This window comes from Lolium perenne, chromosome 4 (genome assembly GCF_019359855.2).
Source record: "Lolium perenne isolate Kyuss_39 chromosome 4, Kyuss_2.0, whole genome shotgun sequence".
Taxonomy (NCBI): Eukaryota; Viridiplantae; Streptophyta; class Magnoliopsida; order Poales; family Poaceae; genus Lolium; species Lolium perenne.
The window spans coordinates 350758279-350902457 of record NC_067247.2 but is presented as its reverse complement, the minus strand read 5'-3'; the positions used below and the strand labels follow the sequence as shown (position 1 = coordinate 350902457).

At 44.1% G+C, this 144179-nt stretch overlaps 1 protein-coding gene and 4 long non-coding RNA genes across 13 annotated transcripts; 3 read left to right on the top strand and 2 right to left on the bottom strand.

The window, feature by feature from the left end:
• Positions 1 to 4604: 4604 nt before the first annotated feature.
• LOC127301370 (uncharacterized) lies at positions 4605 to 8029 on the bottom strand. The gene is made up of 4 exons (XR_011742210.1): positions 5483 to 8029; positions 5297 to 5395; positions 5083 to 5205; positions 4605 to 5008 (listed from the first exon to the last, which is right to left on the bottom strand). It is a non-coding gene; the product is annotated as an uncharacterized lncRNA (long non-coding RNA).
• Positions 8030 to 11595: 3566 nt separating this feature from the next.
• On the top strand, positions 11596 to 15641 carry LOC127301369 (uncharacterized). Of its 5 annotated transcripts, none has more exons than XR_007852020.1 (9): positions 11598 to 12029; positions 12466 to 12665; positions 13207 to 13430; positions 13496 to 13569; positions 13655 to 13688; positions 14404 to 14476; positions 14581 to 14640; positions 14918 to 14955; positions 15053 to 15641. It is a non-coding gene; the product is annotated as an uncharacterized lncRNA (long non-coding RNA). The 5 variants fall into 5 exon arrangements; XR_007852019.1 differs by having other exon boundaries at positions 11599 to 12029; positions 14404 to 14463; XR_007852016.1 differs by having other exon boundaries at positions 11596 to 12029; positions 14404 to 14640.
• A 25952-nt stretch (positions 15642 to 41593) lies between these two features.
• On the bottom strand, positions 41594 to 44346 carry LOC127301368 (uncharacterized). Its single transcript, XR_007852013.2, has 3 exons — positions 44310 to 44346; positions 43635 to 43749; positions 41594 to 42219 (listed from the first exon to the last, which is right to left on the bottom strand). It is a non-coding gene; the product is annotated as an uncharacterized lncRNA (long non-coding RNA).
• A 4486-nt stretch (positions 44347 to 48832) lies between these two features.
• LOC127301363 (protein TIFY 11c) lies at positions 48833 to 128687 on the top strand. 4 transcript variants are annotated; one of them, XM_051331592.2, is made up of 2 exons: positions 48833 to 49266; positions 49436 to 50224. In XM_051331592.2, exons 1-2 carry the CDS (start codon positions 49004 to 49006, stop codon positions 49830 to 49832), a joined length of 660 nt encoding a protein of 219 aa, XP_051187552.1. In that variant the 5' UTR covers positions 48833 to 49003; the 3' UTR covers positions 49833 to 50224. The 4 variants fall into 4 exon arrangements, with proteins under 4 accessions (XP_051187552.1, XP_051187550.1, XP_051187555.2 ...); XM_051331590.2 differs by lacking the exon at positions 49436 to 50224 and adding an exon at positions 127900 to 128687 and having other exon boundaries at positions 48858 to 49266; XM_051331595.2 differs by lacking the exons at positions 48833 to 49266; positions 49436 to 50224 and adding exons at positions 127354 to 127733; positions 127903 to 128687.
• LOC127301364 (uncharacterized) lies at positions 55493 to 61611 on the top strand. Of its 2 annotated transcripts, none has more exons than XR_007852006.2 (3): positions 55493 to 56423; positions 56881 to 57012; positions 58943 to 61611. It is a non-coding gene; the product is annotated as an uncharacterized lncRNA (long non-coding RNA). The 2 variants fall into 2 exon arrangements; XR_007852007.2 differs by having other exon boundaries at positions 56881 to 59377; positions 59464 to 61611.
• Positions 128688 to 144179: the final 15492 nt, after the last annotated feature.

Sequence of the window (144179 nt, the reverse complement as noted above, 5' to 3'; positions counted from 1 at the left end):
TAATGTCAGGGGGAAATAGCAATGTTGAAAGGACATATAAGAAGGCTTGAAGATAAGAATGATAAAGAAGGCCATGGGAATGAAATAGAAGAAGAGGCAAATGAAGTTCTTTTCTCTTCATGTTGTATGCATTTCTTTCAATAGTTTACTCAGACTTGTTAGTTCGGTAGGAAAATCTACGATCAAACAATAATGTTATTTCTCGGTTACTAGTACTACATGGTAAAACAAAGGTAAATGTCAATTTATGGCTATATCATTGCCTGTCACTTCAAACCATGTATTAATATTTTAGTTTGCAGAGAGTCCAATGCAGTGGACCTAGACCTGTTGAAGCACACTCGTCTATGCAACATGGCATATGTCAGGATAATTTATTGCTTTCACGTGAAAAGGTTATGGCTACTTTTACTCATGTAAGAAAATATAGAATATAAAATAGTTACTTGCTTGACATTTCTGTGCCGCCGAATCAGGATGGTGAGCATGACAATAGAAATCAATTACTTATTCAACAAAATTCATCGCCGCCACAGACCCTGTTAGTGGTTCTATGCCAGAGGTAATATTCATGTGCTTTTGAGTTTTGAAGTTGCAACTTTCTGCAGCTCCGGGCTATGCATATCACTCCATGTGCTATTATTATCTCGTGTTGGTGAGGAAACGAGAGATCAGATTGATGAATCTTTTACAAGATTAGACCAGCAGGGGACTAGAAATAAGCGCGGAAGCTCAGTACCCTCAAAACCCTCAAAAGACGACATACTTCTTCACTCAAGGTAAATATGCGCACGATATCTACAATCGCCAAGTTATTTGCTTCTAGAGTTACACAATGTTCCCTTTAATACCTAGTATCACCAAAATGGCATTACAAAATGTAGTTGCAAATTTATTGATGTTGTCCTGTAACCAACTTCATTTATTATTTTCTTGTGTAATCACTACTATGTGAAAATGGAACATCGTATACCGAATCGGTAGCGTACACTGAATTGGTAGCTGAGCATTATTTTTCTAAGCATGTACTTTCTCTTGTTATTACTATTAATATTAAAGATCCAAGTAGATTAGGACCTGGTAATGCCTGCACTCCACTTTCTCTTGTTATCTATAATATCTAAATAGGAGCAACCCACTAAATGTATTTCTCTCAACATGCAAGCTATCCACCTCATCAAGCATCTTTGAGCAATATAAGGCTGCCACATCATCATGATCCCACTAACTTATTTACCTCAGCATGCACAAATATGTCACATCAGCCTCTTAGTGTTTTTCATGTAATAATGGCACCTCTTCCGGCTTATTGCACCACTCTTCGGCTTCCTCAAGAACTATAGAAGACTCTCATTTACATCCACCTTAATTAAGGGAGACGGCCAGGCGAAGGATCATCTGAACTTCGAACCCCCGTTAACTGCAGGCTATGTATCGTGCATTGGCAATGCTTCGGTTCTCGGCACCAGAGCCATTTGCTCTGTCTGAGAACCCCTGCACTGCAATCCAAGGATGCTGCAGCTCCCATTCGTAGCTTCTTGCTCAGTTCCTCTCCTTTATCCCCATATCTAGATCTCTCTGAATTTGTTTTTTTTTGCAGGCACTACACATAGAGTCGGTCGATCCGTGTGATCGTCCTGCAGTTGGCTTCTCAACAGTACTCCTAGATTTCATATTTATCTTGATAGTTTTTGGTTTCTTATTTTTTCCTACTGATGCTAATCTTGGGCTCCTGTATGTTTGCCTTTAACTTTGCTGCTCCTTTGTTGAGATGCTAGGCTGCAGTTTTTATATTCAGTACAAAAGTTGTTTTTCGATTTCGTCTATTGATGATACAGAGTAATCCACTTATTGACTTCATTGCTTTTTCTTTTTTTTTCCTTTTTGTTCTACAGATTTGCAACCAAACAAACGATTAAGTCGCCTAGAACCGATCCACGTCCATTATATTGATGCATAAAGCGAGATGCATGGCAGCAAACTCAAGAACGCAATAAGGAGCCAAAGAGAGAATGTGGTGGCATCTGAGGGGAGGATCCCACGACCTATTTGGTGATCTCCACAAAAACATCTAATGGATCAATCAGGTGAGACGATGTCCATCACTGCCTTTGTATTGCTTGAGTTTTTTTGCATCCGCCCATCCTCTTCTACTTAGGATTTTTTTGTATGATCAATCAGTCATGAATACACCCGCAAAAAAAATCAGTCATGAATACAAGAAGTACTAGAAAGGAAATATTATGATATACGGAGTACAACTTTTTTTTCATTGCATTTTCGTTGATCGACGGATGTTAACATATTGCTTGCCGAAATGACTGGCTGCTTAATTCTAAGGGCATCTATAATAATTATCATACCACTACTAAATATATTCTAGGGGTTGCTCTAATCATAGTTGTGTTTTCCTTTTGTAGATTAGCGGGGAATGAGCCAGACCTGCTTATTTAATTTTCTCAGCAACAGCTATAGTAAACATCGTACTGATAGATATACCCTAGCTGTGTCATTTTTCAAAAAACAATCATGTATGGTGTTTCCCTTTTGCAGATTAATGAGGACTATGATATGCTGCAGAATCAAGACCACAACAAGCAAATCAATGGTTTTGAGTATCTTCCCCATACCATTTTCTCTACAAATTAATCTGTTTAGTCCATACATGCATGAAATGTCTGACAAAAGTTCAGAATCCGTAGTCTGGACATGATCAGAAACAACGTGATACTTCACTTACAATGAAATGATAAGCTAATCTCTATTTACGACGAGAGAAATTTGGTTAACCTGATTTGTGATATGACTCCATATGTTTCAAGTTTTATTACAGTGAAACATTTTGCTACTATTTCCGCCGCAACGCGCGGGGAATCATCTAGTTACTATTAAAGATCCAAACAGATTGATTAGGACTTGGTAATACCTGTACTCAAAGTAGTACTAGAAGGACCCTGCGCGCTCTGCTGCGCAAATTTTGTTGGTTGTGTTTCTTGTTCTTCCTGATGGGAGGCATTAGGGACTTCTTCTTTTGCTGAATGATGCCATTTCAGACAGGCATGCATGCAACAGTTCGATTTGAATCTACAATTATCTCAAGCAATAACATTAACCTTGTCTCGCAACAAAAGATGTTGAGCTGAATTAATCTACATAGCAACATCAAAATCGTTCTTGGCTGAACGTATTCACAACACATGATGGATTTAGATCCGTAGATTATATACCAATAAAAATGTAGGGGAAATAGGATGAGAGGAATACATGCAGGGAAGAACTAAAATTATGTCACGCACATGTATCATGTACTAAAACTGGAAATTTGATAAACTTTGCTCTGCTTTTTTATGTATATATATTGATCCAGTGCTCTGAAAAAATGCGCGATATATATCAACACCACCGTTCATTACATCCAATGTAAGACTGATCATGATTATTTTGAGCTTTATCATCCAAAATAGAGAATCTGCCTATTTCAGTACCATCACCAATTGCCTTCAATTTTTAACTCCGCTTGTGTTTTGGCATCATAATCTTGGTTGATATATTTTTTCTTACAACTGCACAACTGGCATACCAAAGAACAAGCTCATTTATTGTAGCCATTCTTTTAGTAGGAATCTCATATTCTGGAGGGTGTCTAGATACGGATAATGGTTCCCAAATATCTACAAAGACAGTCGAGTGTACCAATGACACAACCAACTAAGTTAACAGTACAATCCCTACATCAGTTAGTAGGAATGTCACAAAAAATGAAGCCAACATATAGTTCGTACCGCCATATAGTTGATATGAGATTAATATTAGAAGAAGGAATTTGCTCAAAAACTGGCAATTGATTTTCCTAGTCTAAAGGCAAAGCCTCTAATCTGAAGTCATCACCATCTTATTTCTGCATATACCTAACGGCTACATAGATTCATGTAACATGACACTCAACCACGTTCATAGGACATCGCAACAGCCTATTTATCCGTTCTTATCAGATTATAGTAGGGAAATTTAAATCTGGTGTAACCAGATTATATTCAGGAAACTTGAATCCGGCCTAATCAGATTATAGTCACTACAGGAATCTGCCCAGACGCCGACGGCCGGCTGCCCTCGGCGTAGCCACGCCTGGCCCTTGGCGTAGGCACTGCCGTCGGCGTAGGCCCGGCCGTCGGCGTACGCTCCCTATGCCGACGGTGCGGCTTCACCCTCGGCGTCGCTGCCCTCGGCGTCTCGCTACGGTGCGCCGTCGCCGTTAACAGAGCTCCCCAGACGCCGACGGTATTCCCCTCAGCATAGCCCAGCCATCTGCGCGCCGTGGGGCGACGTGGCGCGTCGCGAGGCTGCCACGTGCGGCGTCTACGCCGACGGCCAGGCCCTCGGCGTCTGCATGGCCCATGCAGTGGACACGCGGCGCGCTGGGCGCGGCTGCCAGGCGGGGGTCTACGCCGACGGCAATGCCGTCGGCATAGACCTGACCATATGGTCGCAGCAAGGGTCTATGCCGACGACATTGCCCTCGGCGTAGACTTGTTCGACTTTTTGTTTTGTTTTCCAGCAGTCCAGTTTGCACAGTTTAGCAGTTCTACATCCGAATACATCCAAATTCATCAAAATTCACCATAATTCATCCAAATTCACCATAATTCACATAAATAGCATAAAATGCACATAGTAGCATACATGGTGCACATAGTAGCATACATGGTGCACATACAAGAGGAGAGTGCCATGTCATCCAAATACAGAACTAGCGGAGGAAGGACCCGGGCGGGGTGTGTCCGCCCACATCGTTGGCGAAACGAGCAGCCCGGGGTTGCGCTCCGGTAGAAGCTGCAAAAGAACCACCTGGAGAAGGACCGGAAGTACGCCCAGGAGAAGTCGACGGAGAGGCACCGGGAGTAGTCCCAGGAGTAGTCGACGGAGAGGCACCAGCAGACCGACCACCTTCATGAACCGGTGTGACCTCGCACCCACCCTGCGAGGCCTGGTTCCCGGAGCATCCCGTTCCCTACATGTTCCCTACATGTTAGCAACTTGCGATGCAAAGGGAAGTGGTAACTACGGGTTTGGCAAAGAACTTACCTCCGGTGTGGATCCGTAGTAAGTCGCACCGAAAGCTGCCCTCGATGGCATGATAGGCATGTCCCCCGCCACGGTAACTCGAGCCGGTGGCGGTGTACCAGTAGACATAGAAATCATCATTTCCTGCAAGATAGGTTACAAGTTAGGCTTTGCAGAAATAAAGCATCAAACTGAGACTTGTCATCTACTTGCGAGAAGAAAGATTCAGACTTACTCCTATATACGCCATGTAGGCCGTATTCTGCCTATTCCACTGGGCAGCGGCCTGTTGATACGCTTCATTGCAGGCGTCGAAGGCCGCCTCGAACTCAGGCTACAATTTCAGAAACAATGAATCTCGTCAACACTTAGCCATGTAGGAAGGAAAACCGGAAAGAGGATGAAAATGAGGAAAACTTACATCGTAGGCGGGTGGACGAGCAGGCCGTGGACGAGGCTGGGGGCTGTCGGCGGTGAGGGTATGCTTGAGACGCGTGTAGCTCCGAGGGAGTTCCCCCCTATACATGCAGAATCTGCCTAAGTGTATGAACCCCCTGTCCGAGAAGCCGGACACACCTGGGGGGTAGCCTAGGATATAAAACCATCTCAAATCACTTTTATGCATTCCATGTGGACACACACACAAGCTTTCCAGCGATTCCGACGCTCCGGTGGTCTGTATCTTGGAAAACCCTAGGGCGGGGACCCCGCAGATCTACCCCTATAGCTTTCTCCGTGCGAGGGTTTACCAGTGGACTTTTTTATTTGTTTTGCTTTGTTTAGGACATATGTACATGGAAACCATAGGTTGGGCATACTTTACCATAAAATAGGCTCCGTTTGAGCCGTGGCGGGAGTTTCCACATACAGATCCTGAATTTTACCAAGTGCTAGCCCATGCAGGGGCGGCGGCGGCGCGAGCAGGGAGGTAGCACGGGGTTGCGGGGGAAGCTAGCAGGGGCGGGCGGCGGCGCGAGAAGGGGGCGGTGCGAGTAGGGGGCGACGGGGGAAGCTAGCAGGCGGCGGCGCGGGGGAAGCTATAGGCGGGGGGAAGCTCGGGCGCGTGGGGGGAGGAGATGGGGAAAAAAGGGGTGCGGCTCGGGCGCGTGGTCCGGCTCGACCCGACCTTGTCCGCACCCCAAACCCTAACCCCTATGCCGAGGGCCAGGCTATGCCGACGGCAGCCCTCGGCATAGACCCCTTTTTTTCTTTTTCAATTTATTTTTTATTTAAATTTTCTTAATGTCAATTATGAAATTAAAATATATTAATATAGGTCCATATAAATTTGTTTTAATCTTCTACATTCCCAAGCTATGCGCATAAAAAAAATTACCATCTTAACTTAATATTTTCTCCCGTAGACGAAACCCTAATCCGGTAGCCCCGAAGATCTACCCCTTTGACCGACCTCCGATGACAGCTGACCCATGGACTTTTCTCTTCCTTTGTGTTGTGTTAGGTCATCGGAACATGTAGTATCAATAGTTACCCTATCGGCGCATCAATATTCCCACCGGTAGAAGAAACCCTAATCTGGGAGCCCCGCAGATCTACCGCTTTGACTGCATCCCATCGGGGGTCCCCCGGTGGGCATATGCCTCCATTTGAGCTTGGTTAGGTCATAGGTACATGTGGAAAAAAGGATCATCCCATATGATCTCAAGTTTCTCTCAGGTTCACCTCCGAGGGAGTTCCCCCCTATTCATGCAGAATCTGCCTAAGTGTAAGAACCCACTGTCCGAGAAGCCGGAAACACCTGGGGGGTAGCCTTGGGTATAAAACCATCTCAAATCACTTTTGTGCATTCCATGTGGACACACACAAGTTTTGGGGCCATTCCCTAGATCCGATGCTCGATTTCCGACGAAACACTAGTTCTGTTGACCGCGCGGTCTACCCCTTTGACTGCATCCCATCGGGGGTCCCCCGGTGGGCATATGCCTCCATTTGAGCTTGTTTAGGTCATAGGTACATGTGGAAACAAGGATCATCCCATACGATCCCAAGTTTCTCTCCGGTTCACCTCCAAGGGAGTTCCCCCCTATACATGCAGAATCTGCCTAAGTGTAGGAACCCCCTGTCCGAGAAGCCGGACACACATGGGGGTAGCCTAAGATATAAAACCATCTCAAATCACTTTTATGCATTCCATGTGGACACACAAAAGTTTTGGGGCCAATCCCTAGATCCGATGCTCGATTTCTGACGAAACCCTAGTTCTGTTGACCGCGCGGTCTACCCTTTGACTGCATCCCATCGGGGGTCCCCCGGTGGGCATATGCCTCCATTTGAGCTTGGTTAGGTCATAGGTACATGTGGAAACAAGGATCATCCCATATGATCTCAAGTTTCTCTCCGGTTCACCTCCGAGGGAGTTCCCCCCTATACATGCAGAATCTGCCTAAGTGTAGGAACCCCCTGTCCGAGAAGCCGGACACACCTGGGGGGGTAGCCTTGGGTATAAAACCATCTCAAATCACTTCTGTGCATTCCATGTGGACACACACAAGTTTGGAGCCATTCCCTAGATCCGATGCTCGATTTCCGACGAAACCCTAGTTCTGTTGACCGCGCGGTCTACCCCTTTGACTGCATCCCATCGGGGGTCCCCCGGTGGGCATATGCCTCCATTTGATCTTGGTTAGGTCATAGGTACATGTGGAAACAAGGATCATCCCATATGATCTCAAGTTTCTCTCCGGTTCACCTCCGAGGGAGTTCCCCCCTATACATGCAGAATCTGCCTAAGTGTAGAAACCCCCTGTCCGAAAAGCCGAACACACCTGGGGGGTAGCCTAGGATATAAAACAATCTCAAATCACTTTTATGCATTCCATGTGGACACACACAAGTTTTGGGGCCATTCCCTAGATCCGATGCTCGATTTCCGATGAAACCCTAGTTCTGTTGACCGCGCGGTCTACCCCTTTGACTGCATCCCATCGGGGGTCCCCCGGTGGGCATATGCCTCCATTTGAGCTTGGTTAGGCCATAGGTACATGTGGAAACAAGGATCATCCCATATGATCTCAAGTTTCTCTCCGGTTCACCTCCGAGGGAGTTCCCCCCCTATACATGCAGAATCTGCCTAAGTGTAGGAACCCCCTGTCCGAGAAGCCGGACACACCTGGGGGGTAGCCTAGGATATAAAACCATCTCAAATCACTTTTATGCAATCCATGTGGACACACACAAGTTTTGGGGCCATTCCCTAGATCCGATGCTCGATTTCTGACGAAACCCTAGTTCTGTTGACCGCGCGGTCTACCCCTTTGACTGCATCCCATCGGGGGTCCCCCGGTGGGCATATGCCTCCATTTGAGCTTGGTTAGGTCATAGGTACATGTGGAAACAAGGATCATCCCATATGATCCCAAGTTTCTCTCCGGTTCACCTCCGAGGGAGTTCCCCCCCTATTCATGCAGAATCTGCCTAAGTGTAGGAACCCCCTGTCCGAGAAGCCAACACACCTGGGGGGGTAGCCTTGGGTATAAAACCATCTCAAATCACTTTTGTGCATTCCATGTGGACACACACAAGTTTTGGGGCCATTCCCTAGATCCGATGCTCGATTTCCGATGAAACCCTAGTTCTGTTGACCGCGTGGTCTACCCCTTTGACTGCATCCCATCGGGGGTCCCCCGGTGGGCATATGCCTCCAAATGAGCTTGGTTAGGTCATAGGTACATGTGGAAACAAGGATCATCCCATATGATCCCAAGTTTCTCTCCGATTCACCTCCGAGGGAGTTCCCCCCCTATACATGCAGAATCTGCCTAAGTGTAGGAACCCCCTGTCCGAGAAGCCGGACACACCTGGGGGTAGCCTAGGATATAAAACCATCTCAAATCACTTTTATGCATTCCATGTGGACACGCACAAGTCTTGGGGCCATTCCCTAGATCCGATGCTCGATTTCTGACGAAACCCTAGTTCTGTTGACCGCGCGGTCTACCCCTTTGACTGCATCCCATCGGGGGTCCCCCGGTGGGCATATGCCTCCATTTGAGCTTGGTTAGGTCATAGGTACATGTGGAAACAAGGATCATCCCATATGATCTCAAGTTTCTCTCCGGTTCACCTCCGAGGGAGTTCCCCCCCTATACATGCAGAATCTGTCTAATTGTAGAAACCCCCTGTCCGAGAAGCCGAACACACCTGGGGGGTAGCCTAGGATATAAAACCATCTCAAATCACTTTTATGCATTCCATGTGGACACACACAAGTTTTGGGGCCATTCCCTAGATCCGATGCTCGATTTCCGACGAAACCCTAGTTCTGTTGACCGCGCGGTCTACCCCTTTGACTGCATCCCATCGGGGGTCCCCCGGTGGGCATATGCCTCCATTTGAGCTTGGTTAGGTCATAGGTACATGTGGAAATAAGGATCATCCCATATGATCTCAAGTTTCTCTCCGGTTCACCTCCAAGGGAGTTCCCCCCTATAAATGCAGAATCTGCCTAAGTGTAGGAACCCCCTGTCCGAGAAGCCGGACACACCTGGGGGGTAGCCTAGGATATAAAACCATCTCAAATCACTTTTATGCATTCCATGTGGACACACACAAGTTTTCCAGCGATTCCGACGCTCCGGTGGTCTGTATCTTGGAAAACCCTAGGGCGGGGACCCCGCAGATCTACCCCTAGAGCTTTCTCCGTGCGAGGGTTTACCAGTGCACTTTTTTATTTGTTTTGCTATGTTTAGGACATATGTACATGGAAACCATAGGTTGGGCATACTTTACCATAAAATAGGCTCCGTTTGAGCCGTGGCGGGAGTTTCCACATACAGATCCTGGATTTTACCAAGTGCTAGCCCATGCATGCAGAAATCGTCAACGCCGGGTTCAGGCAAGGTTAGCCAAACCCTAGGGCGGGGACCCCGCAGATCTACCCCTAGGGTTAGGGTTAGGGAGAGGATCCGGGTGAGGTTTAGGGTTACCAAAATGTTCGCAAAATAGAAAGTTGGCACGCAGAAGCGGGAAACCCTAGGGCGGGAATGGCCTCGGTTAGGGTTAGGGTTGGAGTTAGGGTTAGCAATGGAATTGTTCCTAAATGTTTAAGGACATATGTACATCGATAGCAGAAGTTGGGCCTAGTGGCTCCGGTTGACCCGTCTGCGAAGAGCGTCACCCGTGGGACCTACATATATGCCATCTACAAATTCTTAAAAAATAGAACCTTTTTTACATAATTCATACTAGTAAATAAATAATAGAAACATAATATAAAGTAATATGAGAGAGAGAAAAAAGAAAAAAAGAAAAAAAAAGCTATATGCCGAGGGTGGCCGTCGGCATAGGTGGGCCATCCCTATGCCGAGGGTAGCCCTCGGCGTCTTACCTGACGCCGTGAGAGGGCAGTGACGGCGCGGATGGAGCAGGCCCTATATCCGATGTCTACGCCGAGGGCAAGTATACGCTGACGGCTGCCCTCGGCGTAGCAACCTCTACGCCGACGGAAAGTATACGCCGACGGTCGTCTTCCGGCGCTGCCCCGGCGAGGCCGTACGCCGACGGCCCCGATAAATTGCCCTCAGCGTAGGGTTTGGCCGTCGGCGTCTCCGGCCATTCCTGTAGTGAGTTAGGAAATTGATATGATACTTTCAAGTAAGCCATCACCCAATTCAAGGTTACAGTAAGTGCATAACTATTTTCCTATAAGAAAATATGAGTTCACGGCAGCAAAGTAATGAGGTACAACTAATGGTACATTCTAGTTAGTATTGCAAGTGCCGCCACCATTCTGCTGCCCATAGAGAAGAATCTGTAGTGCAAACATCAGAGTATACCAATATACCAAATGGATCAGACACTCAGAAATTCCCATGTACCTATAAAACAGAGCCCACATCTGATCAACGGATTTCGGAACTGATAGATTACGCTACCAAATGACTAACTTCAGAAACAACAGAGCATAGTAACAAGTGCCATTGACTGGATCGAATGGATTTACAGTGCCTTGCTGGATCAAATGATTTGAGTGGATTTATAGTGATATTGATTCCCAAAGAAAACATATTGCAATATCATTTTTCTTAATGGAAAATAAACTTCACCTAAGAAAGAAAATACTCAAGTTCTACAAAAAAAAAAAATACAATGACATCTTAATCATTCTTGACCCCGCCAATCGATTGGCAATTTTGAGGCCTTTGAAACCGTGAGGAAATCCTCAATTCCAGAGCTAATCCAACCTGCACCAACGTTTCTAGGTTTCTAGTTCTAGGTCTTGTTATCGCAGTAGTGCACCAATCCTAAAAACGATCTGCTGGAAACACGAGGGCGCATTGAGAACAAGCAAGTGCGTCTATACTTGCCCTATCCCACAGCCCTCCACGTTTGCCGCGTTTCTTGGTTTTGTTGGCCGAAGGTTTGGCTGATTGGCTCGCTGGTTGGCCCAGGTTGCTGCACGCTGTTTGGGTGTCAGTCGTTGTACAGACGAGGGCAGGCGAGAAGAAAAAAAGAAATTCATCATGGCGTGGATTGGCTGCTCGAGCCTTCCCCAGATAGCACCTCCCCCGCATACCACCTCTTCTTTTGTGCGACTCTACCTCGAGCCCCACGCCCTCCCTCCCGCACGCGAACTCGTCTGTCGTCTCCCTCTCTTCCCCTCTCAGCTTTGCCTCTGCCGTCCCTAAAACCCATCGTTTGATGGCCGTCCTTGAATATGGCTGCCCACGTCGGAGCTGGCGTAGGAGGCGGTGGATCGGATCTCTCCTTCAACACGCCCTGCTGGCCGCTCGATGCAGGGAGGCACAGTCAGATTAACCGGAGAAATAGGTGGAGGGAAAGAGGTGAGGAGAATACATCAAGGTCAGACGGCAGTGCAGCGCAACCATGGTGTTCGACTGGTCGTGACCGTCTGTGACCAGCTGTGACGGGCGCTGCTTGGGGAGAGATGCGGGCGTCGCCGTCGAGCAGCGGCGAGTGCGTCCGATGGAGACGATGCCAAGGTCAAGGTGAGACTTCTTTCAATCCCGTTCTTCCACTTCGCTCCTGATCTCTCTCCTCTTATGTATGCGCGGGCTATGTGGGTGGCTAAATCAAATGTAAGCCGAATTTCTAATTGGTGGGCTTAAACTTTCAGAATGACGGATTAGGGATTAATGCATACAACATGTGTCATCTCTAATTGCATTGCCCCTTAGGTATTTTTTTAAAGAAGATAGTAACCTTCTTTAAATTGCTCGTAGGTGTTGATTTAGTTGCAGAATAGAGGTTATGATGGCTGGCCTGGGGCAGTCATTATTTTTGTATTGCTCTTTCCTTTTGATGACCACAATCTTGTTGTCCCTTACCGAAAATTAACTTCCAGATAATCATATTTCATATTTTGCACAATCACTTGTTTTAAAGTTCAAATCATTCTGATGATTTATTATTTTGCTGGTCTAGATTTTCAAGGGAGATACGCAGATCCCCATGTGGTTTTCGTCAGCTGCACAAGATCTTCTTGGTATGATTCTTGAACCAACGGTGGACCTCGGTGGCGAAAGCAATAGAGGCCAAGGCTCCATCGCTTTGCCCCTATCGGTTATATAGGCTTACACACTGCTCCTCTCCCTGCTCCTCTGGCGAGATCGTACAAGCTTGGGGTGAGTACATGTTGCCGCATCTTATTTATTTCTCCCGTCACTCTATTGTGGGCGTTTGTTATACATAGCTCATGTGGTTCATCTAAAATACAACATGCGCTACATATGTTGTTCTATATGATCTGAAAGCATGTAACTTATGGACCGATAGGATTTGTTTGTTCTTGAGCTGAAGTAAGTTCCATATGTACTATTTTTTGGTGAATCCAACATTTTGTTCAGAATTATGGCATCTTCTATTTTTGTTCTTACCTGAGCAAATCATTGTATGATTTGATGATGTTTCAGGTGTTAATCCTACAATTAAATAATGGGTGGCATGCAGGTGATAGCTGCAATAAATCGCATGGGCATTCTGAATCTTGTTTTACTCTTCTCATGTTTGGCTGTAAAAGACTGAGTTGCCATTTCACATCAAACCATAATTTAATCTGTCTTTACATTTGTTTTCTCATGATGTTGTGTTCTTTAATTTTATATGAAACGATACAGTGAAAAACACATCTTAGTATTGTGTTGTCTAAACCTCTTTTTTTTGCAGGGCAACCATCTTTATATTGTGGCCGGATGCATGGTACCTCCTAGGGCAACTCAAGTCACTCCAGAAAAGACACGGCTGATTGTACAAAAGCATTATGAGTTAATATCAAAATTAGTTTGCAAGAATATGGACACAACACCTGAGCTTCACACACTTCAGAAGATCGATCATTGTAGTATGGGGCTCTCTAGGTGATTGTTCAGGAATATAGGAAGCTGCAAAAGGTTTTTTTTTTGCCCTTTGCCGGTGTCTTGAGATATTGCTTTTTAACATGTAGTTTCCTATTCAGGTTAATGTGCAGGATTGAAACTTGAGAATACCGGTTCAGAAATTAAGAATGTCAAGGACTTGATCTGGGGTCTGGTGAGTATTCTGCTTACCAGTCAATTGTCACATGATAATATGTTGCTTTCTTCAGGTTTATATTAACTTGCTATTGCTCTTACAGAATGAGAAAGATGGATTCAACGGAAGCTGAAAAGGTTGGGGTTCTTTTAGAAAATTTTATGTTATTTCAGTCCTTTGGTTTGTATTGTTTACTTGAACATAACACTTTTAGTAATACTAACATGTTAAAACTGAAAGATTCTTGTTCATGTTTTGTACATACGGACAATTCTGTGGTAAATGTTGCTCATATGCCAATCTTAATTCATGTGTATAAATCAGCTGGGTAAAGTTTGATGATGAAGTCCTTATAATTCATGCAATTACCAGAATCACTTGCCTGCCCTGAATCCCCTTTCTCTTTTCTTAATTTTACTATGGAGCATCACAATTTCTTAATAAACAAAATGGTACTTCCCAAACTAAAATTGTTTTTCATCATTTTGAAGGTTGAGTTTACTATATTGGTTATGGTAAGTATCACAAATTCGTTTTCATCATTTGAAGGTCATAATATCATCGACGCGACACTAGCTTGTTGCTATATGTGCAGCGCTGCCTCTCCCGTAGTATAGACAAATGCTTATGCTTAAAATATTGGGATGGCCATGAACATTGGAAGTTAACTTTTTGGCGATCTCTTTTCCCTGACAAGTTCAGTTACGAAGGCCTTGCACTATATAAAAAAAACATTGGCTGGAAATACCATTGATACCGATATTCAATTTGGCTAAGGATTCATCGTGTTGTGTTAATTACGAGCTGATTTAAATTTTCTTTGATCTGATTCTTAACTCCATTAATTTTCAGGGGTTGCAACTAGCTATGGAAACATGGGTTTTTGTGAATTCCGCAATGTTGATTCCACTGGTAGGATAAGCAGGTTTAAGGGCTGAACCTTATGCTATGCAGACGTGGTCTCTTTAATTTCTGGATGTGTACTGATATAATGACCACATAAACAAAATTTGGTGTGCTCTTTTGCAGGTCCACCTATGAAAGATACAAGGTTTGGGTGGTAGATTCTTGTGTGAAAAAAATCACCAGGTACTCTTATACCATGTGAAGACCTTTTATTACACTACCAGTTTAGAGTTAGACTAAATAACTTCTCCCTTCATTTGCTTTCGATCTTCAAGTGTCCATTCAGTTCATGTTCTGATTAGCTGTACAGTTTGGTCTTTGGAAGGTCAACGACTTTATTTTTTATATTAGACAATGACTACACTAGGGAGAAGATACTGAGAATGGCGAAGACTATTATGAATAGACTTCAATGGAACCTCATCATTCCTTCACCATATGTTCTTTGTGCAATTTGCAGAGGCGGCGACTTCCTCTGATTTGAAGAATGATAAGGAGGTAAAGAATACATATGTAGACTATAATTTGGTAGTGTTTGCACTATAAAGCAGTGAATTTGTGTGCTGAAGAAATTTCTCTTATTAAATGAATGTAGTTTGGTGTTGTCCCTCCATGATTGATGATGTTGCTGCTGTCTACGACTCTATGTAGCTAGGCTCATCCCAAGAAGACCACTATATGGACTGACACCCTCAAGCATCACACTGGCTTTACTCAATGTAATCATGCACACTAAATCACACAGCTAATGTAAAGCATGCACACTACTGACTTTACAGAAACCTCTTTGCTTAAATGTTATGTTCAGAGGATTTTCAGGGATATGCACACTCGATTTCCCCTGAGTGAAGTCCAATGTGCTATATAAGAAGTTTTCTAGCTACAAGCGGGAAGGAGTCCACGCATGTATCTGCTATTCTGCTACCAAATAGCAAATAAATGGGAATTTCTAGGAAGTGTTTGCTTTAAAGTGCAACTGAAAGCATGACTGATATTTCATTTGTTTTGTCAGTTCAATAGGAATATAAGAAGGCATGATATTGCTCTCTTTCTATGATATCAGTTCGTTCTAAGAACATGTGCTTTGTCTTTATTACTTTGCAGTTCTATGTAAGTTTTTTTTGTCAGCCTCTGTAACAGAAAATAGTAAAATGGGAGGCTTGATGTGTAATTGGTGCAATTGAGACGCATATGGCCAGGCAGAATTCAACAAAACAATTAAGGTGATTGGGCTACAACTGAACGGCTAGGAGGCCAGGATACATCCTCTATTGCTCATGTTTAAGAGCTTAATTGTTCACTCATTTACTGTCCGTTTCCTCATTTCCTACACCATATATACGGGTAAAAGACTGAATGTGCACCTATTAGAAAAGGATATGCAAATTTCCCATTACGACGATCGATCAAGGCTCTGCACAAGTAGTGAGGGCATGCAGAAGAGGTGGACGTTGGTCCTGTGCCATCCACAAACAAGAGGAGCATGGCAGTCCAGTCACTGTTGTTGTACGCTCGAACGCGAACGCATACGTTTGCACTGTTGTTGTCCGCTTGAATGCATCGCCGAAACGAAGGGGATAGATTGACATCGTTGATCTCATGGCCCCTCCACATGACGCTGTCACAGCTACCTCCTGCTTGCCCGAGAGGTGAACAATATCGACCTTGTTGGAGAGGCACCTACCCGTGCGGCCATCGTCACTAGCGTCACATATCTAGTGATACCACACCTTATTTAATACCATGATACCAGTCTTTAAAATTTAAATTGTAAATATCAAAAAAAATTGGAACTAAAATTTTGGGTGTTCACAAGATGTGTGTTTACATACCTTGTAACTTTCATAACCAAATTCGAAATATCCTTAGAGAAACAAAAAAGAGAAATCTAGCATGAATAGTGTCACATAAAGACAAAAACTCAAAATGCCACTATTCACACAACATTTGTCTTTTTTGTTTCTCTTTGTGTATTTTGAATTTGGATCTGAAAATTTTAGACAATGTAAACACACATCTTGTGAACAACCACAAATTTATTGTAATTTTTTTTGTCACTTACAAATTTAAATTTTATGAAATGGTATCATGGTATATGTGAGGTATGGTATCACTAGATATTTTTCCACTGGTAGAGCTTGCACAGAACAACGAGAGGGGTTGTTAAAAAAAAGAACAGCGAGAGGGGAATTTAGGCAGCGTATACGGACAAAAGTGAGGAGAAGAAATAAGGAACTTGGGTCATAATTGGGCCATAATTGGACCGCCCAGGACCAGCGAGGAGGCGCCCCATGGGGCGCCCCAACCACTAGTACTGCATATGATAAATCCCGTGGAAACTCAGTTGCTTACGCGGAGGGGACTTACCAGAGAAGGAGACAGCGGTGAGGCTAGGGTGAACAGCCGGGAACAACTCTTGATGTGTGTCGCACTGTCGCTGCCTCCTCTCAGCTAATTTTGTAGAGCCGCTTGTGCACCGGCCTCTTCCACCAGCGCCTTGCCGCCTTTAGGGATAGCTTCCTCTCGTCGGTTGGCAGAGGGCTTTTCTTGTACCCTTCCCTTGTTGGTGGCACCGAAGGTGGATGCAAACCCCCTTTCGCAGATCAGCGGCACGGAGGGTGACCAGAGAAGGTGGAGTCGTGGAGGCTCTGGGTGAGCATATTGCCAGGAAGAAAGAGAGACATGGCGTGGATAGAAAGAAGATGAGTGCGCCGGGGGAGAAGTCAGGGAGATCTAGAAAAACTGGAGATGGTTGGTGCGAGTGAGGTCGGCGATTCAGTACAGGGACAGAGAAAGTCAAAGCGAAACGCTTCTCTCACACGTGTCCCCAACCAAAGCCAGACCACCGCAGTTAAAAAAAACCAGACCAACGATAGGAGGACACGAGGATCAACAACAGAGCCTGCCAACCCTGGGAGCTTAGAGCTCTTTAGAGATTAGACATACTAGCAACGGATGGGCGCGGCGGCACGCCGCGCCGATTGTAATAATTTGATTGTTGTAATATCTTTAAGACCATGTTTGAATTGATGAAAACAATTAATGTTTTCTTGTTTAAGGAGTAGGTTTCACAATGGTTGGAAATAAATCTGAATATATTATACACTGAAATTAGGTGCATGAACATTTAATCCTTAAGATTAAGTAAATAAGTGGCATTTATAGAATTCTACCCACATTAAGAAGGAGGGAATAAAAATAACTGGTAATTAACTTAGACATGAAATACACTGATTGCGGGAAGGCACACAAAAAGACGTCACCCGTGGATGATAGTAAAGGTTTTGTGTTAGTGCTATTAACCAGTGGAGAGGCAGTAGCAGTGATATACAATTAGACTTGGTTACAGAGCTCATATCATTGCCTTGCATAAGTAGTAAGTATACTTATATATAATGAGATCTAACAACACTTTTTTGAAGGTATTAGATCTGACAATATAATTTGTGGGATAAGTTTACATTTATTATACATGAAAGAGATATGAGTTTCTCCTTGAACAGAACTAAGGCATATTCTTAGTTACCAAAGCTTGGATGAAGTAGCAAATTAGGATGGTAAGACTTGTAGTGCTGATGTTCCCTGGTATCCCATCCATTAGTGCTTCTTAGTTGCAAGATGGTTCCGGAGAAAATGGCTGTATTTCAGGAGTTGTAAAACAAAATATAGCTATTTTATACAACCTCATGTTGCAAAAGCATCGAGGACATAAAAGGGCTAATATTGTGCAACAAACTACACGTCCTCCAATCAGTGAGCACCCAATAAATGTCTAATGCCAATAAAAGTCTAATGCTATGGCAGACAACTCCATTATGTCAAAACCATTGAACCAGCCTATTGCAGTTGCAGGAAAACATCTATTGAAATTTAGATGCAGGGAATCAAGACAATTACCTATAAGTGATAAGAAAAACTATTTTCAATAAAGATCGAGTCAAAAAACTCCATTTCAATTTTTTTGCTAACCATTGAAGTGCAGACATGGATTAATTATTTTCTCTATAAAAAGAAACACATGATATTTTGCCAAAAAAGTTCGGCCACCTCGTGTATATGAAATATGTTACCTGAGAGTAATTATAAAACTTAGAGCATGCATGCAAAAATATGCCCTTCCTACTTATAGGTAAACCCAAGAATCTTTAGCCACACCCGCTAAACAATTGTGAGTGGTAACTTGAAATCTTTTGGTCCTTCACTTTGATTTGTCATTTTTAGAAACTGTTTAGTTAATGTACCAGCTTCCAATATATTTAAACGGCTAAGTTTTCTGATTTTACTTAGATGAACACCAGCATCCAAAATCTGACAGTTCCACTCCACCATGACACAAACTTACAATCAATCTATGTAAAGGCACATGCATCTTCTAAAAAAATACAAATAATATTTTAGAGTTTGTTGCTTGTATATGTTGCTTAGCCGCTTAGCCGGTTCATACTTTTTTTGCAATTAATCTTCTCACGTTTTAGGTTTAAAAATAAGTGAAATATGTTTGATCTCAAGAACAAATCCAGTTCTTCGAGCCACCTTTTCACGACAGCTTGCTTAGCATGGCTCCCTGTAACGAAGAAGAGAATGCACTTCATATATTCTGCATTCGCAAGTGGGAAGTTATATGATACTACTTCTTGTGAAATCTTTGAGGATTCAAAAGTGAAATATGTTTGATCTCAAGAACAAATCCAGTTCTTCGAGCCACCTTTTCACGACAGCTTGCTGATGCGTGTAGTTGACACGTCCGTTGAGAACCCCAAGAGGAAGGTGTGATGCGCACAGTAGCAAGTTTCCCGCAGTAAGAAACCAAGGTTTAATCGAACCAGTAGGAGTCAAGAAGCACGTCGAAGGTTGATGGCGGCGGGATGTAGTGCGGCGCAACACCAGGGATTCCGGCGCCAACGTGGAATCTGCACAACACAATCAAAGTACTTTGCCCCAACGAAACAGTGAGGTTGTCAATCTCACCGGCTTGCTGTAACAAAGGATTAGATGTATAGTGTGGATGATGATTGTTTGCGAAGAACAAAAGAACAAGTATTGCAGTAGATTGTATTTCAGATGTAAAGAATAGGACCGGGGTCCACAGTTCACTAGAGGTGTCTCTCCCATAAGATAAATAGCATGTTGGGTGAACAAATTACAGTCGGGCAATTGACAAATAGAGACGGCATGACCATGCACATACATGATATGATGAGTATAGTGAGATTTAATTGGGCATTACGACAAAGTACATAGACCGCTATCCAGCATGCATCTATGCCTAAAAAGCCCACCTTCAGGTTATCATCCGAACCCCTTCCAGTTTTAAGTTGCAAACAACAGACAATTGCATTAAGTATGGTGCGTAATATAATCAATAACTACATCCTCGGACATAGCATCAATGTTTTATCCCTAGTGGCAACAGCACATCCACAACCTTTGAACTTTCTGTCACTATCCCAGATTTAATGGAGGCATGAACCCACTATCGAGCATAAATACTCCATCTTGGAGTTAAGATTAAAAACTTGGCCAGAGCCTCTACTAATAACGGAGAGCATGCAAGATCATAAACAACACATAGGTAATAGATTGATAATCAACATAACATAGTATTCTCTATCCATCGGATACCGACAAACACAACATATAGCATTACAGATAGATGATCTTGATCATGTTAGGCAGCTCACAAGATCCGACAATGAAGCACATAAGGAGAAGACGACCATCTAGCTACTGCTATGGACCCATAGTCCAGGGGTGAACTACTCACTCATCACTCCGGAGGCGATCATGGCGGTGAAGAGTCCTCCGGGAGATGATTCCCCTCTCCGGCAGGGTGCCGGAGGCGATCTCCTGAATCCCCCGAGATGGGATTGGCGGCGGCGGCGTCTCAGTAAGGTTTTCCGTATCGTGGCTCTCGGTACTGGGGGTTTCGCGACGAAGACTATATGTAGGCGGAAGGGCAGGTCAGGGGGCCACATGAGGGCCCCACACACCAGGGCCGCGCGGCCAAGGCCTGGGCCGCGCCGCCCAGTTGTGGCGGCGCCTCGTGGCCCCACTTCGTAAGTCCTCCGGTCTTCTGGAAGCTTCGTGGAAAAATAGGCCCCTGGGCGTTGATTTCGTCCAATTCCGAGAATATTTCCTTACTAGGATTTCTGAAACCAAAAACAGCAGAAAACAACAACTGGCTCTTCGGCATCTCGTTAATAGGTTAGTGCCGGAAAATGCATAAATAATAAAGTATGCATAAAACATGTAGATATCATCAATAATGTGGCATGGAACATAAGAAATTATCGATACGTCGGAGACGTATCAGCATCCCCAAGCTTAGTTCCTGCTCGTCCCGAGCAGGTAAACGATAACAAAGATAATTTCTGGAGTGACATGCCATCATAACCTTGATCATACTATTGTAAGCATATGTAATGAATGCAGCGATCAAAACAATGGTAATGACATGAGTAAACAAATGAATCACAAAGCAAAGACTTTTCATGAATAGTACTTTCAAGACAAGCATCAATAAGTCTTGCATAAGAGTTCACTCATAAAGCAATAAATCAAAGTAAAGGTATTGAAGCAACACAAAGGAAGATTGAGTTTCAGCGGTTGCTTTCAACTTATAACATGTATATCTCATGGATATTGTCAATGTAAAGTAATATAACAAGTGCAATATGCAAGTATGTAGGTATCAATGCACAGTTCACACAAGTGTTTGCTTCTTGAGGTGGAAAGAGATAGGTGAACTGACTCAACATAAAAGTAAAAGAAAGGCCCTTCGCAGAGGGAAGCATTGATTGCTATATTTGTGCTAGAGCTTTGGTTTTGAAAACAAGAAACAATTTTATCAACGGTAATAATAAAGCAAATGTGTTATGTAAATTATATCTTACAAGTTGCAAGCCTCATGCATAGTGTACTAATAGTGCCCGCACCTTGTCCTAATTAGCTTGGATTACCGGGATTATCATCGCAATACACATGTTTTAACCAAGTGTCACAAAGGGGTACCTCTATGCCGCCTGTACAAAGGTCTAAGGAGAAAACTCGCATTTGGATTTCTCGCTTTTGATTATTCTCAACTTAGAAATCCATACCGGGACAACATAGACAACAGATAATGGACTCCTCTTTAATGCATAAGCATGTAGCAACAATTAATGTTCTCATATGAGATTGAGGATGTATGTCCAAAACTGAAACTTCCACCATGATTCATGACTTTAGTTAGCGGCCCAATGTTCTTCTCTAACATTATGCATGCTCTAACCATTAAATGAGTGGTAAATCTCCCTTACTTCAGACAAGACGGACATGCATAGCAACTCACATGATATTCAACAAAGAGTAGTTGATGGCGTCCCCAGGAACATGGTTATCGCACAACAAACAACTTAATAAGAGATAAAGTGCATAAGTACATATTCAATACCACAATAGTTTTTAAGCTATTTGTCCCATGAGCTATATATTGCAAAGGTAAAGAATGGAAATTTTAAAGGTAGCACTCAAGCAATTTACTTTGGAATGGCGGAGAAATACCATGTAGTAGGTAGGTATGGTGGACACAAATGGCACAGTGGTTGGCTCAAGGATTTTGGATGCATGATAAGTATTCCTTCTCGATACAAGGTTTAGGCTAGCAAAGTTATTTGAAACAAACACAAGGATGAACCGGTGCAGCAAAACTTACATAAAAGACATATTGTAAACATTATAAGACTCTACACCGTCTTCCTTGTTGTTCAAAACTCAATACTAGAAATTATCTAGACTTTAGAGAGACCAATTATGCAAACCAAATTTTAGCAAGCTCTATATATTTCTTCATTAGTAGGTGCAAAGTATATGATGCAAGAGCTTAAACATAAGCACAACAATTGCCAAGTATCAAATTATTCAAGACATTTTAGAATTACTACATGTAGCATTTCCCGATTCCAACCATATAACAATTTAACGAAGAAGATTCAACCTTCGCCATGAATACTATGAGTAAAGCCTAAGGACATATTTGTCCATATGCAACAGCGGAGCGTGTCTCTCTCCCACACAATGAATGCTAGGATCCATTTTATTCAAACAAAAACAAAAACAAAAACAAACCGACGCTCCAAGCAAAGCACATAAGATGTGATGGAATAAAAATATAGTTTCAGGGGAGGAACCTGATAATGTTGTCGATGAAGAAGGGGATGCCTTGGGCATCCCCAAGCTTAGACGCTTGAGTCTTCTTAAAATATGCAGGGGTGAACCACCGGGGCATCCCCAAGCTTAGAGCTTTCACTCTCCTTGATCATATTGTATCATCTCCCTCTCTTGATCCTTGAAAACTTCCTCCACACCAAACTCGAAACAACTCATTAGAGGGTTAGTGCACAATAAAAATTTACATGTTCAGAGGTGACATAATCATTCTTAACACTTCTGGACATTGCACAAAGCTACTGAACATTAATGGAACAAAGAAATTCATCCAACATAGCAAAAGAGGCAATGCGAAATAAAAGGCAGAATCTGTCAAAACAGAACAGTTCGTAAAGACGAATTTTAAAGTAGCACCAGACTTGCTCAAATGAAAATGCCCAAATTGAATGAAAGTTGCGTACATATCTGAGGATCACTCACGTAAATTGGCATAATTTTCTGAGTTTCCTACAGAGAATTAGGCCCAGATTCGTGACAGCAAAGAAATCTGTTCCTGCGCAGTAATCCAAATCTAGTATGAACCTTACTATCAACGAATTTACTTGGCACAACAATGCACAAAACTAAGATAAGGAGAGGTTTCTACAGTAGTAAACAACTTCCAAGACTCAAATATAAAATAAAGTGCATAAGTAAAATAATGGGTTGTCTTCCATAAGCGCTTTTCTTTAACGCCTTTCAGCTAGGCGCAGAAAGTGTGTATCAAGTAACATCAAGAGACGAAGCATCAACAACATAAGTTGTTCTAATAATAGAATCATAAGGTAACTTCATTCTCTTTCTAGGGAAGTGTTCCATACCTTTCTTGAGAGGAAATTGATATTTAATATTACCTTCCTTCATATCAATGATAGCTCCAATAGTTCGAAGAAAAGGTCTTCCCAATATAATGGGACAAGATGCATTGCATTCAATATCCAAGACAACAAAATAAACGGGGACAAGGTTATTGTTAACCATAATACGAACATTATCAATCCTCCTCAAAGGTTTCTTTGTAGAATGATCAGCAAGATTAACATCCAAATAACAATTTTTCAATGGTGGCAAGTCAAGCATATTATAGATTTTCTCAGGCATAACGGAAATACTTGCACCAAGATCACATAAAGCATTACAATCAAAGTCATTGACCTTCATCTTAATGATGGGCTCCCAACCATCCTCTAGCTTTCTAGGAATAGAAGCTTCACGTTCTAGTTTCTCTTCTCTAGCTTTTATGAGAGCATTCGTAATATGTTTTGTAAAGGCTAAATTTATAGCACTAGCATTGGGACTTTTAGCAAGCTTTTGTAAAAACTTTATGACTTCAGAGATGTGGCAATCATCAAAGTCTAAACCATTATGATCTACAGCAATGGGATCATCATCCCCAATGTTGGAAAAAATTTCAGTTTTATCACAGCGATTTCAGCAGTTTTAGCAGTTTCTGGCAGTTTTGCAGGCTTTGCATTAGAAGTGGAAACATTGCCAACACCAATCCTTTTACCATTATTAGTAGGAGGTGCAGCAACATGTGGAGCATTAGCATTGCTAGTGGTGGTAATAGTCCAAACTTTAGCTACATTATTCTCTTTAGCTAGTTTTTCATTTTCTTCTCTTTCCCACCTAGCATGCAATTCAGCCATCAATCTTATATTCTCATTAATTCTAACTTGGATGGCATTTGCTGTGGTAACAATTTTATTTTCAATATCCTTATTAGGCATAACTTTTGATTTTAAAAGATCAACATCAGAGGCAAGTCTATCAACCTTAGAAGCAAGAATATCAATTTTATCAAGCTTTTCCTCAACAGATTTGTTAAAAGTAGTTTGTGTACTAATAAATTCTTTAAGCATAGCTTCAAGTCCAGGGGGTGTGTTCCTATTATTGTTGTAATAATTCCCATAAGAATTACCATAACTATTACCATTAGCTGAAGGATATGGCCTATAGTTATTACTAGAATTGTTCCGATAAGCATTGTTGTTGAAATTATTATTTTTAATGAAGTTTACATCAACATGTTCTTCTTGAGCAACCAATGAAGCTAACGGAACATTATTAGGATCAACATTAGTCCTATCATTCACAAGCATAGACATAATAGCATCAATCTTATCACTCAAGGAAGAGGTTTCTTCGACAGAATTTACCTTCTTACCTTGTGGAGCTCTTTCCGTGTGCCATTCAGAGTAATTAATCATCATATTATCAAGTAGCTTTGTTGCTTCACCAAGAGTGATGGACATAAAGGTACCTCCAGCAGCTGAATCCAATAGGTTCCGCGAAGAAAAGTTCAGTCCTGCATAAAAGGTTTGGATGATCATCCAAGTAGTCAGTCCATGGGTTGGGCAATTCTTTACCAAAGATTTCATTCTTTCCCAAGCTTGTGCAACATGCTCATTATCCAATTGTTTAAAATTCATTATGCTACTTCTCAAAGATATAATTTTAGCAGGGGGATAATATCTACCAATAAAAGCATACTTGCATTTAGTCCATGAATCAATACTATTTCTAGGCAGAGATAGCAACCAATCTTTAGCTCTTCCTCTTAAAGAGAAAGGAAACAATTTTAATTTTATAATGTCACCATCTACATCCTTATATTTTTGCATTTCACATAGTTCAACAAAATTATTGAGATGGGCAGCAGCATCATCAGAACTAACACCAGAAAATTGCTCTCGCATAACAAGATTCAGTAAAGCAGGTTTAATTTCAAAGAATTCTGCTGTAGTAGCAGGTGGAGCAATAGGTGTGCATAAGAAATCATTATTATTTTTGCTAGTGAAGTCACACAACTTAGTATTTTCAGGAGTACCCATTTTAGCAGTAGTAAATAAAGCAAACTAGATAAAATAAATGCAAGTAACTAATTTTTTTTGTGTTTTTGATATGGAGAACAAGACAGTAAATAAAGTAAAGCTAGCAACTAATTTTTTTGTGTTTTGATATAATGCAGCAAACAAGAAAGTAAATAAAATAAAGCAAGACAAAAACAAAGTAAAGAGATTGGATTGTGGAGACTCCCCTTGCAGCGTGTCTTGATCTCCCCGGCAACGGCGCCAGAAATTTGCTTGATGCGTGTAGTTGACACGTCCGTTGGGAACCCCAAGAGGAAGGTGTGATGCGCACAGTAGCAAGTTTCCCTCAGTAAGAAACCAAGGTTTAATCGAACCAGTAGGAGTCAAGAAGCACGTCGAAGGTTGATGGCGGCGGGATGTAGTGCGGCGCAACACCAGGGATTCCGGCGCCAACGTGAAACCTGCACAACACAACCAAAGTACTTTGCCCCAACGAAACAGTGAGGTTGTCAATCTCACCGGCTTGCTGTAACAAAGGATTAGATGTATAGTGTGGATGATGATTGTTTGCGAAGAACAGTAAAGAACAAGTATTGCAGTAGATTGTATTTCAGATGTAAAGAATAGGACCGGGGTCCACAGTTCACTAGAGGTGTCTCTCCCATAAGATAAATAGCATGTTGGGTGAACAAATTACAGTCGGGCAATTGACAAATAGAGAGGGCATGACCATGCACATACATGATATGATGAGTATAGTGAGATTTAATTGGGCATTACGACAAAGTACATAGACCGCTATCCAGCATGCATCTATGCCTAAAAAGTACACCTTCAGGTTATCATCCGAACCCCTTACAGTATTAAGTTGCAAACAACAGACAATTGCATTAAGTATGGTGCGTAATGTAATCAATAACTACATCCTCGGACATAGCATCAATGTTTTATCCCTAGTGGCAACAGCACATCCACAACCTTAGAACTTTCTCATCCTTTGTCCTGCATTTAATGGAGGCATGAACCCACTATCGAGCATAAATACTCCCTCTTGGAGTTAAGAGTAAAAACTTGGCCAGAGCCTCTACTAATAACGGAGAGCATGCAAGATCATAAACAACATATAGGTAATAGATTGATAATCAACATAACATAGTATTCTCTATCCATCGGATCCCGACAAACACAGCATATAGCATTACAGATAGATGATCTTGATCATGTTAGGCAGCTCACAAGATCCGACAATGAAGCACATAAGGAGAAGACGACCATCTAGCTACTGCTATGGACCCATAGTCCAGGGGTGAACTACTCACTCATCACTCCGGAGGCGATCATGGCGGTGAAGAGTCCTCCGGGAGATGATTCCTGATACGCGTACAGCACGCGTCCGTTGGGAACCCCAAGAGGAAGGTGTGATGCGTACAGCGGCAAGTTTTCCCTCAGTATGAAACCAAGGTTTATCGAACCAGTAGGAGCCAAGAAGCACGTTGAAGGTTGATGGCGGCGGGATGTAGTGCGGTGCAACACCAGGGATTCCGGCGCCAACGTGGAACCTGCACAACACAACCAAAGTACTTTGCCCCAACGAAACAGCGAGGTTGTCAATCTCACCGGCTTGCTGTAACAAAGGATTAACCGTATTGTGTGGAAGATGATTGTTTGCAGAAACAAGTAGAACGATTGCAGTAGATTGTATTTCAGTATAGAGAATTGGACCGGGGTCCACAGTTCACTAGAGGTGTCTCTCCCATAAGATAAACAGCATGTTGGGTGAACAAATTACAGTTGGGCAATTGACAAATAAAGAGGGCATGACCTTGCACATACATATTATGATGAGTATTGTGAAATTTAATTGGGCATTACGACAAAGTACATAGACCGCTATCCAGCATGCATCTATGCCTAAAAAGTCCACCTTCAGGTTATCATCCGAACCCCCTCCAGTATTAAGTTGCTAACAACAGACAATTGCATTAAGTATTGCGCGTAATGTAATCAGTAACTACGTCCTTGAACATAGCACCAATGTTTTATCCCTAGTGGCAACAGCACATCCATAATCTTAGAGATTTCTGTCACTTCCCCAGATTCACGGAGACATGAACCCACTATCGAGTATAAATACTCCCTCTTGGAGTTACAAGCACCTACTTGGCCAGAGCATCTACTAGTAACGGAGAGCATGCAAGATCATAAACAACACATAGACATAACTTTGATAATCAACATAACAAGTATTCTCTATTCATCGGATCCCAACAAACGCAACATATAGACTTACAGATAGATGATCTTGATCATGTTAGGCAGCTCACAAGACCCGACAATTAAGCACAATGGGGAGAAGACAACCATCTAGCTACTGCTATGGACCCATAGTCCAGGGGTAGACTACTCACACATCACTCCGGAGGTGACCATGGCGGCGTAGAGTCCTCCGGGAGATGATTCCCCTCTCCGGCAGGGTGCCGGAGGCGATCTCCTGAATCCCCGAGATGGGATTGGCGGCGGCGGCGTCTCTAGAAGGTTTTCCGTATCGTGGCTCTTGGTACTGGGGGTTTCGCGACGGAGGCTTTAAGTAGGCGGAAGGGCAGGTCAGGGGGCCACACGAGGGCCCCACACCACAGGTCGGCGCGGCCAAGGGCCAGGCCGCGCCGCCCTAGGGTTTGGCCGCCTCGTAGCCCCACTTCGTCTCCTCTTCGGTCTTCTGGAAGCTTCGTGGCAAAATACGACCCTGGGCGTTGATTTCGTCCAATTCCGAGAATATTTCGTTACTAGGATTTCTGAAACCAAAAACAGCAGAAAACAGCAACTGGCACTTCGGCATCTTGTTAATAGGTTAGTTCCAGAAAATGCACGAATATGACATAAAGTGTGCATAAAACATGTAGATATCATCAATAATGTGGCATGGAACACAAGAAATTATCGATACGTCGGAGACGTATCAGCATCCCCAAGCTTAGTTCTGCTCGTCCCGAGCAGGTAAAACGATAACAAAGATAATTTCTGGAGTGACATGCTATCATAACCTTGATCATACTATTTGTAAAGCATATGTAGTGAATGCAGTGATCAAAACAATGTATATGACATGAGTAAACAAGTGAATCATAAAGCAAAGACTTTTCATGAATAATACTTCAAGACAAACATCAATAAGTCTTGCATAAGAGTTAACTCATAAAGCAATAATTCAAAGTAAAGGCATTGAAGCAACACAAAGGAAGATTAAGTTTCAGCGGTTGCTTTCAACTTGTAACATGTATATCTCATGGATATTGTCAACATAGAGTAATATAATAAGTGCAATATGCAAGTATGTAGGAATCAATGCACAATTCACACAAGTGTTTGCTTCTTGAGGTGGAGAGAATGAGGTGAACTGACTCAACAATGAAAGTAAAAGAATGGTCCTCCATAGAGGAAAAGCATCGATTGCTATATTTGTGCTAGAGCTTTGATTTTGAAAACATGAAACAATTTTTTCAACGGTAGTAATAAAGCATATGTATCATGTAAATTATATCTTACAAGTTGCAAGCCTCATGCATAGTATACTAATAGTGCCCGCACCTTGTCCTAATTAGCTTGGACTACCGGATCATCGCAATACACATGTTTTAACCAAGTGTCACAATGGGGTACCTCCATGCCGCCTGTACAAAGGTCTACGGAGAAAGCTCGCATTTGATTTCTCGCTATTGATTATTCTTAACTTAGACATCCATACCGGGACAACATAGACAACAGATAATGGACTCCTCTTTTATGCATAAGCATGTGGCAACAATTATTATTCTCATATGAGATTGAGGATATTGTCCAAAACTGAAACTTCCACCATGGATCATGGCTTTAGTTAGCGGCCCAATGTTCTTCTCTAACAATATGCATGCTTAACCATAAGGTGGTAGATCTCCCTTACTTCAGACAAGACGAACATGCATAGCAACTCACATGAAATTCAACAAAGAATAGTTGATGGCGTCCCCAGAAACATGGTTATCGCACAACAAGCAATTAATAAGAGATAAAGTGCATAAGTACATATTCAATACCACAATAGTTTTTAAGCTATTTGTCCCATGAGCTATATATTGCAAAGGTGAATGATGGAATTTTAAAGGTAGCACTCAAGCAATTTACTTTGGAATGGCGGAGAAATACCATGTAGTAGGTAGGTATGGTGGACACAAATGGCATAGTGGTTGGCTCAAGGATTTTGGATGCATGAGAAGTATTCCCTCTCGATACAAGGTTTAGGCTAGCAAGGTTATTTGAAACAAACACAAGGATGAACCGGTGCATAAAAGACACATTGTAAACATTATAAGAATCTACACCGTCTTCCTTGTTGTTCAAACTCAATACTAGAAATTATCTAGACCTTAGAGAGACCAAATATGCAAACCAAATTTTAGCATGCTCTATGTATTTCTTCATTAATGGGTGCAAAGTATATGATGCAAGAGCTTAAACATGAGCACAACAATTGCCAAGTATCACATTATCCAAGACATTTAAGCAATTTACTACATGTATCATTTTCCAATTCCAACCATATAACAATTTAACGAAGAAGAAACTTCGCCATGAATACTATGAGTAGAAACTAAGGACATACTTGTCCATATGCTACAGCAGAGCGTGTCTCTCTCCCACAAAGTGAATGCTAGGATCCATTTTATTCAAACAAAACAAAAAACAAAAACAAACCGACGCTCCAAGAAAAGCACATAAGATGTGATGGAATAAAAATATAGTTTCAGGGGAGGAACCTGATAATGTTGTCGATGAAGAAGGGGATGCCTTGGGCATCCCCAAGCTTAGACGCTTGAGTCTTCTTAGAATATGCAGGGGTGAACCACCGGGGCATCCCCAAGCTTAGAGCTTTCACTCTCCTTGATCATATTGTATCATCTCCCTCTCTTGATCCTTGAAAACTTCCTCCACACCAAACTTAGAACAACTCATTAGAGGGTTAGTGCACAATAAAAATTAACATGTTCAGAGGTGACACAATCATTCTTAACACTTCTGGACATTGCATAAAGCTACTGGACATTAATGGATCAAAGAAATTCATCCAACATAGCAAAAGAGGCAATGCGAAATAAAAGGCAGAATCTGTCAAAACAGAACAGTTCGTATTGACAAATTTTATCGAGGCACCAGACTTGCTCAAATGAAAATGCTCAAATTGAATTAAAGTTGCGTACATATCTGAGGATCACTCACGTAAATTGGCATAATTTTCTGAGTTACCTACAGAGAAAACAGCCCAGATTCGTGACAGCAAAGAAATCTGTTTCTGCGCAGTAATCCAAATCTAGTATGAACTTTTCTATCAACGACTTTACTTGGCACAATAAAACACTAAACTAAGATAAGGAGAGGTTGCTACAGTAGTAAACAACTTCCAAGACACAAAATAAAAACAAAGTACTGTAGTAAAAACCATGGGTTGTCTCCCATAAGCGGTTTTCTTTAACGCCTTTCAGCTAGGCGCAGAAAGTGTGTATCAAGTATTATCAAGAGACGAAGTGTCAACATCATAATTTGTTCTAATAAGAGAATCAAAAGGTAACTTCATTCTCTTTCTAGGGAAGTGTTCCATACCTTTCTTGAGAGGAAATTGATATTTTATATTACCTTCCTTCATATCAATGATAGCACCAACAGTTCGAAGAAAAGGTCTTCCCAATATAATGGGACAAGATGCATTGCATTCAATATCCAAGACAACAAAATCAACGGGGACAAGGTTATTGTTAACGGTAATGCGAACATTATCAACCTTCCCCAAAGGTTTCTTTGTAGAATGATCAGCAAGATTAACATCCAAATAACAATTTTTCAGCGGTGGCAAGTCAAGCATATTATAAATTTTCTTGGGCATAACGGAAATACTTGCACCAAGATCACATAAAGCATTACAATCAAAATCATTAACATTCATCTTAATGATGGGCTCCCAACCATCCTCTAGCTTTCTAGGAATAGAGGCTTCGCGCTCTAGTTTCTCTTCTCTAGCTTTTATGAGAGCATTTGTAATATGTTGCGTGAAAGCCAAATTTATAGCACTAGCATTAGGACTCTTAGCAAGTTTTTGCAAGAACTTTATAACTTCAGAGATGTGGCAATCATCAAAATTCAAACCATTATAATCTAAAGCAATGGGATCATCATCCCCAATATTGGAAAAAATTTCAGCAGTTTTATCACAAGCAGTTTCAGCAGTTTTAGCAATTTCAGGCAGTTTCTCGCGCTTTGCATTAGAAGTGGAAACATTGCTAACACCAATTCTTTTATTATTAATAGTAGGAGGTGCAGCAACATGTGTAGCATTAGCATTACTAGTCGTGGTAATAGTCCAAACTTTAGCTACATTCTTCTCTTTAGCTAGTTTTTCATTTTCTTCTCTATCCCACCTAGCATGCAGTTCAGCCATTAATCTTATATTCTCATTAATTCTAACTTGGATGACATTTGCTGTAGTAACAATTTTATTTTCAATATCCCTACTAGGCATAACTTTCGATTTCAAAAGATCAACATAAGAGGTAAGACTATCAACCTTAGAAGCAAGTATATCAATTTTCCCAAGCTTTTCTTCAACAGATTTGTTAAAAGCAGTTTGTGTACTAATAAATTCTTTAAGCATAGCTTCAAGTCCAGGGGGTGTGTTCCTATTATTATTGTAAGAATTCCCATAAGAATTACCATAGCCGTTGCCATTATTATAAGGATATGACCTATAGTTGTTACTAGAATTGTTCCGGTAAGCATTGTTGTTGAAATTATTATTTTTAATGAAGTTGACATCAACATGTTCTTCTTGTGCAACCAATGAAGCTAACGGAACATTATTAGGATCAACATTAGTCCTACCATTCACAAGCATAGACATAATAGCATCAATCTTATCACTCAAGGAAGAGGTTTCTTCAACAGAACTTACCTTCTTACCTTGTGGAGCTCTTTCCGTGTGCCATTCAGAGTAATTGATCATCATATTATCAAGGAGCTTTGTTGCTTCACCAAGAGTGATGGACATAAAGGTACCTCCAGCAGCTGAATCCAATAAATTCCGCGAAGAAAAATTTAGTCCTGCATAGAAGGTTTGGATGATCATCCAAGTAGTCAGTCCATGGGTTGGGCAATTTTTAACCAGAGATTTCATTCTTTCTCATGCTTGTGCAACATGTTCAGTATCTAATTGTTTAAAATTCATTATGCTACTCCTCAAAGATATAATTTTAGCAGGGGGATAATATCTACCAATAAAAGCATCCTTGCATTTAGTCCATGAATCAATACTATTCTTAGGCAGAGATAGCAACCAATCTTTAGCTCTTCCTCTTAATGAGAATGGAAACAATTTTAATTTTATAATGTCACCATCTACATCTTTATACTTTTGCATTTCACATAGTTCAACAAAATTATTAAGATGGGCAGCAGCATCATCAGAACTAACACCAGAAAATTGCTCTCGCATAACAAGATTCAGTAAAGCAGGTTTAATTTCAAAGAATTCTGCTGTAGTAGCAGGTGGAGCAATAGGTGTGCATAAGAAATCATTATTATTTGTGGTTGTGAAGTCACACAACTTAGTATTTTCAGGGGTGGCCATTTTAGCAACAGTAAATAAAGCAAACTAGATAAAGTAAATGCAAGTAAATAATTTTTTTGTGTTTTTGATATAGCAAACAAGATAGCAAATAAAGTAAAACTAGCAACTAATTTTTTTGTATTTTGATTTAGTGCAGCAAACAAAGTAGTAAATAAAACTAAGCAAGACAAAAACAAAGTAAAGAGACTGGGAAGTGGAGACTCCCCTTGCAGCGTGTCTTGATCTCCCCGGCAACGGCGCCAGAAAAAGAGCTTGATACGCGTACAACACGCGTCCGTTGGGAACCCCAAGAGGAAGGTGTGATGCGTACAGCGGCAAGTTTTTCCTCAGTATGAAACCAAGGTTTATCGAACCAGTAGGAGCCAAGAAGCACGTTGAAGGTTGATGGCGGCGGGATGTAGTGCGGCGCAACACCAGGGATTCCGGCGCCAACGTGGAACCTGCACAACACAACCAAAGTACTTTGCCCCAACGAAACAGCGAGGTTGTCAATCTCACCGGCTTGCTGTAACAAAGGATTAACCGTATTGTGTGGAAGATGATTGTTTGCAGAAAACAGTAGAACAGTATTGCAGTAGATTGTATTTCAGTATAGAGAATTGGACCGGGGTCCACAGTTCACTAGAGGTGTCTCTCCCATAAGATAAACAGCATGTTGGGTGATCAAATTACAGTTGGGCAATTGACAAATAAAGAGGGCATGACCATGCACATACATATTATGATGAGTATTGTGAGATTTAATTGGGCATTACGACAAAGTACATAGACCGCTATCCAGCATGCATCTATGCCTAAAAAGTCCACCTTCAGGTTATCATCCGAACCCCCTCCAGTATTAAGTTGCTAACAACAGACAATTGCATTAAGTATTGCGCGTAATGTAATCAGTAACTACGTCCTTGAACATAGCACCAATGTTTTATCCCTAGTGGCAACAGCACATCCATAATCTTAGAGATTTCTGTCACTTCCCCAGATTCACGGAGACATGAACCCACTATCGAGCATAAATACTCCCTCTTGGAGTTACAAGCATCTACTTGGCCAGAGCATCTACTAGTAACGGAGAGCATGCAAGATCATAAAACAACACATAGACATAACTTTGATAATCAACATAACAAGTATTCTCTATTCATCGGATCCCAACAAACGCAACATATAGACTTACAGATAGATGATCTTGATCATGTTAGGCAGCTCACAAGACCCGACAATTAAGCACAATGGGGAGAAGACAACCATCTAGCTACTGCTATGGACCCATAGTCCAGGGGTAGACTACTCACACATCACTCCGGAGGCGACCATGGCGGCGTAGAGTCGTCCGGGAGATGATTCCCCTCTCCGGCAGGGTGCCGGAGGCGATCTCCTGAATCCCCCGAGATGGGATTGGTGGCGGCGGTGTCTCTGGAAGGTTTTCCGTATCGTGGCTCTCGGTACTGGGGGTTTTGCGATGGAGGCTTTAAGTAGGCGGAAGGGCAGGTCAGGGGGCCACACGAGGGCCCCACACCACAGGTCGGCGCGGCCAAGGGCCAGGCCGCGCCGCCCTAGGGTTTGGCCGCCTCGTGGCCCCACTTCGTCTCCTCTTCGGTCTTCTGGAAGCTTCGTGGCAAAATAGGCCCCTGGGCGTTGATTTCGTCCAATTCCGAAAATATTTCCTTACTATAATTTTTGAAACCAAAAACAGCAGAAAACAACAACTGGCTCTTCGGCATCTCGTTAATAGGTTAGTGCCGGAAAATGCATAAATATGACATAAAGTATGCATAAAACATGTAGATATCATCAATAATGTGGCATGGAACATAAGAAATTATCGATACGTCGGAGACGTATCACTTGCTTAACATGGCTCCCTGTAACGAAGAAGAGAATGGACTTCATATATTCTGCATTCGCAAGTGGAAAGTTATATGATACTACTTCTTGCGAAATCTTTGAGGATTACTAATAACTACGCCTGGAAGTATCAACTAAAGTACCACCAATTAACACCTAAACTCCGGAGGCGACCATGGCGGCGTAGAGTCGTCCGGGAGATGATTCCCCTCTCCGGTAGGGTGCCGGAGGCGATCTCCTGAATCCCCCGAGATGGGATTGGCGGCGGCGGCGTCTCTGGAAGGTTTTCCGTATCGTGGCTCTCGGTACTGGGGGTTTCGCGATGGAGGCTTTAAGTAGGCGGAAGGGCAGGTCAGGGGGCCACACGAGGGCCCCACACCACAGGTCGGCGCGGCCAAGGGCCAGGCCGCGCCGCCCTAGGGTTTGGCCGCCTCGTGGCCCCACTTCGTCTCCTCTTCGGTCTTCTGGAAGCTTCGTGGCAAAATAGGACCCTGGGCGTTGATTTCGTCCAATTCCGAGAATATTTCGTTACTAGGATTTCTGAAACCAAAAACAGCAGAAACAAAGAATCGGCACTTCGGCATCTTGTTAATAGGTTAGTTCCAGAAAATGCACGAATATGACATAAAGTGTGCATAAAACATGTAGATATCATCAATAATGTGGCATGGAACACAAGAAATTATCGATACGTCGGAGACGTATCAATTCCCCTCTCCGGCAGGGTGCCGGAGGCGATCTCCTGAATCCCCCGAGATGGGATTGGCGGCGGCGGCGTCTCAGTAAGGTTTTCCGTATCGTGGCTCTCGGTACTGGGGGTTTCGCGACGAAGACTATATGTAGGCGGAAGGGCAGGTCAGGGGGCCACACGAGGGCCCCACACACCAGGGCCGCGCGGCCAAGGCCTGGGCCGCGCCGCCCTGTTGTGGCGGCGCCTCGTGGCCCCACTTCGTAAGTCCTCCGGTCTTCTGGAAGCTTCGTGGAAAAATAGGCCCCTGGGCGTTGATTTCGTCCAATTCCGAAAATATTTCCTTACTATGATTTTTGAAACCAAAAACAGCAGAAAACAACAACTGGCTCTTCGGCATCTCGTTAATAGGTTAGTGCCGGAAAATGCATAAATATGACATAAAGTATGCATAAAACATGTAGATATCATCAATAATGTGGCATGGAACATAAGAAATTATCGATACGTCGGAGACGTATCACTTGCTTAACATGGCTCCCTGTAACGAAGAAGAGAATGGACTTCATATATTCTGCATTCGCAAGTGGAAAGTTATATGATACTACTTCTTGCGAAATCTTTGAGGATTACTAATAACTACGCCTGGAAGTATCAACTAAAGTACCACCAATTAACACCTAAACTCTGGCAGGAGAGCAAAGCAAACAAAATGTGGATACTCTATGTGTTCGTGAATTAGCCAGATATATTCAGCTAACGTTGAGAGTATTGGTAAAGAAAAGATTTATAAATTAAGAAGACCAAGCCACTTCACATATTCCTATGGAGCACTGCATTGACCATGTAGATGCAAGATCGAAATGTCAACATTGAAAAAAGTTGGAGAACCTGTATTGTCGCGACGACTTCGCACAGACGGCACACCTCTTGGTACCGAGCCAAGACCTCGCGCTCGAAGGTGCAGTGGCTGCTATCGAGGTCACATTGAGGCGGTACCAACTGTCAGAGGCACCGGACGCAGAGCCGTTGCAGCGAACAAGGGGAGGAAGGCCCAGACGACGGCGGCGTGGCTGCAGTTGGCGCCAGCAGGTGGGCATCGGCGGTGACTTACCGGCACGCTGTAGTGCACCAATGCGACCACCTGCACATGACATTCCAGATGAACCCACACGCCCGATACTTCTCCCCAAGCTCGTGGCGCCCACCGCCACACCGGTGCGTGACGTTACCTCGGGCGAAGACTACGGCCGGCGAGAGGAGACTGCTCGAAGGACGGTGCGGCGCATATGTGAACGGAAGGGCTTTGAGTACGTGGTGGAGCAAACGGGCGGCCGATGCGTACACCGGAGCCGGTGTCGATGGGGGCCAACCTACTCAAATGGTGGCTGGCCCCCCACGGTGGCGGCCGAGGCTGTGGGGATGAGGACGGCATGGCTAGGCAGGAGAGGTCGCCCGCTAGGCAGCGACCCGCCGCGTCTAGCGCGTTAGCGCTGCCATCCGCGACCGTGCGGTGCACTGGCGGCCGCCTCCACGCCCCCCCTGGGAGAGCGGCACTGCTACATGCGGCACCGCCACTGGAGGATGGCTGGCGCGCCACCACAGGCCCCCATGGCTGCCGGCTCCGCGTCCTCCTCCACGGCGGCGGCAGCGTCTTCCAGCGAGCACGATCCCAACGTGGCGTTGTGGCTGTCGGCTTTGTTTCGCGCCTAAGGTCGGCGGGTCCCTCCTCCAAGGCGTTATCCTAGTCTTCCTCTCCAACCAAACAGACACCCAAATAACCAACCAGCCAACCAAATAACCAACCAGCCATCGCCAACCTGAGAATCTAGTATACGCAATGATTGTGGCCGAGAGGAAAACTGATGCGGTTGCTAGCCACATCAGATTGGAGATAGTATGAGGCACCTTGGACGAAACGGCAGAGAAAGGTTCACACATCGCGGCCATCGCGTGGAGTAGCACGCCGGTAGAGAGAGGGCGGTGAAGGAAACCTCGGTGAATCGCCTTCTCTGGAACGGCTCCGTCACCCGCTAGGCAGCGACCCGCCGCCTCGGCCGCGGGGAAAACAGAGGACGCGGTCCAACTCGTTTGCGCCGCCAGCCGCGACCGTGCGGTGCACCGGCGGTCGCCTTGACGGCCCCAAGGAGCGCGGCGTTGCTCCATGCGGCACTACCACCGGAGGATGGCCGGTGCGGCTCCTCAGGCCCCAGTGGCTATCGGCTCTGCGTCCTCGTCGACAGCACACGATCCCATCGCGACGTCGTGGCTGCGGGCTATGTGTAGCGCTTGAGGTCGGCTTAGTCCCTCCTCCATGGCGTCCGCTTCGTCTTCCAATGGTACATGTAGGAAAAACAGCTACACCCACCTAGAAGCAAACACCAAAGACTAACCACGCGCAGTTAAGATACTCAACAATTGCAAAACGTTCCCATAGGTACACACGAAACCAGCCAGATGCAAGGAAGTACACGTGTCAGCAAATGACATAGGCGCCACAAAATTAATCCAAAAATCTGAGAAAAAAGGAAGTTGTTAAGCTTTAATATAGTAGTTATTATATAGTTAGGAACCTGTATATATGCCATACTTAAATATGCGACATCTAGTAGCATAAAGCATGTACTCTAGCAAATATCCTGGCCATGACAGGCTCAGTGTTTTACATGCAACTATAAACACTAGATGACCCGTTGCGCTATCGCGCAATGACGGAGGCTAACCATAGGGTTTCGCTTATTTTAGTACCGAAGGTTGGAGCAGAGCTCTTCCATCGAGTACAATAGTATCCGACGTGCGTGTTATCGCATTGCTCGACGACCCTTGTACTTTCTTGTGGGTAATGCTCTCGATATCTCTTCCACTTTCCTTTGCGTAATCCACTTGCTATCACGGGAATATTATGGTTAAGTGGCTGCGATTTCTTATTTCATCACTTGCACATTTGTCTTTCATCGCAATGTTTAAGTGTACCTATGCACGGCGTTTAATAACTTTCAAATAATACCTGTTGCGCTATCGCGCAAATGGCGGAGGCTAACCATAGGGTTTGGCTTATTTTGGTACCGAGGGTTGGAGCAGAGCTCTTGCATCGAGTACAATAGTATCCGACGGGGCGTGTTACCGCGTTGCTCATCGTAACCATTGGTTTATTTCAATACTGGAGGCTCGGGAGCGTGTAGCTCTTTCGATGGCCGTCCCATGGTGAGCTACAGTAGTATTCGGCGTGTTTCGTTGGAGGAAACGCCCTCAACGGCCCTTGTACTCTCATTTGGGTAATGCTCTCGGTGTCTCTTCCACTTTCCTTTGGGCAATGCAGTTGCCATCACCGGAAAGTGGCTGCGATTTCTTATTTCGTTACTTGCACATTTGTCTCTCATCGCAATGTTTAAGTGTACCTATGCATGGCGTTTTAATAAGTTTGAAATAATTTCTAGGAATAGACGCCGCTTTAACAAGTTGCCCAACTAATAAGTTGCCCACGTACTCTCAGAAAAAAAAATCGCTTAGGCGCACGCAGTTTTGTGTCACTATTCACTCCCTCTAGACAGATAACGGTTCCGAGTTCCTCAACAAGACTGTTGATAATCTCCTCACCACCCACGGCACTGCCCTGCGACTATTATGCCCATGCACTTCCCAGCAGAACGGTAAAGCCGAGCGTGCCATTCGTACCATTAATGATACTATGCACACCATTATGTTCCAGGCTCACATTCCAGCTCCTCTCTGGGCCGACGCTCTGGCTACTGCCACATACCTGCTTAATCGTTGTCCTAGTACAACCATAAAGTCCCAGGTTCCGTACACATGCCTCCACGGTCGTCCGCCCTCATACATTGATCTTCGTGTCTTCGGTTGTCTTTGTTGTCCTAAAATCGCGTCCACCGCTCCACATAAGCTTAGTGCTCGTTCCATGGCATGTGTCTTTCTTGGGTATCCCTCTAACCATCGGAGTTACCGCTGCTTTAACCCTGTCACTGGAAGAATACTCGTCTCGCGACATGTTGTCTTCGATGAGAAGGTTTTTCCTGTTCAGCATGCAGCTTCGTCATCCGCGCTTGCGCCTCCTACGCCGCGCGGACTCAACGACCTCTTCGGCACGCCGCCCGTGCCGCCAACGCGAGCTCTTGCACCGGCCCCACGCACCCTAGCGCCGGCCCAAGTGCGCCCGCCCCGGCCTCGAGCGCCCCCGCCTCGACACCGCCTCGCCCAGCCGGGTCCTCTACCGCGGCAGAGAATTCGGCGTTTTCTCTGCCGCGGCAGGCTGCCACGGCAGGAATTCCGGCAGTTTGTCTGCCGCGGCAGGCAGTCACAACATGAACTCCTGCCGCACCTCGCGCTCGGCCCGCCGCCGCATGCCCTGCCCCTGCCACAGCTGCTGCTGCCGCCGCCTCGACGGCCTCCTTGAGGTAGGAGGTGAAGTCGGCCTTCTTGACGTGGTTGAAGCACTCGTCGCGGGGCACGTAGAACTGCTGAAGCACGGGCCTTATCTCAATAGTCGTTCAGCACTACGATTGTTTGACATATGTACTTATCTGCAACAATATATTTTATTTTTTTTCCAACTAATAAGTCACTTGGCGCAACCGTCAATACTTAAGCCAAAAGTTTTGTTTTCCATGGTCTGCGGTTGCTATAATTTTGAGGAAAGAAAGTGAAATAAAAAATGAAAATGGGTTATACACAATCAAATAAGTTGTGTTTCTTTTTCTATAGATGTTCTATATGACCAAATTAAAAGACTAACACATTAATCTTGGTCAAAATATAAAAAAGGTAGTCTCAACATTTCAAAAAAAAAAACTAAGAAAACACATGATGTTGTTTGAAAACCCTAAAAATAAATCAACATAAATAATAAAGGCCGTACCAATGCACGCACATTCAACTGAAGCAAAGACTTCAAAAATAAAACTAAGACTTAAATATTTTATCAAGACCAAAGAGTCGGGATACTATCCACATGCTATCGTCTAAACTTTTACACACACTTTACTATGGTTGAAATAAGCTAATTGCTAAGAGTCTACATGTTTTGTCTCTTATCTGAAAATTAAAAGGAATAAACACGTCACACAATTGTCCATTTCCATAAAGAATGAAAGGATCGAGTCACTCTTTTGAGTTGACTCTTGTTGGATCGAGTCACCCTGAAGGGTTCCTCTTGCTGCTTTATCGATTTCACCCTGAAGGGATCGTCTTGTCTCGCCTTCACCCTAAAGGGATTCGGCTCAGACATGCTACTCCGGCTCGAACGCCTCTATCGAGTCGGTTCTCCCCTCATTAAATCCAAGGAATAACTCTTCCTTATCTTTGCCTAAAGGATAATTAAGGCATATCATTATTAATAAAATCTATTCAGTAGACGGTGTACCGGTCAATGACCTTCCCCTTTCTTCCCAAGTGGTCTCGTCTTGTCCCCCACCCAATTCTCCAATGTGTTGCGGCTATGCCCGCCAATTTCTCTCCCCGGCCACATTGGACATGTTAAATAAATAGTTCTGAACGTTTTTTAATTAGGTCATTTCATGGATCGGCAATTTCTGTAGAAACTGTATTTTTCTAACAGCAATTGTGAACTGGTAGTAGTTACACCGGATCGATTCAACTGACCAACCAACACATAATTGGAATGTAACGTACAGTGAGACTCACACTCACAGGGCACCAAAATGTTGTGAAGGCCATGAAAGATCTCTTACAATATTATATGCATGGTGTGGATTAATGAGCTTGAGTGGTTACTGGGATGACATGCATATGATAATCACTTTACCTTATGGGTTATAGTTTCGATGGCGAAAAAACCATGGGGCGCCTCCTTACCGGTCTTCTGCGTCCAAATAACATCCAAGCACCACCGTGGACATTTCTGCTAGACAGATTCTTTTAACTTCAGTGGAGTACAGTTCATTATTTACAAAATCTGACACCTCTAAAGCACAACCTATATATAAATAAAAGATCAGCAAATATGAAATAGCAACATGTCGTGGTAGTGGACATCCTAGTCGACCATCCTAGTGAAAAACAGATAATCGACCATCCTGGCAGTAGGTCCGAGCATGTACATGATAGGTCTAACAAGCGCCTCCTTGCCGGTCAAGTGCACTCCAATCACAATGCTTGAGCATTGTATTTGCAGGGTTTAACAACTTACAAAACCAGTAATGTATGATGAACTGACATATCTTCATGTCTTTATGTCCACAACCTTCTCCACTTCCCTACAAACTATTCACAGAGTTGGGTTTATCTCCTTCGTTTCTCATGTGCCTCCTCATCAGTCTGACACCCCCATTTCGAAGAAAATACCCGACAGGTGGCCGCTGAACTCTTCGGGCACTACGAGCAGATTCCCGCTGAGCTTCAGCCAGCCACCATCATAGTACCATTGCTGGGAGATGTCGTCGCAATCAGTTTGGCACTTGGTCTCTCTGTATGTGCCAGTGTAGTTGCAGCTGGCGGACGCCCTATACGACCACCGCCCTGAGTTGTGTCCGTTCATCCAGATCTGGCCCTTCCCCATGCTGCCATGTCTAGGGTCACCGGAGCGTTGCCACCACAGCGAAGTAGGCCTGCAGAGATACATGAGAAAAAACATTTCAAAGATGTGAAGTAGTGGTGTCAATGTGGATGGTGACCTTCCATCTTAGCGGCTGTGCGCTGTCGGCGCTGCTGCACTCGACAGACAAGCTTCTGGTGATTGAGTTCATTACTGAGCTCTACTCCTATGCAGGAGCACATGCAAGTTGACAGATTCAGATTTGAAAAAATGTGTCATACATGTCAGTCTATTTTTGATTGCTCATGCCACTCCTCCCCTATTTTAGGCGTCACAGGCTAACCAGGCCAACAACACCGACGTTCTAGGTGACCAACCACATCTACACTTCCAACTACATCTACATCTACACTTACAGGAGATATCCATAAGAAGCCTAAACAATACAATAGCAGCATCACAAGAAGATGATGCTATAATTTAAAGGGCACTGAAAACAGATAAGAACTATATAGCTCCAAATATAGGTAAGAATGATGGTTGACATTTGGATGACACTATACTTAGCAATTCATATAGGAAAACTGAAACAGTATATGGACAATCATCTTCCAGATAATTATGACATCCATGGCAAGGTATTATCAATTATGTGAAACCACTTCTGCTGAACCAAAGTTTAAGTCGACGAATTAACAGTGTTTGCAACTTCAGTGTAGCGTAAAATAAAAATGAACTGTTGGACCACAGTGCAACATGTGAAAGCATAATTGGTCATTATGTATTTTAACATAACATACGTACAATACTGAACATGAGCGATAACTGATCCATTGGTTGGGTATTATGGTAAATTCAAGAGTCATGTTTAGCATTGGCATTGTCAAGGTTCACAATCTTCTGTACTTTAAATGAATAAATGAATGTCTCTTAATATATGGAGATTTCCAATAGTCTTTATCATCAGGCCATGCACTCTTATTTGCTTCATGTCTGGTAGGAAGTTTAGCTGGTAACATATTACGAGTAGGAAACTTTGGTTTGGATCCATCACAATTCACCCTATGACATTATTCAGAACTCTAGAGATGAAACTTTGCTTCTCTTTTAGGCTGGCTGGATGCATGCATGGACCAATCAACTAACTAAATAGGGTGTAGTGAATCAATTCTGGATCATGACTGGTCCTGCCCAGGCTGGGCGACTTAGTGTAGGATACACATATAGCCGGCCAATCTAAATTAACAACACGAATTTACATCATGGTCTGTTTAACTCACATATGTTAATCCTATACATTTTTAGAGCCCCTGCATTAATTGGAATAAATTTTTCATAATTGGTAATATTTACAAGCTATACGTTTATAAAACTGCAAATCAAATGAACTTGAGTTAATTAGCCAAGTCTACCATATATCTACTACATGAAATCTGTACAAGAAAGTATATACTCTTGTATCTATAGATTAACGGACCACTAACTCACCAAAATTTGCAATAGGAAGTGGACACCCTGGTGAGATAACAAGTACTTGTGAAAGGAACACTGTTGGTCTTAGATTTCAAGCAAAAGTGCGGAATTACAAGGACTTGATACCTAGCTGCACAACATGAGCTGGCAACCATTTAATGAGCCATGCGCCTTAATAAGAGCATTAAGAAAATATTAACCATGAAATTTCAAGTTTTTCTATTTTATACATGCACGTAGCATAAACAATAAAATCTCACCATGTACGGAGTAGGTCATACAACAATACAAATATCGATAGTATAGCTTTTCATACAACAACTTACCCACATTAAGCACCGCAATAGGCAATCCTAGGTATAGCTATTGTTGTGTATCTAAATTTGTACTATGTATCCCTCTACAGATTTCATTAGGCTGATACAATTATATATTAACAAGGGATATTCAGAAATGCACACGGAGTGCTTAATTATGAAACTGCAAGGGCAGGCATCAGGGAGAACTGGAAAAATATAAGCAGAATACAACCACATAGCACAATACATAGGAAGGCTGAACTCAGGAAAGATCACTACACAATAAAACATCTACAGTTACACAAATTCAAAATGCATAGCCTATAACAGGAATGCAGGATAATTAATTTGCAACACACGAAGGAGGATATTACCGCTTTCCCCAATGTACCTGATCAAGTTTCTTGGTGTTTGTACGATGTTCAAAATGAACTGAATGTTTCCAGATGGTTCATTGCACCCTTCATTTACATGAATCGCCCATCTCGCCGACAAACTGTCTGGTCTTATCCCAGTTATGAGATGGAAAGTTCATCACACATGCAAATGTCATTGTGGTCGATGTCCATCATGTTTAATGCAACTTTCATCAACCTAAAGACAGGCTCGGAGGGATTTGATTACTGAAAAAACAGGCCTGGTGTTAAAGGAAAGTGGAAAAAGTGTGTATCCATCCTAGATGCAAGTAGATATGGTTCGAACAGAATATAACCTATGGTGCACCAGCTGTGCCCAATATCGAGCTAGCAATTTTGCCTATATATGTTCTCCATCGTAAGGATTACTTTACTTGGAGTTCAGCATCTCAGTTTGATCAACTATGCTTAAAACGCATAGTGAATCATGTAGCTTGGGAAATTAGGAAGGGAACCAAAAAAAATTATCGAGCTAGCAATTTTTCCTATATATGTTCTCCATCGTAAGGATTACTTTACTTGGAGTTCAGCATCTCAGTTTGATCAACTATGCTTAAAACGCATAGTGAATCATGTAGCTTGGGAAATTAGGAAGGGAACCAAAAAAAATTATCGAGCTAGCAATTTTTCCTATATATGTTCTCCATCGTAAGGATTACTTTACTTGGAGTTCAGCATCTCAGTTTGATCAACTATGCTTAAAACGCATAGTGAATCATGTAGCTTGGGAAATTAGGAAGGGAACCAAAAAATCAGTAATAAATTAACCTAGACCAAAATAAACTCGGGCGCGACAAAAATAACACTAAACTTGCATGACTGGCACCTAGAAAAAAGAATCACACAGAACTTAGCTCACCTAGAAGACAAACAACCTTAAGTACTTGCTCCTAGATGTTCCTCTAGTATAACTTTTGCAAGATAAGGTTGTCATACCAATTAAGCATCCTGCAAAGCCAATCAACAATTCAATATTTGTTACAACACACAACAATTCAGTAAACCTGGATGCAATTTGAGCAAGAACAGGGGGAAGTAAAGAAGGGAGAGAGGCCATGTATGGATCTGGCAGCCACATACAAGGATTGTGGGCTCACCTCATCAGAGCATTTGCCTAGGCAGTGGAGACGACAAAGAGTTGGGCTTTAGGACATCAAATGCGAAATAAGGAAATAAGATCAGGGATCGCCACGTTTTTTGTCACACATATATAACGTCAGATTCATCGTGTTCCCTACCTCTGCATCACTCCGCGGTCTTGATTGTCCATAGAGAGCCTTCGTTCTCAGGGCTAAATACGAGCAAGAACGTAGGAAGGAGACAAATGCATAGTTGCATCAACAAATGCTTATCGTTTTAGGAGCCAATTGTTTTTAAAAAAATATATGGACTGTTGATTAAACGAGACAAGCAATTCAGCCCTAAACCTGTGAAATTATAGCTTCCATTGGCCTATTTTAGATGTTAAAAAAACCTACCACAACATCATCAATATCCTTAAAATATGCCATTTGGATGACCAATACTTCAGTCAAGCAAGAACAGAGATGTGACTACAAAACCATTCAACCATAGCTTACGGAAACACAGAGAGAGAAACCATACATAAGGGGAGAAGGATCGAGAGAAGCTCACCTTGGCTTCAGGAAACTTGCTATACATCAATGCGGGCATCTCTCCCCAAGCTGCACCAGCGGTCATGAACACCACTCCAGCAGCCTATCCCAACGACATATGGATTGCAGCAGACTGAAAATAGCAGTACGGCAATCATTGAAATGACAAAAGAAATTGTGTAATTGTAGTGATTTATACATGATGAACTGTATCCACGGATGAAACGATGACTTCCTGTGAGCACTGAATATTGAGTTAACAATTATATATCACTTCACAAATAATAGAAAGCATAGCCTGTCAGTAAACATATATTCTATCCATCTATAAGCACTGAAACTTCTCTAACCAATTGTAATTATAAACAACTCTCTTGAGCAATACAAAGTACACATAGGAAAATCAAAGCAAGTAGTAACCAGTGCTTTAAAATATTGCCATTATCTTCTTTCCACAAAGATATCACAGTCCAGTATTTAGCAATAGGAGTAAACATACACTATCAATTATTAATAGCAAGAAAAAAGGTTGACACCAATGATTTCACAACCAATCTCAAAATTTCAGATCTGCTACACCGATCAACTATGAAAAATACACGGGCAGTCACAATACCTCTAGGGAAGGCCCTCTTTGCTGCGTGTGGCTTGTTATCGACAGCCTCATCATCAACCCTATCACATGAGCCTCATCATCAGCAGTGCGTGCATAACCTCCATGGCCATTGTGAGGTCTGCGACCTTAGCGGCGGCACCTAAAACCAAATAACACAATAACCAATCAATAAGATCTCAAGTTTTTCAGCATACATTCATAGCCTGCGGCTTCTCTGGCATCCGGAACCAAATAGCACATATAAGAATCAACAAGAATATTTCAAGTTGGTCAGCATAACCTGGCGATTGATGAAACTCTTGAATCTGACTAAAATCTTACTACTAATCCGTTTGAACTATGCATTTACGATTTGTAGCACGTGCCATTTTTGTTACAACAGTATCATTCCAGCAATTGGAATGCCACCAAGAAGATATGACCGTGTACTGAATTAATCACTTCTTTCAAACATTTGGGTGACAAGAGAAGAGACACATGGAGGGTGCCGTCGGTGGGCCGCTGCCTTCCCTGTCCACCACAGCACCACTGATGTGCGGGAGGGAGAAGGTGGGGAGGAGACGGAGTAGGGCCACACGCTCCACCAGGATTACCTAGCTCACCAAAAGACATGTACAAATTAGCACACTACATGGAACGTCTCAGATTTTACCAACAAAGATCGACCATGGCAAGAAAAATAAGAGAGAGGAAGGCAAAGAGATGTTGGGAGAAATTGGGAGAGGAACCAGGAGGAGAAGAAAATCTAAGGACTTACCATCCCTGCGACGCGACGGACCGGCTGCGCCCCTGCGGCGCCTCCTCTCGCACGCCGCCGTGGCCGTCCCCTACGGCTCCGCCTGCTCGCCGCTCGGCGGCGTGCGACGCGAGATGCGGCCCCCACCCCAATCCGCCCTGGCCTGGCCGCCGCCGCCGCCCGCTGCTATGGCGCCCTGGCCTGGTCGCCGAATCGTGGCCCCGACCCCAACGGCCCGGCCGCGCTCCTGCGGCGCCTCCTCTCGCGCGCCGCCGTGGCCGTCCGCTACGGCTCCGCCTGCTCGCCGCTCGGCGAGGTCGACCTCGGGGCTAACCTTTTGAGCCGTCTGCACCGGCTCGTGGAGTGGGGGAGAGGAGGCGGCGGCGAATTTGGGTGAGAGAAGGTGGGGATTGGATGAGGAAGAGAGAAGGGGATTGGGAAGGAGAGGAGGCAGCGGATTGGGTGGAGTCGTTCACCGATCTAGGTTTTACTGCTGGCCCGCGCGCGTACACCAAGAAAAGCTGCTGCTACGCAAACGAGCTGTCCTCGCTGCCTCTTGCTACCGGCTCCACACCTGGTTGGGCCCAATTGTCATGCACTCATATCCAGAAACGGCTGGTGACAAAATAATTACTACAATGGACGGCTGTGATGAAAAGTGGGATTGTGGCTGGTGAAACGTGCGATCCAGATTGATTTGCCCCTCTCAGACCCCCTAGATGGCTGGGTAGTCTTTCAACATTTATAGGAGAAATGTTGTGTTTATTTCGGGGATGCGAGTACTTTTTGAGGGTGATGTTGCATGTTAATAAGTGTATATGCCTTGCTGGCCTCAAAAAAACTAGTGCATCTATGTATGTCTCCACCATATCTCTTATACTGGCCCGATATGTAAAAATCAGGTTGATAAGAGGTTTTACGTGCTTTTTGGAACCAGACTAGACACCATATAAAATGTGTTTGTTTATCTGAATAGTAATATGTTTCTGTTACCTGAATGACATCTATCTCGCGTGAATTATGTGTCTGTTTTGAACGTTGAATTTTGAAACCTTAATTTTGATACCATATGCACATTAAACACATTTTTATAGGGGCAAGGTGTTTCTACCCGTGTATATGCACCATTTATTTGAGATACATTTCAAACATATATAAAAAAATGTCTAGTGTACATATTTACATGCTCATAAAGTTGTTTCAGCAAAAATCGACATGTTTTATGCCCTGCGCAAAAAAGCTAAAATTTTCTTCTTTTCACATAGGGCACAAACAAACAATGTCGGTTTTATGTGAAACTTCACGTGCGCACATAGAACATGTTATATACATGCAAAAAAAAAAGCTGTATGTTCCGGATGTATATGTAGTCGGGATTTAGTACAGCGCGAGGAGAAACTACTGCCAAACGTTACGTTATTAGAGACATGCGGTGCTGGCAGGGAGACAGGTGTAGCAGCTACCGGTCTCTTCTCCGATCGTCGCCCCCGCCCCGCCCCACGTCGCCGCGGCGCGCTCATTCACGTGCTCTTCCGAGGAAACAGAAATTAGGCATATTCTCTACTCCTCCAGCTGTATTGCCATAAGAACACAGGGCTGAGACTTCTTAACCTGCGACCTCATCTCCCCTGCCCGACGGACAAGCAATCAAACACATAGTACCTCGTCTCATCTCGCTTCTTTCCCGGGAAATTCATTAGCATGGCGGCGGAGCAGCAGACGAGGGTTAAGGGCGCCAGCGGGGGCAACAGGTTCGCCGCGGCGTGCGGCATGCTGCGCCAGTACCAGTACATGATGGGGCAGGGGAGCGGCAGTAGAGCGGCCATGGCGACCATGGGCCTCATGCCGGGCGCCGACGGTGTCGAGGCGGCGCATGTGACGCCGGAGGAGAGGATCAAGAACACCATGGAGCTCCTGCTCTTCCCCCCGCGGCCCGGCACGCTCATGGACAACTCGCATCAAAGGTACGCACTCCATCCGTCCTTGACATGCGTGTTGGGAAACTGATGGCTTTCCCGTGTCTTTAGTTGTCTTCAAACCACGGATGTCGGCCTGTCGGGAGTTCTTGAGAATTTGTTCGTTTTCACGCTGGCGTTGTGAGCTTCTTCTTATTCTTCTTGTTAATTGCTGTAGGATCTTGGAGCCCGAGAGAGCGCAGCTGACCATCTTCTACGACGGGAGGACCTTTGTGCTCGACGATTTCCCCGCCGACAAGGCCGACCAACTGATGCAGCTCGCCGGCTCCTTCGCCGCGCCGGCCGCCTCCGACGATGAGCTCGTCTGCCCGAGCATGCCGGTGCAGCATTTCCTGGGAGGTATTACTGCACTGCAGAACCTGTGCGTTTGTTCAGGCATTCCCAGGAATGCCTCGCTCCAGAGGTTCCTCGAGCAGAGGAAGGGCAGGATCGCCGCGGCAGACCCGTACCTGGTGGCACCGGCTCGGGCGGCAAATGAGACGGCCAAGCCTGTGGCTGTGGGAGACGGTGGCGCGCCGTGGCTCAGCGTCAACTCCGGGCTGAACCTCAACTGAAGAATTTGATTCAGCCAACAAGACAGAAAGATATTGCTACTGCTTTTCATGTGTACGTACGTACGTGGATGTTTAAGAGCTTGTTACTGTATGATACTACCACCGTTAATTGGCTGCGTCAGGGTAATATATTGATTCGGCGGCCAGCTACCTATCATCGCCTAAGTAGTGTACCCACCATCATCTGTTCGAGAATTCTTTGGTGTGTAAGACAGGAATTCTTTTCATGCTCATAACATGAGTTGGTCTCATATATGAGTATATTATATTAATTAAAGCAACTCGTGTATGTGGTTCTCTATGTGAGCTGCATTAAAATGAAATGTATTGGCAACAAAAAAAAGTTGTACTTGTTTGCATCACACGTGAAATAGCACCGTTTGTTCATGTCATCTTCAGGTGTTCAATTGTATCTTGATTAAAATATGTGAAGAGAAAATTGCTTGGAACAAAAACTTGAGAAAACACGAATTATGCTAGCTATCTCTCATCAAACAAGTACAATAAGTTCTACTCAGCAGGCTATAAGCATGTCCACCTCACTAAATTCTTAGCTGAAAGAAAGAGAAATGAAGAGAGATAATAAAACAGGCGACAGAAAATAAGGAACTACCGCTCACTTGTAGCCAGCCATCAAAGGCTAAGCGGGCGCATGCATGCCTTTGTACCTGGCCCATCTACAAGCATGCAAACATTAAATAATTATTCAATATAGGATTCACAAAAAAACCATTCAATATACCAAGTGTAGTAGCCAACCTATTGTACTACCATTTTTCTTTTTCTTTGAAGGCTTTAGTTGATCTCTCATGTAGCTAGGTGCCGACTTTGTTTTTGTGCTTGCTCTTACAAAGTGTGACATTGTGGTGACAAATATGGGAAATTGTAGCATACATGTCCACTTTAGTCACCGAACTTTAAAAGTATGGTGACAATCTTGGAAATTGTAGCACACACAAAGAGACCATGCCGGGCCACCGAGGGGTGAGGTTTTTTCTCTTGGTACCACATGCCCTCGAATGAACGCTAAATTCAATTTTTTTTCAAAAGTCTACTTTTTTCCACTGTTGATGTTTTGTCATTTGCATGTCCACAAAGTTTCATGTATACGTTATGCCCTAGACGAAAAGGCAAAAATTAAAATTAAAAAATATATTTTTCAAGTCATAAATTTGTTTTTTACACATGTCCAAAAATGTCCTTTTTGTTATGAAACTTTATGTTTGAGCCGTACATGTGCGAATTTATCATTTTTTTCAACCTTTGTGATGTCCGTTTTATTTTGGGTAGATATGTGCTTGTCGGAACTATTTTGAATTGCTAGTGGAGCTATTTTAAACCGTGGAAATGACACATGGCACTCATTTGAGATTAGAAAGGGTGGATGAGGGGGCTCTCGTTCTATAAAAAACTTACAAGGGATAGGCGCAAGTCCTATACACCTAGGAAAAGGGAGTATAATGGAACAATGCCCTTCTTAACTAGTGCAGGTTTAATCATTGGTTAACTAAACCTAAATCAAAATGCCACATTTTAAAATGGAAAACAATAATAATATTAATTGGCAGCATAGTAGTTAGGATTTCTAGACACAACTGATTTATTGATATTTGGTCCGCAAGGTGGGACCATGAGGGCCTAATTAGCCATCTTTGAAAAGTTCTAAGGACAATTGATGGAAGGGGCTTTGAGCGAAACTCGTGAATCAAAAAATCATCTCATCCCCTCTTAAGGAGCCGACTAGGTCTAGCTTGTGAGCATAGTGCCAACGTTTCAAGACCCAATCCCCATATCAAACTTTTCCCTTCTACGATGTTGTGCAAACTAACGTTGTGTCTCGTCTATGCATGCATGCGCCGTGCTTGGGTGGAGGAAGTTGGAAAGGGAAGGAAAAGAGAGCAAGAAACTTTGCATGCTTGGCATGTGTGGAGAGTATGCGTGCGTGGTGTGGCCGTTACACGTCGTCGTCGTCGTTCATGGAGGAGACCTTGCGGACGGGCGTCTATACTTACCGTGTCAATGCGGCCACTTGCGGACGGGTTAGGGGTTCTCGACTTGGAGAAATTCTCCCGGGCCCTAAGACTTCGTTGGTTATGGTACGAGTGGAAGGCTCCTGACAAACCTTGGGTGGGCACTGAAACCCCCAACGACGCCGCCGACCGGGACCTCTTCAATGCGGCCACTTGTGTCACCATTGGTAACGGAGCTAAGGCCTCCTTCTGGTCGTCCTCTTGGCTCCATGGCGCCCCGCCTAAAGACCTGGCTCCCCTTGTCTTCAAAGCCTCCAAGAGGAAGAATCGAACGGTCCATGATGCCCTAACCGATAATAACTGGATCGCGGACATTGCGGTGGATGCGTTCACTGCGGATCACATGGAGTAATATGTCCGCCTTTGGGAGCTCCTGTCAGATATCCAGCTACGCCCTGACACTGAAGACTCCATCTCCTGGACCTTGACCCCTAATGGGTGCTACTTGGCCAGCTCCGCCTACAAGGTCCAGTTCCTCGCCTCTTTGCCCTGCCAGTTTGGGAGCATTGTGTGGAAGACCTGGGCCCCTCCGAAGTGCCGCTTCTTCGCCTGGCTCGCGGTCCAAAATCGCCTATGGACAGCTGATCGCTTGGCCAAACGCGGATGGCCGCACCACCCTACTTGCCAGCTCTGCCGTACCTCCCCTGAGACGGCACGACACATGCTCTTCGAATGCCGCTTCTCCAGGCGTCTCTGGACAGCCACAGCCTCTTGGCTTTCTTGCCCGGACCTCATCGATAGCCTTGGGGAGGGTAGGCCTAAAGTGCTAGACAATTGGCTGGCCCTTTCGAAGACCACCACCTCCTCCCCTAAAGGCTTGCGATCGGCCATCACACTCGTCGCTTGGGAGATCTGGAAAGAGAGGAACGAACGGGTCTTCAACAATAAGTCCTCCCTGCCTTCGGTGGTCATGCATAAAATTAGGGAAGAGGGCAAGGACTGGATCCTTGCTGGTGCAAAAAACCTGGCGGAGCTTGTAGGCTGATCTTCTTTGGGGGCGAGTTTCGCCCCCTTTTTTTCCTTTTTGTTTTATGGCTCTTGCCATAACCCTGTTTGCTTCTCCTATATAAATATAAGGCAAAAGCTTTTTTGCCCGTTTCAAAAAACAAAAAACTTACCGTGTCAATACTCTGGCTAACCTTGGAATTATATTCAACACGCGGCAGTGTAGTTACTGAACTTTGATTTGCCTCGTGGCACACTTGAGCTAGCATTGGCTGACCAGTGAAAGGTAAGCAAGTTGGATGAAACCTGGTTCTTACATGGCGTACGTACCTGTCGCGCACAGGGGGCGCCCTTGATCATGTGTAGAATTTTCTCTCTTTGGAGTTGACCAGAGTTAATTATCATTCACAGGCCGGTCTTATGCAAACGCAGGAAAAATGAAGACGCCATTGAAGAGCTTGCGGTTAGAGTTTTGTCATTCTGGTCTCCTCTCCCCCTGCTCGCGTAGGGGTTCCTGACAAGTTTACTTTCTTATACTATGTGTCATGTATCACCGATGCTGAGATACACGACTTCATTCAGACTTCATTATCAACGTCAACACTCAGGTTTACAGCTCGCCATGCGGCCACGAACAAAACCAGACCAGACCAAATCGTCGCAGCAAATTTCAAACCCATGTGGATTCTCTTGGCCAGGCCGGAGCACTCGCGCCGAATAATAGCGGCCGGCCGTACTGTCATCTTCGTCGCGATCTCTCTGCGTTTCTGAACATGTGACTAGTTTAATCCGGCCGTCGACCTCGATCTTTCCTTTTTTCGATAAAGGGAATATATTAATATCAAGAAGATACCAATTACACCCAGCCTCTGCAACAACGCACCACCCTAATGGTACTACGGATGCACACAGCCAAAAACAAGAAAATAAAACTAAGAAACAAAAGTCCCGCTACAGTATCTCGGGCCTAACAACAGCAATACATCCACCGCCAAGACAACACCTGAATTACAGACTCTCCAAAAACAACGCCTCCAAGAAGGGAACAGTGCTCAAACACCGTCGTCGCTCGATCAAAGATCTTATGTTTTCACCATGAAGATAGTCCCCGCTCTCAAAATAATGCCTCCACCAAGGACATTGCCAGGCACAACCAATTAAGGCCAGACCTTGGGTTTTCACCCTGAAAGGTAGGACTCTGCACTTCACCTGTGTTGTCGCCCCCACTTTCATACCGCTGCTGTGAATCCCGGAACACCAAACAAGTCCCTCAACAACGCAGAGACTTGAACCTCCCTTAGCTAGTCCTCCCCTCCGGCCTTCATGAAATTCTCTTCTTCCGACTTTCATCATGGATCCATAGTCACTTGATGTCAACAAAGGAAAAGAGCTTCGCGCCGCTCCCTCCAGAACCAATCGGTCGGAATAAAAACATGGGTGCGCACGACCGAATACCTCCGATCCAACAAACTCCAGGCAAAAGCACTGTTACATTCATCGGCGGAGCCTTCCGGAACTCAACACTCCGGCCAGATCACGAGTCCAGGCCTCCAGTAGGTTCTCCTCTTCACGCAAGAGAGGCCCTAGGACCGCCGCCTTTATTCAGCTCGGACCCCCACGTCCGCAGGCCGCGCTGCGCTCTGCCGACGGAGGACCGAGCTGCCACCGCCGCCTCACCACAGGGGCTTTGCCCCGCGGCATCCTCGGCGACGGCGGCGGAGGAGGGGGGCCTGTAGGGGAGGGGGCCGGTGTGGAGGGGAACTCCCCGGGGACGGCGGGCGGCGCCGCCGCCTTGGGGGAGAGAGGGTTAGGTCCCAGACGGCTTTTATGCAAGGAAGGGATAATGGGGAGAATTTCACTTCCCAGCCTCTGCACCAACCAGAGATGCACACAGCCATTTGGCATGAGTACTAAGATTTTTAATGTTAGTTAAGATTAAAGTATAGTCCTCAAGATAAATTGCATGAGTACCAGGACCAGACCAGCCTGAGCCTTAAGTATAAATAGAACCTTAATTTGCGTCCGTGAGGATTTGAACTCAGATGCTGGGTTTGTACATCCACTCCCCCAACCAGTTGAGCTAGGCTAACTTGCCTAACCTTGATCTTTCCTATCTCTTACAAAACTATTTTCTTCTCTCGGGCTCCTATCGGAATAGCTGAACAGGTGTTGGGGTAGGCCGTGGGTCGCTGTCGTGCTCCCCGTGTCCGTGAAACCATGCGATACGCATGACCCGTCAAGTTAGTAGTGCTTCATTCCTGCATGTGTTGGCTGGAAAGATCAGATCACGATACGAACTCGAGAATACCCGATCTGATAGTAAAATATTCTGGGCCGATTTTGAGATTTCTGGGTAGGCTTTGTAGGTATTAGCTTGTTGCAAACGAGTTCCATGTGAAAGCATTTTTTTTTGAGATATGTGAAAGCATTTTTTTGTACCAACGAGGGAACTCCATCCCCCTTAATTTGGTAAGGTGTACGAAAGCATTTTCTCTCTGTTGGTACAAAGCGGCCCTTATTTGGTTGCACAAATAAATAAGTTATGATAACTTCTACACTACTTAAAAAGAACGAACAAGTTCCTTATTCTGCCAATACGTCCAACGTTTTCGTCGTCAACCCGAGCGTTCCGTCGTCCCGCACGCCGCCCAACTGGGCCTAGCACCCGAAACCCGAAACCCTCGTTCCCCTCTCCCCGAAACCCTCTGAAATCGACATCCTCCTCCCCCTCTCCCCGAAACCCTCGTCCCTTTCCTCTCCTTGCGTCCACGCCGCCGCCCTCCCTCTCCAAGCTCGCATCACAGCACCGCAGGAAACCAGCGGCTTGGAGGAGCGCGCGAGCCACGGCAGGCCGATGCGGAGATCGGTCACTGGAGCTCGTCCTTCGGCCGCCGCTCGCCCCGCAAACTCATCTCGTCGCATCGCCGGGAGGAGCAGCAGGTTCAGCGCCGACGGCTGATGCGGGAGAGAGGCTGCCTCCTTCCTTTCTCCTCTCAACCAATTTCCACTTCTGCACAAGAAACGTGGATGCCCGTCGCGGCACCTTGCGAGAGGAGGCAGTAGGACGGTGGCGGCAGCAGTCTGCTCCCTCCTGTTGTCTGACGGGGAAGAGGAAGGAGGCGACATAGGAAGGAGGAGCAGTCAGAGGAGCTAGAGCGGCAGCGGTAAGAAGAGGTGATGTGGAAGATCGCCTCCGTGAAGCCCCTCTCCATCATCTTCTGGCTTGAGGACGCCAATATCATTCTTGACCAGTACAAGCCAACAAAGGCACTCATAACCTCCTCCCCTCTCTCATCCCCTACCCACAATTTCTCATATTTATTTTTGTTGATGTTTTGTATCTATGCATATAAGGTGTTTTAGGAAAATCCAAAAAAGGCTGCAGTACAAGCTAGAACATGTATGTGGCTATTCACTGGTGTTCTGTGCGTGCAGGTTACGGATCAGAGGAACGCACGGCCGTAGTCACTAGCACCGTGAAATTTTCCACAACGTGGTGTGGGCTTCTTTATCCACCTGCCGGATGCTGGAATGGTGAACTTTTTTGTTGTTGTTAGGAGCACAGTCTCCGAAGCATACGCATCAGGAGGTGGGAATGAAGCACAAGCTCCTCATGGTACTCCGCTCGCACTATTTTAAATTACGCGTTCATACTAGATTAGAACTTAGTTTCATGCCAACATTTGGAGGTAATGTGTTTTGGATTTTCTGAGTTTCATGCTAGCATTTGGGGGTGATCTTCCTGGTGATTTCCTAAAAATACGTACTTAATTAGAGAGTTCAGTCATGCCTGCTTGTTGACGGCTTCGTGGGGGAGGATAGGCCGGTGGGTTGCTACATGTTTTCTGTCTCCTTTATGGATTACCGAACATGTGGTATTCACACTTCTAGGTTAAAAATTCGTTGTAGAGTGCTAATGCGATCACTGGTGTTGTGATCCACAGCTTATCAATGAGCTATCTATTCGGACTTTGGTATTGCTTTTGTCGAATTTATGTTTGTTGGCCTGGTTGTCGTAATTACTAGCCAAAAGTTTTTTAATTGACTACTCTCCCTTTTCTTGTGTACAACAGGATGTTTCCAAAATAATAACTTCAGGATCAAGTGGCATTTCCGACGAGAAGTCTAGGAATCTTTCTGCCAAATCAAAATCAGAGACGAAGGATTATTTTTCTTCTCAAATTATGACACCTCAAAAAAGAGAGGTGAGAAATGCGGGTTCAGACAATGTGTTCTTCTTCTTTTTCTTGGTTTACTGCGTGCTTCCACCATCCTTATTATATACAATGGTGTTTGAGGATCTCATACACAGAGAAGATATGAACTAAAGACTTGTTGTGGAGATCTATGGTAATACCATACTTATTCTATTCCCAAGTTAATCACTGCAAAGATAAAATAATTTGGACTAGCATCCTAATTTTCAACTACTATTAATCTTCCAACAAGATGAAAGGAAAAAAGCATCTTGGTGTTATCTCAGTTTTTGTAAGTGCATAAAGATTTCATGTTGATTCCTCTCTGTTCTTTGTATGGTTATGATGTGTCCCCTTGCAATGCAAGATTGTCAATACCAATAGTAGGTTTTATTTTTTAGTAAACTAACTTTTTGTGTGATAACTGGAGTACAATGTTTGTCTCTGCTCCAGATTTAGTTGTTCCTGACGCAGCCCAATTTAAGTGGTAGTTCAGCTCGTTTTTTATTTTTATTTTGTTAGCAGCACATAATTTTTCTTCTGAATGTTAGGAATGAATGAGCTTCATCTAAACAGAATAGCAATGCTACAAGGTCTTATCAGGCATCATGCTCTACTCTCTTTCAATGCAAGCCTGCCTGTAGTTTTAGCAGCAATTATCATTATGTGTTTTTGTGGTACTATATGCATTATTGCATTATCAAAAAAGTGTAACCCGACCATGGTTATGCTTGCTTAACATTCTGGTCTTCTGGAGTTCCGGACTAGTGTGTTCACTATTTCCGGTGGACATTCATGAAATAAATATGAGTTCTTATTTCTTTTTTTAGCTCAATAAAATATTTCATCTGTATCTACTATTCTACTGAATTGAACGTCATATTTCTTGACCCATATACCTCATGAATAAATACAGGTTCTGAATTCTTCATCCATTAAATCACATGTTTCATTTGCTTGTACCCCATTGGACGGTATCATGTTTCTTCTCCTCGGTGAATACTAAAAACTCTTGCTTCTATACAACTTATATGCAAGATTGCCTAGGGCTAAGCTATTGAGAGGAATCTCAATGCTGCCTAGAGCATATAATAGGATGTCCACCTGCTTCGTGAAAATTGCCCTCTGAAAGCTAAGTTTCTTGATCTTATACTCCTTGGGCAAATTATATTTTTTTACTTATGTAGTTAATTTGGAGTGACAAAATGATCTGACTATCTTGGAACCCTGAGAATGCACTGCTGTGTATGTTCTAATGAACATTGGACCTGGAGTGCTATTAACATTTTGGTGCGTGTTCAGTCAAAAGACAAGTACTCAGAAGTACTCAGAGCAACAAGTTAATACTCTACCCGTAGAATATGATCTATCGAGTTGCTGCAGTTATATTAACGGAGGCTATACATTTCCTTGAGTAGATTCATTGGAGTTTTAGTAAGTATCTGTATCCACATGTTTATCAATCCCTTTTCTATAATAGGCTATATGTATAGTGGGATCCCGAAGTGGTCCTCGGGGCATTTAGGTAGATTATACACATTTGAGTTCATGGTGCGCACCATCATGTCTCCTGAATGCCATACAGTTCTATCATTTCACAAGGACATAGTGTTTTCTGCATTAAGGCCAGGGTTAACACAACAAGGTAAAAAAGAATTGGTCAGAGACTTAATTGGGCATCAAAATTTGAAAACACGATAGAAATAGTATGCTATAATTGGTAGTGTTACAGTTTAACAAACAATATTTGACCACATGAAAATAGGTCGGCTTTGTCTGCCATTCACGTCATAGAAGTTACCTTTTTCAACAAGAATAATCACGGAGATGCGATGTGATGACTACCTTTTATCATTCTTGTATATGAAAAGAGTATCGTAGTTGCATTATTTTTTCGGTCCTCATATATCTGCATTGTCTTGAATTTATCATCTTTCAGGAAAAGAAATTGATTTTTTTAGAACCAGAGAGAGATGGGCCGACAGAGATATAGAAATTGATAGACAGAGATCCAGCCAAAGGGATGCTTCGTCAAGACCTCCATCGACATCAGGCTCTGCCCCGCATGCCTCCCCTAAGCTGTGCACTCCACGTCTCCACCACCCAACGGGCAACCACCAGCGCGTCTACCAGGCCAACGAGATCATCGATGCCTCCAACAACAACATCAACCACAGATCAGCAGGTGTCTGTCTGCACGCAACCCTCGGGTGCTAAGTTTCCTAATTTTACATGTGCAACCCTGGTGGATTGGTGAATATGTACTGAAATTCTTGGCCAACGTTGTCTTGCTGCACTACAATATTATACCGAATGACAAGCTGTAGCGATCTCAAGCTGGATTGGTCTTCAAGCGCCTGCAAAAGCCAATGAGGTGACAACCTACCTGTTTACACTCAATTCGTCTGCTCTTTGAGATCAACTCTTGCAAATGTTTTGGTTGTCATTCTGTTGTGCTAGATAATGAAATTATTGGTGATTCCAAATGGAGAGGATTTGGTTGCTTCATGTTCTTTGTTCTGAATAGCACATAAATTTCAGCTTATCTGCATGGTCTATAATATTTTCTTCGAAGATTCACAAAAGGTATGATTCCTGAACTTTGAATACTTCAATATACATTTGGCATTACCAACTTCCCAAATTTTGTCGATCTATATAGCAATATTTTTTATTGTTCCCCATGTAAAAGTTAAGTTACATGTATCGTATACTTTGTTGTACAAGTAGCTTACTTATATCTATGTAGATTTAGTAGCACATCAGACTGATCACGTAGCAGGTAAAAGCTGATGCCTGATGGGTTCAATCACAATTTGTTATTGCTCTGTTCTTGATTGATAGTTAAATGTAAGGTTATAAAATTAATGGATATAGATTTATGACACTGTTTGTACCGAGAGTTTATACTCTTCGAATATCGAGATATTTCATTGTTAGTGCGCTATGATATTTGAGCAACCATATTAACAAGAGTAACAACAATGTTTAGGATTGATCCGGCTTCAGGTAACAACCATATTAACAAGAGTAACGGCAACAATCGCATGCATCTCCATCTCATCATCGATGATAGAGGTGAAATGCTGGGATGCAGCCAGGTTGGGATACAACAGTTTTGCTTGTGAGCCATGTCTTGTTGGTATTTTCCTAGGTTTAAACGAGGCATAGAAATTTTTGTTTCCTGTAATACGAAGGTCCGCCTTGATTGTTGATCCCGAGGTGGAAGAAGATTGATCATAGGGGTGTATTGTTCGCTTACATTTTTTGTGTTCATATTGGCCTGAACCATATAAGATAGATTGGAACTTGGTTAGAAATCTAGCGAAGAGAGATGTCTCACAAAATTCCTGTACGTACTATGTGAAAACATGCTTTCATAATAGATTAGGACAAATTTCATGTTTGACCTACTTCATTGGGACAAAATGTAGCAGCTGGCAGTTCTGAACTACCTTATGTTTTGAGCTTGACTTGCTCACAAAATTGTAGGATCCTTTCATAGGCTAAGCTTGCATTATTTGTTTTCTTTTCTACCTGTTGCAAAATCTTTCTTTGCTGCAAATATTGGTACTGTCCTCCCCATTTGCCAGGTACAGCTCTAGGTCAATTCTCCTATATTCTATTTACGTGCGTGATTTCAACAATATTAAGATCTCATATGCATGTTTGATGGTTCATAGCAGCCCCTTGCTTCTTTATTTCAGGCTCAAGCTAAGTTATAGTATTTGTTATGTTGACTGAGTATAACGAAGTGCTTTCCACGATAGAACTCAAGGGGCGTGAGGGATAGTATACTAATAGCACAAACGTGTGGACTAATCTGTTGTTTCTTTGGACAAAAATTAGCTAGAAGGATAAGAGTACTAATACATATTCTAGCCTCTAAAATTCTAAGTGTGAGACCAAGTTGTATCATATCTGAAGATTTGCCAAAGAAGTGTTAGACCAAGTTTTATCATATCTGAATGTTTGCCAAAGAAGTGACATACCCAGTTGTATACACGCAAGTGAGTTATTTACTGACCTTGTGCATTTCTCTTGATCATTTCGATATTCTTTAAATGGTAGAAAAGGCATTACCACCTGTGGTGCCACATATAGCACCAACAGCCAATGTCTTTGGTGTCGTTTTGAACTCTTCAAAAACGACATAGTACAGAACTTGGTGATCTAGCTGTGGACTGTGGTGATCTAGACGTGCTGGTGTACATTGTATACTATACAAGATCTGTAAAGTCTAGCATATAATCCTTTTTCTCCTACTGCTGATTTGATTGTTGTATTTCTACCTCTGTACCTTACTTAAACCTAAAACTGACCGTAACTTGCCATCGGCACAAGAAAAAGGGCATTGTAATCATTTTCGGTTTGCCAGGGGTTGCAAGTGATTCTAGATAAGGAGGAACGTGTAATAATTTTTGTTTTACTCATTCTTTTCTCTTCTGTTCTGAAATTTGGATTGTCCAAGCACCATGTTATTATTTTGGCAACATCTTAAGGTGATAAAATAGACATGGCATTAAAAATAGATGTCCAGGTACCAAACTATGATCCGTGATCATTTAGTTTCCTGTTTGTCCTTTCGATCCAGTCAGCAGCGCAATGTCCCCTAATGATCTCCCATCCATGAAGAAGGGAAGCTGGCTATTAATGTGTTCCTTTTAAAAATAAAATAAAAACACTACTGCATTGAGGAGCACTGTAATCTGCATGTATCTATTTACTTCACTTGAAACATTTGCTTTATGTCAGGAGTTAGGACATGGTGCTATGCGATATGAAAAATTTCTTGTATTATTTTTTATCTTGTTTTTTTGGATTTATATTAATTGTTCAAATAAGTTATTTATTTTTGTGTTTTTGGTTTAAAAATGCAATTGAAATAATTACATTTATGTTCCAAGAATATTTAAAAAAATGATGTACTTATTATCCTAGATAGTTCTTATTCATTACAAATTTGAATGTGCTCATATTTTTTTGAAGAGTTAATGAGGGAAGGTAGCAAACCGTACGGTACTCCCAAAATGTGAAAATTGCACAAATCGGCAACTTTTGATATTGAATGTTGCACATACCACTCGTTCAAATTTTGCATTTTGATATTGAATGTTGCACATACCACTCGTTCAAATTTTGCAATATTGGTGAGGTTAAGTCTTAATGCATGCAAGATGTTCAGCCGAAAGAAAAGTTAATTTCAATATCCAAACCTAACTGGTGGAGCTTTTCTTTTATGTGTTACAAGGCCTTGATGACATGATCTTCAATCATTGTCGGATTTGTACGTGTTACGTGATTACTTCAGATTGTTTGGTATATATAGATATTTATTGAATAAATTATAAATAAAGGTCTGCATCATTTTGAGGTAGAGACCAAACCGATGGTCTCTACCTCCTTTTCAGAAAAACAACTCAATTCGTCTTGGCATATCTAATTAAATAAATTCATTAAATTAAGTGTGCAATTCGTTTGGATGGATACACTGAATTGAGCCCAAGTGTTTTTTCTTCTTTTCTTTGGTGCTATGCATACACGTGTGCAATTTAGTTAGCAGCTTACCCACAAATTCAATTCGATACATGAGAGCATATGCTCCTGCCACCGAAAAAATATTTTAAAATATCAAAAAAGTTTGAATAAAAAATTTCTCGTTACATAACAATGTTCTACATGTGCACAACAAGTTTTGAAAAAAAAAACCGATATTTTTTATAATTTATGTGAAAAAGACAAACAAAACGTCTCTTACACAACCTTTTTTACACCAATTTTTTTTATACAAATGACACTAAAAATATCGGTGTTTTGTGGAACCACTTTATGAACATGTAGAATTTCAAGATGTACCAATTAAATTTTGTGTCCGAATTTTTCGACATTTTAAAAGTATATTTAAAACGAAATTTAAAAACCGGGAGCATATGCTCCCGGGTGCCAAAACACCACTCCCATTCTTACCGGCATTGCTTTCGACGGTGAACGGGAGAGGACTTTTATGATTGAGCTCTCCCTGCCGGAGATGCCCCGCACCGCTGAGTGTGTGCTCCCGAAACGAAAACGTATGTAGTTCCTATATGCCGATCAGGTCGGCGCATACCGCGCGCCGCACTCCCAGTTGAATTACTCTTCGCATCCATACTTCACTCACACGTGATGAAGCTATGCATGCCTCAAGTGTAAATTCGAAAAAAAAGGATAAGGCTCAGTACACAACACAATGGCTTTGTTTCCATCCGTTTGCTTACTATGGATGTCATTGCTCTGCTTCATTGCTCCGTATAATGACATAAATCAGCCTTGTTAGAAACAATGTCATAGGTCAAGAACATAATCTTTGTATTTTAACCACACTTTTGATTTGTTTATGTGTGATGTCGCTCGTCCGTGGCAACGCACGGGCATTTTCACTAGTTTTTTTATAGAAGTGGTGAGGTTACCTAGCATTGTTGAACGGACTAGAGACTAGAGTCCCTTACAACATTCAGTTCATTAAAAAGGAGTTGGTATACACAACGCATAGTTACGCTAATACATAACATCAGTAATTCAGCATATAATATATCACCACGAACAAGTTCATCGTCATATTATAGTGATCGGGTTTAATCAAGTCCTAGCTAGTGCAGGGATATGAGACCACCTCCCAAAATTTGTATAATGTCTTCACCAGATCATGACCATTAACAACTGGATGATGAACAACAAAGAATCGGCACTAAGCAAACTTCGTGTGTAACCAGATCTTAATCCATGCCCTCCTCTCCCATTGTTGCAGCCCATGATATTTGGCACATTCACATTTGTTATCACAATGAAGTTTGGGCATGAAGATTGTCAGCATCTAAGTATAGTTTAATATCGTCTTGTTCACGAACTTAATATGCCTCGGGTTGCACTAGATTGACAAGAACAAGTTCTTAGTCTAGATAAGTATGTACTTTCTAACAAACTCAATGCCACTCTGTATTACTCACGGGTGTTGCCTTAGGTGTTCATCATCAAGCACATAGCAAGTGCCGTCATCGCTCTATTTGAACTTGCCTTCGGTTCTTAGCCTTCTTATGATGCTCCGCTTGTTCCTCCACTTTCTAGTGTGGTTGTACAACTGAAGATTGCTCACGGCGATCCCTTTCAAGTCAAGAACATAATTGGCAACCTTCTTCATAATAGCCTCTTTAAAGCCATAGGTAAGGGATATCCCGCTATTCACAAGCTCAACGAAACGGTTAAGAACAAACTCAGACAGAGATAAATCCTAAACCATTTAATGTACGTGTGCATACAATTATTCATCACGAACATAACGGGAGCGCAATCGAGGACATGGCATTTATTTTGCCAGAGGGAGTTAACACATCAGGGGAGCAAACAGGGTTGATCACCTACAGTACGGTACGAAGAATATTGCTAAGCATTGCACACTAACGAACAATGTCTATCAAAATCATAGAGATCTTAGCTAGAACACGAAAGACCAGAGGTTCCTTACAGTGAAAGGTAAACATGCAACACAGAGGTCGCAGAACACGAAGACTCCGATGGAGAACCTGGTAGGACCACCATCGCAATTCTCAATGGAGAACCTAGCAGGACAAACGTTGTCGTGCTCGAGGGAGAAGAGACAACCTACCATCAAAACCATCAGATCTAGCCCATCCACAATAGATCTGAGATGGAACCATGTTCCGAGAAGCTTACAACAACCTGCGGATTTGGGGCAGAGGAAGGAAACAAAAAGCCGTGTTCGGTCGTCACCGCCACAACCGCCAACCTCGCAGACCTAACAATGAGGACGCTCCTGCCATGTCAGTAGATTTCAAAGGGGGAGTAGCTCGAAGAGGGGGAATTGGGGGATTTAGATTGTGTAGCAAGAGTGTCGCCCCTAAACATGATGCCCAAATTTCACAAGTAGTGACATAATTCGTCGCTTCTTCACTGTTCCACCGGAGGTCGCGCCATCTCCCTCGGTGGCTCTGCAGGGACGCCACGTTCTCGAATTTTGGCGAGGCGAAGGTGGCTTGCTGGAAATGGTCGATTTGGTCGTTCCTACCGAGTCTAGCCTGGAGGTGTTTTCGCCTCCCCAGATGCGGGGCAAAGGACATGCGGCCTACCAAACGGCCGTAAGTTTTAAGGTTGATTTGTTCCCGTTTTTCTGTCCTCGTGATTCATAAGCAAATATTGCACTACAGAGGGGCGGGACAGTGAGTCCTGCCGAAATAAAGCCCAATACATAGGGTTGGGCATAAAGCTTGAAACTCGTCGAGTTAAATGAGTGTTCGCTTATGTTTTACCTCGGCTCATTTTCTTAACTAGCCGATCTTATTTTTGCTCATTAAGGTTAACGAGCTAAAAAATCGAGTCAACCATGTTCGTGAGCTACTCGTTAAGATCGATAACAAGCTAGTGTTGGGCCATATTATTGCATCCTTAGGCTCTTATCTCATCTAAGGTGCAGCAAGCATGGAACAACCAAGCCCATCAAGGGAGACCACGGAGCGACCCAACGATCAAATGGAGTAGCCGCCCCTACTATTCCTTGTTTAGGCATTTGCAGTTGTGGGGCTCTGATGACCGCGCCCTGCTCAGTTGCTCGCCCACTGCTCACTTTCCCTAATCTGCCAATTTGCATCACTCCATCAGAAAGTCTTGCCAGACCCTCGTTCTGGCTGCGGCGCTGTGTCTGTGTCCTGCTCGTCGGGGTAATGGATTAGCGGAAGAAGCGGGTGTCCAATTCCAAGACGATATCCGATTCTGGCACTCCCGCTTACCTTTCATTACCTAATTCTAATACTAGCAATGATGGGCGCGGTGGCACGCCGCTCCATATAGTGGCCAACTGGTTGTTACACAGACGTAGAAGGAATAAGCTAGTTATGCTAAAATTGCTCATATCTGGTTACATACTTCATGGGGAGAATGCACTTGGGGAAAAATGTATATCATGGGGCTTACATGCTTTTTTTGCAACCGAAAGGGAATTGGGAGTCTGCTGGGCTAGGCAGCAGGAGCAGACTGACAGATATCTCATCCATGTCATGCTAACGGTAGAAAAGTTCAGCAAACAGGTGGTTAGGGAGCTGGCTAACAATGCAGGAACTACTCTCGTAATAGTGAAAAAATGTTTTCCGACTTTTTCTGTATAAGTCATGTGTGCCTGGTAAGATGCAGGCTCACGTGTGTTATCACAGAGAACTTCACACTATTGGGTACTCCTACATAGAGGAAGATGAATTGGACCGTCTGATCTCGTGTTCGCAAAAATATATCCTGTAAGTGAGGGAGCAAGAAAACAACATCAATTAACTGATGCAGAGTACATATTGAAAATGTGCGGCTATGAATAACCATACATTGGACTGCATGCAACAACTCTAGAAAAACATCTACTCAAACAGAACACATAATTATAGAAGACCCCAATTCAGTGGGAAAGGAGGGCCAGAGAGAGCAAAATAGAACACTCAAAGATGAATTGCATTCTCTTCCTGACTTCGGAAAATATTTTGTAGGCCAAGAGAAAAGACCAGCTGATTTTTTCAAGAATCATGTCTAGAGCAGTTTAGAAAAATAACATGAAGGACAGGTTAAGCATTATTGTTACATGCCAAATTATCGTTGCCATTAGGCAGCACTTATCTTCCAGTGATCTTTTTCTAACAGAATCCTTTGGATGGCATTCTCATTTTTACCAGAGAAAAACTAAGCACATCAAAATCTCTAGAGGTACGTCCAGACTAAATCCACAAAAAACCAATGCCCAGGAAGCATGTGGAAGGTACAGAAGTACAACCTAACTCAATCAACGAAATTATTCTGATGGTTGGCACCTTCTAGCAGCAACAGGAACATATTAAAAAAGGGAGATCATATTTCCTAGCGTACCGAACCTATGAAAAACCATCATGTCATAAAAAGAGAGATCCACTAGTGTATGCAAGCTCGATAGGTAGAATAAGAACAATAATTTCACCGTATGGAATCATCAAAACAGTTTATCCAATATATAAGTTTTACATCTTCGCTAGAAAAATTATGTCTCTTTTGTTCAGTTCCTTCAAATTGAAAGTATGGACTTTCGCAAGCTTCTTGCAAATACAGAATCAGTATATTTAGCTTGAAACTATTGCTCGAGAGAGTGAAAAAAGATTGTGAGATCCAAGGGTCTTCATGATAGACCGCTAGAGTGATCAGAGAGGCCAGCTTCAGCCTGGACACCAAAGGCGATGTAGGGCGCATGCGAGAGCGAGAGACCATAAGCTCAAAATCATTAGAGAGGAGCAGGGGAAGACCAGATGGAACTGGCATGGACAAGGCGTGATGACTACTATCGTGCGAGGCGTGTCATCGCCGAGAAGGAGCGCACTTCATCGCCGGTCCAACTGGCCCCAGAAGATTCAGTTTAGGACTCAAAATTTAGCGACACGCAGGACCGAATCGTGGACCTCGACAATAGCAGAGCACACCATCGAGCTATGCCGCTGAATCACCATAATTAATCATAGACGGCAAGAAATGGTGGCCGAGATCGAGAGGAGACATCCTAAAAAAGACCAGTAAGGCTCTTAATTCCTTTAAAGCTCCATTCATCTTCAGGAATTCCACTACATTTATCAAGCAGTCAGAGATACAAAAATAGGAACCATTAAACCAAACCATTTTCTGATGAATTTTACTTATATATCATTATCGTGAATTGTATAGATCCTACTGCACCACTACAACTACTACAACAATGAGGTAAATCCTAAAAAAAATGGTGTTCAATACAGGAATAATTCATCTCATAAATCAGGTAAGCAAATTAAGCTTCTCACTACTACAGACCAATAATATTGTTTCTAGCGAAGTATTTGAGTGGGAGGACAATAGAACTTGATAAGGTTTATGAAACCTGAGCATAATGATCAGAGTAGCACAACATCGGAATTGGTTCCGGAAGCGGCCACGACGATCATGGCTCTCATGACTACAAAGTGTTTTAGCCATGGAGATCGAAGTACACATTGAACCTTGTAGGTATGGTTTACTTTGTGATCAAATAAATGATTTGTGGACAAAGGATTGATTTTGAACAATGATAAACCAACTACAAACAAAGAAGTTATGATGGGCCCTGACTCCGTTAAAATGGCTATATGCCATGAAATCCAAGATAGATGAATACTTTTTAGTAAATGGATCTATAAAATTGATAGACTTGGATGGAATATCCATGAATAAGCTCGATTTGTCGAAAAGTTGTTTACGACAAAGTTCAAAGAGTTGACTACGATAAGATTAGATCTTCCGTAGCAATGCTTATAGTCTATGTGGATTATTCTAGTAATCACTACATATTTCTTTTATGAGATATGTAAGTAGGATGGCAAAATATATTACTTAACAGAAGTGTGTATTAAAGGTGTATACAAGATACAACCAAGAGTTTTGCTAGTCCGTAGAATACTAGATAGGAATACAAACTTCAATTGGATGAAGTGAGTATTGCGGAGTTGGAATCTTCACCGAATGAAATGATCAAAGAGTTATGATTTCATCAGAGACGATGAAGAGGCTTGCATTTGCAAGAAATTAAGTGGGAGCGCTGAGACATATTTCTAATACTTTATGTAGGTGACATATCGTTGATTATAAATAATGTAATTATATAATTGATTAAAAAGGTTTCATTGAGAATTAAACTTCAACGAAAGGATGTGAACTGAAACATATTTAGTGTCAAGATCTATGAAGATGGATTGAAACACATAAAAGTTTAAGTTAAAAAGTACATAGAATGAATATTGAAGTAGTTCAATATAAAGAAGGTGTTCTTTTCATGTGAAGGTTTTACAAGACTTGAGTGTATTTTACACTCAATGAGTAAAAACACATGAGTGATTTTAGATCACGAATAATATGTACAATATCAGATGTCCTATGCTCTAAATGGTTAGGAGCATATACCAGAATGCATGATTCATGTGATGATCATTGGATAAACAGTAAGAATATCCCTGAGTGCTTTAGAAGAACCAAGGATATATAGTTTTATATGAGTAATGACAAACAAATCGCTGTAAGGTGTTGCACCGATATTAGTTTGGTCACATATAAAAATAAAATTTCAATCTCAAATTAGGCTAAGTGTTGTTTAAAAGGTAGGACAATGAGCTAGAATTTATCTATGCTAGATTTAGATGAGTTCTAAATGTTGTGACGGATTCTACAAACGAAGGCAGAATATATCATTGTTTTGACAATGACTGAGGATGTTAAGTCAAGAGATTCTTTGAGCACTTGGTGTAGTTCCGATAGTGTCAGAACTTTGAAGCTATATTGTGTATGACAATATTAGTGACATATTTCAGACCGCGGAATTAAGGTTCCACCAGAAGACCAAACATATTTAATGCCGACTCATTTAGAAAATGAGTGATGCGTTGAGACGCAAATGAATTGCAAAATACATACGTTTATGAGCATGTCAGATCCGTTGACTAAAACTTCTCCCGTGAGCAAAACATGATAAAGCACCGAAAGGCCAAGGTGTTATATCTTTACAAATGTAAACTAGATTATTGACTCTAGTGCAAGTGGGAGACTGTTAGAGATATGCCCAACAGGCAATAATAAAATGGTTATTATAATATATCTTTGTGTTTATGATAATGTTTACATACCATGCTATAATTGTATTAACCGAAACATTGATACATGTGTGTTATGTGAACAACAAAGAGTCCCTAGTAAGCCTCTTGTATAACTAGCTTGTTGATTAATAGATGATCATGGTTTCGTGATCATGAACATTGGATGTTATTAATAACAAGATTATGTCATTATATGAATGATGTAATGGACACACCCAATTAAGTGTAGCATAAGATCACGTCATTAAGTTATTTGCTATAAGCTTTCGATACATAGTTACCTAGTCCTTTCGACCATGAGATCATGTAAATCACTTATACCGGAAAGGTACTTTGATTACATCAAACGCCACTGCGTAAATGGGTGGCTATAAAGGTGGGATTAAGTATCCGGAAAGTATGAGTTGAGGCATATGGATCAACAGTGGGATTTGTCCATCCCGATGACGGATAGATATACTCTGGGCACTCTCGGTGGAATGTCGTCTAATAGCTTGCAAGCATATGAATGGTTCATAAGATACCACATACCACGGTACGAGTAAAGAGTACTTGTCATGAGACGAGGTTGAACGAGGTATAGAGATACCGATGATCAAACCTCGGACAAGTAAAATATCGCGTGACAAAGGGAATCGATATCGTATGTAAATGGTTTAGTCGATCACTAAAGTCATCGTTGAATATGTGGGAGCCATTATGGATCTCCAGATCCCGCTATTGGTTATTGGTCGGAGAAAGGTCTCAACCATGTCTACATAGTTCGCGAACCGTAGGGTGACACACTTAAGGTTTGATATCGTTTAAGTAGATATGGAATATGGAATGGAGTTCGAAGTTTTGTTCGGAGTCTCGGATGGGATCCAGGACATCACGAGGAGTTCCGGAATGGTCCGGAGAATAAGATTCATATATAGGAAGTCACTTTCCAAGTTTGGAAATGATCCGGTGAATTTATGGAAGGTGGTTTCTAGAATTATCCGGAATAAATCACTATGGAAGGAGGAGTCCCGGAGGGACTCCACAAACCCTAAACAGCCAACCAAGTGGGAGGGTGGAGTCCATGGTGGACTCCACCTCCTTGGCTGGCCAAGTAAAGGGGGAAGGGGAGAGTCCCTGTCCCTCTAGGTTTCGTCCATAAGACAGTTTTTCTGTTGGGGTCTTATTCGAAGACTTTGGGCAAACCCTTGGGGTTCCACCTATATAATGAGGAGGAGAGGGAGGGGGCTGCCCATGGCTTGGCCGCACCACCCCTGCCCCCTTGAGGCCGGCGCCCATAGCACCCCCTCTCCCCAAACCCTAGCGCCCCTCCTCCACTACTTCTCCTGCATATGCTTAGCGAAGCTCCACCGGAGATCTCCATCGACATAGCCACCACGCCGTCGTGCTCCCGGGATTCCGAGGAGGATCTACTACTGCCGCTGCCCGCTGGAACGGGGAGAAGGACGTCGTCATCAACACCGAACGTGTGACCGAGTACGGAGGTGCTGCCCGATTGTGGCACCGTCAAGATCTTCTACGCGCTTTTGAAAGCGGCAAGTGATCGTCTACCGCAGCAACGAGAGCCTCCTCTTGTAGGCGTTGGAAATCTTCAAGGGTTAGTCTCGTTCATCCCCTCGTTGCTCCCATCTTCTAGATTGCATCTTGGCTTGGAACTCGTTCTCGCGGTAGGAAATTTTTTGTTTTCTATGCTACGAATCCCATCATTTGCACTTGTGGTATGATTGCATCATAAAAGGCCCTAGCTAAGAAGAATGTAATTAGTCGTTCCCTTGTGAAGAATACACCTAATGCTGTGACAAAGAGTTATGCTTGCTGGGGTGAAGACATAGTGAGTAATCCTTATTCAGGAAGTTTTTTCTGTGTTTGTTTTTTCATGTCATTTTTATTTTTATTTTTTAGAGACAAGCTGATCCTAAGAAGAAACGACCACACCGATCTATAATTTACGTAGCAACTCACAAGAAGAAAGATGCTCCTGAAAATAAAGAGAAAAATGACCATATGGTAGGCAATATTTATGTGCTTTTAAATTTTAAAGTTGCAGTTTTCGGGGGTCAACTTACAAATTCAGTCTCGCAAGTATTATATGCATGATTATATTCTTATAGGATCGATTTGAGTATCTAATAGCTCCATGACCAGAGTTGGAATAAAATGTCAATGGAAGAGTTACATGTCAAGGTGATACCATGTAGGAAGTGTTAGGGGAAGAAAAGACTGGACAGGTTCATGGCATGGGCTTGGTTCCAAATCCTAAGCAAGTTTATGGTCACACACCACGGTATCTCAAGAAAATCAATATGACTACAATTGATGGAGCGGTAGGTGAAGATAATGTCAGGGGGGAAATAGCAATGCTGAAAGGACATATAAGAAGGCTTGAAGATAAGAATAATAAAGAAGGCCATGGGAATGAAATAGAAGAAGAGGCAAATGAAGTTCTTTTCTCTTCATGTTGTATGCATTTCTTTCAATATTTTACTCAGACTTGTTAGTTCTGTAGGAAAATCTACGATCAAACAATAATGTTATTTCTCAGTTACTAGTACTAAAGGTAAATGTCAATATATAGCTATATCATTGACTGTCACTTGAAACCTTGTATTAATATTTCAGTTTGCAGAAAGTCCAATGCAGTGGACCTAGACCTGTTGAAGCACACTCGTCTATGCAACATGGCATATGTCAGGATAATTTATTGCTTTCACGTGAAAAGGTTATGGCTACTTTTACTCATGTAAGAAAAGATAGAATATAAAATAGTTACTTGCTTAACATTTCTGTGCCGCCAAATCAAGATGGTGAGCAGGATAATATAAATCAATTACTTATTCAACAAAATTCATCGCCGCCACAGGACCCTGTTAGTGGTTCTATGCCAGAGGTAATATTCATGTGCTTTTGAGTTTTGAAGTTGCAGCTTTCTGTAGCTCCGGGCTATGCATATCACTCCATGTGCTATTATTGTCTCGTGTAGGTGAGGGAAACGAGAGATCAGATTGATGAATATTTTACAAGATTAGACCAGCAGGGGACCAGAAATAAGCGTGGAAGCTCACTACCCTATAAACCCTCAAAAGACGACATACTTCTTCACTCAAGGTAAATATCCGCACGATATCTACAATCGCCAAGTTATTTTCTTCTGGAGTTACACGATCTTCCCTTTAATACCTGGTATCACCAAAATGGCATTACAAAATGTTGTTGCAAATTTATTGATGTTGTCATGTAACCAATTTCATTTTTTTATTTTCTTGTGTAATCACTATTGTGTCAAAATGGAACTTCGTATACTGAATCGGTAGCGTATATTGAATTGGTAGCTCATCATTATTCTTCTAAGCATGTACTTTCTCTTGTTATTACTATTAATATTAAAAATCCAAATAGATTAGGACCTGGTAATGCATGCACTCTACTTTCTCTTGTTATTACTATTAAAGATCCAAACAGATCGATTAATTAGGACTTGGTAATACCTGCACTCAAAGTAGTATTAGACATATATAGTTAGGAACCTGTATATATGCCATACTTAAATATGCGACATCTAGTAGCATAAAACATGTACTCTAGCAGATATCCTGGCCATGACAGGCTCAGTATTTTACATGCAACTATAAACATGTTGTGTTTATTTTGGGGATGCGAGTACTTTTTGAGGGTGATGTTGCATGTTAATATGTGTATATGCCTTGCTGGCCTCGAAAAAAGTAGTGCATCTATGTATGTCTCCACCATACCTCTTATACTGGCCCGATATGTAAAAATCAGGTCGATAAAAGGTTTTACGTGCTTTTTGGAACCAGACCAGACTCCATATAAGATGTGTTTGTTTATCTGAATAGTAATATGTCAAGGTGCAGGCAAGAGCCTTGACAGCAACAAAATGTCATATCTTGCCAGCTTGATGTACTCCACAAATGCTAAGGTGACATTTATTTCTGAAACAAAAACCTCTATATTCAATAAAGTTCATCTATCCAATCATTTTAATATGGCCAACAGCTTTGTAGTGCCATCTGAAGGACGCTCTGGAGGACTTTGGCTGCTTTGGGACATCGACATTGACCTCATGATCAAAAGCGCCAGCAATAATTTAATTTTAGCGTCCCTTGTAAATACCTCTACTAAAGAAGCATTTTGCTTAGTTTGCTTGTATGGAGATCCTAGCCACTCCAAAACTAGAGATTTATGGAATCAAATCTCTGCTTTTGTCGATGAAAATAGAGGGAAGCCTTTACTTTGTATGGGGGATTTGAACGAGCTTATGTACCCCCAAGACAAAAGTAATATAAATGATGTTAATTACTCTCGCTTGCACTTATTTCGATCTCTTGTCAAAAATTGTGGTCTATTTGATTTAGGTTACAATGGTCCAGCCTACACTTGGTGCAATAAAAGGTATTCCTCTAAAACTCTTTATGAAAGACTGGACAGATTTTTAGCAAACGCAGAGTGGAGCAATCTTTTCCCAAATGTAAATATATACAACTTGCCTATTTTGCAAGGTGATCATGCCCCGGTGATGGCAGTTCTTCATTCCAAGTTTAAAAAGCCCACTTATTATTTCAAATTTGAGAATTGGTGGTTACTTGAAGATGATTTTTAGGAAACAGCAATGCAAGCTTGGAATACTTCAAAGAATCAGCCTTTTACCACAAGAACTAAACACCATGCAGGAGCCTTAAAGAATTGGAGGAAGAAAAAGAAACTGCTCCAAAATCAGTTGAATGATATAGAGCAGAAAATTAAAGAGATCCAAGAGAAGCCCATCCAAGAACAAGATCATAATGAAGAAGAGAAGCTATTAATTTCATATGATCAGACTATGACAAGGCTAACGGAATATTACAAACAAAGAGCAAAAAAGCATTGGGCCATCCATGGTGACAAAAATACAAGGTATTTCCATAATTCTGTCCTGAAAAGAAGAAGAAGAAATAGAATAGTCTCCATCAATAACACAAAGGGTCAGACCACCTTAGATCCTGAAGAAATAGCACAATGTTTTGTGAGCTACTTCAAAAATATCTTCTCTTCTTCTACTACTACTTCTATGAGCCAAACTCCGCATGTTTTGTACACAGGGATTATACAGGATGACTACACCAACTCCACTCCAGATAAAGAAGAGATTTGGAGCATTCTAAAAGAAATGAGGAATGAAGCTTCTCCAGGACCTAATGGTTTAAATGCAGCATTCTACAAAGCAGCATGGAACTGGATTGGAGATGACATAACTAAGCTGGTACAAAATTTCTATCACAATGGCTACCTTCCACAGCAATTAAATGAAACTAGCATTGCTTTGATTCCAAAAAAGTTTCATTGCTCCACTCCTCAGGACTTTAGACCTATCAGCCTTTGCAATGTTATTTATAAGATTATTGCCAAGTCTCTAGCCAATAGAATGAAGCCACATCTCCCAAAAAGAATAATAGATGCTCAGCAAGCATTCATAGAAGGAAGGAGGATCTCCAATAATGTGATTGTGGCACAGGAAATAAAGCCTTTGACCGAATTGAATGGGATTTCATTTTCATGGCTCTTCAAAAACAGGGATTTAGTGAGCACTTTATAAATCTAGTTAAAGCCTGCATCTCAAATTCTAGATTCTCAGTAATAATTAATGGAAATCATCACGGTAAATTTAAAGGACAAAGAGGCATAAGACAAGGCTGCCCTCTATCCCCTTATCTTTTTGTTACAGCAATCAATGAATTAGCTGTAGAGTTACAAGAAGAACTTCTAAACAAAAATATCCAAGGAGTTTCATTGGGTCCAAACTGTCCACCTATATATTCCTTGATGTTTGCTGATGACTTGCTAGTATGTGGTCAAGCAAATCAGAGAGAAGCAGCGACGATCTGGAACACTATAAATACTTTCTGCAAACGATCTGGCCAAATTCCAAACTGGAGCAAATCCTCAATCCTATTCAGCAAACATGTCAATGAGGCTCAGAAGACCTTAATTAAGCAAATTTTTATGGTTGAGAAATGAACAATCAATCTATACATCTTGGTCACCCTCTTATCTTACCAGCCAAGAACAGATCTCAAGCATATGAATTTGTTCTTCAAAAAATCAGATCCAAGCTCAGTTGCTACAAAGCAAATAAACTGTCGCATGCGGCCATATTGGTACTTATAAAATCGGTTCTCTCTTCAATTCCGGTTTATTATATGGCCAATATTCTTTTCTCAAAGAAAATATTGGCTAAAATGAATGCCATCATGAGAGACTTCTGGTGGACAGGGATACAACAAGAAAACAAAACCAAGCCAATCTATTTCAAAGCCTGGACAGAAATTTGCAAATCCAAAAAAGAAGGTGGCCTAGGAATCAGAAAATTTGAAGCAATTAATTAGGCTCTTCTTCTAAATGCTGCTTGGAAAATAGCTACAACTCCGGAAAGCAATACCACTAAAATTCTCAAAGCAAAGTATTTTTACAACACTTCTTTCTGGAGAGCCAATACTAAAGTCCCCAAGTCAGCCTTCTGGACATCTATTCTCAAAGTAAAAGACCATCTTGCTAATGCTACAACTTATCAATTCTCAAGAGGCAACACTAGTATATGGTCCGAACCTTGCACTAGTAGGAAAAGCCTCATCAGTGGCGCACGAAAATGGGATTCTGTGGCGCACGGGAGGTGCGCTATAGAAACGTCGCCACAAAAATAAGGTTTCTGTGGCGCACCTGGCCGTGCGCCACAGAATTAAGGTTTCTGTGGCGCACTAGGTCCGGTGCGCCACAGAAATAAGTAGTTCTGTGGCGCATGCGATATAGCTGCGCCACAGAAATAGGTGCGCCACAGAATTATGTTTTGGTGTGCCACAGAACAATCTACAGGTATACTCGATTTTGTGCTCCCTGGTGTATTATACAGGTTTTATACTGGTTTTATACACCGTATATAGGTTATATACTGATATAATATAGACAGATATAATATGGACATATATAATCATCACTTCATCATCACATTACTTAGAGCCCGATCGAGTTATACATATAGCTCCATACAACTCATAATCCATGCAAATTAATTAAGTTCTCATCATCTCTAGATACAAACGAAGTGACACCGGCCGCCGCCTACACTAGGATGAAATAGAGTACCGCCGCGACGATGGTGAGCAAGAGCGAGAGCACAAGGAAGGTCTTCATCTTCATCTTGCTCTTGTTCGACTGGTGCTTCCTCCACTTGGCAACCGCCTCGTGTCTAGTCGGGTACCCTTGGTAGCAGTTGCCGCTGAACTTGTGCACCTGTTTCTTGCACTCCTCCCACTCCTCGTACACTCCTGGAACCCGCCCCTCGAACACGACATAGTACGTCATCTCTATGGACACAAGGCATATTAGTATATAACGCAATGGAAAGAGTTAGAGGGTTCACATGGATACATATTCACAAAGAATTAAAGCAAGGAAATAATAATAAACCTAAAACACATATAGCATCGGTATCACATAAGTAATATGGTTCAACGATAACGACTACAATAGTAATTGAAGTACAACAACGACGACCACCGTTTCGAGCAAATTAAGCAAGTTAAGTTTACAACATGGTACAAATTGTCCATCGATTCAAAGTAATGCTAGGCACACCGGCCTCGGTCAACGAGACGTCTTCTTGAGCGGCTCCGGGAACGGCTTGTACAAGTCCTTCGTCGTCCACGTCCTTCCATCACCCTGCCTATGTAGGCGTTCTTCGATATCCCTCTTAGACAACGCTCTGACTGCGTGTAAGAGCCCCGATGCGTTGGATACATCTTGTAAGATAATTTCCGAGAGCTTTACTTGGATGCGATGGAAGTCTTCTCTAAGATCATCATCATTGATTTCCCTCGACATTTTAATGGGGTCTCGCTTACTAGGTGGCAGAGACATCATCTCTGCATCCTCGACAAACCCTTTAAGGTAATGGAGGACATAGAAAGCCTCCTTAATGCTGCCAGCTGGCTGCTTGATACAAGGGAAGTTGATCACGTGCTTGAACCTGATCTTTTTAGTGTCCGGCCTGATATATTGCCCATTCTTGTCGAAGGTGCCTCCATTTTTGGAGTAGCCAAGGATAGCCTCCTCGAGAACACCCCTTATTCTGTTGTAGTCTTTCTTCGTCGTCGTACTCGATGAGTCGAAATACTGGGCTAGTGACCACTTTGGATCTAGGATGATGAGTGTGCAGTTTTTGTCCCTGCTCAACACATGCAATTGAAATGGAATGTTGAAAATGATCGGCAATGGAAGAAATATATAAGAAAGCATAAGTTACGACGGCTGTGAGCGGATGTGTACTTACTCGGGAAAGACAGGCAGAAGAATGGTGTTGCTCTCTTTGTACATGAGCATGAAGTTCTGGAGGTACCGCACCGCCTTGGTCCGTGTCCTTGAGCCGTCCTGCAGCTGGCTATCGCGCATGTAGTAGGGATCGGCTACCGTGATGTGGTCGGGTCTGTCTCTGTTGATCTTCATCTGAAGATTGATCGCGTATAGGCGGACCAAGTTATAGTCGAGCCGTTTCGAGTGAAATAGATTGAAGACGTCCTCGAACGCTATGAAGAAGATATCCGCGGGGTCTTCATTGACTAAGTTCCTGTCGGACGGCACCTTGACCAAGAACACCGGGTAATTTGGATCCTTTTCTTTAAGAAGGACGCTCTCTAGATAATTAATAGAGTGCTGCAAAGGGAGCATTGGTCCACTTGCGAGGTGTTCCATGTCCGGAGGCAGTATAGGTTTACCAGCTTCATGACACCGGGGCAAGCCATCCGGTGTAGGTGGTACCATGTCGTCGGCCCGGATCCTCTTAGGAGCAGGCTGGCTTGAAGATGCGCCCTTCTTGGCTCCTCTCTTCCTTCCCTTCATCACCTGACCTACTGGGGGTGCTGGTGGTGCTGATGGTGGTGCTTCGGGTGCTGGTGGTGCTTATGAGGTTGCTGGGGTTGATTTGGGTGGCTCCCTGATGATCGTCTTACGCAGCGTGTTAGGGCTGAAAACGGTAGCAGGCTTGACTTGAGCTGGATTGCCAGCCTCTGGAGGAGTGTCTTGAGAAAGACCCGTGAAGACCAGGCGCTGCTTCGTGACTGTAGGGGGACGACCAAGTTGTTCGCCGTGAGTGCGGAAGGCTTGTTCATCCATAGAAGGCATGTACATATCTTGGCTGCAGGCGCTAGTGTTGATGTAGGCATCGATGTCATCATCATCATCTACATCGTTGCCATCAAGTGGCGCCATGTCCTGGACCTTAGGTGGTGGCGGTTGCGATGCCGCCGCTTGGCGTACCGTGCGTCTAGTTGACGGTCGTTGCGGTAGTGCTCCCAACAACTGTTTGTGGCGTGTGGTGATGGCGGCGATCGTCGGTTCCTTCCGGGTGGCGGCGGCGACCGCCGGTTCCTTCAGGGTAGTGGGGGCGGCGACCGCCGTTTCCTTAAGGGTGTCGTCGGCGCTGGCGATCTTGGGCGGGATGATAGGGGAGGTGGCGCCGGTGCTTTTCTTAGCACTCGGAAGACCCCCCCTAGACGAATCTGGTTCTTCGGCCATTTCATAAGCCATGAGGTGCAATCCCCAAGGGGCAAAACGTCGCCTTCGTCTGTGCCCGGAGGTTGAAAGGGGGGGGGGGATGGCGTAGCGGTACTCCGGCACTACCATTACCAACTTGACCTTCGCCACGTCTTCCGCCAATCTAGCGTCGTGCATAACGCGGGAAGCCATGACAAGGCCGCTAGCAACTTCCACCAACTTGCCGCCGGGCTCCACCGTTTGCAGAAGTATGCATTGTTCATCCTGAGTCAGGGGCGCCATGTTGGGCATCGTGAGATGGCAGTCACGAAAGGCATATATAGTTAAAGAAGATGATGCGAAGGAGTAACTAATGAGTTTACCTCCTTGATGGCGTCGATCTCGGCTACTGTCGATACAAGGGCGGCGGTTGGGGGCGTCGATGCGACCAGTTGGAGCTGCGGTGGCGGTTGGAGCTGCAGCGTCGGGTGGAGCGGCGGCGTCTGGTGGAGCCCCTACGCCGGCGTCGGGTGGAGCGGCACCGTCGGCGACACGTGGAAGCTTGAGTTGCTGCCGCTGATGCTGGGCACATGTATCGGCCCCACTTGACCTCCCGCATTCCAAGCAGCTAACCCCTCCATCAACCCAGGGGGGATGATCTGCCGGATCTTCTCGTCCAATAACTTGTTCATCATCTCCGTGTTCTCCACAGGCTTTTCAACCACCAGCTTCTCTAGTGAATCCACCTTCTTCTTCAGCTCCTGAACCTCGGATTTATCCTTAGCCGGCGACCTCCTCTCCAGCTTTCTCGTCTTGGCATCCGATCCGTAGTACTCGGATAGCTTCATACTTGTGCCAAAGCCGGACACACGGCCACCCGACGTCAGTGGCTTGTCCAGCTCCCTCTCCTTGTATTTGTTCGTCGCCCTGTTGAAAGGCGTGTCCCACGGTTCCGTCGACCCCTGGGACGACGGGCCAGCCGTACAACTAGCCTTCGTCAACTCTTCATCCTTCAGACAAAGGAACTTAAGGTTAGCCCATTTGGCTTCATTGCCTAATAAGATGAGCGAAATAATATAGACTATCCTTACCAGGTACTTCTCGAAATCCCTCACGTCTTTGTGATCCGTAATAAATTCCCCCGTCTTCCAGTCTAAGTAGTAGCGGGACCGGACAAAGTTCCTAGCCTGTAGATCCTCGATTTTGTGCCAGGGGTTTTCTTTTCCCAGACGCACCATCTCACATCCTCCTTGTCCCAAGTGGGCTATTTTCCTCGGTAACCACCGCTTCCGCAATGGTGGGTCCCTAAGTTCAAATCCCGCATTTTCTTCCCCCAGGCGGTCCATTTTTTAACAGTGTCAGTCTCTAAGTAAGACTTGAATGCATTAAAGTCTTCTAAGGAGAGCGACGGGTCTTTGCTACTTATCCTCTCCCAGCTTTCACCGGCCTCGATCTTTCTCTTCAGCCGGTTCTTCCAGCTGCTCAAGGCGGTGCTCATCTTCGTGAGAGCTAAAGAGTCCACCTTCTTATTGAACGGCTCCGGGAACGTGTATCGTTGGTGAAGCTTCTGGAGGAGGGATTGGGCGATAGCCTCGTTCTCCTTGCTTCTGAGGTCCTGAGTTAGGATCGGCACGGTTTCACGGACGATGCACCCTAGTTGCATGTTGTACCCTTTGGCAACCGACGAAGGCTCCATCGGTAGGCCACTTTCGGAGACTACCGTGACAGCATCGGTGACGTTGGCGAGCACTTGCGGCCTCCGATCCCTCCTTGGCCTCCTCGCCGTCCTCTTCTTCTTACCCTCCCAAGGGTTGCCGCCGCTATCACCTTCCGTGCGGTTGGCCGCGTTCTCTTCACCGGTCGTCTCTTCACCGGTCTCGGCGGCGTCGTCCCAGGTATCGTCATCGTCGCCGGTGTCGGCGGTGGCCCCCCGGCCCTCTCCCTCGGAGGCGGCGTCCCGGCCCTCGTCGGTGTCGTCGGCGGCCCCCCGGCCCTCTCCCTCGGAGGTGGCGTCCCGGCCCTCTTCCTCATCGCCGGGCGACTCGGCGGCGGCCTTCCGGGGCCGCTCGTAGCCCTCCCAGAAGTCCTTGTTGGCCTCTCTCGCTTCTTCGTTCTGGCTCCTGGGCTTAGAAGTGCTGCCCGACATGTTTATTTGCACTTCATTAAAAAGAGGCAAAAAGTGAGTACAAAAGTCAACCAAAAAATTCGGCATGACCTTTGCTATTTTTTCTACGTAGGAGTGCCCATTTCTCAACCGAAACCGAAGTTAATCAACGCTTCGGGAGAAATGGGCAACTCAATGAAATCCCTGCAAAAATATCCACCATATACACCATATATCCACCATATCCACCATACAAAATTGCACCATATCCACCATATATCCACCATATCAGTTCAAACCAGAAACCCTGGACATATATTGCTGGACATATATAGTTCCTATTTTTTTTTAACCTGGAGCACTACAACAAATTAACCTGAAGCATCTACAATACATCAATCAAAACCTGGAGCATCAATACAACAGGCATTATTAACCTAGAGCATCAATACAACAGATATTATTAACCTGGAGCATCTACAACAAATTAACCTGGAGAATCTACAATACATCAAACAAAACCTGGAGCAATCACCTGGAGCACTACAACAAACCTGGAGCATCTTTTTAACCAACTGTTAGCATATTTAGTGCAGCCAAGGCAGTAGCTAATGACTTAGAAAAATGACTTCAATAGTAGGCAGTAGCATTTCATTCAAAATCAACTAGGCAGTATCATTTCATCATTAGCTTGTTCATTTTTTCATTTGTATTAAAAAACCTATTGCATTGTATTAAAAAACCTACTGCATTGTTCATTTTATTGAACCATGTACATCAACAGAGTAGTAGCAGCTTCATTTTAATTTTCATTTAAACAAACTTCATTCTTTTTCAGAGAGAACTTCAAGAACTCTATTAGCTCTACTGCATTTTCTCAACTAACACGGTTCATATATACTATATATATACTGTATATATACTGCAACCATCTATGCATTTAATCATGTATTTAATCAGTGGTCATATGTGAACTAAAACCATCTATTTAATCAGTGGCCAAAGGTGAACTAAAACCATCTATGCATTCTTATCTTGCAACCAGGAAGCATGAGCATGATCATTTCATAAATGAATTCAAAACATTAAATGGCAGCAGGAGACACAAGTGATTCACTAGCACATGCAACACACACATGATCACTAACTCTCACCCTAATTCTGGTCTTACTAAATGAAAAGATTAATATCTACATTTCTCTGCCAATTCGAAAACCTAAATCACATTCAAAACATTACCTAGCAGTAGTAAATTTGTATCTACATTCACTAACTACATTCAAAACCTAAATCAACAAATTCACTAACTACATTCACTAACCAATTTGTATCTGCCAATTCACTAACTACATTCAAAACCTAAATCAACCAATTATTTGTATCTACATTTCTCTGCCAATTCGAATTTAGAAAATGAGCATGAGCTATTGCTAACATAGCATTACCTACCAATAGCTAGCATAGCATTACCCAGCAGTAGCAAATTTAAATCACCAAATTATATCAACTAAATAAACCTACTGCTAGCTACTGCTACTACTTTATCAACTAATTAAAATTGTCCTAAAATTGTATAATTGTTTACTGCAAAACACAAGAGACCAATTAATTGTTTACTGCAAAACCAACATACCAAACATATAAACAAATAATTCACATTGCATTAGTATTTCTTCTTGTTTATTCAGTCTTCTTACATGAAATAATCTTCACTACATTGCATTAGGATTCAATCAGACGATTACATGGACAAATTCCATGTTGCGAGCAAGAAGGAAATCACCCAGCATCCCAAAAGCACCAGAAAGAAGGACTAATCGAGCAGGACGCTCGCGGTGGCAGGATTGGGGATGGGCACAGGGCAGTGAGGAGGGGGACAAGGGAGTGGGGACAGGGGAGAGGGGCTCTCACCGAATGGCGGCGGCGCAGGGTTGCGGTGGCGGCGGCGTTGTCCTCCTCCTCCTCTTCGGTGGAGGCTCGGGCTCGCGCGTCCCTGCTCGGCGGCGGTGTGGCGGTCCTCCTCCTCCTCGATCTGCGGCGGCGGCTCGGGTTCGGGCGTCCTGCTCGGCGGTGGCGTGGCGGTCCTCCTCCTCCTCGGCGGCGCTAGGCGGTGGCGGTGGTTGCGAGAGCAGAGTGGCGGGCGCTAGGGTTGGCTCGTCGGGGAAGAACTGTTTGTGAGTGGGGAAGAAAGAAACGAGTCGATTATTTCACCAAGTGTCTAAATTCTGTGGCGCACCACCTATACATGCGCTACAGAACTAAGCATTCTGTGGCGCATCAGCTCAGACATGCGCCACAGAATTCCTTAATTCTGTGGCGCACCCAAAGGGGCGTGCGCCATAGAATTTAGACACTTAGCAAAACAAAACGGGTTACTGCTGTGTCCTGACAGATACTTAGCACTAGCCTAGTGGTTAAGGCCAATGTTAGCCCATTAGTAGCCAGGTTCGAACCCTGGCTGCCACACAATTTTTCTTCCTTTTTTTCATATTTTAGTTACATTTCAATAAATAACACAACATTATTTAGTAATTAGTAGAGAATTATAAATTACTTGTCTCATACAAACATGCTCTTGTTTCTCTCACACACACATGCATGTACTTGTCTAACACACACACTCACACACATGTGATAGACCAAAAAAAGATCTTCTTCGTCCCGGCTCCGAGCTCTAGCGTCTCTTCGCAATCTTCTTGCCCTTTCGGTTGTTGGCGGTTGAATACTTTATGCCGGCCACCTTGAAATTTCTTCGCGTGAACGGACAAACTTTAGAGGGTAGGGAGGTCTTCCTTCTTACTTTACTAGTAGTAGGCATGTCGAAGTGCCTGTCGAATTCCTCCTCAATCTTCGGGTCACCGTTCTTGTCCAAGTCTTCCTCGTTGGCGTCTCCTTGCATTCCTATGATGCTCCTCTTGCCCCTACTCACGACAACACGGCTAGGCCTCGACGGATCGGTGATGAAGAAGCATTGGTCAACTTGGCTACCGAGTACCCATGGCTCATTTTTCGCGGATGCGTTCTTCGATTTTGCATCAGGTATAACCATGGTTGTGCAATATCGGCCTTCTTTTTCGACCTTCTTGGCCCATCTCACACGAAACATTGGCACCGTCTGTGGGGACCCTGGACTAGCTGTCCGAAATTCCCTGTTATGTATACAGTTCACGATCCCATGATCAGTGCGCCGTGAACACATAACCGAACTGATATCAAATTACACCATCCATTACAAATCGGAATAAGAAAATTACAACATGGTCACATGACCAATGCTTACATAATAGCCTCGAAGGGCTTAACTAAACATCAGAGTAGCATCATCACTTCAGCAGCGCAGTACCCAAGTCATCTGCCATAACCCTACAGGCAACTGACTGGGAAGACGTTCCTAGCTCGCATAGACGTCGTCAACTCCTTCTTCATCCGTCGTGTTCCTCCAAGTCTGGCCAAGTAAATAGCCAGGGACAAAGCCGTGAGTACATTGGAATTGTACTCGCAAACCATCAAGAAGGGTGCTAACAATGCTAACTAAAAGAGACAAGAGAGGAAGAATAGTTTCTCTTGTGGATATAGCATGTGAAAGAGAAATAGTTTCTCTTGTGGATATAGCATCCCGACATCGCAATTGATGGAGACACTAAAGTGGTACTATGACATATCTATATCTTTATTGAAGAAGAGTTAGCATACCGCCATCTCAGGTGATGGGAATACTAGGGAAGTCCTATGACATCTCCATATCTTTGTTAAAGAAGAGTTCCTCTTCAAAAGAGTTCCACAACATAAAACACTAGGATGGGGTAACCCAATTTTATTTATCCTTCCCGACCATCTCCATATGGTCGACACATCCTTTCCCGTACCCTTCCGGTACTTTAAAACAAGTTCTTTCCTTTCCTTTGCCAAACAATTTTGTAAAACAAAACTCATCAGGCTAAGCAACAGCCATTCCAACCGTCCATGACCGCGGACACGGCTATTCGAATAGATTTGACTCTGCAGAGTTTGCACACTTTCCCCACATGATCCGCGAGTTCATCATGTGGGCATCATCCCCGCATATCAACTATGCCATGACAAAAACTCGAACATAGCCTTTCGCCTATTCGTCTTAGCACGGGATCCTACCCTATGGAGTATGTACCTCCCCGGCACCGTGGCATCTCACCTCACTTTGAGCGTGGATCCACCGCCAAGCCAGGAGACCCATAGTGTCTTCCGGACGAGTCAGCCCCGAAGGCCTCCCGTTATACTATTGTCTCCACCAACGACAATCCGGATTCAGGGGTAACCTTACCCTTATATAGTTGTGCGGTGTCCCATGTTAAGAAGAACAAACTACGAGCTAAGCCCCGTCCCACTCCAGGGTAATGTGGTTGCGCGGGTTAATTGTCACGGGTGAATACTTAGACGCCAAAGTTTTCGAAAACAAGATTTTCTTTCCAACCATCTTTGCCAAGATCCTTTCCTTTCATAAACACACACTTGGGTAAGTCCAACTCACCCAAGGTTTTCAAAAATTCTTTTCAACAAGGTATTTTTCCAAGGGGGTTCCCAACCTATAGTTTTATGAAGGAACTAAGAGTCACAATGACATGATGCTAGCCATCATACCACTAAGGGGATGATAATTGACGTGTTAAGGGGATCATACATACTTAGGATAAGCATGTATAGGGACAACATAATTAAGATGATTCAAAGAGGGGTCATGATGTTAATAATCATACCACTAAGAAGATGACAACATGGATATGGTCAAGGGGGCATACATGCTTAGGGTAAGCATGCATAACATCAACAAGGGGGTTCACATACTTGGGAGCAAGTATGCAAAGCATCAACAAGGGGTTCAACATACTTTGGGAATAAGTATGCATAGAGTAGAGGACCAAAAATCACACATGATACAAGGAACCAAGTATATAATGAAGCAATGAGCACAACAAGAAGGATAAATAGCAAGAGATCAAAACATGGCTTGCCTTGGCTTATTTGTCCCTGTACTTTTTCTACTCCATCAATATAAGAATCCCAACAACATAAATAAAATCCTCGTCCGATTCCACTTCTTCTTCTTCTCCGGAATTGTTCGCATCTATCGCCGGAAAATATAAAAGGAACACAATCAATCACATTGCACCAACAAAACAAACATACAACAACCATAATTTAACCATTCAATAAAGAGCTACCATACAAAGGACTTATAGATACCACAAACAACTTAAAGAGAACCCATTCTATCTACCTAGTAAAGGTATGAGAGTATCACAACTTAGCAATTGCCTCTCTCGGTTATCACCATGGTATAAACCAAACATCCCCTGGTAGATAACATCATAAAGAGGACAAGAGCATTAGTTTGACATCAAATACATTCACAAAACATTTTCTATCATTTTTGGAAATGTAGAAAACAGTTTTCCTAAATTAAGTTGTTCACATAATCCTACATCCAAAATAGGAAGCAAACCATATCCCACATCATTTTAAAACTTAAAAAAAACAATAGGGCTAAAGTTGAGTTGCAGAGGTTTTGTTTTGCAAGCATAATACAAAGGTTGCCCATCTCTACTAAAAAGAGTTGGTCAAGGGTTTTGAATAAACCGAAAAGTTTTGCTTCAACAATGCATGTCACACATATACATTACTAACAGTAACAAATATATATGATCAGAGACTAATAATATTTTTCCTAGATAGCCAGTACTAATACAAGACTAACCCAATTGGAAACACCCAAAAATATTAAACCTACAATTTTAGGAATTTCTTTGAATCTGACTGTACAGAAAACAAGTTCTGTAAGCCATAAATCGTAGAAAAATCCTAAAAATATGAGGCCACAGGCATTGGAAAGGTAATTAAACAGATAAGCATACACAATTGGATTTGGGTTCAAATTATTTCTGAAACTCTCACAAATGGATTGACAAGTTTACTGCATGTTTTCACCATTTGCTTGAACTATGGAGTTGCAGAACAGATAAAGGTTTGAAACTTGTTTGAGATGATTAAGAAAACATTCAGTAATTCTACAGAATTGGAATCACTCAATTAGGTTCAAAATTGGATTTTTTATGAATTAAAAGCTAACAGCCATGTCTGTAGAACACACAGAACAAGTTTAATTCACCACAAATCGTACATAAACCATAAAAATATGAGATGTTGGGGGGATAACCCCCGGTATGCCAAAGGCATGCCAAACCGGATGGTTTGAGCCATCAAGATACCGGTTTAATGTTCTTGCCGGAAGCCTAGTAGGAATCCGGGAGAGCAAGGCTAAGCCGGTATCCCCAAAGGGGTATACCGGAACCCGGTATAGAAGATACCGGAAAGGAGAGCCTGTCGGCAGGACTGGTCAAAGATTCTCTTCAGAGCAAGAAGACAAGGATGAGCTAAGCAAAGTAACTTTATTCAGAGCCCTGGCGCCAAAGAGAGAGGTGACGTCCAAAGAAGCCGGAGGACATCAAGACCACGATAAAAGAAGGCCCCGGTGTCATCTATGATTAAAGTAGCTTTGTACAAAGAGTCTCGTTAAAGTAGCTTTGTACAGTAACTCTGTAAAGTAGTTTGTCCAGTCAAAGATGCCATTAGGGTTTCTTGCAGTGTAAGCCACCCTCTCCCCTATATAAGGAGAGGGGGCAGCCCATCTTCACGGGCAAGCAAGTATGTACGCGCGTGTGTAGGAAGGCAGAGCCTGTAGCTTGTGAATCAATGAAAATGGTGATCTAGAGGGAGTTCTTCCTTGTGTCTTTCTTCTTCAACCTCTGGCCTTGGCCAAGTTCTTGAGGAAACCATCCGGAATCTCTTCCCACCTGATCGCAAACCCTCCCCCGAATCCTCTTGCGTCCATTCGGCCCCAATCTAAGCCATCCTATGGCATCTGCTCGTTCACCACGACGACAGTTGGCGCCCACCGTGGGGCATGAAGTGGCGCTTGATGGAGTTCACATTCGGGCGGGCGTCCTCGAGGTCTCCGGCGAGCGTACGGTGTCAGCGTTGGTGCAGAGCATCTACGCCATGGACTTCATCAACGACAACGCGGGCTGCTTCGCCAACGGCGGCGTCTTCCCCAAGAACGGCCGCATCATCGAGTTCGGCAACCACCGCGTCTACTTCGGCACCGTCCCCGTGCGCCAGCGCCTCTCGCCGGTGCTGGTGGCACCGGACCCGCCAAGATGGCTCTGTGCAGGCCGCGCCGCCGGCAGCGTTGAGGTAATGGTGACCGGTGTGGCTGGTGCAGGAAAGGAGGTTGCGGCTGAAGGTGCCGGTCGCGCGGTTTCGACCCGTGCGGCTAAGCCACCGCTGGAGCGCGGCGCAGGCGCAGCGGGAGCATCATCCGCGCCACCGGAGACACCGCTCCAGGCGGCGATGAACGTCCTCGCCACCCCCATCGCGCAGAACATCGACCCGGCAGCGGCTCAAGCGGAGCTGGAGGCGCAGCGCCAGAAGATGCTGGAGAGCGGCAAGGACATCGTCAGGGCGCAGCGCGAGCTGAACCTAACCGTACGTGAGTATAACGCTGCCCATGGCTTTGCTTCTGTTAGCGCGCATGCTGCTAGGGTGCCGGAAAACCGGCTAAAAGCTCGTAACCTAGATCAAGATTTGCGCAAAGAGATTCTTACCGGCAAGAGCGCCTCTGCATCTGTTAGCATCGTGGAAAAGCCTAAGTATAGCAGCCCGGATAAAACTAGAAAAGCTGCTAAGGCTGCAGTAGAGCTGTGCGAGTCGCTTTCCGGAGAGGCTTTGGTAAAGCAGCAAGAGCGTGTCAGAGAGCTGCTGGAAACCATAGAGCAGCAAAATGCTGAGCAGCTGGCCAAGCTGAACAAGGCAGCGGCCTCAAAATCCGCGCGTTCAACAAAGAATGCCGGTAGCAAGTCCCATGGGCAGGCATCGTCCCCCCATCCGGATAGAAGGAGAGAAAAAGAGGTGAATGCGCAGCAGATGACTGTGTACGATCCGGTTCTTGCCGGAAAGCAACAAGCCGGGCAACATGATGCCGGTAGAAAAAGCCAAGGGGCAGAGCGAGGCTACGCCAGAGGCTATGCCGGAAACAATCATGCCGGTAGATATGAGACCGGGCAAAACTATCGAGCTGCAAGGACAGCGTACGACGAGGAGGAGATGGATCCCCCAAGGTACCGGCAGGCAAGGGCCGCGGTACCGGAATGTTACGATGAAGCCGATTCCACCAGACCGGCAGCATACCGGAACCCATTGGGAGAACGCCTGGGAGATAGATACTTACCGGAACGGGATGCGAGGCACCGTCTGGATAGAGTATACTTGTCAGAAATGATCGAGGAGGAAGGTCCTCCAGGTCCAAAGTGTTTTGGCCCAAGGATCATGAAAGAAAAACCACCAGTTCGCAACTTTATGTTGCCCCGTGACACAAAGACGTATGATGGCACCACAAAGCCGGAAGATTGGCTCGCGGATTACGTGACCGCGGTATACGTTGCAGGCGGTGGAGGAACCGTAGCAGGAGGAGGAAACCGGCGTTGGGCCGTGAGAATCATACCATCGTTTTTGGTTGGACCGGCAAGAATCTGGCTAAACAACTTGCCGGCAGGAAGCATAAATGGCTGGCTGGATTTTGAGGAGGCCTTTGTGAGCAATTTCAGCAGCACCTATCAGAGGCCAAACAGGCCGCAGCAACTTGCTCTGTGTGTGCAGCGTCCGAACGAAACAGACCGGGATTATCTAGCCCGGTGGAACACCACAAGGAACTCCTGTGAAGGGATGATCGAGGCGCAAGCCATTGCTTGGTTTAGCAGTGGATGCAGAAGAGGTTCACCGTTGTGGCAAAAGTTGCAGCGCAACATGCCGACAACGTTGGCAGAAATGATACGTGTGGCGGATTGCTATGCGTTGGGAGACCCAACGCAGCCGGCAGTGCAACCGGAGCCGGAACAGCTGCGCCACGAACAGCACCGGGACAACCGGAATAACAAAAGAAGAGAAGATTTTCCGGATCGAAGGTACGGTCCGCAGCAAGTTGCTGCTGTGCAGGAAAACTTTGAGGCCAGCGACAGCCAGAGGCAAAAAACCGGATCGCAGCCATGGGCGGGTCCTAAGAAACAATGGGTGGAAAAGAAACCTTGGGTCCAGAAGAAGAACTGGCAAGAACCCGCAAAATACACCATGGAAGCTGCCATGGATCAACCTTGCCGGTGGCACACGCCGAATCCGGCACATCCGTCGAACCATCTGACGAAGGATTGTACCTGGACCAAGTACTTGATGCAAAAAGGAACAGTGAAAGATGCGCGGCCACCGCAAGACATGCCGCAGCAGCAACAACAGCTACCGCTACCACCACCACTTACCGGGGCAAACGCCTTACCGGTGCAGCCAAACCGGCAGCAGTACCAGCAAGTTAACCGGGTGGAGCAAAATGATAACCAGCCGCCTCCACCGGCACCTTTAGGCCGGAATGTTTACGAAGATCCGCATCTGTGCTGTGTTGTCTTTGTCACTGAGCCAACAGACCGGCAAAGTGTACACCGGCGCTCCATGGAGGTCAATGCTGTGATGCCGGCAGTTCCCAAGTACATGATGTGGTCCAATCAGGAAATTACCTGGTCATCCAAGGATCACCCAAAGATCATGCCGAATCCGGGTGGATATGCTCTTGTTGTGGACCCAATCATGAAAGGGCCGCAAACTCGAGTGAAGTTCAGCAAGGTGCTGATAGACAATGGCAGTAGCATCAACATCATGTACAAGCACACCATGCAAACGCTGGGCATAACAGAAAACATGCTTCAGCCAACGCGCACAACGTTCCATGGGATCGTTCCTGGCTTGTCCTATGCCCCGATAGGAAAAGTTCGGGTGGACGTGGCATTTGGAGGACGTGACAATTGCCGGGTGGAAAATCTGGAGTTTGAGGTGGTGGATCTAGACAGTCCCTACCATGCATTGCTGGGGAGACCGGCGTTGGCTGCTTTCATGGCCACCACTCATACGGCTTACCTCAAGATGAAGATGCCGGCACCTCGTGGGCCATTGACTGTGGTGGGAAACTATAAGATCTCACTGAAATCGCATCTGCCGGATCAAACCTAGCAGAATCGCTGGTGATCGCGGAGGAAAAGAAAAGAATGCGCATACTGTTGCGCTGGCTCAATCCTCGCAAATGAGCTTAGCGGCAATGAGTGAAAACATGGGCACACCGGCATTCAAGCCAACCAATGAAACAAAGAACATTGTGCTGGATCCGGCTTACCCAGAGCGCACCGTTCGTATCGGTGCCGGCCTTGATCAAGCATAGGAAAGCGCGCTCGTCAGCTTCCTCCGTGAGAATCGGAATATCTTTGCCTGGTCAACTGATGATTTGGTAGGTGTTCCGAGGGAGCTGGCTGAGCACTCTCTAAACGTCCGGAAAGATGCCAAGCCGGTGCGGCAACCACTGCGTCGGTTCGCTGAAGACAGAAGAAAGATCATAGGAGAAGAGGTAACCAAGCTGCTTGTTGCCGGATTCATTGTGGAGGTCACGCACACAGAGTGGCTGGCCAATCCGGTAATGGTTGAAAAGAAGAAAGATGAGAACCTGGAGGCAAAAGCTCCGAAGGTGTGGCGCATGTGCATCGACTACACCAACCTGAACAAGGCTTGCCCAAGAGATCCTTTTCCTTTGCCACGAATCGATCAAGTGATTGATTCAACTGCTGGGTGTGAGTTGTTGTCCTTCCTGGATGCCTATTCCGGTTTCCACCAGATTCCCTTGAAAAAGGAAGATCAAATAAAAACTGCGTTCATTACCCCGCACGGGGCTTATTGCTATGTCACTATGCCTTTTGGGTTGCGCAACGCTGGTGCAACGTACCAGCGCTGTATGCAAAAATGCTTGTTTGATCAAATTGGAAAAAATGTGCAAGTCTATGTGGATGACATCGTGATAAAAACTAAGGTAAAGAACACTTTAATCGATGACATCCGGCAAACATTCGATAACCTAAGGCGGTTCCGGATGAAACTCAATCCGGCAAAATGCACCTTTGGTGTCCCTGCCGGCAAGCTGCTCGGTTTCCTGGTATCAAGCAGGGGCATAGAGGTTAATCCGGTAAAGATCCGGGCAATAGAAAGAATGGCTATCCCTCGAGAGTTAAAAGATGTGCAGAAGTTTACCGGAAGCTTGGCATCGCTAAGCCGGTTTGTAAGCAGGTTGGGAGAAAAAGCTCTGCCACTCTATGCTCTCATGAAAAAATCCGACACGTTCGTCTGGACCCCTCAGGCAGACGCAGCGTTTAAAGAGCTAAAAACAATGCTAGCCACGGCACCTATACTGGCTTCACCTCTAGAAAGAGAGCCTATGCTGTTATACATAGCAGCAACAAACCGGGTTGTGAGTGTAGTGGTTGTGGTTGAAAGAGAAGAGGAAGAAAAAACCGTCCAGAGGCCGGTATACTACTTGAGCGAGGTGCTCTCCCTATCAAAACAAAACTACCCTCACTTCCAAAAAATGACTTATGGCGTGTACATGGCCGCCACAAAACTCAAGCATTACTTTGAGGAGCACCCCATGAAGGTGGTAAGTGAAGCACCAATTTCCGACATCATGTGCAACAAAGACGCCAGCGGCCGGATTGCGAAATGGGCAATCCAGATATCACCATACGTGCCGGTGTATGAAAGAAGAGATGCCATAAAATCACAGGCTTTGGCTGATTTCCTTGTTGATTGGGCGGAGATGCAGTACAAACCGCCAGATCAGAGGATAGAATACTGGAAGATGCACTTTGATGGATCCAAGCTCAAGGAAGGTCTAGGTGCCGGTGTGGTGCTTACTTCACCAAAAGGAGACCACCTCCGGTATGTTTTGCAAGTACATTTCAGGGCATCGAACAATGTCGCTGAATATGAAGCTTTGATCCATGGGCTTAAGGTCGCAAAAGAAATCGGTGCACACCGAATCATTTGCTATGGAGATTCAGACCTTGTGGTACAGCAGTGTTCCGGAGATTGGGATGCAAAAGATGCCAACATGGCCTCGTGCAGTTTCACGTGCAAAAGATTGCCGGATTCTTCGAAGGGTGTGAGTTTCACCATGTGCCGCGAGCAGAAAATGAGGCCGCGGATGCTTTGTCCAAGCTGGGCTCATCTAGGCAAGAAATTCCTCCCGGAATAGCTTTGGCTCACCTAAGAGTGCCATCGATCAAACCGAGCCCGGAGTCAGAATCAATTTTTGTACCAGAGTCACACGTAGTACCCATGGATATCGATGAAGGGAACCCGGGGACTGCTCCGGCAAGCTCGGGGACTGCTCCGGCAAGCTCGGGGACTGCTGTACCCATACCGGAAGAAATGATGCTGGTGGATAGCATGGAAATAGATGCACCGGTGTTTCTGGTTCGAGAGATACCGTCATGGGTCAAACCTATTAAGGAATTCCTGATCAACGGTACCTTGCCGGCTGACGAAAATGAATCAAGGAGGATACAAAGAAGGTCCAAAGCTTACACGTTCATCAATGGTGAGGTGTACAAGAGAAGCGTTACCGGTGTCCTTCAAAGATGTGTGGAACCGGAGGAAGGAAAAGAAATGCTTGAGGAAATTCACCAAGGAGAATGTGGGCATCATGCTTCATCAAGGGCTTTGGTAGCAAAAGTTTTCCGGCATGGGTTCTATTGGCCCACTGCTTTGGAGAACGCTGAGGATTTGGTAAGAAAATGCAACGGCTGCCAGAGGTACGCCAAGCAAAACCATACCCCAGCATCCGGTTTAAAAACAATACCGCTAACATGGCCATTTGCTGTTTGGTGCCTGGACATGGTTGGACCATTCAAAACTGCAAGAAGCAGCATGACTCACATCTTGGTCATGGTGGATAAGTTCACCAAGTGGCTGGAAGTAAAACCTATCGCAAAGTGTGATGGGCATACAGCAGTGAAATTCCTAAAAGATGTCATTTTGCGGTATGGATACCCGCACAGCATCATCACTGATAATGGAACCAACTTTGCTCAAGGTGAGTTCAAAAGGTTCTGTGAAGACAACAACATCCGGCTGGATTTGTGCTCAGTGGCACACCCACAAGGCAATGGCCAAGTGGAAAGAATGAATGCTTTGGTGCTTTCCGGTATCAAGCCCAGTACTCATTGATGCGGTGGAAAAGTCACCGGGATGTTGGCTCGATGAGCTACCATCGCATCTTGTGGAGTATAAGAACAACCCCAAACCGGTCTACCGGATACACTCCTTTCTTCATGGTTTATGGAGCGAAGCGGTGATACCAACCGATATCATTCATGATTCACCAAGGGTACAGCTCTATGCGAGCAGGAGGTCAAAGAGGCCGAGAGAAAACGATGTGGACTTGCTAGAAGAAGCAAGAGAGCTGGCTTTGGCAAGAACAGCCATTTACCAGCAAAACCTAAGACGCTATCATAACCGGAAGGTTAACCCGAGAGTTTTCCGGGAAGGAGATCTTGTACTTCGCCTGGTGCAGCGCACTGAAGGCCGGCATAAGCTCTTGCCACCATGGGAAGGTCCCTTCATTGTAAGCAAGGTGCTTCACAATGATGCATACTACCTGATCGATGCACAGGAGTGGAAGAAAGGAAAGGCGGACAGGTCCGGAGAGGAGAGCAAGCGTCCATGGAACGTAGCTACATTGCGCCCTTTCTACTCTTGAAGTGGTGGTGTAAGAAGTTCCTTTTTGTACCTTATATGCTATGAATAAAAGATGCCGGAACCTTGAATGAATCTCGGGGACTACCCCAACTTAAGTTGCATGTAACTTGTTTATTTTTTCAGTTTACCGGTTGCTTATTGAATGTTTTTTCTTTCCGGTTTAGTAGTGTGCTAAATCCTACCGGAGTCTTCGACTCTGCTGCTGTCCGCAAACCGGCTTCATGGCAAGCAAGATAAACCGGTAGGAGATAAGCACATGAACTGCGAAAAGGGAGAGCAGGAAAGAACAATCCGGAAAGTTTAACTAACCCCGGTTAAACCGGTTTTTTGCAAAATTTCAAAGTTATTTCTAAGTTCAAGAAGATGCTTGTTTGGTGAAAGAACCTTGTGCTCATACGCCAAAGAACGCCCAGAGAAGGCAGGCAGAGCCAAGGCAAAAGAACCAAGTATGCATCAGATTGGATGCGGAAGCAATTGAGAAATCTTTGCAGTGCAGGATAAAATCAAAACCAAAAGCAAATTATGCTAAGGCAAACTCATAAATACTTAGCTACCGGTATAACTTACCGGCAGGAAATTTTGTAGCACAACCACAGGCAAACTTAAAGTCTTACATCATAGCCCCGGCATTCCGGGGCAGAATTTAACGAACATTGTTTCAAGGATAAGCAGGACCAACGAACAGATAGCAGGCAAACATTTCAAAGGGAGTAATCACGCAGCAGGGGCTTCCGGAGGAGCAGCACCGGCATCAGCGTCGTCCAGAAGCTCTTCTTCGGCTTCATCCTCCTCCTCGTCGAGATAGTCCGTGACGCCAGGAGGGGGAGGGATGAAGGTGCGCATGTCGGCATACTCCGCGATCCGGTACGCGCGATCCTGCCGCTTGGCGGAGAGGATCGGGTCCAGATCCGTTTCTGCGCCTTCGCGCACGCCGGTAAGGGCGTCCAGATTGAGCTCCGGGTACCAGGAGCAGGCGACGCGGAGGGCGGAGTCCGCTCCAGCGCGGGCAGCAGAGCACTGCCACTCGCGGATCCTCTTGCCGGCACCCTTGAGGCGATCGCTGATGAGGGAGAAGGTGTCCGGCACCACCTCGCCAGGCCACAAAGTCCTGTATAGCTGGGTAGCTACATCAGGGATGTCCGAAAGATTGCGGTCTATGCAGCGCATATGGGACACCCGCGCGTTAAGCGCGACCAGATGGTCTTTGGGCGTCCATGGCACGGTAAGATCTGCTTGGCCTTTGTCCTTGCGCTGCGCGTCGACCTTCTTGACGGCATACCTCTGCGAGTCCGGAAAGAGGCCTGTGCAAAGAAAGAAAAAGCTTAAGGAAAAGAGTCCGGAAGAAAAAGAGACCGGAAGAAAAAGAGACCGGAAGAAAAAGAGACCGGAGAGAAAAGAATCCGGAAGAAGAGAGACCGGACGGAAAGATAGCGGAAAGAAAAATGGGGTTGAAGGAAGAAAGGCTTGTGTGCAGTAGTCAAAGTGTAAAATAAAACAACTTACGGAGGGCAAGAGTGTCGGTCTGCAGGATCAGCTGATCGCACTCCTTGTGCCCCTCCTCCAGCCGCGCGGCCTTCTCCTCGGCACCCTTCCGGGCCTTGGCCATCTCCTCCAGCTCTGCCCGCAACACCACAGTGGCATTACAAGCATCCTCCAGAGCCTCGTCCAACTTGGCCGCTGCGGTCACTTCAGCGGCTTTGAGGACCTTGGCGTGGTCAAGCCCCAGCTGAATCAGCTGAGACTTGAGCTCCTGGTAGCTGGTCTTGAGGGCGTTCAGCTCCTCCTGGTGCTGCCGGCTGAGCTCATCCTTCTCCCCTGTAACCGGAAAATGAATGTTAGCAAGGTTACACTAGTAAAAATGAAAAGAAACCAAGTTCAAAGGAGGAAGGAAAAAATAGTACGTTGGGCCTCGGCGAGCTGCTCTTTCAGAGCATCGATGGAAGCTTCCGGGATCACTGTTGAAATGTAAATTGTGAATATCACAAGGAAAAAAGGTTTCCGGTAGCAAAGATGCCGGTGGAACAAAAACTTACCTTGGCACTTGTCATGTGCCTCAGCGAGCTCCCGGTGCTCCCACAAAAGCTCCTCGAAAAGGGCCTTCCGAGTGTCAGCGGTGACCTGTTCAAGAAAAAGAAGAAATGAGTTAAGTTTTGCGCTAAGAACAAAGTACTTAACCCGAAACTCGGGGACTGGCAGTGCCGGTTTTGCGCGGTTTTAAGATAGGTTTTGCGCTAAGAACAAAGTTCTTAACCCGAAACTCGGGGACTGGCAGTGCCAGTTTTGCGCGTTTCTAAGGTAAATTATGTGTTAAGAAGAAGAGGTTTAACCCGAAACTCGGGATCGGCAAGTGCCGGTTTCACGCTAAAAACTTAAGTTAAGTTTTGCGCTAAGAGCTGCGCTCTCACCACAAAACTCGGGGACTGGGAAGATAGACAAGAGAGAAACCGGCATGAAACTAAGGAAAAGATAAAGCAGAACCGGAAACAAAGAAACCGGCAAAGGTTGAAAGTTAGTAGAACATACCGTCAGATTGTTCGTGGAGTCATACCACGCGCTGTCAAGCTCTTTTACGGCAGCCCGGAGCCGCATGAAGTGCTCCTCAGAGCTCCGATCCCCGACAGGGTCAGGTGCCGGCAGCCGATCCTTGCCCATGCCGCGGGTCGCCGGAGTGATGTCCGCGGCGTTCCACTTTTGGGCATACGGCAGGAGGTGCCCCAGGTCCCGGCCTTGGCGCTGGAACTCCGTAATGCGGCCAAGGAGGCCGGTGGCCTTCATGCTGGCGCTTTTGGCAGCCTTGGAGACGTGCAGCACCAAGGGCTGCTGGCCGCCCGAAGGGGCGCTGGAGGCCGTCGCCTTCCCCTTGATGAGCTTGGAGGGCTTGGGCGGCGGCGCGGTAGAAGAGGCCCCGGAAGTCTTGGCCGGCGGCGCGCCAGGAGCGGCCTTGGAGGGCTGGGCGCGAGGAGCCTCGTGCGGAGGCATGAGGATGGTGCGTGGAGAAGGGGAGCGCTAGGAGCGTCACCCGTCTTGGAGCCTTCCGGCGCGGAAGATTACGCGCGGAAGTTGTCTTTCGAGGACGGGAGGAGCAAAGGCTCCGCCCGCCGGCAGCTTCTTCTTCTCCGGCGCCGGTGTTGCCGGCGCCGGTGTCTTGGTGTTCCGGGAGGAAGGAAAGATCCTCCTCCGTGCGGTGATCGACGGTGAAGGGGCCGCACGCCCGAATTTGTTGTGCCCCCGAAAGGGAGGCAGAGAGGTGTTCTTGGCACCAGATGGTGCCGGGCTTGAACGAGGAGGAGGGGTTGAGGTCCTTGCGGATCCCTCAGAGCCCGATGGCCTTGGGCCAAGTTTGAGAGCGGGGCTGAGAAAAAGAGAAAAGACAAGTGGTTGAGAAAAAGCAACCGGAAAAGGAACTTAGCAAAAAAGGAGGCAAGCCGGAAAATGAAATTACCCGGAAGCGGTTGGCATCGCTTTGCGCCCGTAGCGGCGCACGCCCACTTCTTTCTCCCCCACGGGCTCCGTCCGGAAGCGCTTGGAGGGAGGAGCATGGCTGGAGCCGGCAGTAGATGCCGGCTGCTTGTTCTTCTGGCCCTGGGCCATGAGTTTGTCCACAAACTCAATGCCGGCCTCGGCGCGTAGGGGCGGCACGCGCTCGTGGATCTGTGAGTTGGATGTGGCTAAGAAGCAATTCGCAAGAAAGCGATAATGGCAAAGTATAAGAAGCCGGAAAAGAAAATACCTCGAGCACAACCAGCTCCTCGGGGTTTCCGGTGGGCTCCGGCGGGTCCCGGCCAAGGCGCGCAGCCGGGGTCTTCCCCATCTTCAGATCCTTCCAAAATATGTAGGGATCCGGGTCGAAGGAGTCAAAGGCACGCTTCCGGAGAGGTCCTCGCGGCTCTGCCTGGATAGAGGGGAAGCGGTCCCTGGCCTGAAACAAGGTAAAAAAGAAGGTTAGCAAAAGCAGAAACTTACCGGCAAAGACAACCCCAAGTTGCGCAATCTCTTACTTCTTGGGTCGGACGGTTAGAGGAACTGAGGGGAAGGAGGCCCCATTCCCAAGTAAAAGGCATAGCAGTTTGACAAATCTGCTTAGCCTTAAGAACAACGTCTTTCTTGCTGAGAGCATGGCCTGTGATCTTGGTAGGATCGCCTGGGCCATACATCTCGCTCATCCTGTGTGCGCGGCGCTTAAGAGGAAGCACCCGGCGCGATATGAAAGTCCGGATGACATCGTCGGGACAGATGTTGGTCTCCTTCTTCAACGAGGCCAAGAAGCGCACTACCCGATTGGTTTCGGCATGTTCTGTCCTCGGGTTGTAGCTCCAGTTGGCTCTGCTGGGGGGCCCCTCTTGGTATGGAGGAAGATTGATGCGATCGGCGCGGCCGGTGTTCTTCACGTAGAAGAAAGTTCCTTGCCAGGTGCGGCAAGACTCGAGGCCGGTAAACTTAAGAAAAGTGCTCCCTTGGCGGGAGCCGACGATGCAGGAGCCGCACTGCACGGGCGGCTTGGGCTTAGGAATTTCCTTGCCCTGGACGGAGTTGATCCGCAAGTTGAAGAAGCGGGCAAACGTCTCACGAGTGGGACGAATGCCGATGTAAGCCTCCATGAAGGTGGCATAACAAGAGAGATAGAAAATGGCGTTGCCAGGAAGGTGGTGAGGTTGGAGTTCGTAGAAATCTAGGAACTCCCGGAAAAAAGTAGAGGCAGGAAGGCCGAAGCCACGCTCGAAGTGAGCAAGAAAAACAACAAACTCGTCGTCTTCCGGATCCGGTTCGATCTCGTCATCCGGTATCCGACAGAAACTCCTTCCGGAATCCTTCGAGACCGGGACAGCCAATCAATCTCGAACTCAGTAACGTTGGAGCCCATCCAGGCTCCGCGAGTGGGTGGGGAAGGCTCCTCGCCGGAAGATTGGCTGGAGCTGCTAGAGGCTTGGCCAGAGCTGCTGGCCTCTTGGCTACCGGAAGCTTGGCTAAAGCTACCGGATTCTAGGTTGCCGCCGGACTCTTGGGGGTTACCGGATTCCTGCTGGTTGCCGGAATCGGTTTCCATTGGATCTGAGGCCGTAGATTCACCGGGAGAAGGTCTACGGCGCTTAAGAGAAAGGGAAGAAGAGGATGCGGAGGAGGATTCCTCGTCGGACATCGCGAGGGTAGGTGGAGAAACAGAAATCCCAGACTCGAACCCCGCGTGAAGATCTACGAGTAAGAGGAAAACCAAAGAAAAAGGAGCAAATAAGAACACCAAAGGCTCAAGATCTGGAAAGCAAGCGAACGGCGAGTAAAGAGAAATTAGTACCAACCTTGAGCGGCGCGGTCGCTGGGGAAAGAGTTTGCTGGCGGAGAAGCGGGTCTGCAGCCGCCGGCGAGCACCGTCGACGGCGAGGCGGAGAAGCTCGCGAAGAAGCACAAATGCGGCGGACGCGAAGAGGTTGCTGCCAAAGATCTCCGCACAGCGAAGTCCGGCGGCGGCACGGCGTGCGTTCGCCGGGCGCCGGAGCTTGAACGGGCGACGGCGGATGGAGAGCGGCGGAGGCGCAAAGGCGTGAAGCTCTGTGCGCGAAGGAGGAGAATGCGAAGAAGATGAAGAGGAACGGGCAGTTGCGTTTATATAAGAGAGAGAAAGTGGGCGTGGAACCACTGGGCCGCGGCGGTTCGCCTCGCGGCCCGCGACGGTTCGCGCCTTGGGCCGCCACGTGGCGGAGGGATACACGCGCGAAAACGGAGGCCACACGGAGGCGCACGCGGGATCCCGAAGAGGTAGTGGGATCCGCTGCGGTGCATTAAATGCGTGCGCGGGAGTCGAAACGATGTGACAGCGGACAACGGCGCGTCGATTACAGTGCGCATGTCACTGACAGGCGCGGGGCCCGATATATTCTCGACTTCGCCGAGGAAGGAGTAAAGACACATGGTGCCGGAAAAAAGAGGTGCCGGAACAAGCCTTGCAAAGAGAAGAAAAGGAACAAGGGTAAAGGTGCCAGAACTAAGCTCAAGACATGAGTAATTAAACCGGTATCTTAAAAAAAAGATGAAAACCTGGCATGGTCTGTAGGATAGAATCCTCCAGACTATACCAGCTTCGGGGACTAATGTTGGGGGGATAACCCCCGGTATGCCAAAGGCATGCCAAACCGGATGGTTTGAGCCATCAAGATACCGGTTTAATGTTCTTGCCGGAAGCCTAGTAGGAATCCGGGAGAGCAAGGCTAAGCCGGTATCCCCAAAGGGGTATACCGGAACCCGGTATAGAAGATACCGGAAAGGAGAGCCTGTCGGCAGGACTGGTCAAAGATTCTCTTCAGAGCAAGAAGACAAGGATGAGCTAAGCAAAGTAACTTTATTCGAGCCACGGCGCCAAAGAGAGAGGTGACGTCCAAAGAAGCCGGAGGACATCAGCAGCCCTGATAAAAGAAGGCCCCGGTGTCATCTATGATTAAAGTAGCTTTGTACAGTAGCCTGTTAAAGTAGCTTTGTACAGTAACTCTGTAAAGTAGTTTGTCCAGTCAAAGATGCCATTAGGGTTTCTTGCAGTGTAAGCCACCCTCTCCCCTATATAAGGAGAGGGGGCAGCCCATCTTCACGGGCAAGCAAGTATGTACGCGCGTGTGTAGGAAGGCAGAGCCTGTAGCTTGTGAATCAATGAAAATGGTGATCTAGAGGGAGTTCTTCCTTGTGTCTTTCTTCTTCAACCTCTGGCCTTGGCCAAGTTCTTGAGGAAACCATCCGGAATCTCTTCCCACCTGATCGCAAACCCTCCCCCGAATCCTCTTGCGTCCATTCGGCCCCAATCTAAGCCATCATATGGCATCTGCTCGTTCACCACGACGACATGAGATCAGCTACATCTGAAAGGTATTGAATAGGTAGTTCTTACCCAATTGGATTCATTCAAAAATTCGTCTCCAAGCTCCTGGTTTAATTCGACAAAGTCAGATCTGACCAGATCTTGATCTGTAAACCATTTCAGTTTAAGAGGTCAATCGAAGTGAAACCAACTCCAAAATGAAGGTACTGAAGAGGGCTTTCACCCACAGTTGAGTTTGCTCAAAAAGGTTTTGTAAAACGGAAGAAATCTAACAAACAGTGATTCTGCATGTTTGCAGAACTTTATTTACCGTGCAAAATCCGTAACGAATTTGAGTATGAGACCAACGCCAAGTTGTAGATCTTTTCAATACCTATCTGCGGAACTTTGAATCACTCGATTTGGATCTGCACACAAGATTTGACGGATTTTACAAAATCGTACCAGAATCTGAAATAGCAAGATAGCAGAAATTACTGCAAGGTTTTGGACGAAATTGGGTCAAGAGTTTCAGATCTGAGGATTGCTCAACCTTCTCCATGCTTGGACCAACATGCACCTGCATCAAGATCCAATCTTGTGAGAGGGGAAAAGAGAAAGGGAGCTGGATTCATCAAAGATTAGGGGAGAAGAGAGTGAGAGAGATGCTCTCATGGTGAGGATGAGCTTGAGGGAGGAGGGAGCTTCATCTTGGAGTGGTTTCCATGGCCATGGCCGGCCATGGGAGCAAGGGGCAGCACCATTTCGTGGTGGAGGGCAGGAGGAGAGTGTGAGAAAGTGGAGAGTGAGAAGAAATGAAGCAAAGGGGAGGAGGTGGCCGGCCAAGCTCTTATATAGAGGGAGGATGGGTGGCTGCCTCCATTTTGATTGGCTAAGGTGGGTGGCTGCCCATTTAATTGTTGGGGTAGTTGGGAGGCAAAGCTTGCAAGAGAAGAAAGTGAGGAGCACAATAGCTGGCCAAATTTGTCATGCCAACACAATGGCCGGCTCCATATTCTTGCCAAACACAAGTGAACAATGAGAGAGGTGCACAACATTCATGTGCATAGACCAAGGCATGATGTTGAGAAGATAATGTCAATGAGTGACTTTGATAAAGATAAAAATAGGAGTAGATACATATAGATAAAAAGGAGTATGCAGGTGACATGTGCCATGAGAATAATCTTCACCACTTTGGTTGAGACCAACTTATGATGAAGATGGTTCCCAAGGTATAGTTGATGAATAAAAGTTTTTATTTGAATTCAAAATTGAAAGATTGGGGTTGGCCACATGCAACAATGCATGAGCATGTCAAGGTAGATGGGATGGTGATGGTGGTTTAGTCAATGATAGGGCAAGGTTAAGAGAGATGATGAGAGAAGTAACCATATACCCACAATGATGAATATGGTGACATAAATTATGAATTCATGAGGTCAAGGTGATGATGGAAAAGAATATAAATTGTTCTACAAATAAGAGGTCAATTGGGAGTGGTTTGAAAGTATCAAATGATCATCCATTTGATCAAGAATTGGAGGATGAAGGAACATTATGGGCTAGATCAGAGATGTACACAAGATGTGCAAGAGTTGTCATTTGAAATAGAACTTACTTTGGAAAAGTATTTGAAACACCTCAATTGTCTAGGGACAATTGGGAATGAACTCAAGTGGGGTGAAATTTGAAAGTGTTGAGATAAAACTAGTTGGAACATAGGGGTTCAAAATATTCTACCTACTTTCTCTAGTAAAGTAGAGTTTTTCTCCAATGTAAAAAAAAATAAGCAAGAGGGAAAACAAGAAATGGTTTAGGTATCATAAACAAGCCTTTTGCTAAAAAGAAAGCAAGATAGAAAATAATGTTTTAGAGATCAGTATTTGGTAGAAGTGGGATGAAAAACAAAACCCATTTCAGTTCCTTGTTTTCCTTGAAGAAATATCTTGAAAAGATTTAGTAAAACTAGAAGTAGTTTTGTGATCAAATCTAGAGAAGGAAAATCAATAGGATTTTTGAGAGAGAAAACTAACTTAGGGAGAAGTGTTCTCAAGGGTAGATGGTGGCTACAAAATGTACCCATCATTCCCACTCTTGGTTTTGTGAAGATTAAACTTGGATTAAAATAAAAACAAGAAGCAAAAGAGGAAGAAGTGATCTAGTGATGAAACACTGGATAGGGTATAAGATCAAGTTGAATATATGAGCTGCAAGGATTGACTGAGACATGCAAGACGTGGAGGTTGAAGAGGGTGTTGCATAGATGGGATCCAGGCACTGAGATCACCAATGACAGTTGTGGTTGCTTAGAGATTAACTGCCAAAGTCTGGACATTTTAAGCCTGTCAACACAGATGGTCGACATGGCCTCAAAACCAACAAGGATGAGTGGGTATAAGAGAGGGATGTAGCTAGGGGTAGATGATCCCAAGTTATGAATTAAGGATGATTGAGCTATCTTGTACCACCAAGAGAAAAATCAAGATGGCACACTCATGTTGCCATGAGGAGAAGTGTTTGATGTAGTAAAAAGGAAAACAATTTTTCCTAAGTCTCAAATGTGTTTTATTAGGTGAGTTGTTTGTCTAACCACTAGAGGTGTTGTTCTTTGAAAAAGCTCAAGACAAAACTCAACAAGCAAAACAAGACAATACATCTACCTACAGATCAAAGTCATTCATCTTAACAGACAGATCAAGGCAATTCATCTAATTAGTCCTTAGAAAAAGTTTTTGTTCCCCCTGATTTTTGCATTAAGGACAATTAATCAAGGTTGCAAAAGCTGGGGTGTTACAGATCTTCCACCCTTAAAATAATCTCGTCCCGAGATTACCGAGCGTAGAACTAGAGGGGTTGTAAAGCTTAACGAAAGTTAGACTCCATTCTTCTGTTGGCGCGCCGTTGTGGAGAGGGTCGCAACTTCAGCTTCTGAGAGACATGATGGATTCCTGCCGATGGCGAGCTTCATGAAGAGGTTGACTACTTCGTGCAGATGTTAGACCTGTAGCTTCTTAACGACCCTAGTGGAGCTCACGACTTCAGAAAATTTAGTGCACTCCAATGGTGCCTTAGCGGGGTTGAAAACTTTTTAGTGTTAGCTTAAAGTTTTAGTGGAAGACGAAGTCTTCCACCCTTAAAATTGTTCACCGGGGGTCTTTGAAAACTCTAAGCTCCCGCCACGGGTCTTGTCGGGCGCTCCTTGCAGAAGTTAACGATCTCCTGTCTTGAGTTGAAAACATCTTCAGAGGGCGTTGTGTAGTCCACGGCTTCAAGAGGGGTTAGTGCATCCTACGTTTCCAACGGTGTGTTAGAAAGGTTTAAAATGTTAGGGTTAGCTCCAACTTTTAGTGGAAGGCGAAGTCTTCCAGCCTTAAGATTTTTCATCGGACTTTCGGAAAAACTTAGAGCTTCTGCCTTGCGGTCCTGTCGGGGGCTTCTGAAGAAGTCATCGATCTTCCTTGTCTAGTTGAAGAATCTTCGGGGGCGACGTGCAGACCACCACTTCAAGAGGCACTCACAGTGTTAGCTAAACCATAGGGGACGCGCAGTGAGTTAGTAAGTCGATGAAACGCCTGGTTGGTACCCATATGAAGCAGCAACAGGGGTCGTTGAAGACAATCTTCACTTTGAGGGTCGGTGCTGACTTCAGTAACAACTAAGAAGTTAGCGGGTAAACTACGCCTAAAGTCTTGAGTCTTGGAGTATCTTCATGAGCTTCACTTGATGAGGACCAGATGAACCATGTGATGTAGGCGTTGGCGCTATTTTTCTCTCAGCTGGTTAGACGGTGTGTTAGGGGGTGGTTTCAAGAAGATATCCTCGAGGGTAGCGCGATTGTACTCCAAGGTTAGACCAAGTTAGTAGGTCTTCTCGCAGAGGTGCAGTTACTCTTGAAGGTGGGGCTTCTTCTTTCCTGGCGTAGTGGAGATGCTCCAGCTGATCTTGAAGGTATTGGCTTTTGCTTTGTTGGCGTAGTAGAGATGCTTCAGATGACCTTGAAAGTAGTCAGCGTAGATAGGGGTCTGAGTTAGTTTCCCTGACGGTTGAAAAACAACTGCTAACAGGTTTAGAGTTAGAGTCTTTCGGTAATCTACCCAACTAACTAGCAGTTAGCAGTACATCGGCGAGGCAAACTTTAGTCCTATCATATCATGTGACACCCATACAACCATAACCAGAAAAAAAAAATACCACTAACAGAGGCTACTGGTATTTTTCCTAGATGCATAGTAACAAAACAAGATCAACACAATTGGAATCATTAAAAAATATTTATTTTTCAATTTTTGAGACTCAAAATACTAACCAGAAACAGTGATAAAGTTTTATTTATTAAAAATCGCACAAAAATCCTAAAAATACAAGGTTAGTGGCATCTGAAAGATAATTTCATACTGGTTCTAGTGCAATTAGAATCACATCAATCGGAGCTACCAAACTATTTTTATTAGCAAAACAGTACCCTGGCAGATTTCCATTTTTAATTTCTGTTTTACAAATTTCAAACAATTAAAAAGGGCGGGAACGTCTAAGTAGCAAGACATACATGCACACAGCAAACAGATACAAACACTCAAGGCAGCACACTAGGGAACTACAAGCAATCATCAAACCAGACATGGTACTCTAAGGACCTAGAAATTCCTAATGCGCAGGGGTGGCTCAATCAAAGCGATTGAGTTTGTCCTATCCATCCTATAGGTTTAGGGCTGGTCGCATATGTTGATGTCTTCATACCGCCGGCATCAGCTTCAACTTGAATCCTTGTAGCAGTTGGTGGTGAAGGGCCCGGGTGTTGAGTCGTTGAGGTTGAGGCGGAGGAGAAAACTGTGTAGAACTTCTAGTCTCGACATCCCGGAAACATGAGGTCTTCGAAGATGTAGCTGTTGAGGTGCTCCCGAAGTCGATATCTTCTCGTGGCTGGCCTAAAAATTACTAGTCAAGAAACTGAGGACTTGATCCCTGACGACTGCAAAAAGTGCGAGTTCATGGAGGAAGAAGGTCAGCTCCTTGACAGACTTTGGTGACAACCAAAGGCATGATCTTATTATCCCTTTATGTGCAGGACTAAGTCGGCGTCCGATCCTCAATATTTGTCGTTGGAGATACGTGAGACTTCATAAAAGGTTGATCCATCTTCGACTTCGAGTCTCTGGTCTGAGTTGGGGACATCGTCCAACATGTAGGTTTGAAGTGGATGAGACAATAGAGCAAGAATTTTCAAACCTTTTTATAAAGCGGAGAGATAAGAATTTAGAAGCTTTGAATAAATAAGGGGAGTAGAAGCTATACTTCCGACTAAAGAAACAATTTGTTTCATAAATAGTTTTCCCCAAGTAATTGTTTCCTAACTAATGTCCATGCTAACTAAGGTCTCCTACAGTGAGGATAGCTCTGATACCAGCTCTGTGGGGACCCTGGACTAGCTGTCCGAAATTCCCTGTTATGTATACAGTTCACGATCCCATGATCAGTGCGCCGTGAACACATAACCGAACTGATATCAAATTACACCATCCATTACAAATCGGAATAAGAAAATTACAACATGGTCACATGACCAATGCTTACATAATAGGCTCGAAGGGCTTAACTAAACATCAGAGTAGCATCATCACTTCAGCAGCGCAGTACCCAAGTCATCTGCCATAACCCTACAGGCAACTGACTGGGAAGACGTTCCTAGCTCGCATAGACGTCGTCAACTCCTTCTTCATCCGTCGTGTTCCTCCAAGTCTGGCCAAGTAAATAGCCAGGGACAAAGCCGTGAGTACATTGGAATTGTACTCGCAAACCATCAAGAAGGGTGCTAACAATGCTAACTAAAAGAGACAAGAGAGGAAGAATAGTTTCTCTTGTGGATATAGCATGTGAAAGAGAAATAGTTTCTCTTGTGGATATAGCATCCCGACATCGCAATTGATGGAGACACTAAAGTGGTACTATGACATATCTATATCTTTATTGAAGAAGAGTTAGCATACCGCCATCTCAGGTGATGGGAATACTAGGGAAGTCCTATGACATCTCCATATCTTTGTTAAAGAAGAGTTCCTCTTCAAAAGAGTTCCACAACATAAAACACTAGGATGGGGTAACCCAATTTTATTTATCCTTCCCGACCATCTCCATATGGTCGACACATCCTTTCCCATACCCTTCCGGTACTTTAAAACAAGTTCTTTCCTTTCCTTTGTCAAACAATTTTGTAAAACAAAACTCATCAGGCTAAGCAACAGCCATTCCAACCGTCCATGACCGTGGACACGGCTATTCGAATAGATTTGACTCTGCAGAGTTTGCACACTTTCCCCACAAGATCCGCGAGTTCATCATGTGGGCATCATCCCCGCATATCAACTATGCCATGACAAAAACTCGAACATAGCCTTTCGCCTATTCGTCTTAGCACGGGATCCTACCCTATGGAGTATGTACCTCCCCGGCACCGTGGCATCTCACCTCACTTTGAGCGTGGATCCACCGCCAAGCCAGGAGACCCATAGTGTCTTCCGGACGAGTCAGCCCCGAAGGCCTCCCGTTATACTATTGTCTCCACCAACGACAATCCGGATTCAGGGGTAACCTTACCCTTATATAGTTGTGCAGTGTCCCATGTTAAGAAGAACAAACTATGAACTAAGCCCCGTCCCACTCCAGGGTAATGTGGTTGCGCGGGTTAATTGTCACGGGTGAATACTTAGACGCCAAAGTTTTCGAAAACAAGATTTTCTTTCCAACCATCTTTGCCAAGATCCTTTCCTTTCATAAACACACACTTGGGTAAGTCCAACTCACCCAAGGTTTTCAAAAATTCTTTTCAACAAGGTATTTTTCCAAGGGGGTTCCAACCTATAGTTTTATGAAGGAACTAAGAGTCACAATGACATGATGCTAGCCATCATACCACTAAGGGGATGATAATTGACGTGTTAAGGGGATCATACATACTTAGGATAAGCATGTATAGGGACAACATAATTAAGATGATTCAAAGAGGGGTCATGATGTTAATAATCATACCACTAAGAAGATGACAACATGGATATGGTCAAGGGGGCATACATGCTTAGGGTAAGCATGCATAACATCAACAAGGGGGTTCACATACTTGGGAGCAAGTATGCAAAGCATCAACAAGGGGTTCAACATACTTTGGGAATAAGTATGCATAGAGTAGAGGACCAAAAATCACACATGATACAAGGAACCAAGTATATAATGAAGCAATGAGCACAACAAGAAGGATAAATAGCAAGAGATCAAAACATGGCTTGCCTTGGCTTATTTGTCCCTGTACTTTTTCTACTCCATCAATATAAGAATCCCAACAACATAAATAAAATCCTCGTCCGATTCCACTTCTTCTTCTTCTCCGGAATTGTTCGCATCTATCGCCGGAAAATATAAAAGGAACACAATCAATCACATTGCACCAACAAAACAAACATACAACAACCATAATTTAACCATTCAATAAAGAGCTACCATACAAAGGACTTATAGATACCACAAACAACTTAAAGAGAACCCATTCTATCTACCTAGTAAAGGTATGAGAGTATCACAACTTAGCAATTGCCTCTCTCGGTTATCACCATGGTATAAACCAAACATCCCCTGGTAGATAACATCATAAAGAGGACAAGAGCATTAGTTTAACATCAAATACATTCACAAAACATTTTCTATCATTTTTGGAAATGTAGAAAACAGTTTTCCTAAATTAAGTTGTTCACATAATCCTACATCCAAAATAGGAAGCAAACCATATCCCACATCATTTTAAAACTTAAAAAAAACAATAGGGCTAAAGTTGAGTTGCAGAGGTTTTGTTTTGCAAGCATAATACAAAGGTTGCCCATCTCTACTAAAAAGAGTTGGTCAAGGGTTTTGAATAAACCGAAAAGTTTTGCTTCAACAATGCATGTCACACATATACATTACTAACAGTAACAAATATATATGATCAGAGACTAATAATATTTTTCCTAGATAGCCAGTACTAATACAAGACTAACCCAATTGGAAACACCCAAAAATATTAAACCTACAATTTTAGGAATTTCTTTGAATCTGACTGTACAGAAAACAAGTTCTGTAAGCCATAAATCGTAGAAAAATCCTAAAAATATGAGGCCACAGGCATTGGAAAGGTAATTAAACAGATAAGCATACACAATTGGATTTGGGTTCAAATTATTTCTGAAACTCTCACAAATGGATTGACAAGTTTACTGCATGTTTTCACCATTTGCTTGAACTATGGAGTTGCAGAACAGATAAAGGTTTGAAACTTGTTTGAGATGATTAAGAAAACATTCAGTAATTCTACAGAATTGGAATCACTCAATTAGGTTCAAAATTGGATTTTTTATGAATTAAAAGCTAACAGCCATGTCTGTAGAACACACAGAACAAGTTTAATTCACCACAAATCGTACATAAACCATAAAAATATGAGATCAGCTACATCTGAAAGGTATTGAATAGGTAGTTCTTACCCAATTGGATTCATTCAAAAATTCGTCTCCAAGCTCCTGGTTTAATTCGACAAAGTCAGATCTGACCAGATCTTGATCTGTAAACCATTTCAGTTTTAGGAGGTCAATCGAAGTGAAACCAACTCCAAAATGAAGGTACTGAAGAGGGCTTTCACCCACAGTTGAGTTTGCTCAAAAAGGTTTTGTAAAACGGAAGAAATCTAACAAACAGTGATTCTGCATGTTTGCAGAACTTTATTTATCGTGCAAAATCCGTAACGAATTTGAGTATGAGACCAACGCCAAGTTGTAGATCTTTTCAATACCTATCTGCGGAACTTTGAATCACTCGATTTGGATCTGCACACAAGATTTGACGGATTTTACAAAATCGTACCAGAATCTGAAATAGCAAGATAGCAGAAATTACTGCAAGGTTTTGGACGAAATTGGGTCAAGAGTTTCAGATCTGAGGATTGCTCAACCTTCTCCATGCTTGGACCAACATGCACCTGCATCAAGATCCAATCTTGTGAGAGGGGAAAAGAGAAAGGGAGCTGGATTCATCAAAGATTAGGGGAGAAGAGAGTGAGAGAGATGCTCTCATGGTGAGGATGAGCTTGAGGGAGGAGGGAGCTTCATCTTGGAGTGGTTTCCATGGCCATGGCCGGCCATGGGAGCAAGGGGCAGCACCATTTCGTGGTGGAGGGCAGGAGGAGAGTGTGAGAAAGTGGAGAGTGAGAAGAAATGAAGCAAAGGGGAGGAGGTGGCCGGCCAAGCTCTTATATAGAGGGAGGATGGGTGGCTGCCTCCATTTTGATTGGCTAAGGTGGGTGGCTGCCCATTTAATTGTTGGGGTAGTTGGGAGGCAAAGCTTGCAAGAGAAGAAAGTGAGGAGCACAATAGCTGGCCAAATTTTTCATGCCAACACAATGGCCGGCTCCATATTCTTGCCAAACACAAGTGAACAATGAGAGAGGTGCACAACATTCATGTGCATAGACCAAGGCATGATGTTGAGAAGATAATGTCAATGAGTGACTTTGATAAAGATAAAAATAGGAGTAGATACATATAGATAAAAAGGAGTATGCAGGTGACATGTGCCATGAGAATAATCTTCACCACTTTGGTTGAGACCAACTTATGATGAAGATGGTTCCCAAGGTATAGTTGATGAATAAAAGTTTTTATTTGAATTCAAAATTGAAAGATTGGGGTTGGCCACATGCAACAATGCATGAGCATGTCAAGGTAGATGGGATGGTGATGGTGGTTTAGTCAATGATAGGGCAAGGTTAAGAGAGATGATGAGAGAAGTAACCATATACCCACAATGATGAATATGGTGACATAAATTATGAATTCATGAGGTCAAGGTGATGATGGAAAAGAATATAAATTGTTCTACAAATAAGAGGTCAATTGGGAGTGGTTTGAAAGTATCAAATGATCATCCATTTGATCAAGAATTGGAGGATGAAGGAACATTATGGGCTAGATCAGAGATGTACACAAGATGTGCAAGAGTTGTCATTTGAAATAGAACTTACTGGAAAAGTATTTGAAACACCTCAATTGTCTAGGGACAATTGGGAATGAACTCAAGTGGGGTGAAATTTGAAAGTGTTGAGATAAAACTAGTTGGAACATAGGGGTTCAAAATATTCTACCTACTTTCTCTAGTAAAGTAGAGTTTTTCTCCAATGTAAAAAAAAATAAGCAAGAGGGAAAACAAGAAATGGTTTAGGTATCATAAACAAGCCTTTTGCTAAAAAGAAAGCAAGATAGAAAATAATGTTTTAGAGATCAGTATTTGGTAGAAGTGGGATGAAAAACAAAACCCATTTCAGTTCCTTGTTTTCCTTGAAGAAATATCTTGAAAAGATTTAGTAAAACTAGAAGTAGTTTTGTGATCAAATCTAGAGAAGGAAAATCAATAGGATTTTTGAGAGAGAAAACTAACTTAGGGAGAAGTGTTCTCAAGGGTAGATGGTGGCTACAAAATGTACCCATCATTCCCACTCTTGGTTTTGTGAAGATTAAACTTGGATTAAAATAAAAACAAGAAGCAAAAGAGGAAGAAGTGATCTAGTGATGAAACACTGGATAGGGTATAAGATCAAGTTGAATATATGAGCTGCAAGGATTGACTGAGACATGCAAGACGTGGAGGTTGAAGAGGGTGTTGCATAGATGGGATCCAGGCACTGAGATCACCAATGACAGTTGTGGTTGCTTAGAGATTAACTGCCAAAGTCTGGACATTTTAAGCCTGTCAACACAGATGGTCGACATGGCCTCAAAACCAACAAGGATGAGTGGGTATAAGAGAGGGATGTAGCTAGGGGTAGATGATCCCAAGTTATGAATTAAGGATGATTGAGCTATCTTGTACCACCAAGAGAAAAATCAAGATGGCACACTCATGTTGCCATGAGGAGAAGTGTTTGATGTAGTAAAAAGGAAAACAATTTTTCCTAAGTCTCAAATGTGTTTTATTAGGTGAGTTGTTTGTCTAACCACTAGAGGTGTTGTTCTTTGAAAAAGCTCAAGACAAAACTCAACAAGCAAAACAAGACAATACATCTACCTACAGATCAAAGTCATTCATCTTAACAGACAGATCAAGGCAATTCATCTAATTAGTCCTTAGAAAAAGTTTTTGTTCCCCCTGATTTTTGCATTAAGGACAATTAATCAAGGTTGCAAAAGCTGGGGTGTTACAGATCTTCCACCCTTAAAATAATCTCGTCCCGAGATTACCGAGCGTAGAACTAGAGGGGTTGTAAAGCTTAACGAAAGTTAGACTCCATTCTTCTGTTGGCGCGCCGTTGTGGAGAGGGTCGCAACTTCAGCTTCTGAGAGACATGATGGATTCCTGCCGATGGCGAGCTTCATGAAGAGGTTGACTACTTCGTGCAGATGTTAGACCTGTAGCTTCTTAACGACCCTAGTGGAGCTCACGACTTCAGAAAATTTAGTGCACTCCAATGGTGCCTTAGCGGGGTTGAAAACTTTTTAGTGTTAGCTTAAAGTTTTAGTGGAAGACGAAGTCTTCCACCCTTAAAATTGTTCACCGGGGGTCTTTGAAAACTCTAAGCTCCCGCCACGGGTCTTGTCGGGCGCTCCTTGCAGAAGTTAACGATCTCCTGTCTTGAGTTGAAAACATCTTCGAGAGGCGTTGTGTAGTCCACGGCTTCAAGAGGGGTTAGTGCATCCTACGTTTCCAACGGTGTGTTAGAAAGGTTTAAAATGTTAGGGTTAGCTCCAACTTTTAGTGGAAGGCGAAGTCTTCCAGCCTTAAGATTTTTCATCGGACTTTCGGAAAAACTTAGAGCTTCTGCCTTGCGGTCCTGTCGGGGGCTTCTGAAGAAGTCATCGATCTTCCTTGTCTAGTTGAAGAATCTTCGGGGGCGACGTGCAGACCACCACTTCAAGAGGCACTCACAGTGTTAGCTAAACCATAGGGGACGCGCAGTGAGTTAGTAAGTCGATGAAACGCCTGGTTGGTACCCATATGAAGCAGCAACAGGGGTCGTTGAAGACAATCTTCACTTTGAGGGTCGGTGCTGACTTCAGTAACAACTAAGAAGTTAGCGGGTAAACTACGCCTAAAGTCTTGAGTCTTGGAGTATCTTCATGAGCTTCACTTGATGAGGACCAGATGAACCATGTGATGTAGGCGTTGGCGCTATTTTTCTCTCAGCTGGTTAGACGGTGTGTTAGGGGGTGGTTTCAAGAAGATATCCTCGAGGGTAGCGCGATTGTACTCCAAGGTTAGACCAAGTTAGTAGGTCTTCTCGCAGAGGTGCAGTTACTCTTGAAGGTGGGGCTTCTTCTTTCCTGGCGTAGTGGAGATGCTCCAGCTGATCTTGAAGGTATTGGCTTTTGCTTTGTTGGCGTAGTAGAGATGCTTCAGATGACCTTGAAAGTAGTCGGCGTAGATAGGGGTCTGAGTTAGTTTCCCTGACGGTTGAAAAACAACTGCTAACAGGTTTAGAGTTAGAGTCTTTCGGTAATCTACCCAACTAACTAGCAGTTAGCAGTACATCGGCGAGGCAAACTTTAGTCCTATCATATCATGTGACACCCATACAACCATAACCAGAAAAAAAAAATACCACTAACAGAGGCTACTGGTATTTTTCCTAGATGCATAGTAACAAAACAAGATCAACACAATTGGAATCATTAAAAAATATTTATTTTTCAATTTTTGAGACTCAAAATACTAACCAGAAACAGTGATAAAGTTTTATTTATTAAAAATCGCACAAAAATCCTAAAAATACAAGGTTAGTGGCATCTGAAAGATAATTTCATACTGGTTCTAGTGCAATTAGAATCACATCAATCGGAGCTACCAAACTATTTTTATTAGCAAAACAGTACCCTGGCAGATTTCCATTTTTAATTTCTGTTTTACAAATTTCAAACAATTAAAAAGGGCGGGAACGTCTAAGTAGCAAGACATACATGCACACAGCAAACAGATACAAACACTCAAGGCAGCACACTAGGGAACTACAAGCAATCATCAAACCAGACATGGTACTCTAAGGACCTAGAAATTCCTAATGCGCAGGGGTGGCTCAATCAAAGCGATTGAGTTTGTCCTATCCATCCTATAGGTTTAGGGCTGGTCGCATATGTTGATGTCTTCATACCGCCGGCATCAGCTTCAACTTGAATCCTTGTAGCAGTTGGTGGTGAAGGGCCCGGGTGTTGAGTCGTTGAGGTTGAGGCGGAGGAGAAAACTGTGTAGAACTTCTAGTCTCGACATCCCGGAAACATGAGGTCTTCGAAGATGTAGCTGTTGAGGTGCTCCCGAAGTCGATATCTTCTCGTGGCTGGCCTAAAAATTACTAGTCAAGAAACTGAGGACTTGATCCCCGACGACCGCAAAAAGTGCGAGTTCATGGAGGAAGAAGGTCAGCTCCTTGACAGACTTTGGTGACAACCAAAGGCATGATCTTATTATCCCTTTATGTGCAGGACTAAGTCGGCGTCCGATCCTCAATATTTGTCGTTGGAGATACGTGAGACTTCATAAAAGGTTGATCCATCTTCGACTTCGAGTCTCTGGTCTGAGTTGGGGACATCGTCCAACATGTAGGTTTGAAGTGGATGAGACAATAGAGCAAGAATTTTCAAACCTTTTTATAAAGCGGAGAGATAAGAATTTAGAAGCTTTGAATAAATAAGGGGAGTAGAAGCTATACTTCCGACTAAAGAAACAATTTGTTTCATAAATAGTTTTCCCCAAGTAATTGTTTCCTAACTAATGTCCATGCTAACTAAGGTCTCCTACAGTGAGGATAGCTCTGATACCAGCTCTGTGGGGACCCTGGACTAGCTGTCCGAAATTCCCTGTTATGTATACAGTTCACGATCCCATGATCAGTGCGCCGTGAACACATAACCGAACTGATATCAAATTACACCATCCATTACAAATCGGAATAAGAAAATTACAACATGGTCACATGACCAATGCTTACATAATAGCCTCGAAGGGCTTAACTAAACATCAGAGTAGCATCATCACTTCAAGGCGCAGTACCCAAGTCATCTGCCATAACCCTACAGCAGCGGCGGGAAGACGTTCCTAGCTCGCATAGACGTCGTCAACTCCTTCTTCATCCGTCGTGTTCCTCCAAGTCTGGCCAAGTAAATAGCCAGGGACAAAGCCATGAGTACATTGGAATTGTACTCGCAAACCATCAAGAAGGGTGCTAACAATGCTAACTAAAAGAGACAAGAGAGGAAGAATAGTTTCTCTTGTGGATATAGCATGTGAAAGAGAAATAGTTTCTCTTGTGGATATAGCATCCCGACATCGCAATTGATGGAGACACTAAAGTGGTACTATGACATATCTATATCTTTATTGAAGAAGAGTTAGCATACCGCCATCTCAGGTGATGGGAATACTAGGGAAATCCTATGACATCTCCATATCTTTGTTAAAGAAGAGTTCCTCTTCAAAAGAGTTCCACAACATAAAACACTAGGATGGGGTAACCCAATTTTATTTATCCTTCCCGACCATCTCCATATGGTCGACACATCCTTTCCCGTACCCTTCCGGTACTTTAAAACAAGTTCTTTCCTTTCCTTTGTCAAACAATTTTGTAAAACAAAACTCATCAGGCTAAGCAACAGCCATTCCAACCGTCCATGACCGTGGACACGGCTATTCGAATAGATTTGACTCTGTAGAGTTTGCACACTTTCCCCACAAGATCCGCGAGTTCATCATGTGGGCATCATCCCCGCATATCAACTATGCCATGACAAAAACTCGAACATAGCCTTTCGCCTATTCGTCTTAGCACGGGATCCTACCCTATGGAGTATGTACCTCCCCGGCACCGTGGCATCTCACCTCACTTTGAGCGTGGATCCACCGCCAAGCCAGGAGACCCATAGTGTCTTCCGGACGAGTCAGCCCCGAAGGCCTCCCGTTATACTATTGTCTCCACCAACGACAATCCGGATTCAGGGGTAACCTTACCCTTATATAGTTGTGCGGTGTCCCATGTTAAGAAGAACAAACTACGAACTAAGCCCCGTCCCACTCCAGGGTAATGTGGTTGCGCGGGTTAATTGTCACGGGTGAATACTTAGACGCCAAAGTTTTCGAAAACAAGATTTTCTTTCCAACCATCTTTGCCAAGATCCTTTCCTTTCATAAACACACACTTGGGTAAGTCCAACTCACCCAAGGTTTTCAAAAATTCTTTTCAACAAGGTATTTTTCCAAGGGGGTTCCCAACCTATAGTTTTATGAAGGAACTAAGAGTCACAATGACATGATGCTAGCCATCATACCACTAAGGGGATGATAATTGACGTGTTAAGGGGATCATACATACTTAGGATAAGCATGTATAGGGACAACATAATTAAGATGATTCAAAGAGGGGTCATGATGTTAATAATCATACCACTAAGAAGATGACAACATGGATATGGTCAAGGGGGCATACATGCTTAGGGTAAGCATGCATAACATCAACAAGGGGGTTCACATACTTGGGAGCAAGTATGCAAAGCATCAACAAGGGGTTCAACATACTTTGGGAATAAGTATGCATAGAGTAGAGGACCAAAAATCACACATGATACAAGGAACCAAGTATATAATGAAGCAATGAGCACAACAAGAAGGATAAATAGCAAGAGATCAAAACATGGCTTGCCTTGGCTTATTTGTCCCTGTACTTTTTCTACTCCATCAATATAAGAATCCCAACAACATAAATAAAATCCTCGTCCGATTCCACTTCTTCTTCTTCTCCGGAATTGTTCGCATCTATCGCCGGAAAATATAAAAGGAACACAATCAATCACATTGCACCAACAAAACAAACATACAACAACCATAATTTAACCATTCAATAAAGAGCTACCATACAAAGGACTTATAGATACCACAAACAACTTAAAGAGAACCCATTCTATCTACCTAGTAAAGGTATGAGAGTATCACAACTTAGCAATTGCCTCTCTCGGTTATCACCATGGTATAAACCAAACATCCCCTGGTAGATAACATCATAAAGAGGACAAGAGCATTAGTTTGACATCAAATACATTCACAAAACATTTTCTATCATTTTTGGAAATGTAGAAAACAGTTTTCCTAAATTAAGTTGTTCACATAATCCTACATCCAAAATAGGAAGCAAACCATATCCCACATCATTTTAAAACTTAAAAAAAACAATAGGGCTAAAGTTGAGTTGCAGAGGTTTTGTTTTGCAAGCATAATACAAAGGTTGCCCATCTCTACTAAAAAGAGTTGGTCAAGGGTTTTGAATAAACCGAAAAGTTTTGCTTCAACAATGCATGTCACACATATACATTACTAACAGTAACAAATATATATGATCAGAGACTAATAATATTTGTCCTAGATAGCCAGTACTAATACAAGACTAACCCAATTGGAAACACCCAAAAATATTAAACCTACAATTTTAGGAATTTCTTTGAATCTGACTGTACAGAAAACAAGTTCTGTAAGCCATAAATCGTAGAAAAATCCTAAAAATATGAGGCCACAGGCATTGGAAAGGTAATTAAACAGATAAGCATACACAATTGGATTTGGGTTCAAATTATTTCTGAAACTCTCACAAATGGATTGACAAGTTTACTGCATGTTTTCACCATTTGCTTGAACTATGGAGTTGCAGAACAGATAAAGGTTTGAAACTTGTTTGAGATGATTAAGAAAACATTCAGTAATTCTACAGAATTGGAATCACTCAATTAGGTTCAAAATTGGATTTTTTATGAATTAAAAGCTAACAGCCATGTACTCAGAACACACAGAACAAGTTTAATTCACCACAAATCGTACATAAACCATAAAAATATGAGATCAGCTACATCTGAAAGGTATTGAATAGGTAGTTCTTACCCAATTGGATTCATTCAAAAATTCGTCTCCAAGCTCCTGGTTTAATTCGACAAAGTCAGATCTGACCAGATCTTGATCTGTAAACCATTTCAGTTTTAGGAGGTCAATCGAAGTGAAACCAACTCCAAAATGAAGGTACTGAAGAGGGCTTTCACCCACAGTTGAGTTTGCTCAAAAAGGTTTTGTAAAACGGAAGAACTCTAACAAACAGTGATTCTGCATGTTTGCAGAACTTTATTTACCGTGCAAAATCCGTAACGAATTTGAGTATGAGACCAACGCCAAGTTGTAGATCTTTTCAATACCTATCTGCGGAACTTTGAATCACTCGATTTGGATCTGCACACAAGATTTGACGGATTTTACAAAATCGTACCAGAATCTGAAATAGCAAGATGGCAGAAATTACTGCAAGGTTTTGGACGAAATTGGGTCAAGAGTTTCAGATCTGAGGATTGCTCAACCTTCTCCATGCTTGGACCAACATGCACCTGCATCAAGATCCAATCTTGTGAGAGGGGAAAAGAGAAAGGGAGCTGGATTCATCAAAGATTAGGGGAGAAGAGAGTGAGAGAGATGCTCTCATGGTGAGGATGAGCTTGAGGGAGGAGGGAGCTTCATCTTGGAGTGGTTTCCATGGCCATGGCCGGCCATGGGAGCAAGGGGCAGCACCATTTCGTGGTGGAGGGCAGGAGGAGAGTGTGAGAAAGTGGAGAGTGAGAAGAAATGAAGCAAAGGGGAGGAGGTGGCCGGCCAAGCTCTTATATAGAGGGAGGATGGGTGGCTGCCTCCATTTTGATTGGCTAAGGTGGGTGGCTGCCCATTTAATTGTTGGGGTAGTTGGGAGGCAAAGCTTGCAAGAGAAGAAAGTGAGGAGCACAATAGCTGGCCAAATTTGTCATGCCAACACAATGGCCGGCTCCATATTCTTGCCAAACACAAGTGAACAATGAGAGAGGTGCACAACATTCATGTGCATAGACCAAGGCATGATGTTGAGAAGATAATATCAATGAGTGACTTTGATAAAGATAAAAATAGGAGTAGATACATATAGATAAAAAGGAGTATGCAGGTGACATGTGCCATGAGAATAATCTTCACCACTTTGGTTGAGACCAACTTATGATGAAGATGGTTCCCAAGGTATAGTTGATGAATAAAAGTTTTTATTTGAATTCAAAATTGAAAGATTGGGGTTGGCCACATGCAACAATGCATGAGCATGTCAAGGTAGATGGGATGGTGATGGTGGTTTAGTCAATGATAGGGCAAGGTTAAGAGAGATGATGAGAGAAGTAACCATATACCCACAATGATGAATATGGTGACATAAATTATGAATTCATGAGGTCAAGGTGATGATGGAAAAGAATATAAATTGTTCTACAAATAAGAGGTCAATTGGGAGTGGTTTGAAAGTATCAAATGATCATCCATTTGATCAAGAATTGGAGGATGAAGGAACATTATGGGCTAGATCAGAGATGTACACAAGATGTGCAAGAGTTGTCATTTGAAATAGAACTTACTGGAAAAGTATTTGAAACACCTCAATTGTCTAGGGACAATTGGGAATGAACTCAAGTGGGGTGAAATTTGAAAGTGTTGAGATAAAACTAGTTGGAACATAGGGGTTCAAAATATTCTACCTACTTTCTCTAGTAAAGTAGAGTTTTTCTCCAATGTACAATAATACTAAGCAAGAGGGAAAACAAGAAATGGTTTAGGTATCATAAACAAGCCTTTTGCTAAAAAGAAAGCAAGATAGAAAATAATGTTTTAGAGATCAGTATTTGGTAGAAGTGGGATGAAAAACAAAACCCATTTCAGTTCCTTGTTTTCCTTGAAGAAATATCTTGAAAAGATTTAGTAAAACTAGAAGTAGTTTTGTGATCAAATCTAGAGAAGGAAAATCAATAGGATTTTTGAGAGAGAAAACTAACTTAGGGAGAAGTGTTCTCAAGGGTAGATGGTGGCTACAAAATGTACCCATCATTCCCACTCTTGGTTTTGTGAAGATTAAACTTGGATTAAAATAAAAACAAGAAGCAAAAGAGGAAGAAGTGATCTAGTGATGAAACACTGGATAGGGTATAAGATCAAGTTGAATATATGAGCTGCAAGGATTGACTGAGACATGCAAGACGTGGAGGTTGAAGAGGGTGTTGCATAGATGGGATCCAGGCACTGAGATCACCAATGACAGTTGTGGTTGCTTAGAGATTAACTGCCAAAGTCTGGACATTTTAAGCCTGTCAACACAGATGGTCGACATGGCCTCAAAACCAACAAGGATGAGTGGGTATAAGAGAGGGATGTAGCTAGGGGTAGATGATCCCAAGTTATGAATTAAGGATGATTGAGCTATCTTGTACCACCAAGAGAAAAATCAAGATGGCACACTCATGTTGCCATGAGGAGAAGTGTTTGATGTAGTAAAAAGGAAAACAATTTTTCCTAAGTCTCAAATGTGTTTTATTAGGTGAGTTGTTTGTCTAACCACTAGAGGTGTTGTTCTTTGAAAAAGCTCAAGACAAAACTCAACAAGCAAAACAAGACAATACATCTACCTACAGATCAAAGTCATTCATCTTAACAGACAGATCAAGGCAATTCATCTAATTAGTCCTTAGAAAAAGTTTTTGTTCCCCCTGATTTTTGCATTAAGGACAATTAATCAAGGTTGCAAAAGCTGGGGTGTTACACCGTCTCTCCACAGTAATTGAGCTCCCATATCTCCTCGATCCTTCCAAAAAATCTTTCCTTGACATTAGTCTCGTCATCGGCGTATGACAGCATAGTTACTCCTGAGTTTTGATTTTCACTATTTCTGTCCTTTTCCTCGGTGTAGAATCTGTAACCGTTGATGTCGTACCCCTGATAGGTCCTTACGTTATGCCGGGTCCCTGTGATAAGGTGTATATGAGTTTTTCATCTTCGGTAGAAGGCCTTTTTCTCTGTGCTTCAACCAGTTGAGTTTGCTTGAACCAACGCGTGAAGCTGGAGTTGTGCTTTTTGGTTACGTCTCCCATCTTCCTCGGCCAGCCCATATCGATGTAATTCTGCTCGACCATGCTTTTGTGCTCTTGCACGAAAGGTTCGATCAGTTTTAAGTGTTGTAGCGCGACCCGGTGAGCCCTGTCAAAGTCGTCGCGTCGATTGTCAATGCCGACATGGACTGAGCGGTAGCCCTTGCGGTGACCGACTGCAGCGAGCCTCCCGAGGTGCGTCCTGGGGGGTAGACCAAAATGATCCTCGTCATCCTCGGTGCTTAGATAATTCTGGCAGAAGGAGATGCACTCGTAGGTTAGAAACCGCTTGGCCATGCTTGCGTCTGGACGGGCCCTATTGCGAACGTATCCTTTCATGATACCGTTCTGCCTTTCGAGCGGCATCATGTTGTGGAGGAACGTTGGGCCGAGCTGCTTGATGTCTTCAACGACATGGAGAAGGAGATGGACGCATATATCACAGAATGCAGGCGGAAAGTAAATCTCGAGCTCACATAGTATCACCACGATCTCATCCTGTAGCATCTTGAGCTGCCTCACGCCGATCGACTTCCTGGTGATAACGTCAAAAAAGTTGCAAAGGCAAACAGCGTATCACGGACGTGCTCGTCCATTATGCCTCGGATCGCAACGGGAAGTATCTGCGTCATTAGCACGTGGCAATCGTGAGACTTCATCCCGGTGAACCTCTTATTCGCTACGTCCAGATATCTGCTTATATTCCCCGAGTAACCGTGAGGAACTTTCACTCCTAGGAGGCACCTGAAAAACTGCTCGAGCTCCTCTGGACTCGTTGTGAAGCAGGCAGCGGGAAGCAGCACCGCATTCTTCTTAGCCCTTTTGCGGAGACGTTGAGTCCCTTCCTTCTGATCATCATCATCGTCATCATCGTCGTCAGTATCGGGGGCTTGAAGATCTTTCCTGATGCCAAAATGTTTAAGATCGTATCTTGCTTTCGGTCCATCCTTGGACTTTTCTGAGTTGCAAAGAGTGCCAAGCAGACTCTCGGTAACGTTCTTCGTAATGTGCATGACATCGAGGCTGTGGGGCGTGTGGAGGACCTTCCAGTACTCCAAGTCGTGGAAAACAGACCTCGCTTTCCATACACCGAGCAGCGGCTCTGGCTTCGGCCGCTTCTTTCCCGGCGCTGGGCACTCCTTCCATTTTTTCAGAAGATCATCGATTTCTGCGCCGCTCCTCGGGCGTGGGGGTCCATCGGGCTCATCTTTACCATTGAACAGATCACCGCGTTTTCTCCACGGGTGATCCAAGCGAAGCCACCTTCGAGCACCTGGGTACACGGTTTTCGAGGACCCGGGATCCCTTGGTAGTTGTAGATGCGGGGTCTCGTCCATGCACTTCACACAGCCGTTGAATCCGTGGCCGACACAGGCGGATACATATGCGTAACCAGGATAGTCCGTGACCGTCGTGATCAACGCGGCTCTCATATCGAAATAAGTTCTAGTGTAGGCGTCCCACGTACGGGGTGGCGTCTTCCACAACGTGTCTAACTCCTCTTTCAGCAGCCCGAGATACAAATGCATGTCGACACCTGGTTGTTTCGGCCCCTGAATGAGAATACTCAGGTGTATGTACCTTTGCTTGGTGCACAGCCACGGGGGTAGGTTGTAAGGCCATACAAACACAGGCCAGGTGCTATGCGTGCTACTCTGGTTGCCGAACGGATTGAGTCCATCGGTGCTCATACCTAGCCTGATGTTCCTTGCGTCGCCCCCGAACCTAGGGAAGGCGATGTCCAATGCTTGCCACTGTCCAGCGTCTGAAGGGTGTGTCAGCATATAGCCCATCTCCGGATCTTCTTCGGGCTTCTGCCTTTCCACGTGCCATTGCATGAGCTTTGCTTCCTTAGGGTCCACGAAATACCGCTGCAGACGGGGAGTGATAGGAAAGTACCATACCACTTTTCGAGGTACCTTCTTGTTCCCAACCTTGTACCGTCCGTGGCCACACACCGGACATGTGGTTCTGTCCTTGTACTCGCACCTATAAATCACACAATCATTAATGCAGGCGTGGTATTTTTCGTGCGGTAAGTCAAGGGGACACACGACTTTCTTGGCCTCCTCGATACTACTTGGCAATGTGTTCCCCTCCGGGAGACGATCGTGCCAGAATTTTAAGTTCTTCTTGAGCTGGAATCGGTCCACTTGTTCTGCGTCTTCATCTGCAGGTAATCAAGCGTTACATGCAAGCGCGTATCCTGCGGACGACACCCATGAAAGATCGGAGTCATCCCGTCTTTCTCCATTTGCGACAGCTTGGCTCTCTCTAGCTGCAACTCTATCGTTGCTCGTCTCCTGGAGGAGAAGATCTTGAGCATGAGAGTCCCGCAAGGCCGAAATTAGCGGGGTCGCGCCGGAATCTTCTTCTTCATCATGATGATCTTCTCCGCCGGCATCTTCTTCTTCATGATGATCTTCTCCGCCGACTTCTTCTTCATGATGATAGTCCCCGTCGGCATGATGATAGTCTTCTTCATGATGATAGTCATCTCGCTCGACATGGTCTTCATGCGCACCATTTGATGGGGCCGCCCGCGCCTGGTTGTCTTGCATGAAACCGCGCCTCAGCAGGTGCTCCTCCAGTTGTCCGGAATCAGGGTTGATCCAGCGCTCGAGTTTGCATGATCGACACGGACATCTTATCTGGCGCCTATTGTTCCGAATCATGTCCTCCTTCGCGTCTATCTTGTATCTAGAGATTCGAGCGGAACTCATCGAGAGGACCATGCTTGCCTGCAAATGGTATACATAGAACAGGAAATTAGAACCGCAACAAATGCACACACATGCATGGGCCGTACCTCTCCTCAAGGTATTACATGGAGCGGAAAAATTCGGCATGACCTCAACTCAAGGTAGGACATATGGGTAGTGCAAAATTTGCCGAAACGGAAATGAATCAACATTTCGGCAAACATCCATGCACCACACCGGCACACACACAAGCGCTTCACCTGCAACAAGCATCCATACACACGACGGCCACACAAGATCTACAAGCATATGCATGTCTCCTCCAAGCATATGTATGTCTCCTCCAACTACTCACCTTGTAGATTCGATACCGAGACGAGACCGCGATCGATGAGTTCGAGAGGAGGAGAGAGTATGGAGAGCCTTCTCCTCAACTCCAATTAAGTATCAACCAAAGTAAGTGCAATAAATACCCAAGCAAGTGAAAAGTAGAGCCAAAATGGTATGAGAGAGAAGGGGAGGGGACGAGCTAGATGGAGGAAGAAGAATGGCTTGTGTAGTGTGGTAGGTGGGAGGTTGGCTCACTTTTGTATATCTGGTTCGCTAATTCTGTGGCGCACCGAACACAGTACGCCACAGAATACCTTATTTCTGTGGCGCACCAGGCAAACTGCGCCACAGAATAGCTTATTTTTGTGGCGCACTGTTGCCGTGCGCCACAGAATAAGGAATTTCTGTGGCGCACTGTGGTACGTGCGCCATAGAAATAGTAAAACCAATGATTGGGGGTGATAGGTTGTGGGGCCCACCAAGTTTTTGTGACGCACGGTTCGCTGGTGCGCCACAAAATTAAGCTATTTCTGTGGCGCACCTTGCCTGGTGTGCCACAAAATAAATTTCTGTGGCGCATTTTTAATGGTGTGCCACAGAACTAAGCTCCGCCTATAAGGGTTTTCCTACTAGTGTTGGTGTCCTTTCTGGAAAGACATCCACAGTCATCTTAACATTCAAGACAGCAAATTCGTTTACCCTGACTCTGTTTCTGATCTATGGGTACCTAACACAAAAACCTGGAACCTATCTCTACTCACTACTCTATTTGGTAGCCATATAGCTAATGAAGTGGCAAACATTCCTATTTGCAATGATGGTGGAGAAGATGTCTTGATCTGGAAATATACCCCTTCGGGTATTTGCTCATCTAAAAGTGCTTATCAAATTTTTGACCCATCCTTCTATGGGCATAATGCGGGACAACATCAAATTATCTCTCCTCAATCAAGAAAGATTCTCCAGGAAATATGGAAATGTGGTAACATCCCACCAAGAGTTCAAGTTTTTGGTTGGAGGCTTATGAGAGGAGCAATAGCCACTGGTTTGAGAGCTGCAGCGAGATCTAAACATATTGATCAAAGATGCATTAGATGTGGCAACAATGAAGATGATTTCCATCTTTTCTTTGATTGCAAATTTTCTCAAGCTGTTTGGTTTGCTTCTCCACTCGGTCTCAGAGTTGAAGGACTGAAACGTTTAGAAAATACTCATATTCCGGAAATCATAGGCTACATTCTCATGTCCTACAATAACAAGGAGTCGATTCCAACAATCCTAAGTATCCTTTGGAGCATTTGGAAAGCAAGAAATGATCTCTTATTCAACAAAATCAAGTGCAGTCCAATGCAAGTCCTGTACAAAGCCAAAGCACTCCAGGCAGAAAAAGAAACTTTCATCATAACAAAGACCCCAACGAAAACAACAAAGGAGGAAATTAAAACAAGCTACAATCAACCACAACCTGATTGGAAAACAACAGTAGGAGGTCCCAACATTTTCACTGATGCAGCCTGGAAATGCAATGTAATACCAATAACTGCAGGCTCAAACCAAAAGGAAAATACTGGAATTGGAATCTACTTGGAATGGAATAGAGAAGATCATGAAGCTATTTATATTCAGGTGCCGTCAAATGCCAACTCAGCATTGCAAGCAGAGGCTCAAGCGATGGAAACGACAGCGCTAGTCGGAAAAGCTTTACAAGTCCAAAGCCCAAGATTCCTAACTGATAGCTTAATTCTAGCACAAGCAATTCAGAGAGGGGATCCAGCTAATCATCCTGGGCATTGGAGCATAAGACCAAATCTTAATCAGTTTTTCAAACACTCTCGGGGACTGAAAGCCAGAATCATCAAAATAAGGAGAGAGAACAACAGGGAAGCTCACAATCTTGCACAACAGGCTATCAGAATTCGTAGTTTAAGAGTTTGTCTCTATAACTGTTCTAAACATCCTTCACATCAATGCCCTTTAATTGCTGTAATCAGCAACCTAAATGTGCACTCTTGCACATTATTGTCTGTAACTTGTAAATGATTTGAAATGAATATATCTTTAAGTTGCCAAAAAAAAAAAGAATAGTAATATGTTTCTGTTACCTAAATGACATCTATCTCCCGTGAATTCTTGTTTTCAAATTTTCGAGGTTCGTACACGGTGTGTCTGCTTTGCACGTTGAATTTTGATACCAGATGCACATTAAACACATTTTTATAGGGACAAGGATGCACCATTTATTTGAGATACATTTCGAACATATATAAAAAAATTCTAGTGTACATCTTGATATTGTAAATGCTCATAACGTTGTTTCAGCAAAAATCGACATGTTTTATGCTCTGCGTAAAAAAGTTAAATTTTCGTCTTTTCACACAGGGCACAAACAAACAATGTCGGTTTTATGTGAAACTTCATCGTGCGCACACAGAACATGTCATCTACATGCAAAAAAAAAAATTTCTGTATGTTCCGGGTGTATATGTAGTCGGGATTTAGTACAGCGCGAGGAGAAACTACTGCCAAAAGTTATGTTATTAGAGACGTGCAGTGCTGGCAGGGAGACAGGTGTCGCCCCCGCCCCGCCCCACGTCACCGCGGCGCGCTCATTCACGTGCTCTTCCGAGGAAACAGAAATTAGGCATATTCTCTACTCCTCCAGCTGTATTGCCATAAGAACACAGGGCTGAGACTTCTTAACCTGCGACCTCATCTCCCCTGCCCGACGGACAAGCAATCAAACACATAGTACCTCGTCTCATCTCGCTTCGTTCCCGGGAAATTCATTAGGATAGCGGCGGAGCAGCAGACGAGGGTTAAGGGCGCCAGCGGGGGCAACAGGTTCGCCGCGGCGTGCGGCCTGCTGCGCCAGTACCAGTACATGATTGGGCAGGGGAGTAGCAGGGGAGCGGCCATGGCGACCATGGGCCTCATGCCGGGCGCCGACGGTGTCGAGGCGGCGCATGTGACGCCGGAGGAGAGGATCAAGAACACCATGGAGCTCCTGCTCTTCCCCCAGCGGCCCGGCACGCTCATGGAAAACTTGCATCAAAGGTACGCACTCCATCCGTCCTTGACATGCGTGTTGGGAAACGGATGGCTTTCCCCTGTCTTTCGTTGTCTTCAAACCACGGATGTCGGCCTGTCGGGAGTTCTTGAGAATTTGTTCGTTTTCACGCTGGCGTTGTGAGCTTCTTCTTATTCTTCTTGTTAATTGCAGTAGGATCTTGGAGCCCGAGAGAGCGCAGCTGACCATCTTCTACGACGGGAGGACCTTCGTGCTCGACGATTTCCCCGCCGAGAAGGCCGACCAACTGATGCAGCTCGCCGGCTCCTTCGCCGCGCCGGCCGCCTCCGACGATGAGCTCGTCTGCCCTAGCATGCCGGCGCAGCATTTCCTGGGAGGTATACCTGCACTGCAGAATCTGTGCGTTTGTTCAGGCATGCCCAGGAAGGCCTCGCTCCAGAGGTTCCTCGAGCAGAGGAAGGGCAGGATCGCCGCGGCAGACCCGTACCTGGTGGCACCGGCTCGGGCGGCAAAGGAGACGGCCAAGCCTGTGGCTGTGGGAGACGGTGGCGCGCCGTGGCTCAGCGTCAACTGCGGGCTGAACCTCAACTGAAGAATTTGATTCAGCCAACAAGGCAGAAAGGTATTGCTACTGCTTTTCCATGTGTACGTACGTACGTGGGTGTTTAAGAGCTTGTTACTGTACGATACTACGACCGTTAATTGGCTGCGTCAGGGCAATTGATTCGGCGGCCAGCTACCTATCATCGCCTAAGTAGTGTACCCACCATCATCTGTTCGAGAATTCTTTGGTGTGTAAGAGAAGAATTCTTTTCATGCTCATAACATGAGCTGGTCTCATATATGAGTATATTATATTAATTAAAGCAACTCGTGTATGTCGTTCACTACGTGAGCTGCAATAAAATGAAATGTATTGGCAACAAACAAAGTTGTACTTGTTTGGTTCACACGTGAAATAGCACCGTTTGTTCATGTCATCTTCAGGTGTTTAATTGTATCTATTGTATGCCTATTTCTTAAAAATTCTTAACTAGTTGCTCGCGAGAGAAAGTATTGGCTCACAAGTACATAACGAGTCGAGCTAAACAATGATTTCAGATCGTTATTCATAACGAATTTAATGATCACGAGTTCAATGAGTCAAGCCTTATGGTCCAAGCAGCCTGTTAGTCCACGCCTATAGTACGGGCACTTTCATGTTGGGTGGATGTATGCCGTGATTCGTCCCGAAATATAGGAAAGTTGTGTGGTTGATTCGATTCCGTTTTCCCTAGTACAGAGTGAACAGACATGTTGCATGCATGCCCGTCTAGAGTCGCTTCTTTTTGGCAAATTATAGGAAACACTTAGAGCATCTTCACTCGCTCCACATGCCTTTTTGGTCTGGGGAGGTCCAGTTTCCCAGCGGCAAACTCATGGCTGTTTCCCAGACCGGGCGGATTCAGCCAAGAATATGCCAGTTTTTTGCCAATTTTCAGCAAAAACTCATAATACAACACAAAATATGAAAATTTATGACATTGTTCGCCAAGATTTGGCATTATTTTAACAAAGAAAATAGTTTAACAAACACAACATGAAAACAACACAACAAATCATGGTGCACCAGCTCTTGCTGCACCCTTGCGAGCCCATAGGTGGTCGAGACTGGATCATTCTGCAGCTCTTGGTGCACACGTGAGTTTCGGATCTCCTGACGCATAGCTAGGAACGAAGTCCATGATGTCGGCACCTGACCATCAAGCTCTGCAAGAGGACCCTGTCGGTGATATGTTTGCAGCAACTCGGCCTCAGGAACTGGATGTTTCCGCTCATTCTCTATAATCACGTTGTGCAATATCACACAACCTCAGCTCATCACCTCCCACATCTTATCATGCGACCAAGTCATAGCTGGGAACCGAACAAGTGCAAATTACTGCTGGAGGATACCAAATGGCTTCTTGCTTCTTGGCAAACCACGCTTCTTTTGGCAGCTTCGGATTTGAAATCGTCTTCACAAATGTTGATCATGTAGGATAGATGCCATTTACAAGGTAGTATCCCTTGTTATAGTGGCGCCCATTGACCTCTTAGTTCACCGGGAGAGCATGGTCCTCAACAAGCTTGGCAAATACAAGCAACACTAGTAGGAAAAGCCTTATAGGTGAGATCTTAGTTTTGTGGCGCACCAGCCAAATATGCGCCACAGAAAGCTTTTTTTGTGGCGCACCAGGAAGGGTGCGCCACGAAAATAGCTTATTTTTGTGGCGCACTACTAAATCATGCGCCACAGAAATGAGGTGGGGCCCACATCCTGCCACCACCAATAATTAGTGTAGTTATTCTGTGGCGGACAGGACATGGTGCGCCACAGAAATAAGTGTTTCTGTGGCGCACTTGTTCTGGTGCGCCACAGAATTAGTGCCTCTTATATCACTGTCGTACCCCCTCCCTCGCCCGTACCCCCTCTCGATCCCTACCGCGCGTCGCCGCCTTCCATGGTGAGCGCCGCCACCGCCATCGCCGCCGCCTTCCTCCGCGAGGGCCGCATGCCGCCACGCTCCACCCATCCCCGCCACCAGCAGCACATGCCGCTGCGGCGTGGAGGAGGGGCCGCGGCGTGCAGGAGGAGGGTCCGGCGCCGCATCAAGGAGGAGGAGCCACCGCCTCCTCCTCCTCCTCCACCCCTGCCGTCGTCGTCAACCTCCTCCGCCACCCCTGTTGTCGGTGAGCTCCACATCTGCCCTCCCCTCCCTCTTCCTCTCCCGCGCGAGCACAAAGTGCTCGATGAAATGCTGTTGTGCTGCTGTTGTGCTCGGTATGTTGATGCTGCTGTATTTCTAGTTGCTAGCACGATGTTGGAATGATTTAGCTTGACACTGTTGGAGGTGCCTTTGGTTATGGAATGCCCAGCACTAACATTGTTGGACTCCCATGACTGTTGCTCCAGTCCCCCTTTTCTTATTCTGTATAACTTGGCTAGTTACACAGAGGGGGGAGAAGGTTGGTGTTAATTGATGCCATTTATCTGGTATGTGCACAGGGATTGAATTATGATCCCATTGCTTGTAGTTGTTGCCTGTCAAGCACTGCATGAAAGCCTTGATTAATTGCTTTATTGAAGCTTTGGCTTTAGTGAAGTGTCATGTGCAGGTCATCCTGCTATTGCTTGATTAATTGGTGCTATGTTTGTTACTGATGGAGCTATAGTTGATTAATTGGTGCTATGCTTGTTACTGATGCTGCTATATTGCTTGATTAATTGGTGCTATGCTTGTTGCTGATGCTGCTATATTGCTTGATTAATTAGTGCTATGCTTGTCACTTCTTATTAATGAACCATGTGTTGGTGATGATTCAGTTAAACTAAATTGATTTGATTTGTTTTCCAACCTTTGTTGGAAACAAATCCAAAGTCTGAACCTGTATAAGGTGATGATGACTTGTTTACTGGTGTGGATTGCTTATGCTGTGCTGTGACCTCATTAGCTCTTGCTACTGCCACGGGTTGCATCTCATAGTTGGATAATTGGTTCGTTTTGGTGAAAATAGAGATATTCACAGTAGGGAATCATGTAAATGAATGCCACTGTGGTATCCTTTGAAGAAAATGGGAAGTTTCTGATGGTTTAAAAGACTAGGTGATGCTAGGTTATTAAGTTGGCTGTCAAGGTTGGTTTTATCTGGTTAACTTGGATAGGCTATGTGTTCTTGCTTACTTATGCATATCCATCTCTACTGGATTGACTAGCTCAGGCTTGGCCTCTCTCTTGCCAGCATCACTTGGTTACTACCAAGTGATGAGTAATCCCATATGGTACCCCAGCTTTGTTTTGAACTCAACTGAGTAATGATAAATTTCTATTTCTTGTTGGCTTTGATGAAAATAGAGATATCCACAGTAGGGGATCATGTAAATGAATGCCACTGTGGTATCCTTTGAAGAAAATGGACTGTTTCTGATGGTTTTAAAAGGCTAGGTGGTGCTAGGTGATTCAGTTGGCTACCAAGACTTGTCTCATCTGGTTAGCTGGGATATGCTATGTGTTGTTGCTTGTTTAGGCATATCTATCACTTACTTTGGATTCTTGGTTCTTGATTGGCCTCTCTTTTGACAGCATCACTTGGTCTATATACCAAGTGATGAATAATCCCTTTGGAGCATCTGCTCCATGCATGCTATGTGTGTTTGAGCATCTTGACTTATGTCACCATGGTTGCTGGTTTGGTGGTGTTTTTGTACTTGCCGATGATTAGATGGTTGGTCGATCACTCGTACACTCGGGGGTGGAGCAAGTGAGCCTAGTGTGATGGCATAAATATCAATATCTTGTGCATCCTACCTGGCCTCACTTACTCCATCCCTGGATGTTAATATTTGTTTCGACCAACAAAGTATGAGGCATTCCATTTAGTTCATACTATTCAGTTGTCTATTATTTGAGTTGGCACTTCTTAATTGCATTGGCCGATGATTAGAATGTTTGGTCACTTGTACACTCAGGGGTGGAGCAAGCGAGCCTGGTGTGATGGCACAAATATCAATCTCTTGTGCATCCTACCTGGCCTCCCTGAATGTTAATATTTGTTTTGACCGACAAAGTATGAGGCATTCCATTTAGTTCATACTAGCTACTTCTTAATTGCATTGGCCTTTCTTCCATTTTAGTGCCGATGATTAAATTGTTTGGTCACCTGTACACTCTGGGGTGAGGCCAGTGAGCCTGGTGCGATGGCACAAATATCAATCTCTTGTGCATCCTACCTGGCCTCGCTGACCCCATCCCTGAATGTTAATATTTCTTTCGACCAACAAAGTATGAGGCGTATGATATCTAGTTGAGATACCACTTGGCTCTTTCTTCCATTTTAGTGCCGATGATTAGAATGTTTGGTCACCTATACGCCGCAATATACTTTGTAGACGGGCCCCCTTTCCCCGGACACCGTTCCGTGAACGAGTCCTTGACGAGACAACAACGCCGACCTGCCTCTCCGGCGCAGAACCACGCCAGTCCCAGCCGCCTCCCTTGTGGCCGCGTCTCCTGCGCTCTGCGCTTTTCTCCATGGTCGGACCACGATTGGACACACCGAGGGAATAATGATAATCGCCATAACCACTATCGTCAGACTCCACAGGTGCAGAGTACTTTGTAGCAGACACTACAAGAAAAGTTCTGATAGGCAACGTCCCAATATCGTCCGCTAAGGGCCTTTTTTCGTCGCCTATGGGCCTAACCCGATGATATGGGTTCTATTGTCGAAACTGCGTCACGCAAAGTCCTACGACGTTTTTTTCGGTCCGTCGCGCTTGGGCGCCCTTCCGCCACGGAAAATCGGACCGTTGCAGAAGTGTTTCTGGGAGCCCGTTGACTGCTGACGTCATGCAAACTGACACGTGGCAGACGCCGTTAACTGGCAGTTAACGGTGTTAACCGGCTGAAACCCCGTGGTAGATGGTAGGCCCACACGAGGCCTACCACGTCTTAAGCGGGCCGGCCCATTAAGTTTGTGGGCCGGGCCAGCTGACTTAGTTTGACCGGTCAACTATATAGCTGGGCTGGTCCATTAGTTACGTGGGCCGGGCCTAACCTCTAAGGTTGACTAGTCAAAACTTAAATGGGCCGGCCCACTAAGCATGTGGGCCGGGCCGAATGCACTCGTTTGACCGGTCAATAGGCAAAAGGGCCGGCCCACAAGACATGTGGGGTCCACTTTCCTGTTATCGGGCCGGCCCATTTAACAAGTGGGGTCCACCTTAAAGCAAGTGGGCCGGCCCAAGAAGTTAGTGGGCCGACCCAATTAGCATGTGGGTCCCACTTTCCTGCTATCGGGCCGGCCCATTTAGTACGTGGGGTCCACAATAGATCAAATGGCCTGGCCCAACAAGCCAGTGGGCCGGGCCAAAAACACAGGTGGGTCCCACTTTCCTGTTAAAGGGCCGGTCCATTTAGTATGTGGGGTCCACCATATAGCAAGTGGGCCGGTCAAACAAGATAGTGGGCCGGGCCAAAAACACAGGTGGGTCCCACTTTCCTGTTAAAGGGCCGGCCCATTTAGCATGTGGGGTCCACCATATAGCAAGTGGGCTGGCCCTACAAGATAGTGGGCCGGGCCAAAAACACAGGTGGGTCCCACTTTCCTGTTAAAGGGCCGGCCCATTTAGCATGTGGGGTCCACCATATAGCAAGTGGGTTGGCCCAACAAGATAGTGGGCCGGGCCAAAAAACACAGGTGGGTCCCACTTTCCTGTTAAAGGGCCGGCCCATTTAGCAAGTGGGGTCCACCATATAGCAAGTGGGCTGGCCCAATAAGTTGGCGGGCCGGCCCAATAATAAATGTGGGGCCCACTATCGTGTTAACGGGCCGGCCCAGTTAGTATGTGGGGTCCACCACAAAAGCTATTGGGCTGGCCCAACAAGTTAGTGGGCCGGCCCAATTAGTATGTGGGGTCCACGGTAAATCAGGTGGGCTGGCCCGACGAGTTAGCGGGCCGACCCAATAAGCTTGTGGGTCCCACTTTTCTGTTACAGGGCCAGCCCAGTAGTGGGTGGGGTCCACCTTAAAGCAAGTGGGCCGGCCCAATTAGTGGGTGGGGTCCACCATAAATCAAGTGGGCTGGCCCAATAAGTAAGTGGGCCAGCCCGTTTAGTTGCTGTTTATATGCCGACATAATAGACGCTTTAGGATTTTGCGGCCGGCACATATGTGATTTCGCTTAATTGGGCCGTTTAAGGGATGGGAATTAGTGATTTAGATACTGAGAATATTTACGCAGCACATGATTTCTGTCGGATAGCCTCACTTACCACAAGCACCATAGAAAAAATGCGCGAAAGAACTATAAAAACTAACTAAATATTACATCAGCTGCAAGGCTTTGAAAAAATATTACAGAACCCAGAGAAATTGAATGGTAATTAAACCTAGCTATACAATGAAGCGATTCGGCAATCTTTTAAGTTGTCCATGCAGCACCTATATCTGAAACAAAGACATTACAAGTTAAGACAACAACAATGGAAAGGCAAAGACACTACAATATTGTTTGCCAAAGAATTTGGAACTCATCATTTCGTCGTTATAACAAGATCATTGTAATGTGCACAATAAGCAAACAAAGAGTGCATGCCACATACCAACAGCCAATATAACAGAGCACGTTAGAATGAAACAACAGACTTACTACTGTCGAGTCCCATGCAAACCAACATGTTCAGGGAGTACAAATTGGCATGAACAACATAGTAGCAGGCTATAAATTTTGTAACAACGACTGAGCAAGATGAAGTTATGATGGCTACATCTACAGAGCAAGGAATGTAAACCAAAAATAGAAGTTACGATGGCAAAAGCTAAAGAGGAGGGAATGTGACCCAACAAGTGCCAAGTGCAATTACTTCAAATTGACCGTGAACTAAATAATACTCCTGAACTTATAGTGAAGGGGATGCAAATCAAGATGTTTCGGGATATAAACTTGTAATGAGAAACACATAGAGGATAGTTAATGCTGGAGCTTAGGATGGACCAGATACATAATATAGTGGGATCACCTGTGAACTTGTATAAGAGGGAATGCAAACCAATATGTTCAACATTCCATATGTGAGTGTCATGCCAAGTCAGAGAAACAAGTCAATAATGCAGCTTTTGAAGAACAAGATGGCACAAAAAATTATTATCTAGTAGTATGACAAGTTTATTTGTACTACAGGCTAGATAGCAGAGTGATAGCATGTCAAACTAAGTCCTTACTTTGTTAGCTTACAATGAACTAGATACAAAACAATGGCATCACCTGTAGTACAGGGAATGCAAGCCAACATGTTCATGGAGTAAAAAATTGGCACAAACAACATAGTAGCAGGCCATAATTTTTGTAACAACGACTGAGCAAGATAAAGTTATGATGGCTAGATCTACACAGCAGGGAATGTAAACCAAATATAGAAGTTACGATGCCAAAAGCAATAGAGCAGGGAATGCGTACCAACATGTGCAATTACTTAAAATTGGCCATGAACTAAATAATAGCAGGATGTTACTATAATAGCTAGGAATAAAACAGATAAGAGTTTTAATGGCATCACTCATAAACTTGTAGATGAGGGAAACAAATCAATTTGTTTCGGGATATAAAGTTGTAATGAGCAACACATAGAGGATAGTTAATGCTACTGCTTAGGATGGACCAGAAACGGAATATAGTGGAATCACATGTGAACTTGTAGAAGAGGGAATGCACACCAATATGTTCACCATTCTATATGTGAGCGCCATGCCAATTAAGAGAAACAAGTTAATATTTCAGCTTTTGAAGAATCAGATGGCAGACATAATTATGATGAAGTAGCTGCTGTGACGAGTTCAAATAAATTTGTACTGTAGGATGGCAGAGCGATAGCATCCAAGAACTAATAGCAGGCAGTTACTTTGTTAGCTTACGACGAAGTAGATAGAAATAACAATGGCATCACCTGTAGTACAGGGAATGCAAACCAACATGTTCAGGGAGAACAAGATTGGCATGAACAAAATAGTAGCAGCCTATAATTTTTGTAACAACGACTGAGCAAGATAGAAGTTATGATGGCTACATCTACAGAGCAGGGAATGCAAACCAAAATGTTCAATCGCTTAAAGTTAGCAATGAACTAGAAAATAGCAAGGTGTTATGGTCATATCTAGGAATGAACTAAAAGAGCTTCATCCAAACAAGCATCTGAACCCAGAACATGGCGCTAAAACAAGGGACTTACATTAGGAGAAGCACTCTGTGGGAGTCACAGCAGATCTTCCTGGGGTTGATAGATCCGGTGATGAAGTACGCTACATGTGCTACTTGGGGTTGGAGAGACGGCCATTACACTTCATGGTTACTCATCTCATCTGCAAAAACGTAACGACGCGTCGTTAGCACAAACAGGTTCCCCCAAGATTAAACAAGAACTTGCAGGTAAGCGATAGAAAAGCGACAGTAGAAGAGTTTAGATCATGAACGGCGCCGGTGAAGCAGATCCGGTTCATGCACAGCGGTGTCGGTGAGCAAGATCCGATGCGGTGGACGACGGATCCGGCGAAGCGGCTCCGGTGGGGTGGACGATACCGCAACTGAAGCGACTGCGGTAGACTGCTGGATGAGCATATGGTTTCGAGGTACGGCGGGGATGATCCGGTCCGGTTGATGACGGCGTCGATGAAGCGGCTCCGGCAGGCAGCCGGATGACGAGGATCGCGAGGCCTCGGGTAGGCCAGGGAAGTCCGGCGGGGATGTTCCGGTGCGGTGGTCGTGGAGGTGGGAGAGAGAGTGACTTGGGAAGTTCCAGTGGGTGTGGTCTCAGAGGAGAGACTGAGGAAATGAATTTTTTTCCGGTTAGCTTCCGGGGCTAGGGAGGTGGTGATCGAAAAAAATGACGGGTAGACCCCCCACCAACCGACTTATACATGGACATTGTTGTCATCTTTACGAGGGTAGAATGGGAAGTTAGAAGCGTGTGAAATATTTGTATTTTTCGGGCGGGAAGTTTTGCCGCTGGAATGAGATTTCGAATTTGGCTATAGTCCAAGTAATACAAAAATATGAGACCGTACTAGTACGGCCAAGTGTCACATCAAGTCATCATCACGTTGAAAATCGGTTACCACGATCATAATCATGATGTATCTTGAAAATCAATTTTGAAAAGCCCTTCCGAAATATTTCGGGATTTGTAGGAGATTTTTTGCAGCTTGAGTGAGAATTGATTTTGAATTGATTTTGAGTTGGAGAAAACATCCACTGGTAAACTCCATGACTTCAAACGAGAGACTTTCACCTTGCAAGACGCCCTGGCATCCCGGGCACGCGCGACCGGACAGTATCCTAGAGCAGCGGCCGCATACCAACTTCTTGCACCCACGGCACTGGTTAATACAAGGAAATTAACATGACTGTTGGCCCAAATTAAAATACATCTGGATGAACCTAGTGAAGAAAGTACTAACCGACGATATTGCAGGAGGTTGTATGGGTTGAGAGCACACTCTGCAGCTGAACAGTCTTTTCAATTTAGCAAAATCGACAGAAACTCTAATGCTACCAGGGGGAACGTCCATGCCCAACGATTCTAAATGGAATATGAATTTAGCGGATGAGAAGGAGATAGGGATAGAGGGTTGTAGTCTTCGACTTGTATATAATATATAGGCGAGGGAATTGCAGATTCCACCACCTCCTACTTCGTACTTAGCTCATAGGAGGTGAAAAAATTAAAGAGGAGAGATGCATGTTCCCAATGCGTTTTTTACTCCCCTTCATAATTTATCTTGGAAAACCCACATGTACACTTATTTATGGACGAAGGGAGTATGTTGCACAAAAAACCTTGTTTATCAACTTGAATATGCTTACTATATGACATAAGAAGACTATGTACTTTGGTTTTTCATTTTTCTGATTTTTTTAGTTTTCTGCCCATTTGAATCTTGGTCAAATCCTAGGTTTGACCATGATTTAAACAGGTTTATAACATGATATGAAAACGTAAGCATGGATCCTTCTTAGTCACTCTAAAATAAAGCTTTTGGGAGGTTCTTGAAATTTCCATGTTTTAAACCCAAAACCACTTCTCTTCATGATTGACTTCATAAGATCGATCGAGTTCAGGGTTAGGGGGTAGATACATGATTTGTATGGTTTGAATATGTCTAAACCTTGTTAATTTATCAACTTGAATGCTTACTATATGACATAAGAATACTATATGCTTTTGTTTTTCATTTTTCTATTTTTTTTAATTTTATGCCCATTTGAATCTTTTGGTCAAATCCTAGCATTGACAAAGATTTAAACAAGTTTAAAATATGAAAATGAAAAGGTAAGCATGGATCCTTCTTAGTCACTCTAAAATGAAGCTTTTGGGATGTTCTTGAAATTTCCATGTTCGAAACCCAAAACGACTTCTTTTCATGCTAGACTTCATAAGATCGACCGAGTTTAGGGTTAGGGGGTAGATACATGATTTGTATGGTTTGAATATGTCCAAACCTTGTTAATTTATCAACTTGAATGCTTACTTTATGACATAAGAAGACTATATGCTTTTGTTTTTTATTTTTCTGTTTTTTGATGAATTTTATGCCCATTTGAATCTTTTGGTCAAATCCTAGGTTTGACAAAGATTTAAACAAGTTTAAAATATGAAAATGAAAAGGTAAGCATGGATCCTTCTTAGTCACTCTAAAATAAAGCTTTTGGGATGTTCTTGAAATTTCCATGTTTGAAACCCAAAACCACTTCTCTTCATGATTGACTTCATAAGACAGAGTTTAGGGTTAGGGGTAGAGATATACATCAGTTGTCTGGTTTTAATATGTCTAGACCTTGTTTATCAACTTTAATGCTTTCTATATATATTACATAAGAATGCTATGTGCTTTGGTTTTTCATTATTTTGATTTTTTTTCTGAATTTGTATGCCCATTTGAATCTTGGTCAAATCCTAGGCGGTTTGACCAAGATTTAAACAAGTTTAAAACATGAAAATGAAAAGGGAAGTCTGTATCCTTCTTAGTCACTCTAAAATGAAGCTTTTGGGATGTTCTTGAAATTTCCATGTTTGAAACCCAAAACGACTTCTCTTCATGCTAGACTTCATAAGATCGACATGGGGTAGATACATGATTTGTCTGGTTTGGATATATCTAGACCTTGTTTATCAACTTGAATGCTTACGATATGACATAAGAAGACTATGTGATTTGGTTTTTCATTTTTCTGATTTTTTTGAATTTTGTGCCCACCCATTTGTATCTTGGTCAAATCCTAGGTTTGATAATGATTTAAACAAGTTTAAAATATGAAATGCAAAGGTAAGCATGGATCCTTCTTAGTCACTCTAAATTGAAGCTTTTGGGAGGTTTTTGAAATTTCCATGTTTGAAACCCAAAACCACTTCTCTTCACATGCTTGACTTCATAAGACAGAGTTTAGGGGTTAGGGGGTATAGATACATGATTTGTCTGGTTTGAATATGTCTAGACCTTGTTTATCAACTTTAATGCTTACTATATGACATAAGAAAACTATTTGCTTTGTTTTTTGTTTTTTCTATTTTTTTTGAATTTTTGTTCCCATTTGAATCTTGTCAAATCCAAGGTTTGACCAAGATAATTTAAACAAGTTTAAAACATGAAAATGAAAAGGGAAGCATGTATCCTTCTTAGTCAATCTAAAATGAAGTTTTTGGGAGGTTTTTGAAATTTCCATGTTTGAAACCCAAAACCACTTCTCTTCATGCTTGACTTCATAAGACAGAGTTTAGGGGTTAGGGGGTAGATACATGATTTGTATGGTTTGATATGTCTAGACCTTGTTTATCAACTGTAATGCTTACTATATGACATAAGAAGACTATGTGATTTGGTTTTTCATTTTTCTGTTTTTATTTTATTTTTCTGCCCATTTGAATCTTGGTCAAATCCTAGGTTTGACCAAGATTTAGACAAGTTTAACACATGAAAACGAATAAGTAAGCCTGGATCCTTCTTAGTCACTCCAAAATGTACCAACTGATAGATGTGTTAACTTGGCTTCATGGAAAAAAGAATGTCATGTAAATGAGTTAACTTGGATTTCCTACCCTTGAATCCATAGGAAACTTTGTTCTAATGCACTATAATAATCAGCCGAGTTTTTACACCAACAGGTCTGTCACTTACGTGTGGTGCCCACGCGTGAGGTCCCACACTTCAATGAGCACAAGTCACGTGCAATAGGTACGCAAACTCCCAGCCATCTTCTTTGTCAAGAGAAGACGCATCAGGATGCGTATTGGAAGCCTCTGGGTCCTTCCGGATCCTTCGGTTGTCCCTCTCACACAAAAAAAACAAATCTCTCTCATTCTCGGCCTCGCTCGCTCGCACCTCCTGCTCACTGACAAACCCTGCACAATAGTCAACATCGTCACCCGAAAAAGGGGAGACACCATAATGCTCTCCCTTCTTCTGTCCTTCCGAGTGATCCCTCTTCCTCCGAATTTCACTAGACGGGCAAACACACATGTGCTGCATAGTAATAATATAAAGGTAGAAAAATCGATATACGAATCTATAATTAAATAGGTTTAACTATGGTTTGGCCCAGTACTACAGATCAAGGGTCAAAAAAATCCAACTACGGGATTCGAACAACACGATTCTAATCCAAGAATTTTTTTTCTACCTCATCCAAATGGCCTCAAACTATAGGGTTAGCATCTAGTGCAGTATGTGTGAATATGTATGCACTATGTGTGCTATAACTTGTATGTCTTTCAAATTTGAACCAAATTTGAATAAGTTTGAAATATTTGAAAAGGGGCTTTTGGCTTAAACGTTTGAAACCCAAAACGACTTCTCTTCATGCTAGACTTCATAAGACCGAGTTTAGGGTTAGGGGGTAGATACATGATTTGTCTGGTTTGAATATGTCTAAACCTTGTTTATCAACTTTAATGCTAACTATATGACATAAGAAGACTATGTGCTTTGGTTTTTCATTTTTCTATTTTTTTTTTGAATTTTATGCCAATATATTTGAATCTTGGTCAAATCCTAGGTTTGACAAAGATTTAAACAAGTTTAAAACATGAAAATTAAAAGGGAAGCCTGTGTCCTTCTTAATTAGTAAGTCTAATATGAAGTTTTTGGGAGGTTTTTGAAATTTCCATGTTTGAAATCCAAAACCACTTCTCTTCATGCTTGAGTTCATAAGACAGAGTTTAGGGTTAGGGGGTAGATACATGATTTGTATGGTTTGAATATGTCCAAACCTTGTTTATCAACTTGAATATGCTTACTATATGACATAAGAAGACTATGTACTTTGGTTTTTCATTTTTCTGATTTTTTTAATTTTCTGCCCATTTGAATCTTGGTCAAATCCTAGGGTTGACCATGATTTAAACAATTTTATAACATGAAATGAAAAGGTAAGCGTGGATCCTTCTTAGTCACTCTAAAATGAAGCTTTTGGGATGTGTTCTTGAAATTTCCATGTTTGAAACCCAAAACGACTTCTCTTCATGCTAGAGTTCATAAGATCGACCGAGTTTAGGGTTAGGGGTAGATACATGATTTGTATGGTTTGAATATGTCCAAACCTTGTTAATTTATCACCTTGAATGCTTACTATATGACATAAGAAGACTATATGCTTTGGTTTTTCATTTTTCTGATTTTTTATGTATTTTATGCCCATTTGAATCTTTTGGTCAAATCCTAGGTTTGACAAAGATTTAAACAAGTTTAAAATATGAAAATGAAAAGGTAAGCATGGATCCTTCTTAGTCACTCTAAAATAAAGCTTTTGGGATGTTCTTGAAATTTCCATGTTTGAAACCCAAAACCACTTCTCTTCATGATTGACTTCATAAGACAGAGTTTAGGGTTAGGGGTAGATATATACATGAGTTGTCTGGTTTGAATATGTCTAGACCTTGTTTATCAAATTTAATGCTTACTATATATATGACATAAGAATGCTATGTGCATTGGTTTTTCATTCTTTTGATTTTTTCTGAATTTGTATGCCCATTTGAATCTTGGTCAAATCCTAGGCGGTTTGACCAAGATTTAAACAAGTTTAAAACATGAAAATGAAAAGGGAAGTCTGTATCCTTCTTAGTCACTCTAAAATGAAGCTTTTGGGATGTTCTTGAAATTTCCATGTTTGAAACCCAAAATGACTTCTCTTCATGCTAGACTTCATAAGATCGACCGAGTTTAGGGTTAGGGGGTAGATACATGATTTGTATGGTTTGAATATGTCCAAACCTTGTTAATTTATCAACTTGAATGCTTACTATATGACATAAGAAGACTATATGCTTTGGTTTTTCATTTTTCTGCTTTTTTATGAATTTTATGCCCATTTGAATCTTTTGGTCAAATCCTAGGTTTGACAAAGATTTAAACGTACATGTTTAAAATATGAAAATGGAAAGGTAAGCATGGATCCTTCTTAGTCACTCTAAAATAAAGCTTTTGGGAGGTTCTTGAAATTTCCATGTTTGAAACCCAAAACCACTTCTCTTCATAATTGACTTCATAAGACAGAGTTTAGGGTTAGGGGTAGATATATACATGAGTTTTTGTAGGATAACGTAGCATAGAAAACAAAAAATTTCCTACCGCGAATACGAAATCCAAGCCAAGATGCAATCTAGAAGACGGTAGCAACGAGGGGATTGTCGAGTCTCACCCTTGAAGAGATTCCAAAGCCTACAAGATGAGGCTCTTGTTGCTGCGGCAGACGTTCACTTGCCGCTTGCAAAAGCGCGTAGAAGATCTTGATCACGGCGCCACGAACGGGCAGCACCTCCGTACTCGGTCACACGTTCGGTTGTTGATGAAGATGACGTCCACCTCCCCGTTCCAGCGGGCAGCGGAAGTAGTAGCTCCTCTTGAATCCGACAGCACGACGGCGTGGTGTCGGTGGTGGTGGAGAATCCCGGCGGAGCTTCGCTAAGCGTGCGGGGAAGAAGGAGGAGTGGGGTGGCTAGGGTTTGGGGAGAGGGGGTGGCCGGCCTCCAAGGGGTGCGGCCAAGGTGGTGGCTTTGGTGTGGCCGGCCCCCTCCCCTATGCCCCTCATTATATAGGTGGAACCCCAAGTGTTGGACTACAAGTCTTCGAATAAGACCCGAAACCAAAACCTTCCATATCACATGAAACCTACCCAAGCTAGGACTCCCACTAGAGGTGGGATTCCCACCTTCCCTTGGGAGGGGGTGGCCGGCCACCTTAGGTGGAGTCCACCTGGGACATGGTGGTGGTGGAGTCCCCTAGGGTTGGCCGGCCATGGTGGTGGAGTCCCTTCGGGACTCCGCCTTCCAAAGTGACTTTCTTCCGGAATATTCTAGAACCTTCTAGAACCTTCCATAAATGCACCGGATCATTTTCAAACACATAAAATGACATCCTATATATGAATCTTATTCTCCGGACCATTCCGGAACTCCTCGTGATGTCCGGGATCTCATCCGGGACTTCGAACAAATATTCGAACTCCATTCCATATTCAAGTTCTACCATTTCAACATCCAACTTTAAGTGTGTCACCCTACGGTTCGCGAAATATGTGGACATGGTTGAGTACTCACTCCGACCAATAACCAATAGCGGGATCTGGAGATCCATAATGGCTCCCACATATTCAACGATGACTTAGTGATCGAATGAACCATTCACATACGATACCAATTCCCTTTGTCACGCGATATTTTACTTGTCCGAGGTTTGATCATCGGTATCACTCTATACCTTGTTCAACCTCGTCTCCTGACAAGTACTCTTTACTCGTACCGTGGTATGTGGTCTCTTATGAACTTATTCATATGCTTGCAAGACATTAGACGACATTCCACCGAGAGGGCCCAGAGTATATCTATCCGTCATCGGGATGGACAAATCCCACTGTTGATCCATATGCCTCAACTCATACTTTCCGGATACTTAATCCCACCTTT

Coding starts and splice junctions, on each gene's coding strand:
- LOC127301363 (XM_051331590.2), top strand. CDS start 49,004: ATGGCGGCGGAGCAGCAGACGAGGGTTAAGGGCGCCAGCGGGGGCAAC. Junction 49,267..127,899: donor ATGGACAACTCGCATCAAAG/GTACGCACTCCA, acceptor TGTTAATTGCAG/TAGGATCTTGGAGCCCGAGA.